At 42.5% G+C, this 144,179-nt stretch overlaps 4 protein-coding genes across 4 annotated transcripts; 3 read left to right on the forward strand and 1 right to left on the reverse strand.

Moving 5' to 3' along the window:
- The first annotated feature begins 3,404 nt into the window (after positions 1 to 3,404).
- Positions 3,405 to 36,367, forward strand: IGBP1 (immunoglobulin binding protein 1). Its single transcript, XM_054470742.2, has 7 exons — positions 3,405 to 3,626; positions 3,799 to 4,211; positions 4,599 to 4,892; positions 16,673 to 16,868; positions 18,808 to 18,887; positions 20,234 to 20,346; positions 35,887 to 36,367. The coding sequence occupies exons 2-7, from the start codon at positions 4,024 to 4,026 to the stop codon at positions 36,033 to 36,035; spliced, it is 1,020 nt and encodes a 339-aa protein (XP_054326717.1). The 5' UTR covers positions 3,405 to 3,626; positions 3,799 to 4,023; the 3' UTR covers positions 36,036 to 36,367.
- An 11,155-nt stretch (positions 36,368 to 47,522) lies between these two features.
- Positions 47,523 to 78,621, forward strand: DGAT2L6 (diacylglycerol O-acyltransferase 2 like 6). The gene is made up of 7 exons (XM_054470743.1): positions 47,523 to 47,707; positions 72,196 to 72,306; positions 72,737 to 72,807; positions 73,180 to 73,384; positions 74,813 to 74,987; positions 77,225 to 77,436; positions 77,872 to 78,621. The coding sequence occupies exons 1-7, from the start codon at positions 47,623 to 47,625 to the stop codon at positions 78,024 to 78,026; spliced, it is 1,014 nt and encodes a 337-aa protein (XP_054326718.1). The 5' UTR covers positions 47,523 to 47,622; the 3' UTR covers positions 78,027 to 78,621.
- Positions 78,622 to 110,397: 31,776 nt separating this feature from the next.
- On the forward strand, positions 110,398 to 118,214 carry AWAT1 (acyl-CoA wax alcohol acyltransferase 1). Its single transcript, XM_054470744.1, has 8 exons — positions 110,398 to 110,407; positions 112,421 to 112,509; positions 113,450 to 113,557; positions 113,803 to 113,873; positions 114,778 to 114,982; positions 115,973 to 116,144; positions 117,626 to 117,825; positions 118,027 to 118,214. Exons 2-8 carry the CDS (start codon positions 112,434 to 112,436, stop codon positions 118,179 to 118,181), a joined length of 987 nt encoding a protein of 328 aa, XP_054326719.1. The 5' UTR covers positions 110,398 to 110,407; positions 112,421 to 112,433; the 3' UTR covers positions 118,182 to 118,214.
- A 23,483-nt stretch (positions 118,215 to 141,697) lies between these two features.
- P2RY4 (pyrimidinergic receptor P2Y4) lies at positions 141,698 to 143,739 on the reverse strand. Its single transcript, XM_054470745.1, has one exon. It carries the CDS (start codon positions 143,155 to 143,157, stop codon positions 142,060 to 142,062), a length of 1,098 nt encoding a protein of 365 aa, XP_054326720.1. The 5' UTR covers positions 143,158 to 143,739; the 3' UTR covers positions 141,698 to 142,059.
- Positions 143,740 to 144,179: the final 440 nt, after the last annotated feature.

Genomic DNA, 144,179 nt, shown 5'->3' on the forward strand with positions numbered 1-144,179 from the left:
TAAGACACTCTCCCTGGCCTTAAAGAGCTCTCAGTTTAGTGAGAGACTGGTGTGGATAAATATAACCACAGTACAGTACTATCACGGGGGATGAATCAAATGCTATAAGAGCTAAGGAGGCAGCCTCGCCTACAGGGGAAAATAAGGAAGTGCTTCCCAGAGGAAGTGATCTTTGAGCCAAGTTATGAGTAATGAATAGAAATTTGCCAGGCACAGACAAGGAAGATGACATTCCAGGCAGAAGGTACCACCTATGTGAATGCATGAAGGCCTAAGAGAACATGATAGGTTTGGAGAACTAGGAGAGTTTGCTAAAGGTTCAGCTTAGGATCCACGAAGGAACAAAATGAAAAGGATGTCAGCAGGCAGATTAGAAAGGATCTTGAAGTCATGTTATTGAGTTTGACCTTTAACAGAATGCCCCTCCGGGCCAAAGTTATTCTCTCCATTCTTCTAACACCTTGAACACACCTTTATCAAAATATTTATCAAATTAACATTTGATTATTTGTTTACCTGTCTCTTCCATGAAACTATGGACCCCTTAAGAGCTTAAACCTTGGGTAGTGTTCGAATTCTCAATGCCTAGCATTCAGGTAGCACACAACATGTATGGAAAGAGTAAAGGAAGGAATTTCTCCAAGGTCACACAGCTATTCAGTAGCAGAGTTGGGTTAAAGGGATCCTCCCACCTCAGCCTCCCAAAGTGTTGGGATTATAGGCGTGAGCCATTGCACCTGGCCAGATTAATGCTTTTTATATTGTGTTACTTAGAGGCCTTGAGTCCCTCACCTGGAGTGCCACTCACTGAGCAGGTTGAGGAAGATGGGCCAGTGGCTGAGTTGGCAGGCTTCTTTGTATCCTCTTCAAATACATCAGTGCTTTTAGAAATTACAGGCTCTCTAAAACTTGTTTTGGAAAAATAATTATGCTACTACAAAAAGTTTAAGTACCATTATACTTTCATGATTGCTAAGTGCCCTAAACTAGGATTTTAAAAAGTCTCCCATGCACAACAGGAGTTTAATATGATAAAGTGTTTACACACAAAACACAGCAAACGACTCGTTTTTATTATTCCTTTTTTTCTTTCTTTTTTTTGAGACAGTCTCGCTCTGTTGCCCAGGCTGGAGTGCAGTGGTATGATCTCAGCTCACTGCAGCCTCCGCCTCCCGGCTCACTGCCTCAGCCTCCAGAGTAGCTGGGGTTACCGGCCCGCGCCACCATGCCCAGCTAATTTTTGTATGTTTAGTAGAGACAGGGTTTCACCATGTTGGCCAGGCTGGTCTTGAACTCCTGACTTCAGGTGAGCTGCCCGCCTCTGCCTCCCAAAGTGCTGGGATTACAGGCATGAGCTACCACGCCCGGCCATTATTCCTTTTTTTCTAACCACTTTTAAATCTTGGTATTCTTTCAAAATAAGATGAAATGCAATGCTTAAAATGACAATTCTAATATATAACAGGCACTCTGAAAGTAATTGGCATCCGCCATAAAGACTGTCATTTTGGCTGGGCACAGTGAATCACGTCTGTAATCCCAACACTTTGGGACGGTGAAGTGGGTGGATCGCTTGACCTCAGGAATTTGAGATCAGCCTGGGCAACATTGCGAAACCCCGCCTCTACAAAAAAATACAAAAATTAGCCAGGAGTGGTGGCTTGCACCTGTAGTCCCAGCTAGTTGGGGGGCTTGAGGGTAGAGGATTACTTGAGTCCAGGAGGTGGAGTTTGCAGTGAGCCAAGATCGTGCCAATGCACTCCAGCACTCCAGCCTGGGTGGCAGAGTGAAACCCTATCTCCAAAAAAAAAAAAAGACTAATTTTGAAAGCCATAAAAAATGGCTTACAAAGTTTAAGACCAAATTAAGATTGTGCATATTTTTTTCCTCTTAAGTAACAGTAAAGACATGTTTTAATCCAAGCAAATGCAGAGAAGCAAATTATCTTTACTCTCACAATTACTACATTTCTAAGTCTCCTCCACAAGTGCTATCTTTCTCTTCTTTATATTCCCTGCCAAGCCTGACCCTGAAAGGTCAGTTTACTAGAGGTGCCAGATAAACCAAATAGGTAATTCGCCAAAGCCTCACTTCCTTCTTAGTTTATAAAGCAGGGGTTGCAAGGGAAGGTTTATTAGAATCACCTGGGAAGCTTTTTCAACCTACATGTGTGCCACAGTCTCCTTTCCCTCTTAGGAAGCACTGTTCTAGTTTGGGGCTTCAATCTGTCCCACATTAAAGGTCTTCATCTTTCTAAATCCTACCCAACTGAAGGCTAATGGAGTAGAAACAATTGAACTCAGAAGTCACTGACTTTGTCACAAACTGGCTGGGCAAGTCCCTTAACCTTTCTGGTCTCAAGTTTTTCCTCCGATTTTGGGGGTTCCCTTTAAACTTTGACATTCTTCTATGTAACTGCATGTCATGTCTAAAAAGCCTTCTGAACTACTCCTAGCATGGAATGACTTGCCCTTTCTTGGTTTTCCAACAGCCTGTGCAATACAACATATCACCTATTTTATACTGTCCTATATTGCCCTCTAGTTGTTTTTTAATGAAGCTTTTTTTCTTCTCAACGATATGTAGTTTAAAATACTAGTTTAAAAGTTTATTTTCAGGGGTAGACAGTGTGCCTGCTACTTAAATCTCCCAGGACAATTCAGGCTGCGTCTTAAGGTAATCAGTATGTATTTATATTGCTTTGTTCAAAACAATGGCGTCCCTTCTTTGAAGTCCTGAAATTATATTTTCCATCAGTTCTGTCCAGTAGAAATATAATGGGAGCTACAAATATAGTTTTAAATTATCTGGCAGGCACATTTACAAAGTGAAAAGAAACAAGTACAATTAATTCTAATAATATAATCCAACATATCCAAAAGACTATCACTTCAACATGTAGTCCATGTAAAAAGTATTTACATTTTTCATTCTTTTTTTTTTAATGTCTTTGAAATCTGGGGTGTTTTTTACACTTGCAGCACATCTCGATTCAAAATAGCCACTTTCAAGTGCTTAGTAACCACATGTAGCTAGTAACTACCTACTGAACAATGCTGTTCTGCATAAGTTGGCTGCTTTCCAAACTGATCACTTTTTTTTTATTCAGATAATGACTGATACTGAGTACTCAGGCTAGCCAGAGTGGTGCAAAGATGAGTCAAATTCATTCTGATAAGAGAGATTTGTAAGTCACTAGCAATTATACAGCGTGGTAGGTGCCATGATAGACATGCATAGAATAAACCCAGACTTGACGGCTGAAGGGCACAGGGTGGAAGGCGGTAGGGAGACAAGGAAGGTTGCACAGAAATAACATTTGACGTAGGAACTAAGTGCACGAAGGGAAGCCGGCTGTGCGGTGACCGGAGTTGCAGGTTACCAATCTTGCTGATGGGGGCTCCACCGGACGCCAGCCTACGGGTCATAGACGTGTGTGGGGTGAAGGGGGAAGAGGACGGGAGAGGATTGGCTGGGAGGAACCCGGAGCTCCATCTGGTGGGTGGACGGAAGCCGCAGCAGGGCGCTACTTGCACTTCGCGCTCAAGCGACCGGATCTTCAAACCGTGGGAGTGGTGCAGCGGCTGGAGTCCCTGGACTCCTCAACCTAGGGAGCTACTCGCGAGGTAAGGGGCGCGCCTGACCGGCTCCTAAAGCGCACTCGCTCGTCCGCACTCCTCGCGCTCCGAATTCAGCCTCGCCTCACCCGGGCTTCAGAGCCCACAGCCCCGTGTCGGCGACGAGGAGCTCATGGTAAAACAGCGCCTAGGGTTTTGCTTGTTTGTTTGCTTTTAACAGATGCCTACGACTTGTAACGGGCTGCGTGGTAAAATGAGTCTACGGAAACGGTTGCCAGGGCCGGCTAACAGCGGCTCCCGGAAGTCCTTTGATGCTTTGTTAACAGTGAAGCTACTGGACCAATGAGGTGCCTCTTCCGGTTTTGTCCGTGCTCGCCTAGTTCTTCTTTATCAAGGTTGCCTTTGACCCCGGAAAAGAGATCTTCCGGGTTCCTTTCTCCCCAAAATGGCTGCTGAGGACGAGTTACAGCTGCCGCGGCTCCCCGAGCTGTTCGAAACCGGTAAACAGTTACTGGACGAAGTAGAAGTAGCGACTGAACCCGCCGGTTCCCGGATAGTCCAGGAGAAGGTGTTCAAGGGCCTGGACCTCCTTGAGAAGGCTGCCGAAATGTTATCGCAGCTCGACTTGTTCAGGTATGGGGGAAGATAGTAATAATGGCTGAGAACGAAGGTAATAATGGTTACCAAGGGTGGAGCCATTGCTCCTGAGTGGAGGGAACCTTTAGTAGTGAGAACGTTTGGTTCCTACTTACCACTGCGATCTTGTGTACATTGTTTACATTCCCCACTTCTCTTCCCAGATGGTTGATATCTCACGACTCTGCTTCCTAGCGTCTGCTGATTGCATAGGCATTGGGTATGAGCGCTCAGCCACTTTCATTGAGTGAAACTGGCCGCTGTTCCCTGTGCCTCCTCCCTCTGGTCCACTCCCAGCCCAGCCTCCCACTCCGTCCCCCAGAAAGCAAGGGCCACAATTTGAATGCCTAGTCAGGCTTCACTGCCTCCTTTTTGCTCTTCCAGCCGAAATGAAGATTTGGAAGAGATTGCTTCCACCGACCTGAAGTACCTTTTGGTGCCAGCGTTTCAAGGAGCCCTCACCATGAAACAAGTCAACCCCAGCAAGCGTCTAGATCATTTGCAACGGGCTCGAGAACACTTTATAAACTACTTAACCCAGTGCCATTGCTATCATGTGGCGGAGTTTGAGCTGCCCACAACCATGAACAACTCTGCTGAAAATCACACTGCCAATTCCTCCATGGCTTATCCTAGCCTCGTTGCTATGGCATCTCAAAGACAGGCTAAAATACAGAGGTGGGTCAATAGCTATAATATGGGGGCTGCCCAATGGCAGTGCTTTTCGGGGGCATGCTTTCTTGGCGGGTGGTGAGGGGCCAGAATGGTGTGTGTCACTTTCTTGGTTCTTATTGAGCATAGGCCCTGGGGAGAGCAAACTTTCCTGAGTTTTTCAAGAAGCCTCTGCTTTTGTTGAGATGATTATACCTACTTATCAGACCCCTACTACCTTATGGTTGGCAACAGCAGCAATGTAGTTTAGCAGAGTGTCTCCCAACCTTTTCCACATCACATCATAGCAATGTTCATATGGTACAGTGGGGTAGATGTCTCTGAAAGGCAAAGCTAGGCCATTTTATGGTCCACTGATTGAGGAGCTCTGTTCAGACTACTGGAGTAGATGTGTAACATCCTGAACTGATCTTAGTCCTGGCACAGCTTCATCGTGTGACCTTGGAAAAGTTGCTTACTTTCTTAGGTTTTGTTGTTGTTGTTGTTTGTTTTTTAAACAACATTTAATGGGTGGTCACGATGTCTAGGAACTATGCTAGGCACTGGGGATACAAACTGTATAGGTATTTGTGTATGAGTGGTCCCTGCCTTGGAGGAGCATACAATCTGGTGAGGAAAACGGGCATAGAAACAGAATATCAATATAAACTGATGTTATGGAGGGATGCACAAGGTACTATGAGAGCAGACAGGAAGGGCACCTAAACAAAGGGAGCAGGAGAGAGGAGAAAGCTCCCTGGAAGAGGTGACTCCTGTGCTGAGTTCTTTAAGGGTAAATAAGAATATCCAGAGGAAGAGGAGAGGAGGGCATTAGCCAGCAGAGTATGTAAAGCCTTAGTAAAGCCACAGAAGCATTAAAGAAACAGTGGTGGGTGGAGATGTGTAGATGGAAAACAGCAGCTATAAGCAATTAGTTGATGGTAGAACACAAAGAGGGTGGTGGTAAGGGGGAAGGAATGATACTGAAGAATGTTTTAGGGTCCACATCAAGGAGAGCCTGGGATGTGAGGAACGTGAAGAGAAACTTGTTGCTGAGAACTTGGTAAGGTGTTTGAATCCCAGCTCGATGACTGATTAATCACTGTGATTTTTGGTAAGTTATTTAATCTTTCAGTACCTTAATTTCCCCAGCTGCAAAATTCAGATAATAGTAGGTCCTTCTTCATAAAGTAGTTTATGAGGATTGAAAGAGAAATATATATAAAGCAGTTAGCACAATGTTTGACACAGTAAACACTCAAAGTCAACTATTATTATTTGTGGCTAAGAGTATGGGTCGTAGAGTCAGAGACCTGGGTTTGAGACCCAGCTTTACTTATAATCTGTTGGACTTTGGGGAAGTTATTTAATCTAACTGAGCCTCAGCTTTCCTCATATGTGAAATCTAAGTAATAATGGTACAGATGGTCCCCGATTTGCGATGGCGTGTCTTAGAATTTTTTAACTTTATGTTGGTGCAGAAGCAATACACAGGGGAACATCAATAAATTACATGAGTTATTCAACACTTTATTATAAAGTAGGCCTTGTGTTAGATGATTTTGCCCAACTGTAGGCTAATATAAGTGTTCTGAGCATGTTGAAGGTAAACTAGGCTAAGATATGATGTTCAATAAAGTGTATTAAATGCATTTTCAACTTACCATATTTTCCATTTATGATGGATTCATTGGGATGTAGCCCCATTGTAAGTTGAGACACATGTGTACCTATCTCAGGGTTAATAAGCACAAATGGGAAAAATTACATAAAACAGCACAATATCTGGCACGTGGTGAGTATTCTATAAATGTCAGCTGCTATTAGGTAGGACATGCCAAAGAGCTTACTCTGGTTGGAGACTGAGATCCACTGAAGAGTTCTGTTTCTTTTTTCTTTATTATTATTATTATTATTTTTATACAGAGTTTTGCTCTTGTCACCCAGGCTGGAGTGCAATGGTGCGATCTTGGCTCACTGCAACCTCCACCTCCTGGGTTTAAGCAGTTCTGCCTCTGCCTCTCGAGTAGCTGGGATTACAGGCACCTGCCACTACGCCCGGCTAATTTTTGTATTTTTAGTAGAGATGGGGTTTTGCCATGTTGGCCAGGCTGGTCTCGAACTCCTGGTCTCAGGTGATCTACCCACCTCGGGCTCCCAAAGTGCTGGGATTACAGGTGTGAGCCACTGCGCCCTGGCTGTTTCTTTTCAAATAGTAGCATGATCACATTTGCATTTTAGCTAGTACACTCTGACAGCAGTTAGGAAACAGTGAGGGAAAAGATTAGACCCAGTTAAGTCACAAAGGTGACTAGGGTTTACTATTGCAATGGTAGAGGGATGGGGGAATATATTTAGGAGGATTGAATCTACAGGAAACCTGGTGATCAATTGGCTGTGGGAGGTGGGATAGAAGGAAGCAGCAAGGAAAGATGTCCATGTTTCTGATTTAGGTGGATGGCTGTGAAATTTATTGAGATGGGGAAAGAGGAAGAAGAGAAGATCGGGGAAGGGGAGAGTATGAATTTAGTATTGAAACATGTTGAGGTTAAGGTGCCTAGGAGATAAGTAGAGGTGTCTGTTAGTCTGAAGCTCAGAGGAGAGGCTTGGTCTAGAGAGCTGAAGATGATTCATTTATTCAGAAATATTTATTAATTCCTTCCTGTGTGCCAGGAGCTGTTCTAGGTGTTAGAGAACCAGATGAAGTCAGTGCTGCTATGGAGCTTTTATTCTGGTGGTAGAGACAAACAGTAACCTAGTAAATAATGTAATTTCCGCTGGTAAGGACCATGAGGAATAATAAAGTTAGGGGATAGTGAGTGACTGAGGATATGGGCTAGACTGATAGGAAATGGAATTTAACATCCTGTCCTTTGTAAGAAGTTGCGGGCAGCCTGTCAGCAGATAATAGGTAGTTTAAACAGTGAGTTTGGTATCCAAATAATTATACAAAAAAAAAACTGCAAGAGAAAGATGAGGGAGTGGTCACATCTGGTTGGAGGGATGAAGAAAAGCTTTCAGAACATAATGGCATTTGACACCAGGCGCGGTGGCTCACGCCTGTAATCCCAACACTTCGGGAGGCTGAGGCGGGTGGATCACTTGAGGTCAGGAGTTCAAGACCAGCCTGGTCAACATGGCAAAACGCCATCTCTGCAAAAGAAAGAAAAAAAATTAGCCAGGGGTGGTTATGCACTCCTGTAATCCCAGGTACTCGGGAGGCTGAGGCAGCAGAATCGCCTGAGCCCGGGAGTCGGAGGCTGTAGTGAGCCGAGACTGTGCCATTGCACTCCAGCCTGGGTAATGGAATGAGACTGTGTCTCAAAAAAAAAGAATATAAATGGTATTTGAGATGAGTCTTAAAGGATGGTTAAAAATAGAAATTAGGCTGAGTGCGGTGGCTCATGCCTGTAATCCCAACTATTTGGGAGGCCAAGGCGGGAGGATTACTTGAGCCCAGGAGTTCAAGACCAGCCTAGGCAACAAAGTAAGACTCTGTTTGTACCAAAAAATAAAAATAAAAAATTAGCCAGGTGTGGTGGCACAGGCCTGTAGTCCCAGCTACTCAAGAGGCTGAGCTGAGCTGGGAGGATCACTTGAGCCCCTGGAGGTTGAGGCTGCAGTGAGCTGTGATCGCACCATTGTATTCCAGCCTAGGTGACAGAGCGAGACCCTGTCTCAAAAAAAAAAAAAAGATTTTCCTGAATGTAAAAGTAATAGTGCTTATTGTAGAAAGTTTGCAAAACAGAAGAATATTTTTTAAATAAAAAATAAGCCTCAATCCTAGCACTCGTAGATGATCATTGTTAACTTTCTGATGTGTTTCCTTTCAGTTACATAGTTATTTAAGGTAATAAATTTGGAATGCTGTAACTATAGCTTTTTATCCTGTTTTTTTAACCTAATATTATACCATGAGCATTTCCTCGTGTCTTTTGAAACCATGATATTGAATGTTCCATGCTCTAGTTGTACCATAATTATTTAAACTAATCTGTTATTGTCAAATATTTAGACACTGGTTTTTTGCTATTCTGAGTAATGCTATAAACAAACATCTCTGAAAGCATCTGTCACTGTTTCCTTAGGGTAGATTTCTAGAGCTGGTGACTGGGTCAAAGTGTTTGAATATTTTGAGGCTCTTGATATGTGGTAAAAGTGTTGCTTTCTACAGTAACAGAGTTTCAGAATATGTTCCACTGCATTTGTCTTGGGTGTTAATACTTAGAAAATCCAATTGGGTGGCCGGGCGCGGTGGCTCACTTTGGGAGCCTGAGGCGGGTGGATCACCTGAGGTCAGGAGTTCGAGACCAGCCTGGCCAACATGGCAAAACCCCATCTCCACTAAAAATACAAAAATTAGTCAGGCATGGTTGTGGGTGCCTGTAATCTCAGATACTTGGGAGGCTGAGGCAGGAGAATTGCTGGAACCCAGGAGGTGGAGGTTGCAGTGAGCCGAGATCCACCATCGCACTCCAGCCTGGGCTGACAACAGGGAGACTCCATCTCAAAAAAAAAAAAAAAAAAAAAAAAGAAAAAAAAAATCCAGTTGGGCAAACAGAAAGTATCTGTTGTTTTGATTTGCATTTCTTTGGCCTGCCGCTTTGAACGTTTTTCTTAAATGCCTGACAGATATCAACACTTAACTTTATACTAATGTCTCCCACATTCGTATCACTAGCCCAGACCCCTCCTGACCTTCAGACCCATACTTGCAACACCCTTCCTTCATGGGTGTTTCACAGACGTGTCATACCTTGAACCCTTGGCTTTTTAACCCCCAAATGTGCCTCCTCACCCATCTCAGTAAGTGTACCACCATTGACTTAGGTTTTTAAACCAGAAACCTAGGATTTAGCTTCAATTCCTCCCTTTTTCTGAATTTTCACATCCAGTCCATCAGCAAAGGCCTGTCCATTCTAGCTACAAAAGGTATCTTCTATCCTTCTATTTCTCTCCATCTCTACTATCATACCTCAGTCTAGCTACCAACATTTCTCACCTGAGATAGACAAATCAGCTCCAAGGCCTTGTGTGATCTGCTGCCTGCCTCTTTTCAGTCTCACCATGTATCATTCTCCCCTCGTTCACTAGACTCCAGCCACAATGACCGTCTTTCAGTTCTTTGAATAGACCCAGCTCTGTTCCTCTATAGAATCTCTGTGTGTGCAGTTCTCTTTGCATGGAATGCTCTTCATATGGCTAATTCTTCATCCTCTAGGTCTCAGCTTAAATGTCACTCCTCAGGCCTTTCCAGATCAGTCTCTTTAAGTAGTTAGCAACTATTATTCTCTCTTTGCTTCATGTTTGTTTCCTTCTTGGCACTTTATGTGCAGTCATTTCATGTGTCTTTCTGAGTTTTGTCTCTCTCCCCTACTACAGTATATACTCTATGAGGGCACAAGCCATTTCTTGTTCACTATGTTATGCCTGCCATAGAGCTTGGCATATAGAAGCTCCTCAAGCAGTGCTTATTGTTGACAAGCAGGAGAAACAAGATGAACAAAAGCCCAAAGCCAGGGTATATTTAGGTATGTTCAAAGACTATATAATAGTCTGGTTTGGCAGAAGCTAAGAGGAGTATGGTTGCAGCTCTGCATGAAGAAGTGATGTGTATATAAAATACTGAAAAAGAAGAGAGGCAGAGGGAGAAATACAAGTTAGCATGTTATAATAGTACTTCAAATAGGAAGAAGTGATAAAAAATGAAGTTATAGCTATCAGAGATACTGCTTTTGCAAGAATAGTTTACATGGTTAGAAAACAAATTACTCAGATCCTTATTTACTTTCCAGAAGTCCCCCAACCCATGCCTTTAGATACTGAGGCCATCTTACATAAAACACCTGAATGGTATGTCCTCTCTCTCAAAACCTGTTTCTTCATGTATGTCCTCTATTTCCCATACTTGAGGAGTATGAGTCTGCTTGAGTAACAGCACCTCCATCCTTTTGAGAGAAATAGAGAAGTGGACGCTGGGTAAGTAATGAGTCTAGTTTTGGATTTACTGAATTTAGGTCCTAAAGTGACTACTGGATAGTCATTTCCATAGACACATTTACTTGAAAAGTGCAAGTAAAATTTATGAGACTGTTTTGTGACTGATGTGAAAAATTTAGGAGGCCTCTGCTTTCGTTGGTGTAGATGAGTTTGCCAAGGAAAAACATGTAGACAGAAAAAAAGTCAAGGATAAAACTTTGGGGCAAGTTAAGGGACAAGGAAGAGGAAGGAAGGAGCAATCAGAAACTCAGTAAGGTGGCCGGGCGCGGTCTCTCACGCCTGTAATCCCAGCACTTTGGGAGACAGAGGTGGGTAGATCACAAGGTCAGGAGTTCAAAACCAGCCTGGCCAAGATGGCGAAACCCCGTCTGTACTAAAAATACAAAAAAAATTTAGCTGGGCCTGGTGGTAGGCACCTGTAATCCCAGCTACTCGGGAGGCTGTGGCAGGAGAATCGCTTGAACCCGGGAGGCGGAGGTTGCAATGAGCCAAGATTGCGCCACTGCACTCTAGCCTGGGCAACAGAGCAGGACCCTGTTGCAAAAAAAAAAAAAAAGAAACTCAGTAAGGTACAGGTACTTATAGGAGCCTGGAAAAGAGAAAACAAATGTTATGTCCCCTTTGAAGCCTTTCCCTAATTATCTTCCCTCCCAGATACCATGGCATTTAGTTCATGTTACTTATCACAGTATAACTATCTGTCAGTCTCTAGACTTGAAACTCCTCAAGGTCAGAGACCTTGACTGATTGTATCTCAGTATAATAATTATATCATTGTATATAATTGCATCCCTTGGTGCTTAACCCAGTAATTGGATCATAGTGGGTACTTGGAGGTGTCTTTGGGAGAGACAGAGTGGTCATAAAAAAGATGGAAGCAAAATGCTGTAGCGGAAAAAGCCTAGACTTAGGATTCAGACCTGGGGTAACTAATCCAGTTTCTACCACTTAATAGATGTGGCATCATTTAGCAACCCCCCCAGCCTCAATTTCTTTATCAGCTAACAGTGTATTGCTGCTTACAAAGCACTTTGATGTGTGTTTTTCCATTTGATCCTTTTAACAACCCCATGAAATAGACATTCTTATCCCCATTTTAGAGATTAAAAAAAAGGGGGGGCTCTGAGAATTGAATTGCCCGAAGTTACATAGCTAGTAAGTGGCTAGGTTAGGATTTAAACCCAGGTCTTCAAATTCCCAGTTCTAGTATGATTCCCACTGTAGCACAGAAAAGAGAAGAGTAGGCCAGGTGTGGTGGCTCATTCCTGTAATCCCAGCACTTTGGGAGGCCAAGGTGGGCAGATTGTTTGAGTCTAGGAGTTCGAGACCAGCCTGGGCAATATGGTGAAACCCTGTCTCTACAAGAAATACAAAAATTAGCTGGGTGGTGGTGCACACCTGTAGTCCCAGCCACTCAGGAGGCTGAGGTTGGAGGATGGCTTGAGTCTGAGAGGTTGAGGCTGCAGTGAGCTGTGATCACACCACTGTACTCCAGCCTGGGTGACAGAGTAGAGACCCTGTCTCAAAAATAAAGAGAAGAGTGATCATTTGAAAGGGTAGAAAAATGAGTTGAGGGAAAGTGTTTCTAAGACAGGGGAAAGGCACCAGTAGAGTGAAAAACTAGCTGCTAATGACCAGGAGGATGATCAATAAATAGAGTGAGGCCTGGAAGAATGTGTGGGGGGTACTAGATTGATAACAACAGTGGAGTGGTAAAGACGTTACCTTAGATTGGGCACAGTGGCTTGTGCCTTTAATCGCAGCACTTTGGGAGGCTGAGGCAGGAGGGTCATTTGAGGCAGGAGTTCAAGATCAGCCTGGGCAACGTAGTGAGACCCCGTCTCTACAAAAACATTAAAAATTAGCTGGGCATGGTGATGTGCGCCTGTAGTCTTAGCTACTCGGTAGGCTGAGATGAGCGGATCACTTGAGCCCAGGAGCTGGAGGCCAAACTGAACTGTCATCACACTGCACTCCAGCCTGGGCAGCAAAGTGAGACCAAAACAAAAAAAAAAACAAAAATATTACCTTGGAAATGGCTTGGTAGAGACAGAATCAGCTCCTTAAAGACAACAGTAAAAGAGGAAGAGTGAAGTTATAGAGTGTTTTTTTTTTTTGAGACACAGTTTCGCTCTTGTTGCCCAGGCTGGAGTGCAGTGGCGCGATCTCGGCTCACTTCAAGCTCCGCTTCCCGGGTTCAAGCCATTCTCCCGCCTCAGCCTCCGAGTAGCTGGGACTACAGGCGCCCGCCACCAAACGCGACTAATTTTTTGTATTTTTAGTAGAGATGAAGTTTCACCGTGTTAGCCAGGATGGTCTCGATCTCCTGACCTTGTGATCCGTCCACCTCGGCCTCCCAAAGTGCTGGGATTACAGGCGTGAGCCACTGCGCCCAGCTGAGATGAGGTTTTTCCTTGTTGGTCAGGCCGGTCTCGAACTCCCGACCTCAGGCGATCCGCCTGCCTCGGCCTCCCAAAGTGCTGGGATTACAGGCGTGAGCCACCGTGCCCAGCCAGTTACAGAGATTTTATGGTGAAGAGGGAAATTGAATTCTATATTGGCTGGCCATCTGGTGAGTGTGATGGTGATAATAGTCTTCACAAAAGGTGAACAAAAGGATGGCTGAGCAAGAGTGACCACTCAGCCAAAGTTTGACAATAGTGATTTGTGGTTGACCCATTTGATACAGGTTTCTAATTCCTTAACTCTCTTCAACAGCTTGGGAACAGAGAAAGGGAGTGGAAGTTGCCCAGGGTCAGAAGGGTTACAAGGATAGGGGATTCTAGGGTAACAGGGAGTATTTCCATGTAATGGCCCACCATGGGGAATACATAACAGTGATGAAGGTCTAAGACAGTGGTTTTCCATCTGTTCCTTGGAGCCCTAAAATTTCACTGCAATGCCTGGGTTTGGGGCGGGGAGGGTGTCGGCAGCCCTCCTGATTTAACCAAGGTAAATTTTAGTTGTTTATTAATTATGGGAGTTCCGTGGCGTCTCTCATTAGAAGAAAAGGTTCTTTTACTAAGACAAAACAGTTTTAAAAACACTGGCCCAAATGAACAAGTGTTGAGTTAGAAGTTTAAAAGATGATGAGCAGGCCAGGCGCGGTGGCTCACGCCTGGAATGCACTTGGAGAGGCTAAGGCAGGCAGATCATCTGATGTCAGGAGTTCGAGACCAGCCTGGCCAACATGGCAAAACCCCGTCTCTACTAAAAATACAAAAATTAGCTGGGTGTGGTGGTGCACACCTATAATCCCAGCTACTCGGGAGGCTGAGGCAGGAAATCACTTGAACCCGGGAGGTGGAGGTTGCAGTGAGCCGAAATTGTGCAGCTGCACTCCAGCCCCGGTGACAGAACAAGACTCTATCTCAAAAACAAACAAACAAGCAAAGATGATGAGCAAAGTCATAGAAGCTAGGAAGTAGAAGAAAAGGAAGGAGCAGAGTGCAGTAGTTAGGCCTTAAGCATGCAGAGAATGGGAAAAGAAACAAAAGAACCTTATTCAGAGGACTACTAGACTAACCCTGAATTTACCCTGAATTATATCACCCTAAGGTCCTCATACGTTATTTTTTTCCTGTGACTTAGGTACATCCAGGAAAGAGGGTTGGGGATAGGAGTGAGACTGGAATTAAACATTCTCAAGTAATATATCTGATAGCATTCATGAACTAGGAATTGTAGTTCTTTGTAGTGTTTTACTCAGAAAGCTGCTTAGGATGATGATGTGTCAGTTATTTGCAACATTATAGTAAATGTCCACTTGTTAGGTAAAAGGAACAGAACAGCCTAAACATTTTTATAATAGCCTTTTCAGAACAGTGGTTCTTGACTTTTTTTTTTTTTTTTTTGAGATGGAGTCTCACTCTGTTGCCAGGCTGGAGTGCAGTGGCACGATCTCGGCTCACTGCAACCTCTCACTCCCTGGTTCAAGCGATATTCCTGCCTCAGCCTCCTGAGTAGCTGGAATTACAAGCACCTGCCACCACATCCAGCTAATTTTTATATTTTTAGTAGAGATGGGGTTTCACCATGTTGGCCAGGGTGGTCTTGATCTCCTGACCTCATGATGCACCTGCTCAGCCTCCCAAAGTCCTGGGATTACAGGGCTGAGCCACTGTGCCCGGCCGGTTCTTGACTTTTCATGGGTCATGGACCCCTTGCCCCTTTGATAATTTGATAAAATCTATAAAAATTTCTCAGCCAAAAAAAAGAAGAAAGAAAAAGAAAGCATACAGGTAGAGTTCTGTATAAAATTTGAGGGAGTTCAAGGACCACCCCCACCACACTGAACTCTCTGTGGACTTCGGCTTAAGACCCCCTGATTTGGGTGAAGACCTACAGAGGAACATCTGATTCTGGAGAGTCTAAAGTGGGATTTCAAGCAGAGATATTTCAAGATACGTCTCTTGGAAATCTTGATGTTTTTCTTTGACTTCTCTCTTTCCTTCAGGCTCTTACATCCAATAAATCAACAAATCCTATCTATTTTATATTTTAAATATACCCACATCCCACTATCTCCATCACTACCTTCCTATTTCAGGTCACCATCTCTCACTTGGATTGTGGCTGTATCCTCTTAATTGCTTTCCCTGCTTATATCCTTGCCCCATAGCCCCCACAGCCCATACTCCACACAACAGCCAGAGTGGCCCATATTTTTAAAAGTCTTTTTATGTCACTCTATTCATGTCATGTATTCAAAAGCCTCCAGTGGCTTTCCCATTCAAAATACCATGATACTTGATATTTTGGTTATTGTGACCTACCAGGTTCTACACATTATGGCCCTGGCTATGTCTGACCTCATTTTCTATCACTCTTTTTTATCTCAGCCATACTGGCCACCTTGTTATTTCTCAGCCATGTCAGGCCAGGCACGCTTCCACCTCACAGTCCTCGTATTTGCTCTTCTTCCTTAGCATACTCTTACAGATATTGGCATAGTTATTTTCCTGAAGTCTTTGTTCACTGTCATCTCTTCAGAGAGGTCTCTTCTGACTACCTTGTATATAATAGTACCGCTACTTTTCCACCATCACTGTATGCATTTGACCTTACTTTTTGCTCTTTCATAGCACTTATCATGACCTAACTCATCTATTTCTTTTTGTCTACTCCCACTGGAATGAATGCTTCATGAGACCAAGGACTTTTATATGCTGCTGTGTCTCCAGCACTGAGAATGGTGCCTGTCACACAATAGGTACTCAGTAGATATTTGTCAGATGACATACTAGAATGCATCCTGAAAAAGAAAGGCAGCCAGGGTGGTTATGAGTCTTCAGATGATATAAGGATGAGCCAGAAGAGCTGGGAACGTTTTGCCCGGAAGAAAAAAAGAGTTGATCATTTTTTAGGCTGCTTCACAAGGCATTCCTGCATCAGTGGCAGGTAAATGACCCCTAAGATTCTATGATTTTTTTTTGAAGGTGTAATTCCCTAAATGGAAGCATCATAGGAAGCACTGTGTTGCGATACTAAGCACCCACCCTAGTAAAGGTCAGTATAATCAAATGACTAAGGTACTCATCTTCCCTAAAGGACTTGCTGAGATCCGGTTACTTCTGTATTTTTCTGGCTTCAGAAGGTACTCCTTAGCCCCTGCTGGACCCTTACTTGTCATCTGAGGGAACTGCCTGGTGGCTAACTCTGGGGTATAGAATCTATATCCCTGCCAAGGTGGAAATTGGCATGCTTACTACCCGATCATTTGCAAAGATAAAATCTTATTGAGGCCTTCTTTTGAAGGAATACCTCTTCATTTGTAAGTTCATGGGTAATGCTTTTCTGTGGAACAGATACAAGCAGAAGAAGGAGTTGGAGCATAGGTTGTCTGCAATGAAATCTGCTGTGGAAAGTGGTCAAGCAGATGATGAGCGTGTTCGTGAATATTATCTTCTTCACCTTCAGAGGTGGATTGATACCAGCTTAGAAGAGATTGAGAGCATTGACCAGGAAATAAAGATCCTGAGAGAAAGAGACTCTTCAAGAGAGGTAAGCCTGGCCAAAGAAAGTTACTGCCAGAGATTTGAGTATTCTACAGGAGATCAAATTAAGATCCTTTTAAGTCTCCATAAAATCACTGTTTTTATCAAGATGAGTATAGAAAGCCTGAAGGGTCACTAAGGTAGCTTTCTCTTTAATTTAATGTGCTCCCCAGTGCTTTTTAATCTGTAACACACTTGTAGTCATTTGTAATTTTGTGGTATACCATGGGGGACAGAAATGTCTCTGAAATAAAAATTGGTTTTGGTTGTGGAAAGCTGTGGCGGCTGAAGGAAGGCATAGGGAGTTAAACCTTTAAAATCTGTGCTAACTGGCCACCACGGTGGCTCATGCCTGTAATCCCAACACTTTGGAATGGCGAGGCGGGCAGGTCACTTGAGGCCCGGAGTTTGAGACCAGCCTGGCCAACATGGCGAAACCCCTCTACTAAAAATAGCCGGGTGTGGTGGTGCACGTCTGTGATCCCAGCTACTCGGGAGGCTGAGGCAGGAGAATTGCTTGAACCTGGGAGGCAGAGGTTGCAGTAAGCTGAGATCATGCCACTGCACTCCAGCCTGGGTGACAGAATGAGACTCCATCTCAAAAAAAAAAAAAAAAAAAAAATTGTGCTGACTATAACGAAGGGGAAGAGAGGAAGAGGATGGGAATGGAGAAGAAAGGTAGAACTGGAGGAGAGGGAGAAAAGAGTAGGAAGAATCTGAAACAAAAGACCAGGGGGATATGCTTAGGTTGGAGGAGGAATTAGAATTTAACCTTGCCACAATGATGCACTGTCACACCTTTAGATTACCCACATAGGAGACACAGCAAGGACATTTCCATGCACAGAATGTCCAGTAAACTGGTAAAGAAACCTGGTGTAACAGCTTTGGCTGTCTTTGAACATAACCCTGTTTTGGAGCTGCTGCTTCAAAAGAATAGGCTCTGCTGCCACTTGTTCTTTGGTTCAGGACACAACATGAATTGGGTTGAATTTATCAGCAAGTCACAGGCATTTATTTAAGTCCTCAGAGAAACCTCTTCCTAATTTGATTTGTACTAATTAGCCCAAGAGCTCTTGCCTCAGGATAACATCAACCTAGTTCTTCATGTTAAGAGATCAAAGAATGAACAATTAGTATTCTAAGGTCATAAGGCCCCTTGAGCATGTCTAGATGAGTGCTTTTCAAGCATTTTGAGGCTGGACTTTCTGGGTCCTGCCCTGTCCCTTTCTTTGTGTGTGGGTTTTTTGTTTTTTCTTGTTCGTTTGTTTGTTGTAATCGTTGTGTTGTTGCTGTTTTAATGTGCCCTCATGTGGTATTGGAATTGGTTCTGAAAGTGATCGAGCTAGAACTAAGTGAGTACCTTTCCTTTAACCATCCTTTGTTTCAGCATGCCCCTAGAAAGCCAAGGTTCCTTGAAACTTTTCTATATACCTCTATATGGAAACTACTAACCAATCCTTCTCCCTTTCATTTAGGAACATTGACTTCTAAAGTACTGTAGAAGTTCTTGACAATTAAGTGCATAAGTACATTGGAAGAGGTTTTAGAAGAAGGGTCGTAGTGATTCAACTTTTTAACTGAAGGCCAGGCTGAAGAAAGGGGCTTCAAGTTCAGCTCAAGGGATTTAGTTGGAACATGAAAGAGGGCTTTGGAATCTCCTTCTTTGGACAGGGTATTTTAAAGCCAAGTAATTTTTTACTTCTAGTGACATGATTCCTGGGAGAACTTTCTCTTTCTTTCTTTTTTGCAAGGTACTCAGGCCCCCTTAGGAGAGCTAAGGAACCTCTACCTTTAGTGTTCTGCTGCTATATCTTAGAGACTGATAAGTAGAAAGTGAGTGAGTTTTGAATCCAGAGCTTTTCAAGCACCTGAAGACTTAAGAGCCCGTATGGTAGGTTGGGTAAAATGGCAAATTCACCTCTCATAATTAATTTCCTTCTTAGGCATCAACTTCTAACTCATCTCGCCAGGAGAGGCCTCCAGTGAAACCCTTCATTCTCACTCGGAACACGGCCCAAGCCAAGTAGGTAGTACTAGAAAGTGGTTTGCTTTGCAGCCCTCTGCTTTTATGGTTCAATGTGGCAGTTCATTAGTGACCCACAGACTGAGTGGTGTTGAAAAGTCATGATCTCGGGCGGGCAAGGTGGCTCGTGCCTGTAATCCCAGAACTTTGGAAGGCCAAGGCGGGCGGATCACCTGAGGTCGGGAGTTCAAGACCAGCCTGACTAACATGGAGAAACCCCGTCTCTACTAAAAATACAAAATTAGCCGGGCGTGGTGGCACATGCCTGTAATCCCGGCTACTAGGGAGGCTGAGGCAGGAGAATCACTTGAACCTGGGAGGGGGAGGTTGTGAGCCGAGATCGCGCCATTGCACTCCAGCCTGGGCAACAAGAGCGAGACTCTGTCTCAAAAAAAAAAAAAGTCATGATCTCACTTACGGAAGTTGTTCTTTTATCTAAGGGATATTATCTCTCCTGAAACTTTCTCCATGTCTGTCTTCCTCAGGCACTTCCTTCACAAACTCAAGCTTAAAAATAGGCACACATGGGCCGGACATGGTGGCTCACGCCTGTAATCCCAGCCCTTTGGGAGGCCAAGGCAGGTGGATCACCTGAGGTCAGGAGTTCGAGACCAGCCTGGCCAACATGGCAAAACCCCGTCTCTACTAAAAATAGAAAAATGAGCCAGGCGTATTGGCGGGCACCTGTAATCCCAGCTACTCGGGAGGCTGAGGCAGGAGAATCGCATGAACCCAGGAGGTGGAGGTTACAATGAGCTGAGATCACCCCACTACCCTCCAGCCTGGTCGACAGAGCGAGACTCCATCTCAAAAAAAAAAAAGGCACACATGTAAACAAGCAAATAAAACAAAAAGAAAATAATTGAATGGAGAATTGTATACTTTAAAGTTTTTTTTTTATTATTACATTATTGGCACTCTTCCTGCCTTCAGCTACGATTCTCAAGAGGACATACTTGCCTCCCTGTGATTTAATTCTGAGTTCTTGAGATACGTTTCCCTAGGGTGGCAGGAGTCTCCTTGTTTTCTGTACCTTTCAGAGTCACCAACTATAAATACCCATTCCACGGTGTCTTCACTGCTTTGTGGAGCATTGGCCTCTGGGATTGCTTAATGGGAGATGATCCTGGGCTATTTATCTTCTCATGAAAGCTCTTGACTTTAATGCCCCGTTCTGGATGCCTCTTTTTACATATCCTCCCATGAGTTTGTACAACTCCTCAGAAGTTGACTGGGTAGGGAACAAGGCTGAAACGGACACAGACTTTGTTGTTAAAGAGACTTTTTGTAGTATTGGTTTTTTTTTTTCTTTTTTTTGTTTTCTAAATGCAGTGTAATTTTTGCAGAGTATTTGGAGCTGGTTATCCAAGTCTGGCAACTATGACGGTGAGTGACTGGTATGAGCAACATCGGAAATATGGAGCATTACCGGATCAGGGAATAGCCAAGGCAGCACCAGGTATGACGGGGTAGGAGGGAAATAGTTGTACCACTGGTCTTTTACTCCCTGGCAATTAAGTTCTTACCAAGTATAGTTGCCCTTTAGGAGCAGAAATAGTGGGGACAAAGATTCTGAGTAATAGATTCTAGACAGTATTATGTTTATTATTAAATAGCAAATGGTTATGGGAGGATGGGGACAGTGATAGCATAGTTTGTAAATCTCTCCAAATGTCATGACATAAAAACAGAGCAGCTGTGTGGAAAACTCAATCTATGGATAGCAGTTCCGCATCTGGTAATGGCAGAGTAGGTTGTATCAGGCTAGCCCCACATACAGGATAACAATTACAAACTGAACAAAATATTTTAAAAACCAACTACCTGAAGGTACTGGAAAGTCACCAAAAGCAGGTGTAAGCTGAAGGGCAGTGAACACTTAGAAGGAGGAAATTATACTTGGAATTCCTTGAGGGCAGGGACTTTGACTTACTGTACCTTTAGTGCCCAACTTGGTAATTGGATCATAGTGGGTACTTGGAATGGTCTTTAGAAGGGGAAGATGAAGAGGGTGGCCATCAAAAAGGTGGAAGCAATAGGGTATAACAGAAAAAGTATGGACAGACCTTGGTGAACAGTCCAACTCCTGTCACTTTTTTTTTTTTTGAGACGAAGTCTCGCTCTTGTCCCCCAGGCTGGAGTGCAATGGCGCAATCTTGGCCCACTGCAACCTACGCCTCCTGGGTTCAAGCAATTCTCCTGCCTCAGCCTCCCGAGTAGCTGGGATTACAGGCGCCTGCCACCACTCCTGGCTAATTTTTGTATTTTTAGTAGAGACGGGGTTTCACCATGTTGGCCAGGCTGTTCTCGAACTCCTGACCTCAGGTGATCGGCCCACCTCGGCCTCCCAAAGTGCTGGGATTACAGGTGTGAACCCCCGCGCCTGGCCCTCCTGTCACTTAATAGATGGAATATCTTAGTCCCTCTGAGCTTCAGTTTCCTTATCTCATATATTATCCCATTTGATCCTTTTTAAAAAGGAAAAATAGAGACAGGGTCTCACTGTGTTTTCCAAGCTGGTCTCAAACTCCTGGGCTCAAGCAATCCTCCTGCCTCAGCCTCCCAAAGCATTGGGATTACAGGCATCAGCCACCGCGCTCAGCTTCATTTGATCCTCTTAACAACTTCATGAAGCAGACATTCTTATTTTCATTTCAAGATGAGAAAGTGCTCTGGGACAAATAGGTGAAAACAAAAAGAAAAAAAAATAAAAATAAATAAGATGCGCTGGGCACAGTGGCTCACACCTGTAGTCCCAGCACTTTGGGAGGCCGAGGCAGGTGGATTGTTTGAGCTCAGGAATTCAAGACCAGCCTGAGCAATATGGCGAAACCCTGTCTCTACCAAAAATACAAAAACCAGCCGAGCGTAGTGGTATGCACCTGTAGTCCCATCTACTCGGGAGGCTGAGGTGGTAGGATCATGTGAGCCCGGGAGGCAGAAGTTGTAGTGAGCCAAGATCACGCCACTGCACTCCAGCCTGGGTGACAGAGTGAGACCCTGTCTCAAATAAATAAATAAAATGAGGAAGTAGTCACTGAGAACTGACTTTAAAGTGGCCTGGCTAGGATTTAAAATCAGACCTTCAAATTCCCAGGTTCAGTTCTGTTTCTACTATAGCACCAAAAAGAGAAGAGTGGTAATTTGAAAGGATTAGCTTTTCACCTGTGGGCAGACTGCAGTTACTATGATGTAACTGCATGTAACTTGGATAGGAACTTGCAGTCTTACTGTTTGAGGAATGAGAGAACTGAGATCAGGGTGAACAGCAACTGAAAAATGAAGGAGGATATCCCAGAAAAGAGAGAACCACAGAGAAGATGCCCTGATTCTGTATATAAACCCTACCGAAATCTCTGGCTGACTATGCATGCACAGAATGGACTCTTAAGCACCTCAACTAAGGCTAAAATAACTGAATGGAGAATTCATCTGTTGCCCAATGCAAGGGAGATAGAATTTGGTATTTTGGTTTTAGACGAGTTAATTGCCTGCTAAAATGAAAAATCAGTACTCTTTAGAGGAATGAAACAGAATTCAGAATCTCTACAATATATCATTTATCACGTTTAGAATTCAGTCCTAAGCTATTAGACGTGAAAAAAACAAACAGGAAAATATGACTCATAATTCAAAAGAAAAGGCAATCAATGGATACCAACCCCAAGATAACTCAGATGTTGGAATTAGCAGACAGGGACTTTAAAGCAGCTATTATTTTTATCCTCAAGGGCAGAGAGCAAAATATGTTTGTAATTAATGAAAAGATAAGAAATCTCAGCAGAGAAATAGAAACTATACACACAAATTCTGGAATGGAAAAATACAATATCTGAAAATGTAAAGTCACTGGATGAGCTTAATACCAGATTGTTGCTGACTGAAGAGCGTGTCGGTTAACTTGGAGATCAATAGAAATTATCCAATTTGAAAAAAAGATTGAATAAAAGTAAGCAGTATCTCAGTGGCCTGCGGAATTATGTACAAAGGTCTCATGTATGTGCAATTGGAATGCCAGTACCAGAGGAGAAAGAAGGGAACAGAAAAACTTGAAGAAATGATGGCTAAAGATTTCCCAAGATTCAGGAATGTCAGCAAACCCCAACAGTTTAAATACAAAGAAAATCACACATAGGCACATTATAGTCAAACGGCAGAACACCAAAGAGAAAGAGGAAATTTTGAAATCATCCAAAGATAAAGCACACGTTACAAATAGGAGAACAAGGATATACATTATTGCTGAATTTCCATTAAAAACTGTGGGCGCCAGAGATGGTGGAACAGTTTCAAAGTGGTGGGGGGAGGAACCTGTCAACATATAATTTTATACCTAGTGAAAAATATCCATAAAATGAAGATGAAATTAAGACATTTTCAGATAAATGAGAGCTAAAAGAATTCTTCACCAGAAAATTGGCATTAGAGAAATGCTGAAGGAAATTCCTCAGGCTGAGGGGAATGGTATCAGATAGAAATGTAAACATTCAAGTAGTGAAGAGCAGCAGAAATGGTAATTATGTGGGTAAATACAAAGGACTATCTCCCTCAACCCAGTTTTTAAAAACTATACGTAGCTTCTCAAAGCAAAAATTACAATATTGACTTGTGAGGTTTATAATGTATTAGGTGTAATATATGTGACAGCCATCGCAAAAAGGACAGGGTAAATGGAACTATTTTGTTTGTGAGATTCTCCTGTTTGTGAGATTCTCCTGTTTTATAGACAGATACATGTCTATTGCTGTATAACAAATTACTCTAAAACTTAGCAACTTAAAATAATAAGCATTTATTGTATCACATAGTTTCTGAGGGTGAGGAATTCAGAAGCAACTGGGTGGTCCTAGCTCAGAAACATTCATGAGGTTGCAGTCAAGCTGTCAGCTGGGGCTGCAGTCTTCTGGAAGCTTGGATGGGACTAGAGAATTCACTGCCAAGCTCATCGATGTAGCTGAGGACAGGAGGCTCACATAGGGTTGCTCACAACAGCTTCCGTTCCCCAAAGTGAATGATCTGAGAATGACCAAAATCAAAAGGCTCAATATCTTTTATAACCTAATGTTGGAATATGACTTCTGCCCTATTCTGTTGGTCATATAGACCAACCCTGATACAGTATGAGAGGGGACTCCATAAAAGCATGAATACCAAGAGGCTGGGATTGTTGTGCACCATCCTTGAGGCCCCCCATCACATAATTTTTTTTTTTTTTTTTTGGGACGGAGTCTTGCTCTGTCGCCCAGGCTGGAGGGCAGTGGCGCGATCTCAGCTCACTGCAAGCTCCGCCTCCTGCATTCACGCCATTCACGCCATTCTCCTGCCTCAGCCTCTTAAGTAGCTGGGACTACAGGCGCCTGCCATCACACCCGGCTAATTTTTTTTTTTGTATTTTTAGTAGAGACGAGGCTTCATTGTGTTAGCCAGGATGTTCTCAATCTCCTGACCTCGTGATCTGCCCACCTTGGCCTCCGAAAATGCTGGGATTACAGGCGTAAGCCACTGCGCCTGGCCCCCATCACATAATTTTAACTCTAAGTAGGCCGGGAAGTTAAAGATGAACATTGTATTTCCTAGAGCAGCCACTTAAAAAATAATTTATCAAGAGAATGAGAAAACAAGCCACAACCTGGGAGAAGATACTTGCGAAACACTTATCTGATGAAGGACTTTGTGTATTTTACCCAAAATATACAAAGAACTCTTAAAACCCAACAATAAGAAAAGGAGCAGTTTTAGGCCAGGTGTGGTGGCTCACACCAGTAATCCCAATACTTTAGGAGACCAAAGTGGGAGGATCCCTTGAGCCCAGGAGTTCAAGATCAGCTTGAGCAACATGGTAAGACCCCTCTCCACACACACACAAAAAAAAGTTTTAAAAAACTAGCCAAGTGTGATGGTTCGTGCCTGTAGTCCCAGATACTTAGGAGGCTGAAGTGGGAGGATTGCTTGAGCCTGTGAGGTCGAGGCTGCAGTGAGCTATTATTGTGCCGCTGCACTCCAGCCTGGGTGATAGAGCAAGAGCCTGTCTCAAAAAAAAAAAGGGAGCAGCCTGATTAAGAAGTGGGCCAAAAACCTTAACAGATACCTCACCAAAGAAAGTATACAGATGACAAGATAAGCATGTGACAAGATGCTCTACATCATGTCATTAGGGCAATGCAAATTAAACAACACTGAGATACCACTATACACCTGATAGAATGGCCAAATCCAGAGCACCTCAAATGTAAATAGAATAAACCTTCAAATTAGAAGTCAGGGATCGATGATCAGGTCTAGCTGCATGCTGTCTATAAAAGATACATTTTAAATATGAAGACAGATTGGTTACAAATAAAAAGAAGAAAAAAGATAATAAGTGGCTCACGCCTGTAATCCCAGCACTTTGGGAGGCCAAGGCAGGCGGATCACGAGGTCAGGAGTTCAAGACCAGCATGACCAACATGGTGAAACCCCATCTCTACTAAAAATACAAAAATTAGCCAGGTGTGGTGGCGCACGCCTGTAATCCCAGCTACTCAGGAGGCTGAGGCAGGAGAATCGCTTGAACCCAGGAGGCTGAGGCTGCAGTGAGCCGAGACCACACCACTGCACTCCAGCCTGGGTGACAGAGCGAGACTCTGTCTCAAAAAAAAAAAATATATATATATATATATAGGTTGAGCATCCTAAATCTGAAAATGAAAAACCTGAAATGCTCCAAAAATCCGAAACTACTTAAGGCTAATGTGATGCTTAAAGGAAATGCTCACTGGAGCATTTTGGATTTTCAGATTTGGGATGCTCAACCAGATATGATGCAGATATTCCAAAATAAAAAACAAATCTGAAATACTTCTGGTCCCATACATTTCAGATAAGGGATACTCAACCTCTACCATGCTAACAGTAAGCATGAGAAAGCTGCAGTAGCTATAGTAATATCAGATAAAGTAGATTTTAAGACGAAAAGGTATTATCAGAGATTTTAAAAGGGCATTTCCTACTGATAAAGTGGCAGTTTATCAGGGAGACATAGCAGTCATAAATGCGTTTGTGCCTAATAATTTTCAGATTATTTACTTGAATACTTACAGGCTACTGTAGGGTTATTCATTGGCCCAATTTCAATATTGTTGTGTCTCAAGGAACAGAGAGGCCTGGGGCAGGGTTGGGATAGCCAGTCAGTGGAGCAGTCAGAACATACACATTTACCCATTAAGTTCTCCGTCTTCTGTGGGCATGGTTTGTGGTGCTCCAAAACAATTACACTGGTAATACCAAAGACTAGAGATCACCATAACAAATGAAATAATGAAAAAGTTTGAGAAACTGAGAATTACCAAAATGTGGCACAGTGACACAAAGTGAGCAAATGCTCTTAGAAAAAGGGCACCAATAGACTTGCTTGCTGCAGGGTTGCCACAAACCATCAATTTGTAAATAAATAAATAAATAAATAAATAAATAAATAAATAAATAAGTCTCTGCAAAGCACAATAGAGTGAAGCACAATAAAACGAGGTATGCCTTCACCTTCTTTTCAGATACCCATGGAACATTCACTAAGGTAGGTCATATACTGGTCCATGAAATAAGTCTCAATAAATTTTCGAAAATTGAAATCACACTGAATATGTCCTCAGACCACAATGGAATTAAATTAGAAATCAATAATGTACCTAGAAAATTCTCAAATATTTGAAAATTAAACAGTACACTTCTAAATAACCTATAGGTCCAAGAAGAAATTAGAAAGAAAATTAGAAAATACTTCTAACTGGGAATAAGTTCAAGAGATCTGTTATACAGCATGGTGACTGTCGTTAATGGCTGGGTGCGGTGGCTCACGCCTGTAATCCTAGCACTTTGGGAGGCCGAGGCGGGTGGATCACCTGAGGTTGGGAGTTCAAGACTAACCTGGCCAACATGGTGAAACCTCGTCTCTACTAAAAATAGAAAAATTAGCCGGGCGTGGTGGCAGGCGCCTGTAATACCAGCTATTCGGGAGGCTGAGGCAGGAGAATCGGTTGAGTCCAGGAGGCAGAGGTTGCAGTGAGTCAAGATCACGCCATTGCACTCCAGCCTGGGCAACAGAGCAAAACTCCATCTCAAAAAAAAATGAAAATAAAAATAAAATACAGAGTAGATGTTAAGTGTTCTTACTGCAAAAATAACAATGTGCAAGGTACTGCATCTTTTAATTAGCTAGATTTAACTGTCCCATAATATATACTTCAAAACACACTGTACACAATAAATATATGTTTGCCCATTTAAAAATAAATAAAAGAGAATACTTTGAACAGAATTACAGTGAAAGTACAGCATCAGAATTTATGGGATACAACTCGAGCAATGCTGAGATGGAAATATGTGTAACTTTCAACACTTGTGTTAGAAAAAAGGAAGATAAAATCAATTGCCTAAGGTTTTACCCTAACAAGGGTGGGGGTGGGGGCATAGGGAACAAAGAAAGCCCAGAGTAAATAGATGAAAGGAAATAAAGGCAGGGAAACTAGGGGTGGTCATGGTTCTGGTAGTAATGCACAAAAATTGGACACGTGTATACTCCCATGACCTGGCAGTTTCACTCCTCGGTATATACCTAAGAGGAGTAAGACCATATGTCCACAAAAGACCTGTACAAGATTGAACATAGCAGCATTATTTGTAATAGTCCACAGTGAATACACCACTCAAATGCCCATAAATAATAGAATGAAGAAATAAATGTTGGTATATTCACACAATGGAAAACTATGTAGCAATAAGGTTAAACTATAACTTGTTCGCTATAAGTGACAAATATAGCTGAATCTTGAGAAAAAAGCCAGACGCAAAAGAGTATATACTGTATGATTCCATTCATACAAACTTCAACAAACAGGTAATACTTGTGTGTGCTGGTTGAAAGCTAGTAAGCGTTCACACTTAGTTGGGGATCATGAATGGAACTGGACCTACAGGGTCTTCTGAGGAGTTAGAAATATTTTGTATCTTCATCTGGGTACTGATTACATGGATATGTTCAATATGTGAGAGTTCACTGAGCTATACAAATGTTAGTATACTTTTCTACATGTATGTTATACTTCAATGAATATGAAAAAACCCGTGGACAATATTTATAATGAAAATAGGTGGCAGTGTATCCCCATGAACCTCACAATAAAAACAGGTAAGGGCAAATTACCCATAGCCACAAGATCCAGCAGTTATTGGCATCTGTGCAGGAGAAAACCAGAGTTGACAGGCTATCTGAAAAACTTGACAAACAGAATTCCAAAACAGTGTATTCCCTAGAAAGAATGGCAGTCCAATTTAAGAACTGCAGTTGAAACTGGGAGGGATGAGTACGAGGGACCAATAGTCAGAAGGTCTGAAAGGGATAGAGTAGTCTAGTCCTTAATGAACTCTTGAAGTTGATCCACCAGGTCTCCCTTCCAGGACAGGGACTCACACTGAGGAGAAATTGCTGAGAGTAGAATTGAAATTAAGCAGGACAGAAATAGAAAAAGAAAGAAAAGGTCCAGATGAAATTAGGAGAGAGGACCAGAACCAGGAACTCCGATCAAGCAAGTAATCATATTTCTTTAATTCATATAAAAACAGCAGAAAGGGAGCCCTTATGAAGTTAGAAAAGCTACTCTGAACCATGCTTCTTTCTACAAGTTTAGGAAAACATTTCACGTAAAAATGAACAACAAGATTGTGGTGATGGTTGCACAACTCTGAATATAAAACACTGAACTGGGCTGGGTGGCTTGGCTCACACCTGTAATCCCAGCACTTTGGGAGGCGGATCACAAGGTCAGGAGTTTGAGACCAGCCTGGCCAAGATGGTGAAACCCCGTCTCTACTAAAAATACAAAAAAAAAAAAAAATTAGCCAGGCATGGTGGTGCGTGCCTGTAGTCCCAGCTACTTGGGAGGCTGAGGCAGGAGAATTGGCTTGAACCCGGGAGGCAGAGGTTGCAGTGAGTCGAGATCGCGCCACTGCACTCCAGCCTGACAACAGAGTGAGACTTTGTCTCAAAAATAAAAAACCAAAAAAAGAAAACCACTGAAATGTATACTTTTAAGTGGGTAGATTTTATAGATTGTGAAATACAGCACAAAGTTGAGAAAAAGGGAACAGAAAATTATCAAAGTCAAACCCTACACAAAATTATTAGAAGAGAAAAACACTACAGAAAGACACGCTCAAAAAAACGGAACAAATCTGAAACATGGTATTCAAAAAAGAGTTGGAAGATATTCAGAAAATAACATAGGACATGGAAGGACAATATAAAGCAGGATTAGAAAAACTCAGAAATATGACAACTTGGGGAACATGAATCATTTCAGAAATATAGGCTAAAGTAGAAGGAAACAAGAATGAGTGAACACAACAGAAAATGCCTTGCTATGGTAAAAGGAAGGAAAATTTTAAAACGAAAAAAAAACAGGGTTTGAGGAAAAGTGACATATACTAAAGATAGTAAAGAAGACCTGGCATATAGATAATAGGATTATCTGAAGAAGAAAGCCAAAGCAAGGAAAAAGAATAAATGCTAAAAGTTAATATTAAGGAAAGTTTCTTGAGATTAAAAAAGTTGCCCAGGGGGAATCTCTGTTGGTGTTGGGTGTGACGCGACCCACAGGCAGCCACAGCAGTGCTGTGTTCCAAGGCACAGGTGCTCAGGGTGGCTGTGGAGCTTGGTCCTGGGTCCAGTGTCTTCTTGAACTGCTGCGGCACCTGTGACATGGGTGCAGGTTCAGTCTCAGGCACAGGTGGATGCTGCTCTCCCACCAAGCCGAAGACTGTGACTCTGAGGCCCTTCTCAGTAGCTTGGGCCCAGGGACAGGGATGTAGCTGTGATTCCTATCCTGGCGGTCAGGACATAGTACTGGCATGGCTCTGGGGAGGGAGGGGTGTTCCAGACACTCAGACCCCAGGGAGCAGGGCACAGTGGCAATTCAGGCACCAGGAAAGAAGATACTGTGTAGTGATGACTCTGGACCCTGGAAGCTCTATGAGGCCGGGTGCAGTGGCAACACAGCCCCAGGAATGGTGGGGCATAGCTGTGGCTTGGGCTCCAGGGGGTGGGATGCAGTGCAATGTTGGCTTTGCTCCCCAGGGAGGTGGGACACCTCAGTGGCTCAGACCCCGGAGGGCTGGTCCAGATCCAGGGAAGTGGGGGTGCTATTGCTGTTTGGCCCAGAGAGCAGTGTGTACAGATTAGCCAAGGCTGTGTTTCCCTGGGGGGTCCAGGGACCCGGTGCCATGCAGGCTAAGGCATCAGGGTCCCAGCTGCCCCGCTGGGCCAAAGCTCCAGTTCCCTGGGGCTGAGGCACTGCACCAAAGAGGCACAACTGCTCCCCTAAACCAGGCCCAGCTTCTCCACAGGGCCTGAGCTCCTGGTCCTGGAGGGCTCGAGCGCCACGGTCACTTGATAAGAAAAATCACACCGTGTACCTGGGAAATAACCCAGAATGACCAACAAGACATACTCTAATAAAATTTCTGACCTTTAAAGAAAAAAAAGCCACAGACTTCTCAGTAAAAATGGTAAGTGATTTATAAAGGAAGGCAACTTAGGTTACCCTCAGATTTTTTGAGATCTATACTTTATGCCAGAAGAAAGAAGAAAATGGAATAGCAGGTATTTAAGATACTCAGAGGGAAAAAATGTGAGCCAAGGAACATTATACCTGGTAAAACTGGCTTTCAAGTATAAAGAGCACAAATGTTTATCAACATGCAGGAATTCAAGAAATATTGTTCCACCATCCCATGAATTTGCTAGAGAATGAGCTTCAGACAGCCAAAGTGTTGAGAGACATTGAAATAAGGACAGGTAGCAAGCGTTAAATGTACAGTTACTTGTAGAATTAAGATGAAATGAGGATTAAAAGGGAGATGGAATATGTAATGCCTGTGTGCCCAGATAATGTAGATAACTTTTTAAAAATGGAGAAATGGGGAAATCATGCAAAATTTTAACAGTTCTCAGTAATTATATTGGTGGGGTGTCAAAGTTAGTGTTATTATTCCAAGACTATGTATAATGTGAGATAATATAAATGAACAATTATTAGATAATCTAATTCTATCATCCTCTGTCTTTTGAGAACTAGGACTTTTAATGTGAAAGAATACAGATGTAATTCCAAAGAATTTAGATTTTTTTTTAAACCCTGTAGTACTCCATATGAACTCATGAGAAATTTTATTTAAAAGTAAACATACACACACCCCCCCCCTACTTTTGCTCTATCCACTGAAAAGGCTTAGAAACAAGGACCAGCCCAGTAGCAATGAGTATACCTAGTAACTCCAATTGTGATACAGAAATATTCTTCCCAATATTCTTTCTTTTAAGAAATCAGGGTGTCTTAGAGAAATAACTGACTACAATTCTGGGGCAGGAAATGTACAAAATAAGCTTGGAACATCTTGTCATAAAAGATAGGGAAGGAGCTTTCAAAGACTACTGGGGTCATATCAAGAGCCAATTTGAAGATGTTTCCACTGGCCAATTTGGTTTCACAGAGGATAACTGACAGTAGCAACAAGTCCATCCAACACCCAAATCTTGGTTTCTAATACCATCCTCTAATAAATGAACCAGGGCTCCTTGGAGAAATAGCTGATTCTAGGGCTGAGGCAGGGAACATACAAGATGAACCTGGAGCATCTCGTAGTCAGATGATAGTCAACATATGATGGGGTTATATCCTGGTAAAACCATTCTAAGTTGAAAATATTGTTAAGATGATAATGCATTTGCTACACCCAACCTACCCAACATCGTAGCTTAGCCTAACCTACCTTCGATCTGCTCAGAACACTTACGTTAGCCCACAGTTGGGCAAAATCATCTAACACAAAGCCTATTTTATACTAAAATATTGAATATCTCAAAATATGAGGTATAGCTTTTACTGTATGCATATCACTTTCACACCATCATAAAGTTGAAAAATCTTAACTCAGGGCTCTCTGTACTAGAAAACAAGAGCTCAAAAAACTGTTGGGGTGTTAAAGGAACACAAGAGCCAGCTGCACCCTCACAGCCCAAAACTGGGAGAACTTAGGCAGGAAAGTAAATTTAACAGTATTGGATTATCACACAAGGAATAAAATGAATACACACAAGTCCACTGTGATAGAAATAAGTGATTGAATAAGTAAATAAATGAGGGAGAAGAGATAAATCTCCCCTACAGAAAAATTTCAGTTAATTTTGTGTAGATACTCCTGCTTCAAGGAGGTGTAGCATGACTGTGTACCCCGAAAGTGTGGGCTGTGCTTAGTGACTTGCTTCCAGAGACTGCAATGTGGAAGGAGAGAGGAGAAGTAACTTTAGTTGGAAACCTACAAATACCACTTTGGTCAGGTCATCGAGGTTATTATGTGTGAAGTCAGGTTGATAGCATATATAGTATTGTCCTCCAAAACCCATAACCCTAGTCTAATTCTGTAAAAAACAGGCAACCCAAACTGAGGGACATTCTACAAAATACCTGACAAGTACTCTTCAAAACTGTCCAGGTCATCAGAATGAAGGAAAGTCTGAGAAAGAGTTACAGCCTAGAGGAGACTAAAGAAACAGACAACAAAATGTACTGTGGTGACCTGGATAGGATCCTGGAACGGAAAAGGGACATTAGGTAAAACCTAAGGACATTTGAGTAATGTATGCACTTTAGTTGTTAATAATGTATTAGTATTGGTTCATTAGTTTTATCACAGAAACTATTAATGTAAGGTTAATAATAAGAAACTGGGTGTGATTATGTGGGAACTCAGTACTATTTTCTCAATTTTTCTGTAAATTGAAAACTTCTAAAATTAAGAAGTTGATTTAAATAGTTTTTTAAAACAATAATTGTGGGCTGGGTGCAGTGGCGCACGCCTGTAATTCCAGCACTTTGGGAGGCTTAGGTGGGTGGATCACTTGAGGTCAGAAGTTCAAGACCAGCCTGGCCAACATGGTGAAACCCCATCTCTACTAAAAATGCAAAAAATAGCCGGGCGTGGTGGCACATGCCTGTAATGCCAGCCACTCGGGAGGATGAGACAGGAGAATCGCTTGAGCCCAGGAGGCGGAGGTTGCAGTGAGCCAAGATCACACCACTGCACTCCAGCCTGGGCGACAGAGCAAGACTCCTTTGTCTCAAAAATAATAATAATAGTTGCAACTGGTTGAAACTCATCAGATATGTTTAAATCTCTAAGTTCATAATTATATATATATTTTTATTTTTTTAGAGGTGGGTCTCACACTCTGAGCCCAGGCCGGGCTCAAGCAATCCTCCTGCCTCAGCCTCTTGAGTAGGTAGGACTACAGCCATGCACTACCATGCCTGGCAGATTTTAAAAGTGTTTTTCTTTTTTATAATTTTTTGAGCCAATATAAGCGTCATAAATTTTTTTTTTGTAGAGACAGGGTCTCGCCATCTTGCCCAGGATGATCTCGAACTCCTGGGTTCAAGCAGTCCTCCCACCTCAGCCTCTTAAAGTGCTGTGATTACAGGTGTGAGCCATCGTGCCCGGCCCATAATTATATTATAAAACAAGACCAAATTATTCAACCTCAGAGGCTAATAAGGGAACCCAATATCTTGAGAAATGGTAAATAAAGGGAAAGGGTCAAGTATTTTATCTTTTCTACTAGGTAACCAAATAGTAGTTGATGAGGGGAAGGCTCTCTTTGTAAAAGTATTCCAGTTAATTTTAAAAAGTTAAAATTAAGGGTGTCACCTTTTTGAAACCCCCCAATAAATGAATGGGTCTCGGCATTGAGCATCAACAGCTCCTAACATTACAACGAGACAGAGATATTTACATACCTCCTGATGAAGGAATGCAGCACCACCTATAATTATAATTCATGCTGAAGGAATTAAACTGGAGTCAAATCAAGCCTCTGTATTCAGCTGCCAATCTGCAGAAAATACAAGAGGACATGTTAGACTGCATCATGAGTATGCAATCAGCAAAATCCAGTCTTTGGGAAACAAACTCTACAGGTCATATGCCCCAACTTCTTCAACAGATAACTTGAAAGAAAGGGATGGAGGGGGAACCTATAGATTTAAAAAGATATCAAAACATTTTTAAATAGGCAAGGCTAACCTCAAAAATATGATGCTAGGCCAGGTGCAGTGGCTAACACCTGTAATCCCAGCACTTTGGAAGGCTGAGGCAGGCAGATCACTTGAGGTCAGGAGTTCGAGACCAGCATGGCCAACGTGGTGAAACCCCATCTCTACTAAAAATACAAAAATTAGCCGACTGTGGTGGCAGGCACCTGTAATCCCAGCTACTCGGGAGACTGAGGCAGGAGAATCACTTGAACCCGGGAGGTGGAGGTTGCAGTGAGCCAAGATCACACCACTGCACTCCAGCCTGGGAGACAGAGCAAGACTGTCTCAACAACAACAACAAAAAAAGATGATGATGCTAAGTGAAAGAAGTCAGCCGCAAAAGATCACAGATTACATGATTTTGATTTCATGTATGTGAAATGTCCAGAATAGGCACATCTATGGAGACAGAAAGTTGATTCATGGTTCTAGGAGCTGGGGGCAGGGAGGGAAGGAACGGGAATTAACTGTAAATGGGCACAAGGGATCTTTTGGGGTTATAGAATTTTTTAAATTGGATTGTGGTGATAGTTGCACAACTCTGTACTAAATACATTGAGTAAAAAATGAATGTACAAATGGACAATTACAGTGTCTAGTGGTATGTACTTGGGTAATAAAGCTGTGATGAACTCTAGGAAGTTATTACTATAAAAAGCAGTATAGAGGTTACTTTTGCAGGGGAGGAGGGTTGATTTGTATAATGTACACAGAGAGGCTTTTGGGGTGGATACAGGAGATCTGTTTCTTGACCTGAGTGGAGGCTATAAGGCCTCCTTATAAAAATTTGTTTTATATGTACTTGTGTGGTTTCCACCATCTTTTATTTTATAGTAAAGGGTTTAAAAAAAGAACCAGGCAAGGTGGCTCATGCCTGTAACCCCAGCACTTTGGGAGGGCCGAGACCAGCCTGGGCAACATAGGGGAAGACCTTGTCTCTACAAAAAATGTAAAAATTAGCCAAGTGTGGTGGTTCATGCCTGTGGTTCCAGCTACTCGGGAGGCTGAGGCAGGAGGATGACTTGAGCCCAGGAGTTCGAGGCTACAGTGAACCATGATCACACCACTGTACTCCATCCTTGGCAACAGAGAGAAACCCTATCTCAGAACAAAAGACTCCTGAGCTGTTAGAAGAGATCAGATCCCCACACATTTCATTCATAGTAATGAGACTATTTCTCATGAGCAAAGTCAGAGTAGCCAGGAAAATGCTGCTTTACCTCACAAAGGAAAAAAAATGCAAAAGAGATGCAGCAGTTGGTTTAATTTCTTTTGGGTGTATACTGCATGATAAGTGCCATTTGGACCTCAGAGCCTATTTCAAGCACTGCAAAATAATAACGTAGGCATTCTTTTCTGGTAGGTCTAACTGCCCTGTGATTTTCAATTTTATGCACAAAAACTTATGTATGACTATAGTAAAGGAAATGGATGGAGGAGGAAACGTCAACTGCAATCCCACCCCCCTGGCAACTCACAAATCACAAATTCATAAATATTTTTTCTTTCGTGTTTTTGGATTGCAGGGGTTGTTTGGTGGTGGTGGTAATGTTTTTGTTTAGAGGCTTGGAGGGGTGGGTGTTGGCCATTTTTGCAAGAATTATCTTCCAAAATAGAATTCATTCTGAGGGGCACCTTTTATGATTTTTGCCTTCTTGTGGAAACCACTCAGAGCATCCTTTCGTACTATTTTTTAACATGCGATATATTAGGTAATGCAAGTTCTCTCCCCGCTTCCGCCGGGCTCAGGGTAGGCAGCTGGCTGTATTCCTGTTCTCATTGCATGTGGTTGTGCTCAGAGTGGAACTGAGGCCCCTGACGTTACTTATTAACATTCCCTCAATTTCTCACCTCCCTTTCTAATTTTTCCACTTTAGAGGAATTCAGAAAAGCAGCTCAGCAACAGGAAGAACAAGAAGAAAAGGAGGAAGAGGATGATGAACAAACACTCCACAGAGCCCGGGAGTGGGATGACTGGAAGGACACCCATCCTAGGGGCTATGGCAACCGACAGAACATGGGCTGATCTTCCCACAGGACTGCAGGGTGCACAACTCCCCCACCAAGGAAAACCATGCAGTCCTCCCCTCCCTGGGCTCCCGCTTCAGCTCTGTACAACGAAGGCAAAGATGCTAAATCTTGCTTTGCATTCAATAAAGTGTCAAGTGATTAAGTGTGTATTTGTACCTTAGATGATATGAGCCAGCAGTCTTGTTTTGGCATCATCCTCATCACGTATTCCAGTTTCTTAAGTGGAAGGAAAAGAGTGCTGAGAAATGGCTCTGTATAATCTATGGCTATCCGAATTCTCTGAAAAAATAATAAAAGTCCCCTCTATTACATGAGCCTGTACGGAAATATGGCTATCAGCTGCTTTTTTTGATGGGGGAGTGGGGACATTTAGCTGTGGGTCTCTGGGCTTATGGGGAGATGCCCTTTGATGTGGGCAGTGAATTGGTCCAGCATCAGATCTGCCCAGGCATTCTCCTTCCTACTGGGCATATGATATGAAGCCGTATAAGTAGCACCCTGCACCATGAAGCAATCCAGCACTCTACAAGGGGAGATCATAAAAGCCAGAGCTTTCCCTGCCACACAGCACTATTCTCAGAAACTATAGCTGTAGGTGAATGGACTGCAAAGGGATGTAGTCTACTTCCCGGTCCTATCTACCTCGTCCTAGCTTGGCCAGAAGAAATGAGAGATAGAGGAGGCACTCTTAAAAGTCATCCTTGTGTGTGTATCTGAGGCCAGAGCCTTTACTCTCATGCATTTACCATATATCCCTTAGGGTGAAGAGTAGCCTCAGGCCATAGCCTTTTTTTTTTTTTTTTTTTTTTTTTGAGATGAGTGTCACTCTGTTGCTGGAGTGCAATGGCGTGATCTCGGCTTACTACAACTTCCACCTCCCGGGTTCAAGCGATTCTCCTGCCTCAGCCTCACGAGTAGCTGGGATTACAGGCGCCCGTCACCACACCCAGCTAATTTTTGTATTTTTAGTAGAGACGGGGTTTTACCATGTTGGTCAGGCCGGTCTCGAACTCCTGACCTTGTGAGCCACCCACCTCAGCCTCAAAAGTGCTGGGATTACGGGCGTGAGCCACCGCGCCCAGCCATCCTAACTCTTCAATTGGCCCTTCTTGCCTATGCTGTGAGATACCTGGCACAATCCAAACTAATGGCCTGGGTAAATATGCCGTGGTGGTTATTTGGCTGCTTAGTGAGGTGCCTGCAGTCACGCAGATAATGGATGTGGAAGAGGGGGACAGTACAGATGACACTGCAGGGTACCTACTTTCTGGGGAACAGAGAAGACAAGTGTCCTCAGCTCTTGCGTTGGTATCCTATAAAAGCAGCCATGTGTTGAAACAAATGATATGCACAGAAAGCATACTTCTGTGGCTTTGTTACACGGGTTTTCTTTTAAGAGGAAGATGACTCAGCCCTCCCAGCTTCTGCAGTCTAGCTTAGGAGAGGTGTTTGAAAAGGAGACTCAGTTCCCTCTTGTTTATAGGGTGGTTAGTGGAGGGCTGTCAGGTGATGAGGGGGAGGTTGTGTTTCGTGGGAGATGACAGAAGACTACCAATAATCTATTTGTATACTGCTTAATGAGGAGTCATCTCACCCTCACAACATAAGCTCCTGAAACTGGGAGAGCACGGATTAAATCCCCCCAAGGATTTGGAAAGCAACATTTTCCGCTCTCTTCCAATGGTTGCCAGCCTGCCTCTAGCAATGGCCTATTTCCTGTTTTTGAAACTCCACCCTGAGTTTATTCCCAAATGGGCCAGGTTGGAGTTACCTCCTTGGTCCAAGTCCGTTGAAGATTGGGCCTTCCAGGAGGCCCAGCTCAATTAAACACCTTCACACATCCTGATATCTAACAGGCAAACCAGACAAGGTGGGTTTGAATTCTGGCTTTAAAAATTGCAGGCTGACAGAAAGACAAACTTTGCATGTTCTCGCTTATTTGTGGGAACTAACAAAACAATTGAACTCATGGAGATAGAGAGTAGAAGATTTACCAGAGACTGGGAAGGGTACTGGGGTGGGGATGGGGATGGTTAATGGATACAAAAAAATATAATGAATAAGACCTACTATTTGACAGCACAGCAGGGCAACTGTAGTCAATAATAATTTAATTGTACATTTAAAAATAAAAGTGTATAATTTGTAACAAAGGAGAAATGCTTAAGGGGATACCCCATTTTTCATGATGTGATTGTTACGCATTGCATGCCTATATCAAAACATCTCAGGTACCCCATAAATATATACACCTATGCACCCCCAAAACTAAAAAACAAGAAAATTAAAAATTGCAGGCTGTGTGACGTGACCTTGGGCAATAAGACTCTGAACTGCCTTTTCTTCGGCGTATGTAGATAAGCTGTCTCCTGGGGCTGTTAGGATTAAATGAATAATGGCACCTATTATCTGTAAACTCAGGCAACTGAAGAGTAAGTGCTTTCTGTTAGCTTAGTGACTGCAGTCTGTCCACTAAGAAGGGAAAGGAAATGGACAGATATTGGGCCCCTAGTATGTGCCAGGCACTTTCCCACACTATTAATACAATGACCCTGCGAAACTTGATTTCTTCAAGTTCACACTAGTAAGATGTTATGCTGCTGTCATTTTCCATGTGCTTCCCAATTGCTTGTGCTTTTAGCTGTGTCTTAAAGCTGCTTCAAAGAGGAGCAGCTTTAGAAATCCAAACTAAAACAACCATGTCTACATCAGTGGAGCTCTAGAAATTCCTTCTTAGCTGACTCACCAAAGAAAAGGTTATGCCAGCTCCCCCGCCACTGCCCCCTCAGCTGGGGGATAAGAAGACGGAGGTGGTGAGCAAGCTCATCTTCCTCCATTTTCCTCCCCAGTTCTGTCTGCCTGAATGCCAGAGAAACCAAAAAAGCGCCACCTTCTCTACTCCCACCAGAGGCGAGTTCTTTCAGGGTCCTAGAGTGAGCTGGGTTTGCTGGATTCCCGGAAGCAAAGACTCTTAAAGCTCTCAATGATAGTACTGCTTCATAGTTTGCAAAACACTTTCACATATGCTGCTTATTTCATTCTCACAACCTGTCAAGCAAGATCTGATATCTTCACACAGCTAAGAAGTAGAGCACGCAAACAGATCAGCTTAGCCAAAGTATTTGCTCTCTGCGGCCCTCACGTGGAGGCCAATTAGATGTGAAAAAGGAGAATGCTAGGCACTATTTCCTTTAACGCCGTTACACACTGATTTGTCCTTTCCACTCTTGTTCTTCCCAACACCTCTGTGAGAAAGGGCAAGGGGAGAAATGAGCTGACTTCAAACCCAAGAAGTTGGAGTTAGAGTCCTGAGTCAAAGTCTCAATTCTGGGGGCTCTGCCACTCCCAAGCTGGGTGGCCTCAGGCAAAGTCTTCTGTCATTTGAAACAACTTGAAAAGGGGGAAACTTTAGAAAACCGCCTCTCTATGTCACCCAAACCCCAGAAAGTCCTCCTCTGCTGACCCTGGGCCTGCAGTTTGCTCATTAGCACAACAAGAGCATAGCCACCTGTCTCTGTTGGGCACGCTACAGCAATAGGGTATTATTGTCACTGTCTCCTTGCAAAACAGCTGTCCCCAAAACCTGCGCATCATTTCCTCACAGATTCCTTTTAACCCACTCATCAAAGGTGCAAGTCAACAGGGCATGGTTCGTTTCTGTCCATCACAAGGAGGCATGGGTTCTAGTCCTAGCTCTGTCACTGTCTTAGCCCCTCTGAGATGGCAGCCAATATCTGCCCTACTTACCTCACAGGCCAGGGTGGGGAGCAAATGAAATCATATAGACAAAAGCACTTTGAACAGTTATAAGACACAACACAAGAGTGACGAGTAAGAGCAGCAGGCTGTTGGTAAGCTGGAGGGACGGAGGAGGGGATGCTTTTTTTTTTTCATTAAAAATTTTGGTAATAGAGAAAGGGTCTCCCCGTGTTGCCCAGGCTGGTCTCAAACTCCTGGGTTCAAGCGATCCTCCTGCCTCAGTCTCTCAAGTAGCTGAGATTACAGGTGTGAACCACCATACCCTGCTGATTTTTGTATTTTTTGTAGAGATGGGGTTTCGCCATGTTGCCCAGGCTGGTCTCGAACTCTTGGGCTCAAGTGAACCTCTTGCTTGGCCCCCCAAAGTGCTGGGATTACAGGCATAAGCCATCATGCCCAGCCTTTTTTTTTTTTTTTTTTTTAATTCAGCAGTTCACGACTTAAACCCTTGCTCCTCTGATGCTTTCTCAATCAGTCTTCTAGATGTCACCACCAGCCAAAAGGTTTGTGACATGCTTTTCTTCGTGTGCTGAAATGACCAGCAAAAAAAGAGAACTATGCACAGTGAAAACTGAGAACCAGTTTTTACATATCTGCCTGCCAGGCCACCTTTGACAAATGTATGTGAAAAGATGATGGGCAAAGTCTTAGATTTAGATTTCAGTGTCTTGTTCCAACTGGCAACAAATCCCTCAAAGAGAGTAGAAGTGAGCAATGTCTTAGGCTGGCCTAGTCCAGTGTGGTAGCAGGAATAAAAATTATGGCTACTGTGTATTAAGCACCTACTATATACTAGGAGCTTTACATACAATATTTCTAATCCTCACAACACCCAAGGGAGATACTATTATAGTCTCAGTCTGTCGATGAGGAAATTGAGGTTTAGAGATTTCCCAAAGATTACTAAGCTCTAAGTGGTTGAGCTGGGCCTGGATTCCAGGTTGGCCTGAGGACATATGAAGGTAGGAAATACATCCTGGTGGTACACTGCTCTGAGGATAACCCCTTCCCTTTCTCTGTCCAAGTTTTGAGCAAAAATTCCATCAGCTTTGCCTACTGGCCCCTTCAGGGGCAGTCTGAGACCTGCTCACTAGGGGCAAACCCCACTAAGAAATCTACCGTTCCCGGGGCCCTTGCATCGCTCAACCCGCGTGGAACATTTCTGCCCCCAATGCCAAGCCCACCTACTTTCCCTTTCCCTGTCCAGCCTTACTTAGCTGGTCTTTGTTCAAGTAAATCTTTTATTTTTATTTTTATTTTTTTTAGAGACCGAATCTTGCTCTCTCTCTCTTAGGCTGGAGTGCAGTGGTGCAATCATAGCTCACTGTAACTGTGAACTCTGCTCTCTTTAACCTGAATGCCATCACCTCATTTTTAAAAAATAGAGACAGTCTTACTATGTTGCCCAGGCTGGAGTGCAGTGGCTATTCACAGGCACAATCTTTGCACACTGCAGCCTTGAACTCCTGGGCTCAAGCGATCCTCCTGCTTCAGCCTCCTGAGTAGCTAGGATAATAGATACATGTCCACACCCAGCTATTTTTTCTATGTTTTACTTTGTAGAGATGGGGTCTTGCTATGTTGCCTAGGCTTCAGGTAAACCTTTTAAATCTTTTCTCCCAGACTCTCATTCAGGGGTTCCTACATATTTTCTAAGCCAGTCACAGCATCTCTTCATCTACCAGGCCTTTCAGGACAACTAAGACCAGACCCAGGCCATGCGTGCATGGGGTTTGGGAGACAGGGGCTGGGAGGAAGGGTTTCTGCCTGAACTCTGAGGCGCTTCAACACTCAGGAACAGATACAGCCTCTGCTACCCTAGTGCCCGTGGCCCTGGCTCAGAGGTGTTAAGAGATTTGCAGAACGACTTCCTCACCAGCTTTATTTCATCTGTCTTCCCCTTTCCTTGTCTATCTTCTCCATTCCGCCTCTGGCTTCCCTGTCCACAAATATACTGGTGGCTATCACTAGCCCTGGCTGTTTCACTGAGCTCCCAGACCTGTATCCTGCCATCTGCTACACAGCTCCCCTTGATGAACAAACTGAACTCAAACTCCACAGTCTTACAATGAACTCATCACATTCCCCACTCCTCTCTCTCCATCAGAGCTTCTTATGTCCCTATCACCTACTTAGTGCTCATCCTCAGAAGCTCACCATCGTTTCTGGATTTTCCTCCTGACAAAGCAAGCATTCAAATGTCTGCTGAATGAATTACTGAATGAATGAGTCCCATCATGAATCACACTTCATTAGGCAGATTCACAAGAATCCAGCCTCTTTCTTTTCATATTCAAACAACTTTCCATAAAAGAAAACTTTGAATCCCTTCACCTTAAAGCAGCAATCATTTCTGTCTCAGGCTGATGGATCAGTTCCATCTATCACTGAACAGAGCAGTTTTTTTTGTTGTTTTTTTTGTTTTTTTTTTTACCAAGTGCATTCAATGTGAAGGTCTGCTTTATATTCTGCTTTTAAAGCTTAGCATGTAATACTACAGTCTGCCTTGTAATAATTTTAATAATGTTTAATGACTGCAGATTAGTCTATAATGTTGCTATATAATCGCTTACTTAGCCAGCCCCAGATTTTGAACATTTGGAATGATTCCAGGTTTTTACTGTTAGTTTCTTTATTCATTAACAAAGCAAATTACCTTATTTGCTTGTGTATGCAAAAAGAGGCCCCTGGAGGGGGAGGAGTATTGAGTTGTTAGAGGCCAGGAGTGGGAAGGACACTTTTCACTGAGCACGCATAGTTCCTTCTGAATTCTGAGTCATGTCAATATACCAGCTATTCAAAAAGTACATGCCAAAAGCTTACTGTACACCAAGCATTGCGCCAGAAGCTGGCTGTAGAGGTGGGGTTTATACTTTCAACCCAACTCCTTGATATGTGCTCTCCCAAAAGTATGTATAATGTGCCTTGGAAACCCAGAGGAGAGAGCAGGGAATGAAATTTTCACTGAATCTTGAAGGGTGGGTAGGTCAGGTTGATAGGATGCTGCTATGGGCAAAGGCTCAGAATAGGAAAGGACACTTCCGGTTTGGGGAACTAGGCTGTATCTGGCATGGTGTGAAAGTGATGGGAAATGAGACTTTCAAGGAGGGTGGAAACCAGTATTTCCCTTTCTAAGGCTCTGGGTCCAGGTCCTGGGGTCTGAATTGGATCCCAGAGGCAATGGAGCCTTTAGAGTGTTTGAAACAAGGCAGAGAGACAGTAAGAGCTGTGTTTGACAGCAGCCCCTCTAACTGCACAATGGAGACCAAAGGAAGGAAGGCAAGCAGGCAGCAACCTGCTGTAGTCCAGGAGACAGTGACGAGGGCCCAAACTAGGGGGACCGACTGTTCCAGTTTGCCCAAGATTATACCAGTTTTAGCCCTGGAAGTCCAGCATCCTGGGAAACTCCTCATCCCAGGCAAACCAGGAGGGTTGGCCACTCCTCCCCCAAGACCCTGAACCAAGACCCTGGAGGCCGCTGTTCCCTGGAGCCTTGCCTGCCGTGAGAAGTGATCCAGTCACTACTGCTTCCAGGGGATTTCAAACGTCCGCTGTTCTGCCCTACCCTCCATCTCCACAGGCCCCTCGTCCCACCACCACTCCTGGCTCTACTTTCACTGGATTCTAGGTCCAGAATCCAGTGAAACATAAATCTCTTTACGTATCTAGGCCTCCAGATACATAAAGAGATTTGTGAGGAAATCAGCCCCACTTATAGCTTTCCAGCCTTCTCTTCTTCTACTCCCCTCCACCAACCTGAGACTCCTATCAAACTAAACCACCCCCTGTGCCAAAGCAAACCTCTGGCCTTTTGTGTATGCTGGGCCACCGTAGGAAATGTCATCCTCCCCACTTCTCAACCTGTTAGAGCACATTGCAAATACTCCCTCCCCACAGCTGAATAGGAGCGCTAGTGAACAGCTCCTGGATGGCAGACACTGCACGAGAAGCTTTTCAAACACTGCCGCTACATTTCACAGCAAAGAAATAGGATGCATCCTTTTTACCAGATGAAGAAACCGAGACTCAAAGAGAGGAAGTGTCTGGTCCAAGGTCACAAAGCTACTAGTGTTCGTCTCTGTCTCCTTTGGAATTCTCTGATGGCCCCAATCCTTGTATTGATGACATATGCCCTTCTTTCATTCCCTGTCCATGCCCCCTGCCCCACAACCCAACACACATGCAATTGTAAACCTAGAACACTACCAGACTTAGAGTAAGTAGGGCCTCAAGAAAAATTTGGTGAATGAAGGGATTAGGTACACTCCTTCTAGAATACCTAGCCTGGTGCTTGGCATTAAATAGGTTCTCCATTGTTGTTGTTTAAGACAGGGTCTTGCTCTGTCATCCAGGCTGGAGTGCAGTGGTACATTCTTGGCTCACTGCAGTCTCGACCTTCTGGGCTCTAGAGATTCTTCCACCTCAGCCTCCAAAGCGAGTAGCTGGGACTACAGGTCTGCACCACCATGCTCAGCTAATTTTTGTATTTTTAGTAGACACAGGGTTTCACCATGTTGGCCAGGCTGGTCTCAATCTCCTGGACTCAAGGGATGCGCCCACCTCAGCCTCCCAAAGTGCTGGGATTACAGGCATGAGCCACTGTGCCTGGGCCTAATGTTTTCAATTGAGCTGAAATTGTAATACCTAACCATATAAGGGTATGACAGAGGGAGAAGATCAGAAGAAAACAAATTATGGCAAAACCTCAGCTATCCAAAGCTTTCTGGAAATGAGTCATTCCAAAGGCTGAGGGTGAACCTTTGAATCAGAGCTACCCTCACTTCCACCACCCTTTCTGAGCTCTCTGGTCCCAGTCCCCTTGATCTGTTTCCTTCCACTTTTCTCCTTTCTTTGTTTTCCTGTTGCTCCTTTGAAGTTTCTTTGGGGTCCAGCTTATCCCAGCCCCGTTTGATGAGCTCACGGTGGTCTCTTGGACTGCCCGTCCAGGCCTCTCTCGCCTGATCCGTTTCTCCTCACTGCAGCAGGCCCTCTTCCACAGACCCCTCCCTCACCTCCCGGGGCAGGCAGGTGCTTCTCTCGTCTGTGCAACCCACAGCACCCCATGCAGGTGTCTGCTTTTACACCTACTTCCAACACTGGACTGTGAGTTTCTTGAGGGTGGGAATCACGTCAACCTTCAATGTCTACAAATGAAATTGGCAGGCCCTTTGTGCTCCTTGGCAACCTTTCCTTCTTTATTGCTTACTCTGAGGCTGCCAAGCTTCTGCTTGTTGGTTGATGAATTGTAACTGGGAAATCACGAGTGCTGGATGTTCAGGGTTTATCTGATAGCCTAATTATCTTCTTGCTCTTTCTTTGTTCCCTGATGTTTATGTTATACTTGTCCATTTGGCTCAAGAGAGCTCCAGCTGGGCCAGTGTACTCTGTCTTTGGGAGCAAAGGGTGGCCAATCTGGGTCAGTCTATCTTGCCTGAGGCATCAAGAGACCTGGTCTCCCTCACAGGTTCCACAGACATTTACTTGAGTGCCTCCTCTGCACCAGACTCTGACCCAGATGTTAGGGAGACAGAGGTAGAAAACTGTCCGGCCCTGTCTGCCTCTGGTTCCTGCATCACCTTGAGCCCTTTCCAGATCTCCTCCATTTACCCATCTGAAAGTGGAGGGGAGTGGAGACCTGATCTGTAAGGGGCGTCAGAGCTCTTGATACTGTGGATCTTGTCTGGCCTGGGTACTCTAAGCCCCTCCATATCTCTGCTTTCCCCGAGCAGAGCCAGGCCTGCCTCTCTTACCTCCCTCCCTCCTCCCCTGCAAATTCTGAGCAGATATGCTCCGATACATTTCACCTTCTATGTGGTCAAGCAGCCCCAAGAAGCAGCTGGAGAACCCCAACTAGCCCAAGGGGAAGAAAAGAAAGAGGAGGAAGAGGAAGGTGTCGCATGTCAGATGACCATTTAGTGCACATGGGGGAGTGAAAGCACACTCTGACATACCAAAAAAGTTCCCCAAGCTCAGCTCTGAAGAGTCACATTGGTCAGTCTAATGAGGGAAGCCCAAAGCAGAGTGGGGGTGGGGAGATGATAGAGTTCCGCTAATCTCCCTGGAAAAGGGACCAATGCCCCCTTACACTTGTAGAACCCTTGATACCATTTTTGTATCTGATTTTCCCAGCAACCCCTTCAGTTATGCTTAACAGATGTTTTTGATTACCTTCTATATTCAAGGCCTTCTGCTGGGAGTACTGGGCTTTTCCTGTAGGACACATCGCAACTTCAAGTGTACAAACATTTTATCTTAATTTTATTTTATTATTTATTTATTTACTTATTTTGTAGAGACGGCATCTCGTTATGTTACCCAGGCTGGTCTTGAGCTTCTGGGCTCAAGTAACCCTCCTGCCTCAGCCTCCCAAAGTGCCAGGATTATAGGCATGAGCCACCACACCCAGCCTAACATTTTTGTAATTTTTTTTTGTTTTAGTGTCTGTCTCCTCCACTAGACTGTAGACTCAAGGCAAGAATCATGTCTGTCTTCTTCCCTACTGAATCCTCAGCACCTAACAACAGTGCCTGGCAAACAGCAGTCACTCAATAGATAGTGACAGAAAAAATACATCCAACATGGTGAAATCCCGTCACTACTAAAAATACAAAAACTAGCTGGACGTGGTGGCGCACGCCAGTAGTCCCAGCTACTCGGGAGGCTGAGGCAGGAGAATCACTTGAATCTAGAAGGCAGAGGTTGCAGTGAGCCGAGATCACGCCACTGCACTCCAGCCTGGGTGACACAGTGAGACTCTGTCTGGAAAAAAAACAAAAACAAAAACAAAAACGGTCTGAGACCGGGGAACAGTCTTCAATTTTCCAAAGGCTATTACACAGAAGCAAGCCTCAGCCTGAAACATATGTTACTTGTTCAATATGTGTTACTTGAACTCAGTGAGTAGTAATGACAGGAAACGGTGCCAGGCTGTGTGCTAAGCACTTTATATTCATTCACTTATCTAATCCTCAGAACTACCCTAAGAAGTAGGTACTATTATAGTCCCACTTTTACAGATGGAGAAACTGGGGCATAGAGGTTCACCACCTTGTAAGTGACAGAGCTGAGATGTGAACCCCAGCTATCTGGCTCTAAAGTCTATGCCCCTAACCTACATTACATTCTAGCAATGAATGCTCAAACTGAGCTCTAGAGAGATGTAACATTTTCCAAAGGTGTCACAGGAAGAGCATGGCAGAGCTGGGACTGGGAGCCAGGTCTTCCTTCTGTGCAATGTTTCTCCCGCTCTATGATAAGGTATCTGGCCACTGAGGCAGGTCCCTTGGGACTAGAGGCCCAAAGAGGGATCTGAAGAGTCTATTAACAGATATCCGGTGCAGAAAAACAGCCCCAGTGGGCTAGGTGACTCAGCAGAAGACAAGAGGAGACAAAAGGTAACCACTAGAGCAGAAACAAGTGTGGCTGCCAAGTCCCTTTTCTTAAGCAGGGAAAGGGAGTGGGGTGCTTTTCGGAGGTCCTATTTGAGGCCCAAGCTACTCTCTTCCTGCGCTGATTTATCAAGAGTGCCCCTCCCCCACAGCTAGAGCCACCCCAGGGCCATTTCTGCTTCATTACAATTGGGCACACGTGGAGAAAGGATACTACTGAGGAGATCAATTATATTGCCTGATCTGCAACCTGATGTGTGGGTAGGAAGTTGGGGCGGGGCAGTGGAGGAAAAGTTTGGTCAAGCCTGACAAAACCCCAGCAGCTAATCTCACTCCACAGTAAGAGATTATAGCAAAGCATCTATAATCAACTCAGCTTAAGAAGTTTTGACCTTCTGGTTAGGCTTCTTGCCACAACAGAACAGCACCAAAATCATGGCCTTCTTCTCCCGACTGGATCTCCAGGAGGGCCTCCAAACCTTCTTTGTTTTGCAATGGATCCCAGTCTATATATTTTTAGGTGAGTGAACCCCCAGGGCTGGAGGGCACATGGGGAATAAACCAAAACAGTGGCCAATCTCTAGATGAGGAGGGTTCCAAAGAGATCATCTGGTTGATCTCCACCCTCTGGGAAGGAACTGGCTGGCACAAAGGCCAGGAGTGAGGCTGCGGCTGTTCTGGTTTAAAGATTACTCCAGGCCAGGCACGGTGGCTCAGGCCTATAATCCCAGCACTTTGGGAGGCTGAGGCAGGTGGATCACCTGAGGTCAGGAGTTTGAGACCAGCCTGGCCAACATTGTGAAATCTCATCTCTACTAAAAAAAAAAAAAAAAAAAAACAAAAATTAGCTGGGCATGGTGGCATGCACCGGTAATCCCAGCTACTTGGGAGGCTGAGACAGGAGAATCACTTGAACCCGGGAGGTGGAGCTTGCAGTGAGCCAAGATAGTGCCACTGCACTCCAGCCTGGGTGACAGAGCAAGACTCCGTCTCAAGATGAAAAAAAAAAATCACTCCAGTCTTCTCAGGAGCTGTCCCCTATGAACTAGCTGAAGAGAATCATATTCAGGGACAGGGCAGAAGTAGTGGTGGCTTACAGAGTTGGTGTTACTAGGTAGGTGTAGGGTGATTTTCTAGTCTATGGTTATGGTGAGAGAATTCTGGAAAATCTGAGGGCTGCCTGAGTGACATCTCAGACAGAATTTTGAGAAAGAGCCAGTTGTTCCGTGGACTCACGGCACAGAGGTCAACAGTGTTGGGCCTCTCCCACCCAAGAAGGCTCTTCTGAGGCAGCTTTTTTTTTTGAGATGAAGTTTCACTCTTGTCGCCCAGGCTGGAGTGCAAACGGCAAACGGGCTGACAGCTCCAAGATTTTCCCTGCCAGAAACCAGAGATTTGGGGGCGGTCAACTACAGGTGCAAGCTTGAAAACTGGATGAGGAGAAATAATGTCATCCTGAAGGATGAGACAGGTAGGAGACAGCTGGTTCCAACCCATGGGAGGCTCTATGACCCTTAGAGCAGAGGCTCTCAACCAGGGTCCTATAGACCAAAAATTCAGGGTGGATGGGGGGTTACTTTGAATTGGGATGAATAAAACTGCCTCTTTCTTTCCACTAACTTCTAATTGAAATGTAGTATTTCCTTCAATGATGAATGTAGACAATAAACCACGAAGTGTTAGGAGTACCTGTGAGTGTCAGTAACAGACATCACAGAGATTTGCATTTCATATTACAGTTGTTGCTGGCATCTCGAAATTTCATTTATGTTCACGACTACTTCAAAATTCCAGTAGTTACTGGCACTGCTGTTAGATCTGGTTATTTAATGCATACATCAAGAAGCACATATGTTACTATATCACATTGTGGGTAATATTTTGATAACTGAATTTTAATATAATGGGTTTCCTTTGTAAATCTGTGTATTTTATTTTGTGCATTTAAACATATTATTCAGAGAAAGGGTCCATGGCTTCACCAGACTGCCAGAGGGGTCCACAACCTTCTCAAAATGCAGACTTATTAAGCCTTATTAAAATCAAAACATGCTAAGCCCATTGATGGCTTGACTTTAGCTATATCGAGAGAAGAAAGTGATTTTGTTAGTAAACTTAGTTGTTTCTAGACTTTCATAGTTTCCTTTTGTTTTCCTTTGCATTTCCCCTAACTTCCTCAAAAAGACCCCTTTGATAAGTTCTGACCCTCAGCCAGGAAAGTGAGGAGCACAGGAATGTCCTAAGAGACTTGCTATTGGGGTGGCAGCAACCGTGTCAAATCTAGATCCCAGAAAGAGTGGGCAGAGATGGGGCAGAGAGAGCAGGGGAAAGACGTCAAGAGAGGATGAGCTATGTGAGTGGGTCCTTTTAGGTGTAGTGCCTCTCCCACCCAAGAATGCTCTTCTGAGGCAGCCTTTTTTTTTTTTGAGATGGAGTTTCGCTCTTGTCGCCCAGGCTGGAGTGCAATGGTGGGATCTTGGCTCACTGCTACCTCCGCCTCCCGGGTTCAAGCGATTCTCCTGCTTCAGCTTCCCGAGTAGCCGGGACTACAGGTGTGTGCCACCACACCCAGCTAATTTTTGTATTTTTAGTACAGACGGGGTATCGCCATGTTGGCCAAGCTGTTCTCAAACTGCTGACCTCAGGTGATCCGCCCACCTGGGCCTCCCAAAGTGCTGGCTGGGATTATCGGCATGAGCCACCGTGCTGGGCCGAGGCAGCGTTTCTAATTAAAATGTACTCATTTTTCTGCCAGAAAATGATACTTTCTCATATATATTTTTCTCTATTTCATTTCCCCTCTCAAAGGACACTGTGTCCTGCTGAGTATAGGGTAGAGAGTGTATCAGACAACTGGATATGTGAGGGACCAAGAAGGTGAGGATTAGCCTCCAAGAAATGCCCCTTTACCCCCAAATCTCAACGGTTTCTAGTTGTCCCAGAAGAGCTGGAGGAGTGGAGTGGGGATGATACCTATGTGTCTTCAGTGGAAACACATAAGAATAAATGGGGCCAGGTGCAGTGGCTCACGCCTGTAATCCCAGCACTTTGGGAGGCCGAGGTGGGTGGATCACAAGATCAAGAGATCGAGACCATCTTGGCCAACATGGTGAAACCCCATCTCTACTAAAAATAGAAAAATTAGCTGGGTGTGGTGGCGCGTGCCTGTAGTCCTAGCTACTCGGGAGGCTGAGGCAGGAGAATCACTTGAACCCGAGAGGCAGAGGTTGCAGTGAGCCAAGATTGTGCCACTGCACTCCAGCCTGGTGACAGAGCAAGACTCTGTTTCAAACAAAAAAATAAAAAATAAAAAATAGAAATAAAAATAAAGAATAAACGGGATTTTTTTCACCTTCATTTTTTAAAGTTATTTTTATTGTGGTACAATACCTAGAACATAAAATTTACCATTTTAACCATTTCTAAGTGTGCTCTAAGTACATGTCATTAAGTACATTCACAATGCATGGCCACCATCCATCTCCAGAATTTTATCTTCCGAAACTGAAACTCTGTATCCATTAAACAATAACTCCCTAATTCCCCCTCCCTCCAGCCCCTGGCAACCACCATTCTGTTTTCTGTCTCTATGAATTTGCCTATTCTAGGTACCTCATATAATTGGAATTACTATTCCAGTGTTTGTCCTTTCATGATTGGCTTGTTTTACTTAGTATAATGGCTTTAAGGCTCACCCATGTGGTATCATGTGTCAGAATTTCTTTCCTTTGAAAGGCTGAGTTATACGGTGCCTTGTGTAGATATGCCACACATTGTTTTCCATTCATCTATTGATGGACATTTAGGTTGCCTTGACATTTTGGCTATTGTGAGTAATGTTGCTATGAATATAGATGTACAAACATCTCTTTGAGACTCTGCTTTCAATGCTTTTGATATATACCCAGAAATGGAATTCCTGGATCACACAGTAATTCTGTTTTTATTTTTATTTTTTGGAACTGCCATCCTGTTTTCCTCAATGGCTGCACAATTTCACATTCCCACCAACAGTGCACAAGAGTTTCAATTTCTCCACATCCTCACCTATACTTCTTATTTTCTGTTTTTTAAATAATAGCCATCCCAATGGGTGTGAGATGATCTCATTGTGGTTTTGCTTTACATTTCCCTGATGATCAGTAATGTTGAGCATCTTTTCACGTGCTTGTTGGCCATTTGATTTGACTTTTTTAGACTGATTAGCTTTACCATTCCATTTGTCTTTCTCTTCTAGTTTAGGTGCTATATGTCTTGTTTCTGTTCTTTTAGTGATTATGCTAGAAATTACAACACAAATCCTGGGTCTTGAAGGTTACCAAGGTAGCTTCAGTGTCCAACAGGGCGTGATGCCCACAGAGGTGCCTAAGACATTCAAATATGTTCAATCCAACAGTTATAGATTAAATACTAATGATATGATCTTGGGCTGTCCTTGTTGTGAGATCCTTGCAGGCTCCTTACTATCTAGTAACAGAGATAAACCAATCATTCATTCAGTCATTGTCCGTATTTTATGTGCCAGTGCTGGACATATACACAGATCACTATAATGTAAGACAGACTGTGGTGAGTGAAAGAGCCGTGACAAAGTGATATTAGGGTATCTGAATAAGAAATTATTACATAAGTTGAACGGATCAGGGGAGACAGGAAAGGGAATCACTGTGGAATGGCAATCAGGGCATGAGTTCTGGAGTTCATCAGACTTAGACGGCAATTAGCTATGTGACTCCAAACAAGTACTGCAATCCCTCTAAGTCTCAGTATCCCCATCCTCTCAGCCTGGTCCATGGGAAATGCTCCTACAGAAATGTCTGCCTTCCTCCCTTCCTTCCTCCTTTTCTTTCTTGCCTTCTTTCCTTCCTTCCTTCTATCTTGCTCAGAGCCTCCCTCAGTGCTTCCCCTCCTTCCCAAATGATGTTCAGAATCATAGCTGATTACTGAGCATTACTGGAAGTAATGGGGAGGAAATAGAGAAAATGGAGGAAAGGCAGAGGGACAAGAAGGAGGGAGGAAGCAAGAAGAGAGGAATGAGAAAATGGCTTGGAGGAGATTTGGAACACAAATATTCGTGTCCTTAGAATTAGGCTGTGGCTCTGACAGCCCCTCTGAGGGCCAGCTTTCATTCAGAGGATGGCTTTCCCTCATCTCTTCCAGGCTTCTATCACCATCCCCCTAAACTATCTCTATATCCTTTTTCCTGATCGTCTAACCTTTGATCTCCACCCTCTCCAATCTATTCCAGTGCCTACTTCTGGAGGTCTTTCAAAAGCATTTTTTTCTTTTTTTTGAGACGGAGTCTTACTCTGTTGCCCAGGCTGGAGTGCAGTGGGGCAATCTCAGCTCACTGCAACCTCCGCCTCCGGGGTTCAAGCAATTCCCCTGCCTCAGCCTCCCGAGTAGCTGGGATTACAGGTGTGTGCCACCACACCCAGCTAATTTTTTTTTTTTTTTTTTTTTTTGAGGCAGAGTCTCGCTCTGTCGCCCAGGCTGGAGTGCAGTGGCGCCATCTCGGCTCACTGCAAGCTCCGCCTCCCGGGCTCACGCCATTCTACTGCCTCAGCCTCCCGAGTAGCTGGGACTACAGGCGCCCGCCACGACGCCCAGCTAATTTTTTTGTATTTTTTAGTAGAGACGGAGTTTCACCGTGTTAGCCAGGATGGTCTCGATCTCCTGACCTTGTGATCCGCCCGCCTCGGCCTCCCAAAGTGCTGGGATTACAGGCGTGAGCCACTGCGCCCGACCATTTTTTTTTTGTATTTTTAGTAGAGACAGGGTTTTGCCATGTTGGCCAGGCTGGTCTCGAACTCCTGACCTCAGGTGATCTGCCCTCCTCGGCCTCCTAAAGTGCTGGGATTACAGGCGTGAGCCACCGCCTCAAAAGCATATTTGATTACATCCCTCTCCTGCTCAAAAATAGTCAGTGGTTTCCCATTGCCTAAGTGATAACGTATAAAGGTATCAGACTGGGCATTCAAAGCCCTCCTCCACTCTGGTGTTAACCCCTTGCCAGCTCGTCCTCCTACTCTTCCCTATGTGATTGCCTTGCATTGCAGGCAATCTATTCACTAAACAAACAGGAAATGTACTCTCCTACTCCTTCACCTCTGGTCCCACCACTCCCACTACTCCTGCCAGTGGAAAGATGGCATGATAGCTCTTCCTGGACTATCCAGGGACAGCACCTCCTTTTAGATATTACTCAAGTCATATCTTCTCTGTAACATTTTCCAGACAACCCAATACTACATCGCCTCTGAAAGTCTAGAGCATTTTGTAAGAATAGGCTGGGTAGCAGCCATTATATCTTTTGTGCTCTCTACCCAATAAGCTCCATGAGAACAGGAGCCCTTTCTTATCATTATTATATTTCATGCAAGACCAAGCTTGACACTAACCTGAAGGTCTTCCAGATTTCTTCTTCCTCAGCAGAAATCTTTAAATTCACTCTTATTCTTTTTTCTCTCCCTTGGACATCCTTTTTGGGTGTGTGGGCCTGCCTTCTTTCTCTGGTTTCTGGTACTGTAAAAAATAGAACAGGTTGGGTGCAGTGGCTCATGCCTGTAATCCAAACATTTTGGGAGGCCGAGGTGGGAGGATCACTCGAGCCTGGGAGTTTGAGACCAGTTTGGGCAACATAGTGAGACTCCATCTCTACAGAAAAAAAAAAAAAAATCAAAAAATTAGCCAGGCATGGTGGTGCATGCCTGTGGTCCCAGCTATTGTGCAGGCAGAAATGGGGGGCTCATTTGAGCCTAAGAGGTAAAGGTTAGAGTGAGTTGTGATCACGCCATTGCACTCTAGCCTGGGTGACAGAGTGAGACCCTGTCTCAAAATAAATAAATAAAAATAGAACATAGTCTTCAGGCCAGTTCTGTCACTTACTTGCTATGAGACCTTATGCAAGTGAGTCTCTTTTATTTTCTATATGACCTTGAGCAAGTAAGTCATTCACCCTGTACCATAACAGAAACAGCATAGTACCTGCCTCTCAAGACTGTTCCAGAGATCTTTGAGGTGAGAAAATCCTCAATACATGTTAATTTTCTTCCTTTTAACTACCGAAATTGACTACTTGGAGCCCAACCACCACACCTGATAAGATACTACCAACCTTGTCAACCTTGCCACTTGATCAAGAGAGGAGTGACAACCACTCCTCTGAGGCAGACACCTTAGACACTGACTTTATTGCATCTTCAGGAAGAATAATGATAACTAAAGCAGATAGAGGCTTTTTCTTTTTTTCTTTCTTTCTTTTTTTTTGGAGACAGAGTCTTGCTCTGTCTCCCAGGCTGAGGCTGGAGTGCAGTGGTATGATCATAACTCACTGCAGCCTCAAACTCCTCGGCTCAAGCGATCCTCTTGCCTCAGCTTCCCGAGTAGCTGGGACTACAAGTGTGCACCACCATGCTTGGTTAATTTTTCAATTTTTTTGTAGAGACGAGGTCTCACTACGTTGCCTGGGTTGGTCTCGAACTCCTGGACTCCAGGGATCCTTCTGCCCTGGCCTCCCAAAATGCCGGCATTACAGGAGTGAGCCACCATGCCCGGCCTAGACTTTGATGCATTCCCAGCATTCCCAAATACCCCATCACGGCGTCTTTCATTAATCCCCTTCCATCGCCCCAGCATCAAATCAGCTGCATGGGGCTGCAAATTCTACCTCCTTGGTGACTTTCAAATTGGTATGTGAAACAGTAGCCTATCTCAGCTTCCCGCTGGCTTTCATCTGAATGCCAAAACTCTTAGCTGATCTCTTTGCCTATAGTTTCTCTTGCTCTCACAGTTATTCCAGATTATCTTCCTGAAACAGACACGATCGTGCTACTCTTCTGCTCGCTGCTTAATAACCTTTACTGGCTATTCATTTCCTTCAGCATCAGGCCTAATCTCTCCAGTTTCCTTCCCAGCTTCATCTCCTGTACCACGGCTTCCTTAGGCTGCCTGTGTTTTTGCAGGTAATGATGTTACTCACAGGCCTTGGACTCTCCCATCTCCTGGCCTTTGTTCAAGCTCTTCTTTGTGCATGGAGGACCCTTCCTCTACCAATCCAGCTGACAAAAATCCTACCTTTCCTCCAAAATTCAACTTTGAACCTTACCTTTCACAAGAAACCCAGAGCTTCTCCAAGACAGGAATTTTGTTTTCCACGTGTATTAATGTGAGTTAATACACATGAGGTACTTAAAATAGTTATTGGCACATAATGAATGCTATCTACTTTTTTTCCTACAGCTTGGAGTAAAGATATATGATCTCTCTGATTCTCAGTTTCTTCATCTGTAAAACGAGATAATAAAATTATCCACCTATGAGGATTGCAAGAACATTAAATGAGATAATATACATTAAGTGCTGAACAGAGTGCTGTTTCACAACAAATGGTCAATACATGGTATCAAGGACCATGGTTGCATTATTTTCATCATTTCCATATTTACTCCTTTCACCCTCCCCTTTCCAGTTCCCAACCCTGTCCCCATGGCTTTTAACATAGAGATTTCATATGAGGTAGGCTCATCAATGTTTACTGAATTATTAAATTACCTGTCACTCCTACAAGTTCTTATACTTACAGTTTATTTGGATCCAACAAGTAATCACAAAGCCACAGAAATTCCTCTTTGACAAACTACTCTTTTTTTTTTTTAATTTCTGAAGGCATTGAGCCAACTGACTACATTAGGCAAGCGTTGCCAATATTCAGATTTAGGTCATTGCCCCGAAACATGAAACATAATGTTTTCATCCATAAGAATTACAGGTTTTCACCTTACACTGGAAATAACTCGTTGCCTATATCCTTACACACACATGCACACCTTATAACTTCAGATGGCCTTTCCTTGTTTGGAATAAGGTTTCTCTTCCTATTAACTTTCACCTGCAACTTGGAGAATTTTGAAATCGAACTTCTTCCTTTACTATAATTCAATGTAATGAATATTTGTCATAAGCTATTTCTCTGTGTTTGGCACTGTGCTGAAGGCCAAACTTACTGTCTGATAGGGAGAGAGACAGACATATGAGGTACTAATTACAGAATCAAACAAAATGAACCAGAACCAGAAAGAAGCACGAGTAATGTCTTGGGAGTGTGCAGAAGAGGGAGTCCTTAATTCTGACCAGGAGATGAGCAAAGATATCACAATGAAGTGTCATTTGAGCTAAACCTTAAAGCCTGAGAGAAGTTTGATAAGCAGAAAGTTGGAAAGAGAGTAATAAAAATAAGGGAACAGTATCATCAAAGGCACAGAAATGTGAATTACATGGTGAGTTGAGGGAATGGGAAGTAGACAAAGGTGGTTGGGCCCGTTTCCCATACTTTAGCCATTTGTGTCCCATCATCTTCTGGCTCTTTCCACAGCTGTGTACCACCTATGCTATTATTACTTAACATACTTTTTCTTCAAATTAAGTCATCTCTGTAGCCTAAATTAATGTATTTTAACAGGAAATTTTATATCGCTACCATGAATTTGCTTTTATTCCCTATGCATTAAAATAGCTTTTTATCCATACACCACCTTGGATCATCTAATGTCCCTACAGGGCATGGGAACACTAGGCTAAGAAACACTTTGAGAAATACTAGGCTGCAGCATAAGGAATGTGAGTATGGGTACTGAGAGATGAGGCTAGGAAGATACATGGGGCTAGGCCAGTGAGGGCCTTGAATACCAAGCCAATGTGTTCAGACTTTATTCTGTCAGCAGTTGGAAAATATTGACGGTTTTGGAGGAAGCAAACAACATTATGTGATTGTGCTTTTTAAAAATTTCTGGCAGAGATGTGGGAAATGGATTTAAGGGGAAGAAACCAATAGCTGAAGGGCAGACAAAAGGCTGCAGTCCAGACTAGAAAAAAATCAAGTCCTGGACCATAGCAGTAGCAATGGGGACAGAGGCAGGAAGATGGATAGAAGTTTTTTGTTTGTTTGTTTGTTTGTTTGGAAAGGGAAAGAAGTCAAAGATGGCCTAAAAATATTGAACCTATGACATTTATCTTGAGGCCTGAAAGATGATTAGGAACTAGCCAGACACAGAGCTGAAGAGAGAGTTTTCCAGGCAAAGGGGACGGCACGCAGAGAAGCCCTGAAGCTAGAGAGCACTTGAAGGAGCTGAAAAAATAGCATGGTGGAATGCAAAGAACAAGGTGGTGGCCGGGGACTAGATCACCAAGACCTCCTAACCCTTCTAAGCCAGGGTTAGGAGACTGGACTTGATCCTAAGGGCCACAGGAAACCATATTAATTGTTGAATTGTTAAATTACCATATACTCCCACAGGTTCTTATATTTATAGTTAACTTAGATACAGTAAGTAATCATAAAGCCACAGATATCCCTCTTTGACAAACCAGCCATGTCCTTGGCTACATGCTATAGAGTGACAGAGACAGACTTGCATTTAATGCACTGGCTGCATCATGGCTCAAATGGAAGAAGGCAGCCTATTTAGAAGACACTGGTAGTCATCTAGGTGAGAGATAATGGTGGCTTTGACCAAGTGGTAGCATGGAGGTGGGAAATAGAATAATTTGAAAGATATCTGGAAGGCAGAACTGGCAAGAATTGGTAAATGACTAAAGGGAAGTAACAGCTAGAGCTTAGTGGTTAAGGGTACAGTCTCTGGAGTAAGACAATCTTGGTTCTCAGCCCTGGCTCACTCACCTGCTAGCTGTGTAATCTTGGAACAATTTAACCACTCTGAACCTCAGGTCCTCATCCACAAAATGGTAATGATTACTGTTCTCATGGGATCTTTATGAAGATTAAATAAACTATGCCATGTGAAACAGTTTTACATGATAAGTGTACAATAGATATTGGCTATTAATCTATGGGCTAAGTGAGCAAGTGAGAGGAGTCAGAGATGATCTGAAGAAAGGACCCACTTAGGTCATATTGGTACCTTTTTTAACTTAAGCTAGTAATCATTAGCAATTTGAGGCTGTACAAGTTTAACTTTTTTTAAAGTCAGGATCAGGGATAAAGAGGGACATTATGTAATGATAAATGGGCTGATTCACCAAGAAAACAACTATCCTAAATGTGCATGCATCAAATGATAGAACTGCAAAATATATGATGCAAAAACTGATGGTGCTGAAAAGAAAAATAGACAAATTAGCAATTATATTTGGAGACCTCCTTGACAACTACAATCAATCAAAACTCACCTAACATGAAATAAATAACCCATCACTATAATCTTAATTTTAGAAGGTTAAAAACCTTCCAAAAAGAGATTTTCAGACCCAGATGGTTTCAACAGCAAATTCTACAAACATTTTACAGAAAAAATATCACGAATTCTATGCAATCTCTGTGAGAAAGCTTAACAGAAAGGAACATTTCCCAACTCATTTACGAGGCCACATCCTGATACCAAAATCAGACAAAGATAGTACAAAAAAGGAAAAGAAAACTACAGACTAAGATCCCTCATATATATAAATGAAAAAAGCAACAAAATATTAACAAATTGAATCCAGCAATACATTACAAAGAATAATGCACCATGACCAAGTGGCCTTTATCCAGGAAGGCAAGTGTACATATTTGAAAATAAATCAATGTAAACTACCATATTAACCATCTAAGCATGAAAAAACCCCATGTAATCATATCAGTTGACAAACTTCAACATGTAATCATGATAAAATCTCTCAGCAAACTAGGAATAGAAGGGAACTTCCTCAACCTGATAAAGGGCATCTACAAAAAAAAAAAAAAAAAAAAAAAAAAACCCTACAGTTAACATCACACTTGATCATGAAAGACGAAATGCTTTCTCCCTAAGATTAGAAACAAAGCAAGGATGTCCATTCTCACCACTTGTATTCAACGGTATGCTAAAAGCCCTAGCAAATGCAATATGGCAAAAAGAAAAACAGAAATAAATGCATACAGATCGGAAAAAATGAGAAATAAAACTGTCCTTACTTGTAGATGACATGATAGTATGTATGGAAAATCCCAAGGACTCTACTTTAAATAAAACAAAAACCTCCAAGAACTAACAAATGAGATTAGCCAGTCACAGGATACAAGATCATGCATAAAAATTAATCACATTTCTATATACTAGCAGAGAAGAATTGAAAATAGAAATTTAAAAAAAATACCATTTAAATACCTTCAAAAATAAAATGTTTGGGAATAAATCTAATAAACCATACAGGATTCATAGGCTAAAAACTGCAAAATGCTGATGAATAAAATAAAAGATCTAAATAATTAGAGACATACCATGTTCACAGATTGGAAGATTCAACACAGTAAAGATGCCAATTCTCCCCAGATTGATCTATAAGTATAATGCAATTCAAGTAAAAATCACAGCCAGGCTATATTAGGTAATAGTTTTGCATAAATATTAAATTTCCCAAATTCGGTAATAGCATTGTGGGTGCTGTAAGGGAAGAGAATATCGTTTTTCTTGCAAAATACATGCTAAAAAGTATTTAGAAGCAAAAGGTTGTAATCTCTGTGATGTATTCTCAAATACAAACATATATGTATATACTTGAATTTTTACATTTAAAGATAAATCAAATGTAAAATGTTGACAGTGGGTAGATGTAGATGAAGATTAAACAAGGCTTTATTAAAATAATCTTGTTTTTTCAAAATTTAAAAAGTTTAATTTTTTAAACTTTTTAAATTTTTTAACTTTTTAACTTTTTAATTTTTTAACTTCTTAATTTTTTTAACTTTTTAAAAATTTAAAAAGTTTAATTAAAAAACTTCCATCAAGAGTTTCTATAGAAATAAACAAGCTGATTCAAAAATTTATATAGAAAAACAAAGAAACTACAAATAATTAAAACGATTTTGAGAAAGAATAAAGTTAAAGGAATTATACCATCTGATTTTGAGACCTAGTATAAGACTAGAGCAATCAAGACAGTGATGTATTTGTGAAGGAATAGATACATTGATCCACAGAACAGAAAAGAGTCAAGAAATAGACAGATGAATATGGTCAATTGATTTTTGACAAAGATGAAAAAGCAATTCAATGCAGGATGAATAAGTCTTTTCAAGGAATGGTGTAGGAAAATTTGATATCCATATGTGGCAAAATGAATCTTGACCCAAACTTCAGGCTCTATAAAAATTAACTCAAGTATGACATCAACAAGATGGTGAATGGGAAGTCCATCACATCTCTCCAGAGCAACAAGAATCTGGCAGCCATCCATGGACCAAAGTACCTTTGTGGGAATTTTGGACCCAGGTAGGATGTTGCAAAACTCTAGTAGAGTCCAACACCAAGGAAGGCTGTTTTGAGAGGGCAGGCCCACACCCAGGCTTGTTGACTGTGGTGAAGGTTACAGACCTGGAAATAGCCTCATCCCCCTGTAAACTCAGCTGGAATGCCATTTGGTCTTGATTCTGCCACCAAAATCATCTTCCAAGGCATCCAGGAGGAGTCACAACCATCTGTGCCTCAAGTTACAGGACTGCCAATCTTGGTCCCAGCATTACAGCCTGAAGTAGCCTTATAACTCAGCTCTGGTCACACTCTGCTGTGGTATGGGAGCAATTATGCCTTCCCAGGGGCTTGCTGGGAGTCATGCCTGTCTGTGCCATAGGAAGCAAGCTTGCTAACCGTGGTACCACAGCAGATCCTGAAACAGCCCCGTAACTTGGGTCCAGCTCCATTCAACTGTATAGGGCAGTCCTGTCCACCCAGGAACCTGGCAGGAGCACACCTGTCCATGCCCATGGAGGCAGGCCTGCAGGCCTCAGTCTTGGCTATAGACCTTGAGGCAGTTCTATGACTTGGTTCCAGCCTTTCTCATCCACAGTCCCAGGCCTGTCCTGCCTGCCCAGGGACCCACCCAGTGACCTAGCAGAAGCCCCCCCATAAACCTGCTGAAATCAGTCTATAAAGACTGATTTGCTCCTTCAAGTGCACAGAAACCAATGAAAGGCTATACAAATAACAAATAATCGGCTGTGAATCCATCTGGTCCTGGAGTCTTTTTGCTTGGTAAGCTATTGATTATTACCACCATTTCAGAGCCTGTTATTGGTCTATTCAGAGATTCAAATTCTTCCTGGTTTAGTCTTGAGAGGGTGTGTGTGTCGAGGAATTTATCCATTTCTTCTAGATTGTCTAGTTTATTTGCGTAGAGGTGTTTGTAGTATTCTCTGATGGTACTTTGTATTTCTGTGGGATCGGTGGTGATATCCCCTTTATCATTTTTTATTGCGTCTATTTGATTCAGCCAAATTCTACCAGAGGTACACGGAGGAACTGGTACCATTCCTTCTGAAACTATTCCAATCAATAGAAAAAGAGGGAATCCTCCCTAACTCATTTGATGAGGCCAGCATCATCCTGATACCAAAGCCTGGCAGAGACACACACAAAAAAGAGAATTTTAGACCAATATCCTTGATGAACATTGATGCAAAAATCCTCAATAAAATACTGGCAAACCGAATCCAGCAGCACATCAAAAAGCTTATCCACCATGATCAAGTGGGCTTCATCCCTGGGATGCAAGGCTGGTTCAATATACGCAAATCAATAAATGTAATCCAGCATATAAACAGAACCAAAGACAAAAACCACATGATTATCTCAATAGATGCGGAAAAGGCCTTTGACAAAATTCAACAACGCTTCACGCTAAAAACTCTCAATAAATTAGGTATTGATGGGACTTATCTCAAAATAATAAGAGCTATCTATGACAAACCCACAGCCAATATCATACTGAATGGGCAAAAACTGGAAGCATTCCCTTTGAAAACTGGCACAAGACAGGGATGCCCTCTCTCACCACTCCTATTCAACACAGTGTTGGAAGTTCTGGCCAGGGCAATTAGGCAGGAGAAGGAAATAAAGGGTATTCAATTAGGAAAAGAGGAAGTCAAATTGTCCCTGTTTGCAGATGACATGATTGTATATCTAGAAAACCCCATTGTCTCAGCCCAAAATCTCCTTAAGCTGATAAGCAACTTCAGCAAAGTCTCAGGATAAAAAATCAATGTACAAAAATCACAAGCATTCTTATACACCAGTAACAGACAAACAGAGAGCCAAATCATGAGTGAACTCCCATTCACAATTGCTTCAAAGAGAATAAAATACCTAGGAATCCAACTTACAAGGGACGTAAAGGACCTTTTCAAGGAGAAATACAAACCACTGCTCAATGAAATAAAAGAGGATACAAACAAATGGAAGAACATTCCATGCTCATGGATCGGAAGAATCAATATCGTGAAAATGGCCATACTGCCCAAGGTAATTTATAGATTGAATGCCATCCCCATCAAGCTACCAATGACTTTCTTCACAGAATTGGAAAAAACTACTTTAAAGTTCATATGGAACCAAAAAAGAGCCTGCATCGCCAAGTCAATCCTGAGCCAAAAGAACAAAGCTGGAGGCATCACGCTACCTGACTTCAAACTATACTACAAGGCTACAGTAACCAAAACAGCATGGTACTGGTACCAAAACAGAGATATAGATCAATGGAACAGAACAGAGCCCTCAGAAATAATGCCACATATCTACAACTATCTGATCTTTGACAAACCTGAGAAAAATAAGCAATGGGGAAAGGATTCGCTATTTAATAAATGGTGCTGGGAAAACTGGCTAGCCGTATGTAGAAAGCTGAAACTGAATCCCTTCCTTACACCTTATGCAAAAATTAATTCAAGATGGATTAAAGACTTAAACATTAGACCTAAAAACATAAAAACCCTAGAATAAAACCAAGGCATTACCATTCAGGACATAGGCATGGGCAAGGACTTCATGTCTAAAATACCAAAAGCAATGGCAACAAAAGCCAAAATTGACAAATGGGATCTAATTAAACTAAAGAGCTTCTGCACAGCAAAAGAAACTACCATCAGCGTGAACAGGCAACCTACAAAATGGGAGAAAATTTTCGCAACCTACTCATCTGACAAAGGGCTAATATCCAGAATCTACAATGAACTCAAGCAAATTTACAAGAAAAAAACAACCCCATCAAAAAGTGGGCGAAGGACATGAACAGACACTTCTCAAAAAAATACATTTATGCAGCCAAAAAACACATGAAAAAATGCTCACCATCACTGGCCATCAGACAAATGCAAATCAAAACCACAATCAGATACCATCTCACACCAGTTAGAATGGCAATCATTAAAAAGTCAGGAAACAACAGGTGCTGGAGAGGATGTGGAGAAATAGGAGCACTTTTACACTGTTGGTGGGACTGTAAACTAGTTCAACCATTCTGGAAGTCAGTGTGGCGATTCCTCAGGGATCTAGAACTAGAAATACCATTTCACCCAGCCATCCCATTTCTGGGTATATACCCAAAGGACTATAAATCATGCTGCTATAAAGACACATGCACACGTATGTTTATTGAGGCACTATTCACAATAGCAAAGACTTGGAACCAACCCAAATGTGCAACAATGATAGACTGGATTAAGGAAATGTGGCATATATACACCATGGAATACTATGCAGCCATAAAAAATGATGAGTTCATGTCCTTTGTAGGGACACGGATGAAATTGGAAATCATCATTCTCAGTAAAGTATCGCAAGGACAAAAAACCAAACACTGCATGTTCTCACTCATAGGTGGGAATTGAACAACGAGAACACACGGACACAGGAAGGGGAACATCACACTCTGGGGACTGTTGTGGGGTGCGGGGAGCGGGGAGGGATAGCATTAGGAGATATACCTAATGCTAAATGACGAGTTAATGGGTGCAGCACACCAGCATGGCACATGTATACATACGTAACTAACCTGCACATTGTGCACATGTACCCTAAAATGTAAAGTATAATAATAATAAAATAAAATAAAAAAGAAAAAAAACCAAATAATCCAGCAAACATGACATCATCAAAGAAAACTAGTATAGTTCCAGTAACAGCCCAAATAAATGGAGATCTATTAAAGACTTGACAAAGAATTCAAGATAATCATCCTGAAGTGCAGTGAGTTGTAAGAGAACACAGACAACTGAACAAAATCAGGAAAACAACACATAAATGAGATGAGAAGTTTAATAAAAAAATAAAAACCACAAAAAGGACCCAAACAGAAATCCTGGAGCTGATGTATACAATGACACAACTGAAAACTAAAAGAAAAGAGTTTCAATAGCAGACTTGATCATGCAGAAGAAAGAAATGGGTAACACAAAGATAGGTAATTTGAAATTAGCCAATTAGAGAAACAAAAAAAGAAAAAAAAATGAAAATGAGTGAAGAAAGCACAAGGAACCTATGGGACACAATAAGCAAATGAATCTATTAATTATGGGAGTCCCATAATTTAGGAGAAGAAAAAGAGAGAGAAAGAAACAGAAAGATTATTTCAAGAAATAATGGTTGGAAACTTCACAAATCCTAGGAAAGAAATGGACATCAAGATTCATGAAGCTCAGAGGATCCCAAGCAAGATCAACTCAAAGAAGAATATCCTGAAGCACATTATAATCAAATTGTCAAAAGTCAAAGACAAAAGAGAATATTGAAAGCATTAAGAGAAAAGAGTCTCACCACATACAAGGGAACCTCATCAGCAAACTTCTCAGCAAAAATCTTGCAGGCCAGGAGGGAGTGGGATGATACACTCAAAGTGCTAAAAGATGAAAAACTGCCAATGGAGAATACTATAACCAGCAAAGTGGTCATTCATAAATGAAAGAACAATAAAGACATTCTCAAAGCCAGGCATGGTAGCTCATGTCTGTAATCCCAGCATGTTGGGAGGCTGAGGTGGGAGGATTGCTTGAGGCCAGTTTGAGACCAGCTGGGGCAACATAGTGAGACTCTGTCTCTGCAAAAATAAAAATAATAAAATTACCCAGGCATGGTGATGTCCAGCTACTTGGACTTCCAGCTACTTGGACTTCCAGCTACTTGGGAAGCTAAGGCAAGAAGATTGCTTGAGCCCAGGAGTTCAAACTTCAGTGAGCTATGAGCATGCCACTGCACTTCAGCATAGGTGACAAAATGAGACTCCATCTCTAACAACAAGAAAAAAAGACATTTCCAGACAAATAAAAGCTAAAGGAGTTCATCACGACTAGACCTACCTTACAAGAAATGCTAAAGAAAGGTGTTTAAGTTGAAATGAAAGGATACTAAGTAACAACATTAAAACATATAAAAATTTGAAACTCACTGGTAAAGGTAAATATATCATCAAATCCAAAATACTCAGAATACTGCAATGGTAGTGTGTAAATCACTTTTAACTTTATATCTTTTTATATCATGTATCCATTAACAAATTGTTGTAGGTGTAGTTATTTTTAGTACTTTTGTCTCTTATCTCATGTTAGAGTTAAAAGTGGAAATCAAAAAGTATCTTGAGGCAAATGAAAATGGAAACACATCATACCAAAACTTATAGAACGCAGCAAAAACAGTTCTAAGGGGAAAGTTTATCATGGTAAATACCTACATAAAGAAAAAAGAAATATCACAAATCAATAACCTAACTTTACATCCCATGAAACTAGAAAAAAAAGAATAAACTAACCCTAAGATAAACAAAAGTAACAAACCCTTAGCTAAACTAACCAAGGAAAAAAGAGAGAGAATATCAAATAAATAAAATCAGAAATAAAAGAGGAGACATTACAACTGATAACACAGAAATATAAAGGTCATAAAAGACTACCATGAACAATCATATGCCAACAAATTGGATAACCTAGAAGAAATGGATATGTTTCTAGACACATACAACCTACCAAGAATAAATTATGAAGGAAGAAAATCTAAACAGATCAATGACAAATGAAATTTAATCGATAATCAAAAACCTCCTAACAAAGAAAAGCCCAGGACCAGACAGCTTCATAGGTGGTCAGTAGTTCAAGACCAGCTCGGCCAACATGGTGAGTTTGAGACCAGCCTGGCCAACATGCTGAAAATACAAAAATTAGCCAGGCATGGTGGCATGCTCCTGTAGTCCCAGCTACTCGGGAGGCTGAGGCATGAGAATTGCTTGAACCGGGGAGCAGTGAGCCGAGATCGCGCCATTGCACTCCAGCCTGGGCAACAGAGTGAGAGTATGTGTCAAAAGAAAAAAAAAAGAATTAATGTCAATCCTTCTCCAACTCTTCCAGAAAACTGAAAAGGCAGGAGCACTTCCAAACTCCTTTTACAATGCCAGCACTACCCTGATACCAAAGCTAGGCAAGGATAGTCCAAGAAAAGAACATTACAGGCCCATATCCCTGATGAACATAGATGCAAAAAATCCTCAACAAAATACTAGCAAACCAAATTCAACAGCACATTAAAAGGAGCATACACCACAATCAAGTGGGATTTATCCCTGGGATGCAGGGGTGGTTCAACATGCATATGTCAATAAATGTAATATACCACATTAACAGAAGAAGAATAAAAGTCATAAGATCATCTCAATAGGTGCAGAAAAAGCATTTGACAAAATTTAACATCTTTTCATGACAAAAACTCTCAGCAAATTAGACATAGAAGGAATGGATCTCAACATAATAAAGGCCATATATGAAAAGTCCACAGCTAACATCATACACAATGGTGAAAAGCTGAAAGATTTTCCTCTAAGATTAGAAACAAGGCAAGGGTGCTCATTCTGCCATTTCTACTCAACACAGTACTGGATGTCCTACCAAGAGCAATTACACAAGTAAAAGAAATAAAAGGCATCTAATTTGGAAAGAAAGAAGTTAAATTGTCTCTGTTAGCAGATGACATAATCTTATATAGAAAACCCTAAAGACTCCACCAAAAAATTGTTAGAACTAATAGATGAATTCAGTAAAGTGTCAGGATATAAAATGAACATACAAAAATCAGTTGCATTTCTATACACTGACAATAAACTATCCAAAAAAGAAATGAAGGAAAACAATTCAATTTACAATATCACTAAAAGGAATAAAATACTTAGGAATAAATTCAACCTAGGAGGTAAAAGATCTATATACCAAAAACTGTAAGATATTGAAAAAAATTGAAGAAGACACAAATAAGTTGAAAGATATCCTGTGTTCATGGATTGGAAAAATTAACATTATTAACATGTCTATACTACTCAAAGTGATCTATAGATCCAATACAATCCCTATGAAAATTCCAATGACATTTTTAAAAGAAACATAAAAAAATCCTAAAATTTGTATGAGACAACAAAAGACCCTGAATAGCCAAAGTAATCTTGAGAAAGAAAAAGAAAGCTAGAGGCATCACACTTCCTGATTTCAAACTATATTACAAAGCCATAGTAATCAAAACACTATGGTACTGACATAAAAACAGACACAGAAACCAATGAAATAAGATAGGTAGCCCAGAAATAATCCCATGTATTTATAGTCAACTAATCTTTGAAATGGGTCCCAAGAATACACAATGGGAAAAGGATAGTTTCTTCAATAAATGGTGTTGAACTAGACATCCTCATGCAAAATAATGAAACTAGACTCTTACCTTATGACATACACAAACATTAACTCGAAATGGATTAAAGACTTAAATGTAAGACCTGAAATCATTAAACTCCTAAAAGAAAATATAGGGAAAAAGCTCCTTGACATTGGCCTTGACAATGATTTTTTGGATATGACAACAAAAACACAGGCAACGAAAGCAAAAATAAACAAGCAGGAGTACCTCAAACTAAAAATCTTCTGCCTAGCAAAGGAAACAATCAACAGAATGAAAAGGCAACCCACACAATGGAACAAAATATTTGCAAACCGTATATATATCATTAACCCATAAGGGGTTAATCTCTAAAATTTATAAAGAACTCATACCACTCAATAGAAAAAAATAAAATAACATAAACTTTTTAATAGGCAAAGGACTTGAATAGACATTTTTCCAAAGAAAACATACAAATAGCCAACAGGTATATGAAAAGGGGCTCAACATTATTAGTCATCAGGGAGCTGCAAATCAAAACCACAGTGAGATATCACCTTACACCTGTTAGGATAGCTATTATCAAAAAGACAAATGATAAGTTTTGGTGAGGATATAGATAAAAGGGAATCTTTGTACACTGTTGATAGGAATGTAAATTGTTACAACCAGTATGGAAAATAGTAGGGAGTTTCCAACAGTAATGAAATTAGTGTCTTGAAGAAATATCTGCACCCCCATGTTCACTGCAGTATTATTCATAATAGCCAAGACGTGGGATCAACCTAAGTGTCCACCGGCAGATGAATGAATAAAGAAAGTGTCACACACACACACACACACACACATGAATATTATTCAGCCATAAAAAGGAGATCCTGCCATTTGCAATAACATGGATGAACCTGGAGGATACTATGCTAAGTGAAATAAGCCAGACACAGAAAGAAAAATACCATATGATCTCACTTAGAGCTGGATGTGGTGTCACATGCTTGTAATCCTAGCTACTCAGGAGGCTGAGGTGGGAGCATCACTTCAGCTCAGGAATTTGAGACCAGCTTGGGCAGCACAGAGAGAATCTGTCTCTAAATATATATATATATTTGTAAATAAATATAAGTCAAATTCATAGAAGCAGAGAATAGAATGGTGGTTGCCAGGAGCTGGGGCAGAGGGAAAATAAGGAAATATTTGTCAAAGGGCACAAAATTTCAGTTACAAAAAGAATAATTTCTGGGAATCTAAAGTATAGCAGCATGGTGACTATAGTTAATAATACTGTATTATATGTTTGAAATTTGCTGAGTGGATCTTAAGTATCCTCACCTCTAGCCACAAACACACACAAAGGGTAACTATGTATGGTGGTGAATGTGTTAATTTGATTGTTGTAATCATCACACAACGTATACCTGTGTCAAATCATCACATTATGCACATTGAATATACACCATTTTTATTTGTAAATTATACCTCCATAAAACTGGTAAAAATGAACTTGAAGTATATTGTAGATCTAAATGTAAAAAAAGAAAACTGTAAAGTGTTTAGTAGAAAACATAGGGGAGGCCAGGGGCAGTGGCTCACACCTGTAATCCCAGCACTTTGGGAGGCTAAGGCAGGAGGACCACTTGAGACCAGGAGTTTGAAACTAGCTGGGGCAACATAGCAAGACCCTGTCTCTACAAAAATATACAAAATAAATTGGCTGGGTGTGCTGGCATGCTCCTGTAGTCCCAGCCACTCTGGAGGCTGAAGTGGGGGGATCGCTTGAGCCCAGGAAGCAGAGGTTGCAGTGAGTTGAGCTGAGATCACGCCATGGAATGCCAGTCTGGGTGACAGAGCCAGATCCTGTCTCAAAAAAAAAAAAAAAAAAAAAAAAGAAAGAAAAGAAAAGAAAAATCTTCATGACTTGAGGTTAGACAAAGAGTTCTTTCAGTTTGACATCAAAAGCACAATCTGTAAAAGAAAAAAAAATTAATAAATTGGGCTTCATCAATATTAAAAGCTTTTGCTCTAAAAAGGACCCTGTTAACAAGAATGAAAAGATAGACACAGATTAGGAGAAAATGTTTGCAAATCACATATCAGACAAAAAAATTATATCCAAAATGCATAAAGAACTACCGAAAGTCAACAGTAAGAAAACAACCCAATTGAAAAATGGGCAAAAGATTTGAATGGACACTTCACCAAAGAGGATATACAGAAAGCAGACAAGCACATGAAAAGCTGTTACGCATCATTAGCTATTGGAGAAATGCAAGTTACAATTATGATGAGCTACCAATGCGCATATATTAGTTTTTTTCTTCTTTTTTTTTTCTTTTTTTTCCCCCAGTGCACATAGAATGGCTTGGCCATCTTCACTACAAACTAAATTAGGAGCCTACCTATGTGAACTTCCTCTTTGATAACCCTCTCCAAGACGCCTCACTTGAACGTGACAAGAGAAATTGGAACCATCTCCTGGTGTCAAGGCCATAATACCTAAGGGAGTGTCACACATACATAAATGCTTGTTCTTCATCATTCCTTCTTCAGATACCCTTGCTTTATGTCACGGAACTCTTTTTACATGAGACTTAGCTCTTCCACATTTGGCCTCTATTTCTCCTATATCTTTAAATTCCACTTTTGTCACCGTGCGCGACACTGATGACACTCGGGCTGGGTCTGGAAGCCTTGCTCTGAAAAAAACGTTCTTGGTCTCCTGCCGGGCCATATCTGCAGTTCCAATAGGTTCCACAAGGGGGATGGTGTTATCCAGGTAAGGGCTCTTAGACCGCCTTTAGGACTGGTGGATAAATGAATGAGATAAAAGGCACACAACTAATCCGTCTATGCTTTTAAAATAACATCACATTTAAATAACACTATACATGCTGACTAAATAGTAATTATCAAGTTTATTACTGAAAAGAGAAAACATTTTCTTATTTCATTTTCAATTGGTCTACAGATATTTGTTGAACACCTACTGTGTGCCAAGCTCTCTTCTAAATATTGGGGATACAAACAAAATTTATTTGAAACAAAATATAAAAGAAATGATACACTTAGGCTAACTTTAATTAGTGATTATTCTTATTTAACTTTATCTGAATTTTCTTCTAAAGCTTAACTGGCAAATTTACTCTCCTCTTTGATGAAGGGCATAGATAGCAAGGCTTTTCTCCATGGCAGGCTTCCCATAATACTCCTCCCACCACTCTTTCCTGTCTAATTTGAATGCTTACAACAACCATCTCGACCAGTGATTATGAGGGCAATTCAGCCTATTACAAAGGTTTCTTCTACTCCATAACATGACTTTTGAAAGCACTGTCCACTCAGCCTTTCTCTTGCTATTTTCATTTATGTCCAAAATGCAAGAGACAAAGAACTGGTAGGCAACTCCTGAGTTTCTTCTTCCCTGAAACTTTTATCTGCTATGACATGGTATCTGGTCAAAGAAATCATTCCTTTAGCTAAGTCTTTTTTTATTCACCATATGTATACTTAGCCCCTCTTTCTCATGAATGCAGATTTTTTTTAATGGAATTCATTCCCACTGCTGTAACATGTATCATGTTTGCAGTTACAGCCTGCTATGGCCATTTGCTAACACAGACTTCCCCTTCTGAACCTTTGTGACACTTTTGAATGGAACAAAATGAACACAGTAAAGTGTTTTTTGTTTTTTTGGTTTTTTAGAGATACTGTCTTGCTTTGTTGCCCAGGCTGGTCTCAAACTCCTAGGTTCAAGCTGTGCTCTCGCTTTGGCCTCCTAAATTGCTAAGATTACAGGAGTGAGCCACCGCACCTGGCCTAGTAGCGCAGTTTTGTTGTTGTTGTTGTTTGTTTTGTTTTGTTTTTTCGAGACGGAGTCTTGCTCTGTTGCCCAGGCTGGAGTGCAGTGGCACGATCTCAGCTCACTGCAACCTCCGCCTCCCAGGTTCAAGCGATTCTCCTGCCTCCACCTCCCGAGTAGCACTACAAGCGTGTGCCACCACGCCTGGCTAATTTTTTGTATTTTTAGTAGAGACGCGGTTTCACCGTGTTAGCCAGGATGGTCTCGATCTCCTGACCTCGTGATCTGCCTGCCTCGGTCTCCCAAAGTGGAGTGGTTTTTTAATCCATGTTTACTTTTCAGCATCAAACAGCCTGTACACTGCGGGTAACCTCCCTGCTGGAATATGCAGACTTATCAGTTCAGCACAGGAAAGAGGGTCAAGCTTTTAGAAAGAATTTCCAGAGGTCCCAGAATGGGGATTCAGCTACCAGCCCAATGTGCTCTTCTTCCCATTCACCAAGCCGTGCTGTCCTTTGACCCCAACTTCATGGTTCTGCTCTTTCTTCAGTTGAGAGTTTGGCCATCAAGGAGACCGAGATCCAGGGGCTCAGAGGCTTGCCTAGACCACAGCAGAGACAAATGGAGGGTGAGGGGTTGGGGAAGAGGGGAGAAGGAGAGAAGAGTCCCACATCAGCCTAACCCTGCTCCTGTAGTGTAGAGCAGAGGCCGGGGTTACGAGAAGTGTACTAAAACTTGAAGGGAACTGAAAGGCTTGAACCCTTTGTGTCTCCTCAGGAGCTATTCCCATTCTCCTTATACCCTACTTTCTGCTGTTCAGTAAGTTCTGGCCCTTGGCTGTGCTCTCCTTAGCCTGGCTCACCTATGATTGGAACACCCACAGTCAAGGTAAGAGACAGGGGCACAATGGTGGTCCTGTTTGGGCCAAGAATGGAAGGACAGGGAGAGGGAGGTGGAGGGAGAGGGGGAGAACCAAGGGTAGGGGAGAGGGGAAGGAAGGGGAGGGAGAAGGGAGAGCAAAGCTCAGCAGGGACAGAGGTCTCTACCAGGTAGCTCAGGAAGAATTATGAGGTTGAGGTCTCTGGGCAGGTGCCCCCAGCTTCAGACTATTTTCCTGTCACCTTTCTGGTCGGCTCTAGAGGAGCAGGGGCTTCCTGTGTCTTGGGGATTGGATTCAGGGACAGTACTTACAGTTCTGAGATGTCAGAAGGAGGCCCCTCCTGCGACCTGAGGACTGCAGGCAGAACTCTCCTCCTCTGGGAGAGGTAGAGGGACTGCAATACCCTACGTACTCTTCCCTTCCCTTCTGTACCCACAGGTGGCAGGCGTTCAGCTTGGGTACGAAACTGGACCCTATGGAAGTATTTCCGAAATTACTTCCCAGTAAAGGTGACTACTCTTCCTCGGGGTGCCCTCAGTCCCTGTTGCCCAGACTCTTGCTCCCTACTCAGCTCCATGTTTTCAGAGGCTTTGGTGGTCAGCAGCGAAGGTCAAGGCCCCGAGTCATAATGCAAAGCAAGGGCCCAAGATGGATGGGCAGGTGGGGAAACAGGTGGATGGCAGCCTTTCCTGCACTGGCAAACCCAGGTCAGCCTCTCTGACCATCGTGAGCCCTGGCAATCCTATGACAATGACGACATCCTAGTGAACGGGGATTTGGGGCTCCCGGAGGGAAACATAGGCTACCTGCTGGGATTTTAGTCCACACGTCGTTTCTTCCTTCTTTGTAGCCAATGCTCTGACTCAATCTCCCTCTAACAGCTGGTGAAGACTCATGAGCTTTCTCCCAAACACAACTACATCATTGCCAATCACCCCCATGGCATTCTCTCTTTTGGTGTCTTCATCAACTTTGCCACTGAGGCCACTGGCATTGCTCGGATTTTCCCATCCATCACTCCCTTTGTAGGGACCTTAGAAAGGATATTTTGGATCCCAATTGTGCGGGAATATGTGATGTCAATGGGTGAGTACAAGAAATAATTAATTCTATTTTTTTACCTACTTCAAAGGTGCAACCCCAATAAGTCCTGACAATCACTCCCTGCTTGAAGAGTACATGATAGAAAATAAGTCCAGGACACCCTGGGCCCGTAACAGGAGTATGTGGCTAAGCATTTGTTTCTGTCCAAGATCTGGGGAGCAGGGTTTGACTGGGCAGCAGGGGAAGTTATAGGCATTCATAGGAGTCACCAGGACTTTTTTCAGAGGGAGAACCAGAAGGCTGGAATTCAGGACCAATGCCAAAGTGCAAATCAGAGGATGAAAGCCAAGAATTAAACACAAATGCAGGGAAAAGCAGGTGTGAATGGGATAGCTCAGGCAAACTTCACCAGGCTCTCTCTAGGATGTCAGTTGGCCTCTTTGGGCTGGTCATTTGTACACCATGGTGTCTTAAAAACATTTTGAAGTCTATCATACTAGCTAAAACCCTCCTGGTCCATGACTTTTATCTCCCTGGAACCCCTTCACACTTGCATAAAATGCTAAGGGATAAAGGATAGGAGTTCATCAGAGTATCCAGAACAACTTCCCCATGCTCAGCTTCAAGTCAGGGCACTGTGACAAATGTCTCTCTCTCTGGACAAATAGTCATCCTCCTGGACACCAGAAAACAACTGAAGCCAAACATTAAAAGGTAAGATACATTTCTCTGGAGGGGCCAGGTGGGACCACTGGAGTCCCAGAGGATGCTTCTACTCTGCTCTGAGGTTAGCATGGCCCTGGAGCAGGAATCTTTCTCAATGGCTAGCGCCTGAAGGCAATTTCTGCCATCGCAGTAGAGAATAGAAGGTGAGCGCAGGGCAAAGATGGGAGACAGAAGTGAGAAAGGCTAGATGATTGTTGTTAAACAACAGGGTGTCATTCACATTCCATTATTCATCTACATTTCAGTTTGGCTTGGTCAGGCTCAGGGGTCTGCCTACTCTCTAGAAACCCCAGCCATTGGCTTCCCTTTGGCAGGTTACTCTTAGGGAGGAAGCAGGTTGGTGGTGGCTAGTCTCGATTACCCCTGGAGGATAGAACTCTGCAGGATCTCCAGTGTTGTCAGCCTGGGCAGAGTGGAAGATGGCTGTGCTTCATGGGTAGAGAGGGATGAGGTGGGCTTAGTTACTATTGATCTGAAATGCAGTAGGCTATGGATGGTAGGGGGCAGAGAAACTCAGTATAGACCCAACTGCAGAAGCACAGACCCCCAAGGCAAACAGCTGACCCTAAGGACCAATCTTAGGCTAGGGCAGTCATAACCCAGGACACGAAGGTCAGAGACAGAAAGGTGGAAACAGCAATAGTCAGAAAACAGAACTGTCTCCAAAAGGAAGAGCCCGGGAAAACCCCTTACCCCATCCTCAGGAATGAAGTTTTTCTACCACTTGACTCTTTGGTTTCACAGGTGTGTGCCCTGTGAGTAGATCAGCCTTGAAGTACTTGCTGACCCAGAAAGGCTCAGGCAATGCCGTGGTTATTGTGGTGGGTGGAGCTGCTGAAGCTCTCTTATGCAGACCAGGAGCCTCCACTCTCTTCCTCAAGCAGCGTAAAGGTTTTGTGAAGATGGCACTGCAAACAGGGTGGGTTCCAAGGTTCTAGTGCTCCGATGTCAGGGTGCCATAGGCCCTCTGTAGCCCTCTCCAAAAGGTGCCCTCCCTGGGCACCTGTTAGAGGGTCCCCATCTTCACTCTAATTCCTTCTGTCTACCCCCTCACATTGTGCCTTAGGGATGTTTGGGCCTCCAGATACGTTTCAGTGGGCTGTTTTCTTACTTGAAGTTGGAGAAAGAACAGCAGAAGAAAACCTTTTACTTTCTGCCCATTGGCCTGGTAGGCTGGAGGTCTGGGAAAGTAGGGCTTCACTCTATATCAACCTGTTAACTGAGAGGCCCTGAGAATCTACCAACTGCAAGGGAGGCACTAGCTTTGATACCGTGAGGATCAAAAAGATAAGACATGACCCCAAAGAGCATACAATCTGGTTTGAGAAATAGACCTCATTCATTCAGCAGTTACTGAACACCCACTGTATGTCAGGCATAGTGCTAGGCATTTAGGATATAAAAGTAAATAAGACCTGGTCCTTGCAAACTCACGGTCCAATATGGAAGAAGACAGACCCATGCACATATAACTACCAAATACATGCAGAATCCAACCACTTACTACCTAGACAACCACCCCTTGGTTTACTACCATCATCTCTCCCCTTGGATGATTACAACACTTCTAACTGCTCTTCCTGTATCTATTCCCGCCTCCCCCACCCCAAGAGTCTATTCCCAGCTTCAGCCAGGATGATCCTGTTAAACATGAGTCAGATCATGTCACTTCTCAAAATAATCCAATGGCTCCCATGTCACTCAGAGTAAAAGCCAAAGTCTTTATAGGGGCTTGCAAGACGCAGAATAATCTGGTCTATAGCTGCCTCTCTGTCCTCATCACTCACTTCTCTTCCCACTCTCTCACTCCATCACAGCTACACCGGCCTCTTTGCTGTTGCTCAAGCAGGCCACCCGCTCCTGCTTTAGGGTCTTTGCTTTAGCTGTTCCCTCCGAACACTATTCCTGCAAATGACTGCTTGGCTCATTCCTTTATCTCCTTCAAGTCTTTGCTCAAATGTCTCTTCTCAATACGGTTATCTGACCATCTTGCTCTATTTTTTCCCAGTTACACTTATCTTCTTATAGCTCATCCATTTTATTTATTTGTTTACCGACTATTTTCAATGTTTATTGTCTGTCTTCCTCTCAAAAAAAGTAAACTCCACGAAGACAGAATTTTAAAAAATCCATTGTATTCACTGATGCATCTCCAGGGCCTAAAACAGTGCTGGCACATAGAGCTTAATATTTGTTAAATAAATGGAACACTACAATGGAAATGTGTACAAAGTGCTATGTGAGCACCAATTTATAGAAAGATCTTGACCCAGAATAGAGGTTTCATAGGTGGGTAACATCTGAACTGTGAATTGAAATATTAGTAGGAGTTGCCAGGCAGACGAAAAGGGAGAAAGAACTCAGGCATTCAGTGAGGACCTATGGCATGTCAAGCGCTATGCCAGGGCCTAGGGATTCAAAGATGAATATGACCCAGTTCTTGCCTTTGATTGGCTTGCTGTCTACTGGGGGAGTCAGGCAGGTAAGGAGATGACTGTAATACACGGTTGGGGCAGCGTTAGTGTAGAAGAGAGGTAAGCACTAGATGAGGGGTACCTAATCCGCATTGGGGGAATTGAAGTGGTCAAACAAAGTTGCTTTAAGGGGATGAGATTGGGACTGAGCGCAAAACTGAATGAGCCACATAAAGACAGAGGGAAGAGGGAAGACACTTCCGTCAGAGGGAGCAGAATGTACAAAGACACAGAGATGAGAGAGTACGAGGCACACTTAGTATGGCTAAGCAGATTGCAAGGAAAGAGTGGGGAGAGGGAAAGCTAGCCAGGGAGGGAAGGCTAGAGCAAAAAGGCCATAAGGAAGCAGCATGGTGTAAACTGAGGAGCTCTGGAAGAGTTTGAGAGGAGTGGCATGTCCAGATATGCAGTTTATGAAGAACACTCTGCATGCTGGATGCAATGAAGACAGAGCTTTTGAGATTAGTTTCTTCCTATAACAGGACAAGGCAGAGCAGCAGCTCCCCTAAGAGAGTTCAGTTGGGAGAGTGGGGCATGGCAGGAATGGGACATGAAGATGGAGATGTTTGGGTGCTTGGGTTCTTGTCCTATCATGGGGAGGTTGGAGAGGTTTCCCACCTTGGAGAGGATTTTTCTGGGGATCTTCCTCAGAGAGCTCACACTCCTGCCCCTCTCTTTGCAGGGCATACCTTGTCCCTTCATATTCCTTTGGTGAGAACGAAGTTTTCAATCAGGAGACCTTCCCTGAGGGCACGTGGTTAAGGTTGTTCCAAAAAACCTTCCAGGACACATTCAAAAAAATCCTGGGACTAAATTTCTGTACCTTCCATGGCCGGGGCTTCACTCGCGGATCCTGGGGCTTCCTGCCTTTCAATCAGCCCATTACCACTGTTGGTGAGCTTTCCAGTATCTCCAGATGACCTGTTTCTTCATTCACTTCCCATCCACTTTAAATCATCCATCAAGTCCAGGGGGACCCAACTCACATCTGAGATGGGAAATGGGTGTGGTTAAGAGCAGGGTGGGTAGGACAACTAAACAGATAAGAGTTGTGGCCATTCATGGATGTGACATCAGCATCTGCTACAAGAGCATCACCATTTGCACACATTCTGTCACCAGTCTCCTGAGCTTGCTTGCATTCTCTTGAGCATGGGTTTGATTAGATGATCAGAGAACAGGGGCCAGGATGAGACTGGAGCAAAAGGAAAGAAAGAAAGAAGGGGAGGAAAGCCAGATACTGAGTTTCAGTACGTGGCTCCCAGTGAGGAATGGGTAGTTTGAGTTGAGGGGGGAACTCTGATGTTTGTCTCTTTTCTTTTTTCATAGTTGGGGAACCCCTTCCAATTCCCAGGATTAAGAGGCCAAACCAGAAGACAGTAGACAAATATCACGCACTCTACATCAGTGCCCTGCGCAAGCTCTTTGACCAACACAAAGTTGAATATGGCCTCCCTGAGACCCAAGAGCTGACAATTATATAACAGGAGCCACATTCCCCATTAATCAACCCCCAAAGCCATGAGGGATCCAAGTAGAGCCACAGAAAAAGAATTCCAGGAGAGGGAAAGATCGGAAGGATGAGAGAGGGGACCATCCAAGCCAGAAATTATTTAATAAATCAGAGTTCTAGCAATAGAGTCCTCTCCCAAGTGGCTGAGGCAGGCTTAGGGGAAAGAACCAGAGGGGCAGGGGGGAAGTGGGGAGGGCTGGCTAGCCAGAGGAGTTGGCTGTATCACCCCTGGTTATTCTAGGGCAACAGCCCAGTTGGGGAGTCTTATGAATCACTCCAGCCAACTCTCTGATCACAAAGAATACTGTGCCGCTTTCTCCTAAACCTTAGTTCACCAACACTACGTAGGTTTAGACTTAGAAGCTTTATTTGGAACAGGGATAGTTTGTTTCCTCTTGGTCCTTTCCTTACAACTTGGGAACTGCCACAAGGTAAACCAGGGACCTGAACTGTAGCTGCCTGGTCCAAGCAGACAGGATTCCCTCAGTTGTGATAGAGTTCTAGATTGGCAATGCAGTTACATTGTTTCTTCTTTGAAAATAAAGTTCTAGACATATAAAACAGGATATCACTATTTCCTGATTATTCTGTGGTTCACTATTGGGCTTCCCTCAAACCTAAGATTTTCCCTTCTGGCCAGAAAGCTGCTCGATGGAGAGCCATTTTCCTCTTCTTTATTTACCCTTCATACTTCCCCAGACAGAAAAGGTGGGGGAATGGAACCACAGCTGCTGCAAATTGTAAAAGACAGGAGCAGAAACATGGGAACTGGCACAGGTACCCGCTGGGTAGCCCACCTCTCCTGATCCCACATAATCACCCTATGTCAGAAGGGAGGGAGCCACAAGACCATGCACCAACTGTAAGTTCGCTTGATGTCAAGTCCCTTCTATGTTCCAGGGACCATAACATTGCTTTCACAACCATTGTCTCTTAATACTAAACATAAGCCCAGTGAGATTGAGATTGTCATCACCTCCATTTCACAGTAGCTACAGCTCCTAGATGGTTAGTAGCTTGCCCAAAGCCATACAACTTTGGATAGAACCAGCATTCAAACCAGAGTTCTCTCCAATGCACCACTCCATGTCCCCATTCCTCATTTTCTGGAGACCCACTTTTCAGCTTCATTTTCCTAAATGAAGCCCCATGGCACTCCACCAAAATTAGTTCATAAGTGTGGGCAAAAATGGTATGGATTCTACTCACAGTGGTCCTATATTAGGCCTCAGGGAAAATAATTGATTAATTTAAAAAACCTTTCTATATCAATAGAATGGAATTGAGAACACAGAGGGTCAATTGATTTTCACCTAGGGTGCCAAGACAATTCAATGTGGGAAAGAATAGTCTTCAACAAACAATGCTGAGACAACTGGACATCCACATGCAGAAAAATAAAGTTGGACCTTACCTCATATCATATACAAAAATTAACTCAAATGGATCAAAGACCTAAAGTGAAAGTTAAAACTATTAAACTCATGGAAGAAAACATAGGTGTAAAGCTTCATAATCTTGGATTAGGCAATGGCTTCTTAGATATGACATCAAAGGCACAAACAACAAAATAAAAAATAGATAAGTTGTACTCCATTATAATTAAACACTTTTGTGCTTCAAAGGACACCATTAAGAGAGTGAAAAGACAACCCACAGAATGGGAGAAAATATCTACAAATCATGTATCTCATAAGAGTCTAGGAGCCAGAATAGATAAATAATTCTTACAACTCAACAACTGAAAGGCAATTCAATTTTAAAAATAAGCAAAAGATTTAAATAGACATTTCTCCAAAGAAGCTATACAAATGAAAAAGTAAGGGTCGGGTGCAATGGCTAACACCTGTAATCCCAGCACTTTGGGAGGCCCAGGAGGGAGGATTGCTCGAGCCCAGGAATTCAAGACCAGCCTGGGCAACATAGTGAGACCCCATCTCCACAAAAAATTTAAAAATTAGCAAGGTGTGGTGGTGCATGCCTGTGTTCCCAGCTACCAGGAGACTGAGGTGGGAGAATTGCTTGAGCCCAGGAGTTCAAGGCTGCAGTGAGCTACAATCGTCACATCACTGCACTCCAGCATGGGAGACAGGGTGAGACCCTGTCTCTAATAAAAAAGAAAAAGTGCTCAAAATCATTAATCATTAGGGAAATGCAAATCAAAACCACCATGATACCATTTTACACCCACTAGGATGACTATAATAAAACAAGCTAGACAATAACAAGTATTAGTTAGAATACTGGAGAAACTGGAATTCTTGGGCATTGCTGATGGTAAAATGGTGGAGCCACTTTGGAAAACAGTTTGACAGTTCTCAGAGTTAAGTGTAGAGTTACCATACGACCCAGCAATTCTACTTTTAGTTATATAACCCCCAAATTTAAAGCATGGTCACACAAAAACTTGTACATAGATGATCACAGCAGAATTACTCCTAATAGCAAAACAGTGCAAACAATCCAAAGGTCTAGCAACTGATGAATGGATAAATGTATTGGGTTCTATCCATACAATGGAATATTATTTGGCAATAAAAAATGCAGTAATGATACATGCTAGAAAACAGATGAAACTTGAAAACATTATGGTAAGTGAAAGAAGCCAGGTCATATATTGTATGATTCCATTTCTATGAAATTTCTATGAAATGTCCAGAATGAGCAAATATAGAGATAGAGAGAAAGAAAGAGAGAAGAGAAAGAGAAAATAAATTAGTGGTTATCAGGGATTGTGAAGGAAGAAAGGAAAGGAGAATGACATTTAATGGGTAGGGGTTTCTTTTGGAGGTGATGAAAATGTTCTGGAATTAGATAATGGTGGCGGTTGCACAACCTTGCAAATATGTTAAAACCACTAAATTGGACACTTTAAAATGGTGAATTTTATGGTATGTGAATTCTATCTCAGTGAAAGAGCAGTGTTTAAGAAAACAGCTTTTTAGTTTAAGGGAAAAAAGTGTGAGCTATTTTAAAGTTAAAAAAATCACAATAAAAAATTTTAAATGCTTTCTATTTTAAAATGATTGTAGATTTACAGGTAGTTGCAAAATTAGTCCCTTGAACCCTTTATCCAACTTTCCACAATGGTGACATCATATGTAACTGTAGTACAATATCAAAACGGGAAATTGACACTGGTACAATACTGTTAAAACTTATTCAGTTTTCACTGTTTTTACGCTCACATATGTGTGTTTGTGTGTGTGTGCATGTGTGTCTATGCAATTTGATCCCATAAATAGATTCATGTAACTCCCATGACCATCATGATATAGAACTGTTTTATTACCACAGAGGAACTTCCTCATATTACCCCTGTATAACCACACGCCCCCACCTTTGTCCCTGTCCCTGGCAATCACTGATCTACTTTCCATCTGTACAGCTTTGTCATTTCAAGAATTGTACAAATGGAATCACAGTATGTAATATTTTGAGATTGCCTTTTTTCACTAAGCATAACGCCCTTAAAGATCTAAGTTATAATGTATCCATAGTTGATTCCTTTGTGTTGGCTTGGCACTACTCTATGGTCTGCATATACCAGAGTTTGTTTAACCACTCACCCATTGAAAGACATCTGGATTGTTTCCAGTTGTTTGGCTATTACAAGTAAAGCTGCTGAAAACATCTAAAACTTACACCCTTCTCAATATATAAGAAAAGAAATGTCAAATCAATAAAATATCAAGAAGAGCTGTGATTTAAAATCGAAATACAATATTTTGAATTTTGACTCCATGAACACATAATGAGACAGGCACAATTTTGGGAAAAATATTGTCTGTTTTACAAACATACAAAAGTAGGTGGAGTGAGATATCAAAGAAAGACATTTCATTCTGAGCAAAATGTATTTCCAGTGTAACAACTACAGTAAGAGAACTGGTTGCTGCAACCAGTCCCAGGATTGGGACAGAGGGTATCTGCAGGTTCCAGCACAAAAGCATTGAAGTTTCTGGCAAAGTTAACTGAAATCATGAAAAGGAAAGCTACTAATTGCAAACGAGTGTCTAATATCAATGGAACAAGACTTTTTTTTATAATCTAATGCTGTCACAACTCCACACTACTGAGAAATACAAATCAAGGTCTGACTATAAGGCAGAGATGGTTGAATTGTTAGATTCTCAAAAGAATTCAGCCATAAAATGTGATTGAAATAGGAGAGCAAGGGATCATTGTAACAGTTGCTATAGAAATTACCTTGTTCCAAATATTTACCATGTGTCATTACTCACCTCATTGACAACAAAAACTTTCCAGAGGTGGGAGGATTATATAATACACCTGTATTATAAAATACACCTGGAGTGTCCTGAGAGTAATAAAGAATCCCTGTGTTTACTTGAGGAATATTTAGCAGAAAAATATGACATCTTCATTCCAAACTTCGAGGACTTGCATTTCTTTTTTTTTTTTACTTGAGATTTAATATATAGAACATATGATATCGTTTGGCTGTGTTCCCACCCAAATCTTTTCTTGAATTGTAGTTACCATAACCCCCATGTGTTGTGGGAGAGACCCAGTGGGAGGTAATTTAATCATGGAGGCAATTACCCTCATGCTGTTCTCGTGATAGTGAGTGAGTTCTCACGAGATCTGATAGTTTTATAAGGGGCTTTTCCACCTTTTGGTGTTTTAGTCATGAAGTCCTTGCCCATGCCTATGTCCTGAATGGTATTGCCTAGGTTTTCTTCTAGGGTTTTTATAGTTTTAGGTCTAATATTTAAGTCTTTAATCCATCTTGAATTAATTTTTGTATAAGGTGTAAGGAAGGGATCCAGTTTCAGCTTTCTCCACATGGCTAGCCAGTTTTCCCAGCACCATTTATTAAATAGGGAATCCTTTCCCCATTGCTTGTTTTTGTCAGATTTGTCAAAGATCAGATAGTTGTAGATATGCGGCATTATTTCTGAGGGCTCTGCTCTGTTCCATTGGTCTATATCTCTGTTTTGGTACCAGTACCATGTTGTTTTGGTTACTGTAGCCTTGCAGTATAGTTTGAAGTCAAGTAGTGTGATGCCTCCAGCTTTGTTCTTTTGGCTTAGGATTGACTTGGCAATACGGGCTCTTTTTTGGTTCCATATGAACTTTAAAGTAGTTTTTTCCAGTTCTGTGAAGAAAGTCATTGGTAGCTTGATGGGGATGGCATTCAATCTATAAATTACCTTGGGCAGTATGCCCATTTTCACGATATTGATTCTTCCTACCCATGAGCATGGAATGTTCTTCCATTTGTTTGTATCCTCTTTTATTTCATTGAGCAGTGATTTGTAGTTCTCCTTGAAGAGGTCCTTCACATCCCTTGTAAGTTGGGTTCCTAGGTATTTTATTCTCTTTGAAGCAATTGTGAATGGGAGTTCACTCATGATTTGGCTCCCTGTTTGTCTGTTATTGGTGTATAAGAATGCTTGTGATTTTTGCACATTGATTTTGTATACTGAGACTTTGCTGAAGTTGCTTATCAGCTTAAGGAGATTTTGGGCTAAGATGATGGGGTTTTCTAGATATACAATCATGTCATCTGCAAACAGGGACAATTTGACTTCCTCTTTTCCTAACTGAATGCCCTTTATTTCCTTCTCCTGCCTGATTGCCCTGGCCAGAACTTCCAACACTATGTTGAATAGAAGTGGTGAGAGAGGGCATCCCTGTCTTGTGCCAGTTTTCAAAGGGAATGCTTCCAGTTTTTGTCCATTCAGTATGATACTGGCTGTGGGTTTGTCATAGATAGCTCTTATTATTTTGAGATACGTCCCATCAATACCTATTTATGGAGAGTTTTTAGCGTGAAGCGTTGTTGAATTTTGTCAAAGGCCTTTTCTGCATCTATTGAGATAATCATGTGGTTTTTGTCTTTGGTTCTGTTTATATGCTGGATTACGTTTATTGATTTTCGTATGTTGAACCAGCCTTGCATCCCAAGGATGAAGCCCAGTTGATCATAGTGGATAAGCTTTTTGATGTGCTGCTGGATTTGGTTTGCCAGTATTTTATTGAGGATTTTTGCATCAATGTTCATCAAGGATATTGGTCTAAAATTCTCTTTTTTTGTTGTGTCTCTGCCTGGCTTTGGTATCAGGATGATGCTGGCCTCATAAAATCAGTTAGGGAGGATTCCCTTTTTCTATTGATTGGAATAGTTTCGGAAGGAGTGGTACCAGCTCCTCCTTGTACCTCTGGTAGAATTCGGCTGTGAATCCATCTGGTCCTGAACTTTTTTTGGCTGGTAAGCTATTAATTATTGCCTCAATTTCAGAGCCCGTTATTGATCTATTCAGAGATTCAACTTCTTCCTGGTTTAGTCTTGGGAGAGTGTATGTGTCAAGGAATTTATCCATTTCTTCTAGATTTTCTAGTTTATTTGCGTAGAGGTGTTTATAGTATTCTCTGATGGTAGTTTGTATTTCTGTGGGATCGGTGGTGATATCCCCTTTGTCATTTTTTATCGCGTCTATTTGATTCTTCTCTCTTTTCTTCTTTATTAGTCTTGCTAGCATTCTATCAATTTTGTTGATCTTTTCAAAAAACCAGCTCCTGGATTCATTTATTTTTTTGAAGGGTTTTTTGTGTCTCTATTTCCTTCATTTCTGCTCTGATCTTAGTTATTTCTTGCCTTCTGCTAGCTTTTGAATGTGTTTGCTCTTGCTTTCCTAGTTCTTTTAATTGTGATGTTAGCGTGTCCATTTTAGATCTTTCCTGCTTTCTCTTGTGGGCATTTAGTGCTATGGATTTCCCTCTACACACTGCTTTGAATGTGCCCCAGAGATCCTGGTATGTTGTGTCTTTGTTCTCGTTGGTTTCAAAGAACATCTTTATTTCTGCCTTCATTTCATTATGTACCCAGTAGTCATTCAGGAGCAGGTTGTTCAGTTTCCATGTAGTTGAGCGGTTTTGAGTGAGTTTCTTAATCCTGAGTTCTAATTTGATTGCACTGTGGTCTGAGAGACAGTTTGTTATAATTTCTGTTCTTTTACATTTGCTGAGGAGTGCTTTACTTCCAACTATGTGGTCAGTTTTGGAATAGCTGTGGTGTGGTGCTGAAAAGAATGTATATTCTGTTGATTTGGGGTGGAGAGTTCTGTAGATGTCTATTAGGTCTGCTTGGTGCAGAGCTGAGTTCAGTTCCTGGATATCCTTGTTAACTTTCTGTCTCATTGATCTGTCTAATGTTGACAGTGGGGTGTTAAAGTCTCCCATTATTATTGTGTGGGAGTCTAAGTCTCTTTGTAGGTCTCTAAGGACTTGCTTTATGAATCTGGGTGCTCCTGAATTGGGTGCATATAGATTTAGAATAGTTAGTTCTTCTTGTTGAATTGATCCCTTTACCATTATGTAATGGCCTTCTTTGTCTCTTTTGATCTTCACTGGTTTAAAGTCTGTTCTATCTGAGACTAGGATTGCAACCCTTGCCTTTTTTTGCTTTCCATTTGCTTGGTAGATCTTCCTCCATCCCTTTATTTTGAGCATATGTGTGTCACTGCACGTGAGATGGGTTTCCTGAATACAGCACACTGATGGGTCTTGACTCTTTATCCAATTTGCCAGTCTGTGCTTTTTAATTGGAGCATTTAGCCCATTTGCATTTAAAGTTAATAGTGTTATGTGTTAATTTGATCCTGTCATTATGATGTTAGCTGGTTATTTTGCTCGATAGTTGATGCAGTTTCTTCCTAGCCTTGATGGTCTTTACAATTTGGTATGTTTTTGCAGTGGCTGGTACTGGTTGTTCCTTTCCATGTTTAGTGCTTCCTTCAGGAGCTCTTTTAGGGCAGGCCTGGTGGTGACAAAATCTCTCAGCATTTGCTTGTCTGTAAAGGATTTTATTTCTCCTTCACTTATGAAGCTTAGTTTGGCTGGATATGAAATTCTGGGTTGAAAATTCTTTTCTTTAAGAATGTTGAATATTGGCCCCCACTCTCTTCTGGCTTGTAGAGTTTCTGCCGAAGAGATCAGCTGTTAGTCTGATGGGCTTCCCTTTGTGGGTAACCCGACCTTTCTCTCTGGCTGCCCTTAACATTTTTTCCTTCATTTCAACTTTGGTGAATCTGACAATTATGTGTCTTGGAGTTGCTCTTCTCAAGGAGTATGTTTGTGGAATTCTCTGTATTTCCTGAATTTGAATGTTGGCCTGCCTTGCTAGTATGGGGAAGTTCTCCTGTATAATATCCTGCAGAGTGTTTTCCAACTTGGTTCCATTCTCCCCATCACTTCCAGTTACACCAATTAGACGTAGATTTGGTCTTTTCACATAGTCCTATATTTCTTGGAGGCTTTGTTCGTTTCTTTTTATTCTTTTTTCTCTAAACTTCTCTTCACGCTTCATTTCATTCATTTCATCTTCCATTGCTGATACCCTTTCTTCCAGTTGATCGCATTGGTTACTGAGGCTTGTGCATTCGTCACATAGTTCTTGTGCCGTGGTTTTCAGCTCCATCAGGTCCTTTAAAGACTTCTCTGCATTGATTATTCTAGTTATCCATTTGTCTAATTTTTTTTCAAAGTTTTTAACTTCTTTGCCACTGGTTCGAACTTCCTCCTTTAGCTCGGAGTAGTTTGATCTTCTGAAGCCTTCCTCTCTCAGCTCATCAAAGTCATTCTCCGTCCAGCTTTGTTCTGTTGCTGGTGAGGAGCTGCGTTTCTTTGGAGGAGGAGAGGCGCTCTGATTTTTAGAGTTTCCGGTTTTTCTGCTGTGTTTTTTCCCCATCTTTGTGGTTTTATCTACCTTTGGTCTTTGATGATGGTGATGTACAGATGGGTTTTTGGTGTGGATGTCCTTTCTGTTTGTTAGTTTTCCTTCTAACAGTCAGGACCCTCAGCTGCAGGTCTGTTGGAGTTTACTGGAGGTCCACTCCAGACCCTGTTTTCCTGGGTATCAACAGCGGTGGCTGCAGAACAGTGGATATTGTGAACCGCAAATGCTGCTGCCTGATCGTTCCTCTGGAAGTTTTGTTTCAGTGGAGTACCCAGAGGTGTGAGGTGTCAGTCCGCCCCTACTAGGGGGTGCCTCCCAATTAGGCTACTCGGGAGTCAGGGACCCACTTGAGGAGGCAGTCTGCCCATTCTCAAATCTCAAGCTGCATGCTGGGAGAACCACTACTCTCTTCAAAGCTGTCAGACAGGGACATTTAAGTCTGCAGAGGTTATTGTGGTCTTTTGTTTGTCTGTGCCCCGCCCCCAGAGGTGGAGCCTACAGAGGCAGGCAGGCCTCCTTGAGCTGTGGTGGGCTACACCCACTTCGAGCTTCCCAGCCGCTTTGTTTACCTACTCAAGCCTGAGCAATGGCGGGCGCCCCTCCCCCAGCCTCACTGCCGCCTTGCAGTTTGATCTCAGACTGCTGTGCTAGCAATGAGCGAGGCTCCGTGGGGGTAGGACCCTCCAAGCCAGGTGTGGGATATAATCTCCTGGTGTGCCGTTTGTTAAGCCCGTTGGAAGAGCGCAGTATTAGGGTAGGAGTGACCCGATTTTCCAGGTGCCATCTGTCACCCCTTTGTTTGACTAGGAAAGGGAATTCCCTGACCCCTTGCACTTCCTGGGTGAGGTGATGCCTCGCCCTGCTTCGGCTCACGCACGGTGCACTGCACCCACTGTCCTGCACCCACTGTCCAGCACTCCCCAGTGAGATGAACCCAGTACCTCAGTTGGAAATGCATAAATCACCCATCTTCTGTGTCACTCACGCTGGGAGCTGTATACTGGAGCTGTTCCTATTCGGCCATCTTGGCTCCACCCGTCAGAAGAAATTTCTAAGTGGCAAAGCGTTCAAGAGGAAACAGAGCATAAAGGTTTGAAAAATTTGCAGCCTGACAAGGAGACTGAAAAGAAAAACCCATTTTCCGAGGAGAAATTCAAGCCGGCTGCAGAAATTTGCAGAAGTAACAGAGAGCCAAATATTAATCACCAAGACAATGGGGAAAATATCTCCAGGGCATGTCAGAAACCTTAGCGGCAGCCCCTCCCATCACAGGCCTGGAGGCCTAGGAGGAAAAAGTGGTTTAATGGGCTGGGCTCAGGGTCCCCCTGCTGTGTGCAGTCTAAGAACTTGGTGCCTGGTGTCCCAGCTGCTCCAGTTATGGCTAAAAGGGGCCAAGGTACAGCTGAGGCTGTGCTTCAGAGGGTGCAAGCTCCAAGCTTTGGAAGCTTCCACGTGGTGTTGGGCCTGTGGGTACACAGAAGTCAAGAATCAAGGTTTGGGAACCTCCACCTAGATTGCAGAGGATGTATGGAAATGCCTGCATGTCCAGGCAGAAGTTTGCTGAAGGGACAGGGCCCTCATGGAGAACCTCAGCTAGGGCAGTGCAGAAGAGAAATGTGGGGTTTAAGCCCCAACACAGAGTCCCCACGGGAGCACTGCCTAGTGGAACTGTGAGAAGAGGGTCACCATCCTCCAGACCACAGAATGGCAGATCCATCCACAGCTTGCACCGTGTACCTGGAAAAGCCACAGACATTCAATGCCAGCCTGTGAAAGAAGCCAGGAGGGGAGCTGTACCTTGCAAAGCCACAGGTGCAGGGCTGCCCAAGACCATGGGAGCCCACCTCCCAAGTCAGTGTGACCTGGATGTGAGACATGGAGTCAAAAGAGATCATTTTGGAACTTAAGGTTTAATGACTGCCTAATTGGATTTAGGACTTGCATGGAGTCAGTAGCCCCTTTGTTTTGTCCAATCTCTCCCATCTGGAGCAGGTGTATTTACCCAATGCCTGCACCCCATTGTATCTAGGAAGTAACTAACTTGCTTTTGATTTTACAGGCTCGTAGGAAGAAGAGACTTGCTTTGTCTCAGATGGGACTTTGGACTTAGACTTTTGAGTTAATGCTGGAATTAGTTAAGACTTTGGAACAGCTGGGTGCAGTGGCTCACCCCTGTAATCCCAGCACTTTGGGAGGCCAAGGCAGGTGGATCATCTGAGGTCAGGAGTTCGAGACCAGCCTGGCCAACATGGTGAAACCCCATGTCTACTAAAAACACAAAAATTAGCCAATTGTGGTAGCGGGTGCCTGTAATCCCAGCTACTCAGGAGGCTGAGGCATGAGAATCACTTGAACTAGGGAGACACAGGTTGCAGTGAGCCAAAATCACACCATTGCACTCCAGCCTGGATGACAGAGTGAGACTCTGTCTCAAAAAAAAAAAAAAAAAAAAGACTTTGGGGGACTGTTGGAAGGGCATGGTTGTGTTTTGAAATGTGAGGACATGAGATTTGGGAGGGGCCAGAGGCAGAATGATGGTTTGGCTGTGTTCTTACCCAAATCTCATCTTGAATTATAATTCCCATAATCCCCATGTGTAATGGAAGGGACGTAGTGAGAAGTTTTTTTTTTGTTTTTTGTTGTTTTTTTTTGAGACAGAGTCCTGCTCAGTCTCCCAGGTTGGAGTGTAGCGGTGCAATCTCGGCTCACTGCAACCTCTGCCTCCAGGCTCAAGCCATTCTCCTGCCTCAGCCTCCTGAGTAGCTGGGATTACAGGCACCCACCACCATGCCAGGCTAATTTTTGTATTTTTAGTAGAGACAGGGTTTCTCCATGTTGGCCAGGCTGGCCCTGAACTCCTGACCTCAGGCGATCCACCTGCCTAGGCCTCCCAAAGTGCTAGGATTACAGGCAGGAGCCACTACGCCTGGCTGAGAGGTAATTTAATCATGGGGGTGGTTACCCTCATGCTGTTCTTGTAATAGCGAGTTCTCATGAGATCTGATGATTTTATAAGAGGCTTTTCCCCTCTTCACTTATTATTCTCCTTCCTGCTGCCATGTCAAGAAGGATGTGTTTGCTTCCTCTTCCACCACAATTGTAAGTTTCCTGAGGCTTCCCAAGCCATGCTGAACTGTGAGTCAATTAAACCTCTTTCCTTTATAAACTACCCAGTCTCGGGTATGTCTTCATTAGCAGCATGAGAACAGACTAATACACTATATAATTCATTCTTTTAAAGTGTACAAATTCAGTAGTTTTTCATATGTTCTTCACAATGGATGTCTATTTTAAGGCATCTGAGATAGTCCCGTCTCTGAGAAAAAATAATCCTCCAAGAGAAGCATTTCTTTTTTTTAGGCTAGTCAATCCAAAAGAAGCATTTATGATGTAGCGTTTCTATTGAGTGTTTGGTTTTACATAGTTAACACGAGTTTTTAAAATAATATATTTGGATTTTCTTTTCATTTATTTTCATGATCAATCTTGGCATTTTTACAGTGTGAGATGAGTCTTCAGGAACAAAATTACAATGTATTATTATACTGTGCCAATAGGATTTGAGTTTACCTTATGATAGCCTAATGTCTGAACTTGGCCCAGGAACAACTAAGCTATAAGTTATTTGCAAACAATATGGTTGTTTACTTTAAAAACTCAAGAGAAGAAGCTGAGAAATTGTTAGAATTGATAAGAGAGTTCAGCTAAATACAAGATAATATACACAAAAAGAAACTTTTCCTATATACCAATAACAACCAGACTAGAAAACACAATGGGAGAAAGAGCTACAAACATTAATGAGATACATAAAGGAATGTGGGAATAAACAGAGAGATTTACCATGTTCCTGGATGAGACAATTCAATGTTGTGAAGCTATGATTTCCAAATTAAATTGAATGTTTAATATACATAAAATACTAACAGGGTTTTGTCTGAAATGTAAGAAATTTATTCTAAAATTCATCTGAAAGAATAAACAGTCGAAATAACATATATATATATGTCTGTGTGTACACACACATACACACACACACACACACACACACACACACACTGAATACAGGATAAAGGAAGCCTCACAAATAAACAAGGAAGAGGTGGATTGTTCAATAAATGGTGCTACAGGGGAAGTAAGATATTATTTGGAGGAAAAAGCTAAAATGTCATGCCGTATACCTAAGTGTATTGTAATTAGATTAAAGAGTTTCATTTAAATCATCAAACCATAAAAATAACAGAAAAAACTGAAGGGACTCTCAGAAGATGGGCTCGGGATTTAGAGTCCCTCTACTTGCAGTTCCTTTGTGGTCTCTTCCCTTAAGAGAAAACAGTGGGGCCCTCCTCAGAGCCTACAAATGTTTTTCCTTGGCCTTGGTGCTTTCTAGGCAGAAGCAAGACTCCAACCCAATGGCACAACACTACCTCATGTGCAGCAAAATCAGTGGTCCCTTAGCATTTGTTGAGCTGAAAAGAAATGAATGGGGCCTCTGCTCAGGCATCCCTCAGGTACCACAGGCCCAGGCTCACTTCTATTCTGTTGCTGCATAACAAGAAAGTATCAAGAGGGACAAGGGAGAGGTTGGATGTAATGTAGATAGGGGAACAGTTCCTTGTTGAGGGAAGGAAACAGACCTTCAGACTCACTGCTGCTGCCAGGTCCACAACTGTCACAGGGATCTCACTCTTTTCAGGCCTCCACAACATAAACCACCACAGTCTCAAGGCATGAAGTCTGGGGAAGAATTAAAAAACATTTAGAGCCTACATGCTGGCTCCCAAGACCTGGTGGCGCTTTTTCTCAACAACCAGTTTTCCTCAGTAACTGGAAGAAAACAGAGCTTAGGGATGGCCTTGGACAGGGAACTGGTGAGTCAGAAAACACAGCAGTCATGCTGATAGCTAGAGGAGGGCTCCACCCCCTTTACAAACCAACTGCCTGGAGGGGAGCCAGGTAACAGCCCCAAAGCATCTGTGCAAACAAGTCCTCCCTGAAGACAAGCAGAGCCTGGGAGATGCCTCACTCTTTATCTCCGAGATCTCTCACACCATATGACATATACAGGTCATTATAGCACATGGTGTTTGTAGAGGATTAGCAGTTCAGCAAATGTGTCAACCTGACAAATCACTCAGTGCTTTCAAGTGATCACTACCCTGTTCTTTGGTTATTTTAACAAATGCTTATGGAGTTCCTACTATGTGGCAACCACTGTTCTATTAGGTTGGTGCAAACTAATAGAACTACTTTTGCACTAAGGCCGGGTGCAGTGGCTCATGCCTGTACCAGCACTTTGGGAGGCCGAGGCGGGCAGATCACGAGGTCAGGAGTTCGAGACCAGCCTGGCCAATATGGTGAAACCTTGTCTCTACTAAAAATACAAAAATTAGCCACGCATGGTGGCGCGTGCCTGTAGTCCCAGCTACTCGGGAGGCTGAGGCAGAAGAATCGCTCGAACCCGGGAGGCGGAGGTTGCAGTGAGCTGAGATCACACCACTGCACTCCAGCCTGGGTGACAGAGCAAGACTCTGTCTCAAAAAAAAAAAAAAAAAAAAAGAAAAGAAAAAAGGAAAAAAAAAGAATTACTTTTGTGCCAACCTAACAGATGTTGGGATTGCAGCACTGAATAAAACAAAGACTCTGCCCTCAGAGAGTTTGTATTCTAGTTTAGGCAGGCAGACAATCAATCAAGTAAGCAAGCCACACCATTAGGTAGTGACAAGTACCCTGAAGAAAAATCAAGGGCAGCAGGAGTCCTATTTCAGCTGGGGTACTGACAGAGACCCTTCCTGGAAATGTGTTATTTGGATAGAGATCTGAATGAAGTGAGGCAACCAGCTGCCACTGGGGGAAGAACAGTCCAAGCAAAGGGACCAGTAAGGACAAAAATACTGAGAAGGAATCTACTTGGCATGTTTAGGGAACAGCAAGATGGCCTGGTAACTGGCTGGGGTGAAATGAACAGGGGGAGAATGGAAGATGAGGTGAGAGAGGTGACAGGGACTAGATCAAGTAGGACCTCAGGGATCAAGGTGTTGACTTTGGATATTTTTTCTAAGTGAGAGGAAGAATTGTTGGAGGAGTTAAAATGTTTTATTATGTAAGTTTCTAAACAGATACAAAAGTAGAGAGAATAGTATAATGAACCTCCATAAATTCATCACCTAGATTCAACAATTATCAAGATAATGCCACTTTCTTCATCTATTTCAAATTTTCTATTTTTGCTGAAGTATTTTAAAGCAAATTTCACCGTTACATATGTCACATCTGAAAAATATGAATATTTTCTTACATAAAAATAAAGCCATTATCACAACTAACAAAATTAATTCTTTGGTATCATCTAACGCTCAGTCCATAGTCAAATTTCCCTCATTGCCTTAAAAATATTTTTTCCAGTTGGTTTATGATGTCCCATAAATTATTTTCATCTAAAGCAGTCCTTCATCTCCTGTCCCTCATTTTTTTCATATCACGGACTTATTTTTAAGAAAAGGGGTCTCACTATGTTGCCCAGGATGGAGTGCAGTGGTTATTAATAGGCACGATCCCACTACTGATCAGCACTGGAGTTTTGACCTGCTCTATTTCCAACCTGGCTCGGTTCACCCCTCCTTAAGCAATCTGGTGGTCCCCTGCTCCCAGGAGGTCACCATATCAGTGCCAAACTTGTGCCAAACTTAGTGCAGATACTCCACTGGCATAGCACACTCCAGCCCAGAGCTCCTGAGCTCAAGCAATCTTCCTGCCTCAGCCTTCTGAGTAGCTGGGACTACAGGTACATGTCTCCAAGCCCGGATCCACTGACTTCTTAAAGAAACTAGATTACTGTCCTGTAAAAAGTCCTGGATTCTGGATTTCTCTGTTTGCTTCCCTGTGGTATCTTTTAATTTGTTCCTTTATTCCATTTCCTGTAAACTGAAAGTTAGTCCAAGGCTTGTTTAGATTCAGGATTAACTTTAGAGGTAAGAATAAGTATAGGTAGGTCCTTCATATATATGAAGTATACTTATACTTCATAAGTATAGGTTGCCCCACTTTTAGTGATTCTAAGATTGATCAGAAGTGCAGGTGGTGACAGCGTGATCTTTTCATTGTGACATTCTACATCAACCTTTCACCTCATGGTTTTAGCAGACAATGATCATCATTGACTGACACTATTATTTCATCAGAGGTTGTACAATAATGTTTTTCTATTTCTATCATTCCCTCCACACTTATGAGCTGATATGATACAGTATATTCAGAGACAGCTCACTTCCATCTCCACCCCCTCTAAGCTGTCCCTTCCCTCTCCCTACAGATAACCATTTTTGTTAATTTGGGGTTTGTTTTCCTTCTAGAGTACTTTTTGCAATATTATATATAATATATATAATTATATATATGTATTTGTACATATATGTATATATGTATAATTATATTATATATAATATGTATTTGTACATATGTATTTGTACATATATAAAACATGTTTATATATGTACAAATACATATTATGTGTAATATATAATAATGTATATAATATATAAAAAATACATATATTTTGTTCCCCCCATGTAGCCCAAAAGATAGTACTACTATGTATGCTGCTCTGTATCTTGCTTTTTCACTAAAATATATTCTGGAAATCACTCCACATCAGTGTCTAGAGATTGTCATCATCATTGGAAGGGCTTTGAGCAGGGAATGGCAAAATCTGGCCTACAGTTTAGAAGCCTTCCTCTAGCTGTCTTATAGAAAATAGAATTTAATAGGGCAAATGCCAAAGCAGGGAGGTCATTAAGAGGCTCTTACAATGGTCTAGGGAGACCTGGTGATGAACCAGCGTGGATAATGCAAGTAAGGCCAACACTGCAGGGATGGAGGGGCCTGGGCCCCTAACAACTTCACAGAGCAGAACTGCCACAGTAACGCAGATACCTTGTGGTGACTGAGAGAAAGAAAGAGATAGATCTTTAACTTATTTAAGCCATATTTTATTTTGGATCTCTGTCACATGCACTGAACCTACATCTCAACTAACAGAAATCATTCTAGTTCTAACATGTTCTTATTGTTACAACTGAGAGTCAAGAAAACTGGCTTCTTGTCTTGACTGGTTTGGTCATGCCACCTTGGGCAAAGAAGAGATGTGTGGATATTCCAGGTAGAGGGAACAACATGGGAGAGCTTTCAGAGACTGTGAAATTTGGCCTTTATCTCATAAGCAATAGTACCTGAAAGTGACAAGTGCAAAGGGAAATTTCGAAAGATTAAATGGGTAGTGAAGGGAAGAGAAACCAGGGGCCAAGAGACCAGAATAGAAATCCAGCCCTACTCCTTGCTACTGCCCAATAGGCAGTCATTGATGACTCAAGATAACTTACGTCCTCAAAGACTTGCCACGGCTAACCCTACCACTACCTCTCTGACCCCACTTCCTACTCCTTTCTCTACTTGTTGCTCACCACAGTGGCCCAGTTGCTGCCCCTTGAACAAGTTAAGCATGCTCCTGCCTCAAGGACTTTGTACCTGCTATTCTGTCTGTCTATGGTGACTTTTCCCCTAGAGCCACATGCCTTCCCTTGCCAACCTATCTAAAATTGCAACCCATTCCCCAGCCCCCTTACTCTGATTTCCTTTATTTTGCAGAATGTAGCACAGCTTGGTATTATATTATATTATATTATATTATATTATATTATATATGTGTTTGCTGTTGTCTTCTCTCCCCAGAATGTAAGCATCATGAGGACAGAGACTTTGTCTAGTTCACTTCTATAACCCCAGCACTTAGAACACTGCATGAAACATAGCACACAATAAATATTTGTTGAACAAATGAATGAGATATAAAATAGATTTCACTTAGGTCCTTTTACTTGTACTTTTCTTCAAGGAATCTCAGCTAGAGAAAATGTGAGGTAGCAGTGGTTGGCAGAGGAGGGCTAGGATGGAAGGCTCGGCCCTGAGACTAAAAACATCAGGGAAGGAGCTTGAAGAGGAGCCAAGAGGCTTAGCCCAGCCCCATTTACAGACTGAGAATCACTCCGGTCAATATTTGTGGAGACTCTTTTCTGTAACTATCTAAACCTGCTATTTTTGCTGCCCTTTCTTTTCCCTAAAGTTACGAATAAATTTTTAAGAAAAATAGACTTAAAATTTAGGAAGAAAATTCATAGGAAAATATCTTTAAAACCTCAGATGGGGAAGAATTGATTAAACAACACGCAAAAAGTATAAACCTCAAGGGAAAGGATTGATAAATTCAACCAAGTTAAAATTAAGAACTTGGGGGAGGAGCCAAGATGGCCGAATAGGAACAGCTCCGGTCTACAGCTCCCAGCGCGAGCGACGCAGAAGACGGGTGATTTCTGCATTTCCATCTGAGGTACCGTGTTCATCTCACTAGGGAGTGCCAGACAGTGGGTGCAGGTCAGTGGGTGAGCGCACCGTGCGCCAGCCGAAGCAGGGGCGAGACATTGCCTCACTCGGGAAGCGCAAGGGGTCAGGGAGTTCCCCTTCCAGGGGTGACAGACGGCACCTGGAAAATCGGGCCACTCCCACCCGAATACTGTGCTTTTCCGACGGGCTTAGGAAACGGTGCCCCAGGAGAGTATAGCCCGCACCTGGCTAAGAGGGTCCTACGCCCACGGAGTCTCGCTGATTGCTAGCACAGCAGTCTGAGATCAAACAGCAAGTCGGCAGCGAGGCTGGGGGAGGGGCGCCCGCCATTGCCCAGGCTCGCTTAGGTAAACAAAGCAGCCTGGAAGCTTGAACTGGGTGGAGCCCACCACAGCTCAAGGAGGCCTGCCTGCCTCTGTAGGCTCCACCTCTGGGGGCAGGACACAGACAAACAAAAAGACAGCAGTAACCTCTGCAGACTTAAATGTCCCTGTCTGACAGCCGTGAGGAGAGCAGTGGTTCTCCCAGCACGCAGCTGGAGATCTGAGAACGGGCTGACTGCCTCCTCAAGTGGGTCCCTGACCCCTGACCCCCGAGCAGCTTAACTGGGAGGCACCCCCCAGCAGGGGCAGACTGACACCTCACACGGCCGGCCAGGTACTCCAACAGACCTGCAGCTGAGGGTTCTGTCTGTTAGAAGGAAAACTAACAGAAAGGACATCCACACCAAAAACCCATCTGTACATCACCATCATCAAAGACCAAAAGTAGATAAAACCACAAAGATGGGGAAAAAACAGAGCAGAAAAACTGGAAACTCTAAAAAGCAGAGTACCTCTCCTCCTCCAAAGGAACGCAGTTCCTCACCAGCAACGGAACAAAGCTGGATGGAGAATGACTTTGACGAGCTGAGAGAAGAAGGCTTCAGACGATCAAATTACTCCGAGCTACGGGAGGATATTCAAACCAAAGGCAAAGAAGTTGAAAACTTTGAAAAAAATTTAGAAGAATGTATAACTAGAATAACCAATACAGAGAAGTGCTTAAAGGAGCTGATGGAGCTGAAAACCAAGGCTCGAGAACTACGTGAAGAATGCAGAAGCCTCAGGAGCCGATGCGATCAAATGGAAGAAAGGGTATCAGCCCTGGAAGATGAAATGAATGAAATGAAGCGAGAAGGGAAGTTTAGAGAAAAAAGAATAAAAAGAAACGAGCAAAGCCTCCAAGAAATGTGGGACTATGTGAAAAGACCAAATCTACGTCTGATTGGTGTACCTGAAAGTGACGGGGAGAATGGAAACAAGTTGGAAAACACTCTGCAGGATATTATCCAGGAGAACTTCCCCAACCTAGCAAGGCAGGCCAACATTCAGATTCAGGAAATACAGAGAACGCCACAAAGATACTCCTCGAGAAGAGCAACTCCAAGACACATAATTGTCAGATTCACCAAAGTTGAAATGAAGGAAAAAATGTTAAGGGCAGCCAGAGAGAAAGGTCGGGTTACCATCAAAGGGAAGCCCATCAGACTAACAGCGGATCTCTCGGCAGAAACCCTACAAGCCAGAAGAGAGTGGGGGCCAATATTCAACATTCTTAAAGAAAAGAATTTTCAACCCAGAATTTCATATCCTGCCAAACTAAGCTTCATAAATGAAGGAGAAATAAAATACTTTACAGACAAGCAAATGCTGAGAGATTTTGTCACCACCAGGCCTGCCCTAAAAGAGCTCCTGAAGGAAGCGCTAAACATGGAAAGGCACAACCGGTACCAGCCACTGCAAAATCATACCGAAATGTAAAGAACATCGAGACTAGGAAGAGACTGCATCAACTAACGAGCAAAATATCCAGCTAACATCATAATGACAGGATCAAATTCACACATAACAATATTAACTTTAAATGTAAATGGACTAAATGCTCCAATTAAAAGACACAGACTGGCAAACTGGATAAAGACTCAAGACCCATCAGTGTGCTGTATTCAGGAAACCCATCTCACGTGCAGAGACACACATAGGCTCAAAATAAAAGGATGGAGGAAGATCTACCAAGCAAATGGAAAACAAAAAAAGGCAGGGGTTGCAATCCTAGTCTCTGATAAAACAGACTTTAAACCAACAAAGATCAAAAGAGACAAAGAAGGCCATTACATAATGGTAAAGGGATTAATTCAACAAGAAGAGCTAACTATCCTAAATATATATGCACCCAATACAGGAGCACCCAGATTCATAAAGCAAGTCCTGAGTGACCTACAAAGAGACTTAGACTCCCACACATTAATAATGGGAGACTTTAACACCCCACTATCAACATTAGACAGATCAACGAGACAGAAAGTCAACAAGGATACCCAGGAATTGAACTCAGCTCTGCACCAAGCGGACCTAATAGACATCTACAGAACTCTCCACCCCAAATCAACAGAATATACATTTTTTTCAGCACCACACCACACCTATTCCAAAATTGACCATATACTTGGAAGTAAAGCTCTCCTCAATAAATGTAAAAGAACAGAAATTGTAACAAACTGTCTCTCAGATCACAGTGCAATCAAGCTAGAACTCAGGATTAAGAATCTCACTCAAAACCGCTCAACTACGTGGAAACTGAACAACCTGCTCCTGAATGACTACTGGGTACATAACGAAATGAAGTCAGAAATAAAGATGTTCTTTGAAACCAACGAGAACCAAGACACAACATACCAGAATCTCTGGGATGCATTCAAAGCAGTGTGTAGAGGGAAATTTATAGCACTAAATGCCCACAAGAGAAAGCAGGAAAGATCCAAAATTGACACCCTAACATCACAATTAAAAGAACTAGAAAAGCAAGAGCAAACACATTCAAAAGCTAGCAGAAGGCAAGAAATAACTAAAATCAGAGCAGAACTGAAGGAAATAGAGACACAAAAAACCCTTCAAAAAATAAATGAATCCAGGAGCTGGTTTTTTGAAAGGATCAACAAAATTGATAGACCGCTAGCAAGATTAATAAAGAAAAAAAGAGAGAAGAATCAAATAGATGCAATAAAAAATGATAAAGGGGATATCACCACCGATCCCACAGAAATACAAACTACCATCAGAGAATATTACAAACACCTCTATGCAAATAAACTAGAAAATCTAGAAGAAATGGATAAATTCCTCAACACATACACCCTCCCAAGACTAAACCAGGAAGAAGTTGAATCTCTGAATAGACCAATAACAGGAGCTGAAATTGTGGCAATAATCAATAGCTTACCAACCAAAAAAAGTCCAGGTCCAGATGGATTCACAGCCGAATTCTACCAGAGGTACAAGGAGGAGCTGGTACCATTCCTTCTGAAACTATTCAAATCAATAGAAAAAGAGGGAATCCTCCCTAACTCATTTTATGAGGCCAGCATCATCCTGATACCAAAGCCTGGCAGAGACACAACAAAAAAAGAGAATTTTAGACCAATATCCTTGATGAACATTGATGCAAAAATCCTCAATAAAATACTGGCAAACAGAATCCAGCAGCACATCAAAAAGCTTATCCACCATGATCAAGTGGGCTTCATCCCTGGGATGCAAGGCTGGTTCAATATACGCAAATCAATAAATGTAATCCAGCATATAAACAGAACCAAAGACAAAAACCACATGATTATCTCAATAGATGCAGAAAAGGCCTTTGACAAAATTCAACAACCCTTCATGCTAAAAACTCTCAATAAATTAGGAATTGATGGGACGTATCTCAAAATAATAAGAGCTATTTATGACAAACCCACAGCCAATATCATACTGAATGGGCAAAAACTGGAAGCATTCCCTTTGAAAACTGGCACAAGACAGGGATGCCCTCTCTCACCACTTCTATTCAACATAGTGTTGGAAGTTCTGGCCAGGGCAATTAGGCAGGAGAAGGAAATCAAGGGTATTCAATTAGGAAAAGAGGAAGTCAAATTGTCCCTGTTTGCAGATGACATGATAGTATATCTAGAAAACCCCATTGTCTCAGCCCAAAATCTCCTTAAGCTGATAAGCAACTTCAGCAAAGTCTCAGGATACAAAATCAATGTGCAAAAATCACAAGCATTCTTATACATCAATAACAGACAAACAGAGAGCCAAATCATGAGTGAACTCCCATTCACAATTGCTTCAAAGAGAATAAAATACCTAGGAATCCAACTTACAAGGGATGTGAAAGACCTCTTCAAGGAGAACTACAAACCACTGCTCAAGGAAATAAAAGAGGATACAAACAAATGGAAGAACATTCCATGCTCATGGATAGGAAGAATCAATATCATGAAAATGGCCATCCTTCCCAAGGTAATTTACAGATTCAATGCCATCCCCATCAAGCTACCAATGACTTTCTTCACAGAATTGGAAAAAACTACTTTAAAGTTCATATGGAACCAAAAAAGAGCCCGCATCGCCAAGTCAATCCTAAGCCAAAAGAACAAAGCTGGAGGCATCACACTACCTGACTTCAAACTATACTACAAGGCTACAGTAACCAAAACAGCATGGTACTGGTACCAAAACAGAGATATAGATCAATGGAACAGAACAGAGCCGTCAGAAATAATGCCACATATCTACAAGTATCTGATCTTTGACAAACCTGACAAAAACAAGAAATGGGGAAAGGATTCCCTATTTAATAAATGGTGCTGGGAAAACTGGCTAGCCATATGTAGAAAGCTGAAACTGGATCCCTTCCTTACACCTTATACAAAAATCAATTCAAGATGGATTAAAGACTTAAATGTTAGACCTAAAACCATAAAAACCCTAGAAGAAAACCTAGGCATTACCATTCAGGACATAGGCATGGGCAAGGACTTCATGTCTAAAACACCAAAAGCAATGGCAACAAAAGCCAAAATTGACAAATGGGATCTTATTAAACTCAAGAGCTTCTGCACAGCAAAAGAAACTAGCATCAGAGTGAACAGGCAACCTACAAAATGGGAGAAAATTTTCGCAACCTACTCATCTGACAAAGGGCTAATATCCAGAATCTACAATGAACTCCAACAAATTTACAAGAAAAAAAACAAACAACCCCATCAAAAAGTGGGCAAAGGACATGAACAGACACTTCTCAAAAGAAGACATTTATGCAGCCAAAAAACACATGAAAAAATGCTCACCATCACTGGCCATCAGAGAAATGCAAATCAAAACCACAATGAGATACCATCTCACACCAGTTAGAATGGCAATCATTAAAAAGTCAGGAAACAACAGGTGCTGGAGAGGATGTGGAGAAATAGGAACACTTTTACACTGTTGGTGGGACTGTAAACTAGTTCAACCATTGTGGAAGTCAGTGTGGCGATTCCTCAGGGATCTAGAACTAGAAATTCCATTCGACCCAGCCATCCCATTACTGGGTATATACCCAAAGGACTATAAATCATGCTGCTATAAAGACACATGCACACGTATGTTTATTGCGGCATTATTCACAATAGCAAAGACTTGGAACCAACCCAAATGTCCAACAATGATAGACTGGATTAAGAAAATGTGGCACATATACACCATGGAATACTATGCAGCCATAAAAAATGATGAGTTCACGTCCTTTGTAGGGACATGGATGAAATTGGAAATCATCATTCTCAGTAAACTATCGCAAGAACAAAAAACCAAACACCGCATATTCTCACTCATAGGTGGGAATTGAACAATGAGAACACATGGACACAGGAAGGGGAACATCACACTCTGGGGACTGTTGTGGGGTGGGGGGAGGGGGGAGGGATAGCATTGGGAGATATACCTAATGCTAGATGACGAGTTGGTGGGTGCAGCGCACCAGCATGGCACATGTACACATATGTAACTTACCTGCACATTGCGCACATGTACCATAAAACCTAAAGTATAATAATAATAATAATAATAAAAGAAAATAATAATAATAATAATAATAAAAAAAATAAGAAAAAAAAAAAAAAAAATTAAGAACTTGAAAAAAAATCTCTAAAAAAGGGAAAAGGGCTGGGCAAAGTAGCTCACGCCTTTAATCCCAACACTTTTGGAGGCTGAGGTGAGCGGATTGCTAGAGTCCAGGAATTTGAGACCAGCCTGGCCAACATGGTGAAATCCCATCTCCACAAAAAATATAAAAATTAGCTAGGCATTGTGGCGTGCATCTGTAGTCCCAGCTACTTGATAGGCTGAGGCACAAGAATTCCTTGAACCCAGGAGGTGGAGGTTGCAGTGAGCTGAAATCGCACCACTGCACTCTAGCCTGGGTGACAGAATGAGATTCTCTCTCAAATAAATAAATAAATAAATAAAAAGTGAAAAGACAATCTACCAACTAGGAAAAGGAGAATTCATTCAATAAATATTATTGAGCACCTACTATGTGCCAGGCATTGTCAACAGCCCTTCAGATACATCAGTGAACAGATCAAAGCATATTGTTTAGACTTAGGGAGATAATCACCAGAATTAAAACCAAAATGAGTTAAAATTATTTTCCCTTAGGAAGTGGAGACAGGGTTAGATAACTGTTCCTTTTCATCATAAACCCTCTGTACTATTTTATTTTTTATTACTTGAATTTATTACTTTGTTAGAAATTTAAAAGAGAAAACATTGTAACAAAATAAAAGTTACTTTATAAATTTTTTTTTAAATCCCTACTCTCAGAGGAGCATTTTATTTAAAACTATGCCTTTGTTCTCACTTATAAGTGGGAGCCATATGATGAGAACGCATGGACACAAACAGACACTGGGGCCTACTTGTGGGTGGAAGAAGGGAGGAGGGAGAGGATCAGAAAAAATAACGAATGGGTGCTAGGTTTAGTACCTGGGTGATGAAATAATCTGTACAACGAACCCCTGTGACATGAGTTTACCTATAAAACAAACCTGCACATGTACTCCGGAGCTTAAAATAAAAGCTTTTTTAAAAAAAACTATGTCTTGATTACTATGAAACAGGCACCATTCGAAGTACTTTACACATATTAAATCAATTTAATCATCATCATAACTTATGAATTAGGTACTCCACAGATGAGAACAAAGAAGCTCAAAGAGGTTAAGGAAACTGAGGCACAGAGGGGTTAAATTGTGTGTGATCTCGCAGTTAGTAAAAAGTGGAGCTGGGATTTGAATCCACGTAGTCTGGCTCTGGAGGCTATGTCCTCCATACCCCACCACACATTGGTATGTTGACAGTTCCAGCACCTAACTGACAAAGGATTAATATATGGAATATATCAAGAGCTCCTGCAAATCAATAAGAGGAAAACAACCAATAGAAAAATCAATAACAACATAGACAAGAATTTTCCAGAAGAAATATTGCTCATAAACATATGAACTGACACACCCAAACTCATTAGTAATTAAGGAAGTGCACATTAAAACCACAGCAAGGTAGCATCTCACACTAAACTGATTGGCAAAAATTTTAAAGTTAGTTAAAGTCAAGTATTAGAAAGGATATGGAGCAATGTGAACTCTCACACTCTGGCAAAGGCATATACTGATACAATCACTTTGGAAAACAATCTAGTATGCTCCAGTACAATTGAATACACACAGACCATATGACCCAGCAGTTCCACTTTTAGTTATAGATCCTAGAGAAACTTTTGCACATGAGCACCAGAAGACATAAAATAGAATGTTCTAGAAGCAATGTACATAATAGCAAAAACCAATATAAATGTCCATCAATAAGAACATGGATGAATGAACTGTGGTACATCCATATTCATACAATGGAATACAAAAAGCAGAGCTGCATATGTCAACAAAGATGAGTATCAAAATCATAGCATTGAGTGAAAACAATCAAGTAACAGAAGAATACTGTGTGTGTGTGTGTGTGTGTGTGTGTGTGTAATGTTTGTATGTCAAAAGCAGACAAACCTAAATGTTTTATTGTTAAGGAGACATACATATGTGATGGAACTGTAAATAAAATCAAGGGAATGATAGACAAACACATCAGTTACTCATGATAGGGGAGGGCACGGGGGAATGAGAACAGGGAGAGGCACACAGGGGCCTTAGAAACTACTGGTAGCATCTATTTCTTAAGTCAGATGGCAGACACACATGTATTTGCATTATTATTCTTTCAACCCTTTTATATGCATGATATATTTCATAATTAACACAAAAAGGAAAATAAAACCCTAGTAGATCTGAAAAGCATTACATATTCTTTTCAGAAACAAGAAGATAGGGAAGGAGCTAGAAGGCCATGCCTGTTTCTGCTAGTCCACCCCTTGTTCCATGCCAGGTCTCGCTGCTATTGATTGCACTACCAGGACTTCCTCTTGGCACCCAACACTTGGTCTATGTACCTCATACCAGCCCTTCCCCAGTGGTAATAAATTAGCAGCCCTTGGGCCAAATCTGTTTGTAGTTGTGTTTTATGTGGACAGCACAGTTATGGTTGTTTTTAAATTTGAAATGGTTCAGAAAAACAAGACACACATATATACATATATGCATATGTATACATGTATACATATGCATATATGTACAGAGGTAAATATGCACAATATTAATTGTTGAATTTGAGAGGTAGATGATATACAGTTATTATACTATTCTTTCAACCTTCCTGTATGTTTGAAGTTTTTTCTAAAAAAAGTTGGAGAAACTAAATTTGAAGGCCTTTAGAAGGAACACGCCCTCTCTGGGTCAACATACTCCCCACCATTCCTTGTTACAACTCTCAGCCTGGTTCCCTCATCTCTATATCTCTGATCCCTAGAGACATTTGAGTTTGCAACCTCTGGCTCAGCTTGTAGGTCTTGACTCCTTCTAGGTCTCCTTGCCTCCTCTATGTAACAGGTCACAGCTTTAGGGCATAAAAGATATTTTTCTCATTCCCAGAGGTTGAATAAACCATACACTAAGTTTAGTTTAGTTTTGAGAACATATTAAGGACAATAAAAGTTCATGTCATTCCCCACTACCCTGCAGTGAAGGGCATCCCTCTCTGCCCGCAGCCCCAGCAGCTACAGTAACTTTGGCAAGCATGCCATCTCTTAGAAGATAAAGACGAAGCCTTGGAAACATCAAGCCACACCAGCTACTTCTCCCAGAAGATAAGATGAAAAATTTTATGATTCTTTTTTTTTTTTTTCAGACGGCGATTTGCTCTTGTTGCCCAGGCTGGAGTGCAATGGCGTGATCTCAGCTCACTGCAACCTCCACCTCCGGGTTCAAGTGATTCTCCTGCCTCGGCCTCCCGAGTAGCTGGGATTACAGGCGCCCACCACCATGTCTGGCTAATTTTTTGTATTTTTAATAGAGATGGGGTTTCACCATGTTGGCCAGGCTGGTCTTGAACTCCTGACCTCAAGTAATCCACCTGCCTCGGCCTCCCAAAGTACTAGGATTACAGGCGCGAGCCACCACGCCCAGCCCAGTTTTATGATTCTTGATGTCTCTTGTAGTCTCTCTGACACCAAAGGTGAAAAGAGTGGGAAACTAAGATCTTCCAGAAACATCAAGGGGCCAATGGGGTTAACTACTTATGAAGGATATAATGTATGAGATGAATGGCTGTTACCCAGTGGGCACAGGCAGCCATTCCTGGACTTGAGAATGAATGAGAAAGAGTCCCTGGTGGGTGCCTAGGCCCCGGAGAGTTTGCAGCCAGTAAACCATTGCCCTTCAGACTGATGGGTTCTCAGTCCCTCACAGTTCAGTCATGTTGGAGAAATGGAAGCAGCTTGCCAGATAGCATTTGCCTAGCCACATTCTGTGATATGACAGATTCTTTCTTTGCACACCATGGTTTTCACTCCTGCAGCCATCACACTGCACTAAATCCTCGATCTTTGCTGCCCCTACCTTGGCTAGTTACACACACACACACACACACACACCCTACAGCATGAATTCATCCAATTGTTTTGCACAAAAACACGTTTAAAATGAAAAGGCAGAAAGCCAGAGGCAGGTAGGGTAACTTGGGTATAAGCTGAGGTTAGCCAGTGACACTGCATGACAGCCTGGCCCAGCATGTCAAAGCAGGTGTGAAAATGGCAAGACTCCTGTCTGATTGTTCTAATCATCCAGACAGAGAGACCAAGATCACTTGCCCTTTTGATATCCACTAACCTTTGACCTAGGACTAGGCCTGGGTGGTTTCCACTAGCTTTGCCGCTTTTTGGAGTGGCCTTCCCTCTTGGTTTATTTTTGCCTTGACCTCCCTACTTGCTGACCTTGCAGATCTTAGAACATCAAGTTGTGTCTTGATACCTAGATCCTCATATGACCAAACATTGGCTTAGGAGAATGTTGACACCTCTTCATCCTCTGTGACCTATTTTAGCTATTTGCTGCCCACATCCTATTGTGACAGAACTCACTTGAGAGTTTGAATCTGCTCTGATGAATGCTTACAGGCCAGGGACTGAAGATAAGGGAAAGAAAAATTCTATTACCAAAGCTGTAGCATCAAGAAGATACCTTCAGCTCTCAGAGAAGAAAGTGAAGATCAAGGCCAGATAACTAGCTGCTAACTTGTGATCCAGGGGCAAGACAGTACTTTACATGTGTAGTGCTTGAGAGGGAAATTCCAACTGGAAAAACCTGGATCAATAAAGATAGATAGGTAGGTAGGTAGGTAGGTAGATAGATACATAGATACATAGATACATAGATACATAGATACATGGATAGAAAAGAAGGACATTCATAAAACAATGAAAGTATGTCATTCACCAAGGATTACGATTACTACAATTTCTTGATGTCACATTAAGAAAACAAAAACAAAAACAAAAGGAAAGGATCATGTCCTTACTAACAACCAGTTCTCCACATTCCCAGGTTTTCTTTTAGCTATTACTTTTTAAAAAATATGTCATTCAGGTACGGTGGCCAGGACCACCCAGATACCAAGAAAATCCCTGGATGCCCCAGACATTCTGGCCTAGGAAATTGTAAAACACTAATCATTAGTTCAGGTGAGCTGATGATTGAATTTTTCTCAAAAGGAAAACAAAACAATACAAAATCCTAGAAACCAAGACACTGATGAAACACCGATTTCTTACCTAGTTTATCCTGGGTACAGGCTGACCTCAGTGATGGGACTTACAAGTCCCATTTTTCCAGGCTTCACCTCAGCCCTGGACTTAGCTTGCATTTAAACATTTCCTCAATTTAACTGAGGTGAATCCAAACAACAGCCCTGCCAGGTCTAGTAGGATAGTGTGGGCCTTCATGAAACCCACTGTCTTGGACAATTTTGTGTTGCCATAACAGAATACTACAGACTGGGTAATTCACAAAGAAAATAAATTTATTTCTTCTAGTTCTGGGGTCTGAGAAGTCCAAACTTAAGGTGCCTGCGTCTGGTGAGGGTCTTCTTACTGCGTCATCCCATGGTAGAAGGCAGAAGAGCAACAGCGAGAGCAAGAAAGCGCCAAACTCGCTTTTATAATGAATCCCCTCTTGTGATAAAGAACCTACTCCCATGATAACTAGCCCCTTCCTGTGATAATGACATTAATTATCCCTTAAAGGCCCACCTCTTAACAGCATTGTATTTGGAATTCAGTTTCTAACACATGAACTTTGGGGGACACATTCAGACCACAGCGTGTGCTTCCTGAGTTGTTTGGAGAAGAAAATCAAGCCCTTTGTTCAGACATGGTCATCTCCTTGGAGAGAGAGGCTGATTCTGCTAACCTGGCTACCTGGTCCTTGGAACCTACGCAGGTTGATGGAAGCTTAAGAATGCATTTCACAGGCCGGGCGCAGTGGCTCACGCCTGTAATCCCAGCACTTTGGGAGGCCAAGACGGGTGGATCAGTTGAGGTCAGGAGTTTGAGACCAGCCTGGCCAACATGGTGAAACCCCGTCTCTACTAAAAATACAAAAATTAGCCGGGTGTGGTGGCACACACCTGTGATCCCAGCTACCCAGGCTGAGTCAGGAGAATCGCTTGAACCCAGGAGGCAGAGGTTGCAGTGAGCCGAGATCATGCCATTGCACTCCAGCCTGGGGGACAAGAGCGAGACTCTGTCTCCAAAAAAAAAAAAAAAGAATGCATTTCACTTTCTGTACCACTAACTCCTAGGAAGTGCTGGGGGAGAGGACATAGCAGTGCCATTGAGAAGGCTCTAAGTAAAGGAGGGTTTCTGATCAGTGACATTTCACCTACCATTAAAAGAGCTAAAGATCTGACCAGAGTGTGAAAGAGACATGTCTAAAAATAAGTGCTTCCTCCATAATAGGAGATTGGTTAAATGAATTATAGCATACCCATACAATGAAATGCTATGTATGATGTTACAGAAGATTGACATGAAAAATGTCCACGATATACTTTTGGGTGAAAAAGCAGGTTACAAGATGGGACATAGAATATAATCCCATTTTGGATAATGTATATAATAACTAACATGTATCGAGCTTTTAATATGATCATATATATGAGCAAGGCGCTGATCAAAATGCTTCACATGAGTTATTCTAACTTCTTGAAAACTCTGTGATGTGGGTATTATAATTATCTTTTTACTTATGAGGAAACAGAGGCACTAAGAGATTAAATCATCTGCTATAGTTCACTTAAGTGGCAGAGCTGAGACATAGACTTAGATATGTTGGACTCAAGAGCCCGAACTCTTAACAGTGACTCTATACCTATGCTTATATTTGTATAGACAAAAAGTCAAGAAAGATAGATACTAGGATGTTAACAGTTAACAGTGGTCATTTCTGGGTAGTGAGATTATGATTGACTTTTGTTCCCTTTATACTTTTCTGAGTGCTCTGAAAATTTTATGATTTACATGGATTATTTTCATAATCAGAAAAAAAAGGAAATAAATTTCCGTTTTGGAAAAAAGCAAGCAAGCCATTGTTTCCAACCTGGAGGTGCAAACGTCTGAGGAGTGGAGGAGTAACTTAATTATTACAAGGATTCCAGAAACCTCTACCTGACCCAAGCATTGTTTAGAATGAATAAATAATATGCTTGCAGCACACTTTTCTTTCAAATGCATATAAATACTGTCATGATGTACATACATAGTGCCTTTAGTTTGTTACGTATTATCATGCGGAGATCCATGGCATTGTAAACGTTAAAATACTAAGGCAATGGTTGGGATCTAGTGCTAAAAATAAAAATATATATACAGATCAACTCTCTTAGCTTGAATGTCTTCTCAACAACTTACTTCCTTTTTTTTCCAAGGGAGGCAGGAGGAAATAGAGGAGAAAAACTGAGAATTCACATATTGTTAAAAGTTAACCCAGGAGGCTTGCTTCCTGGAGAAGACAATTTACAAGGATGAGAGAGTATGAAGAGGGAGTTGGTGTAGGCCCAGGATATTCTATTCTGGAAAGACAGAGTGCTAATCTCCCCCATATTATCAGGGGCGAGTCTCCATCCTCAACCATGGGATGTCAACACATCAGTAGGGCAGGGGTGCCGTAAGACCTGAGTGCTAACATTTGCTCTAGGGCCAGGCTGGTTTCCAGTAAACAGGAAGACGTGGAGTGGGAGGGCAAAGTAGGCAGAACTTTTTCTTTTGCCAAAGTGCCTCAAAGGTGAGCGTCTGCCTTCCTTTCTCTCATTCTTCCTTCTCCATTTTTGTAATGTGTTCCTTGTCTTCTGTTTCTGTATGGCCTCTTATCCCCCACTGAAGTCCCCAGGACATATGCCCCCATAGGACTCTAGTGATCTCATTACGTGTAAGAAATCATCCAATCATAGACCCCAAACTAAGATCCTCACTTACTGATCCTTCTCTTAACGCTGAGGCCCTAGGGCTTTCAGGCATTAGGAGCAGATATACTGACAAATAAGATATGGTCCCAATCTCTTTAGAAGCATGTAATCTTCAGGTGGAAAAAGCAAAAAACAAAACCAAAAACCACACACACACAACCATGTTTGCTTTAATGGGCATAAAGTTACAACAAGAGTCCAAGAGAGAAATGAGGGCTTTGCTTCCCCCCTCCCACTTTGGCCTGTATTTGAGATTCACCTAGGAATCACGCTCCACACCCCAACCCTGCTCATGGAAGCTTGGAAGACTGGCTTACTCCAAAGAAAAACAGTCTTCACTAAGTCAGTGGCATGGGAAAAAAAGGAGGGGAGGAAGGGAGATTGTTCTATATTAAAAGAAAATTAAGATCTTGACAAAGGGGTCAAATCTGAATCACTATAGTCTTTGAATCCAGCTATCAATCTGCAAGAAATACAGAGGAACATGCTGAAGCACCCTAAGTAAGTATGAGATAAGCAAAATCCAAATTGTGGGAAATTCTACAGGTCAAATGCTGTGGGTTCTTCAACAGCTAAAGCATAAGGAAAGGAAAGGAAAGGAAAGGGATGGAGGGGGAACCGACTTAAAGCACCAAATTCATGGAAGTCACGGAAAGACCGAGAAACTAACCCAATCTGAGTATGTGGTTAAAAAAAAATAATAAAATAAAATAAAAACAGAGACACTGTCACAGATTGGAGGAGACAAAGGAGAGATGATGATTAAATGCAATGTGAGATTTCAATGGGATCCTGGGATAGAAAATGGACATTTGTGGAAAAAAACTGATACAATACAAATAAAACCTGGTGTTTAGTAAATATAAATGCACCAATATTGGTTTCTTAGTTGTGATAAATATACCATTGTTTTATAAGATGTTAACATAAAGGGGAAGCTACACGAAGGGTGTAGGGAACTCTCTGTACTATCTTTGCAACTCTCTCATAAATCTAAAATTATTCCAAATTAAAAAGTAAAAATGGCCAGGTGTGGTGGCTCATGCTTGTAATCCCAGCACTTTGGGAGGCTGAGGTGGGAGGATTTCTTGAGCTCATGAGTTCAAGACCAGCCTGGGCAACATGGTGACACCCCATCTCTACAAAAAATAAAAAATTAGCCAGGCATGATGGTGCGCACCTGTGGTCCCAACTACTCGGGAGGCTGAGGCTGGAGGATCACTTAAGCCTGGGAGATTGAGGCTGCAGTGAGCTGTGTTTGTGCCACTACACTCCAGCCTGGGTGGCAGAGTGAGATCCTGCCTCAAAAAAAAAAAAAAAAAAAAAAAAAAGTAAAAAAGAGAGAGAGAAAACTCCAAGGACATATCAATATTTAAAATGGGGAAGACTAAACCATAGTCATTAGGGAAGTACACTTAGGTAATAAAACCATAGAAATGCAAGGAAAAGATGACTCTAAATGTCAAAATAATGGTTACTTTGGGAGGAGGAAGTGGGTTGTGACTGGAATGGGGCACATGGAGAGCATCCTGGGGTGGAGAGAAAAGTTCATCTTCTTCATCAAGTGGTGGTTACAAGATGTTTGTCTTATAATAATTCATTAACCCACACATTTGTTTTAAGTGGCTTTCTGTATCTGGGTTCTATTTTATAATGACAGACAGAGAGCAAGAGACTGAGACATAAGACACATAGACACACAACATCCAAATATAACCAGTGGACCTTGTTTGGATTCTGATTCAAATTGGCCAACTATAGAAAGACATTTGAATATGGACTGGATATTAGATATTATTAAAGGAATTATTAAATTTGTTAAGGGTAATATGGAAGAAAACATCTGTGTTTTTTGTAGATGCATAGTGATGTATTTAGGGGTGAAATGACACGCTATCTTAGAATTTCTTTAAAATACTCCAAGAAAAAAAAAAGGTGGGGAGATAAATGAAACAAGTATGGAAAAATATTAATAGTTATTGAATATGAACATGAAGACAAAAATTTGTTGCATCTTCTAGCTTTTTGTGTGTTTGGAAATTTTTATAATAAAAGTTAAAGGTGGGGCAGCCCCAAAGCAGGCTGCTTCAGGGCAACAAAGGCCAAATCCCAGGTGCTCCCCACATCACAAATCCTCAGAACTCCCTTCCCAGCAGTCATCTCCCTAAGGTCACAATCCCTATAGTTTCTGAGCAGCCTGTGAGGAGGTTTCACCTTCTCTAGGTCCCTGTGTCACTCTGACTACATGGCAGTCATTCTCACCTTTCTCCATCTTCATGTCCTAATAATCCTAGGAAAGAGAGTCAAAGGGCAAATGAGCTGGACCAGACCTGACGGGGCAGTCCTTGTACTTCAGAGCCTGCCCCTGCAGTGGGTGGGGGGGCAGGGAAGGACAAGAGGGAAGAGGGCAGGTGCAAACTCCTCATAGTCATATGCATTCACTATTAAGTGAACTTCCAGAGGCTGGTGGCAACTTTGGTTGGAACACTGTTTTGAGATCTTTGCCTCCCTCAGGCTCCCGAGAATCATGCCTCATTCCAAGCAGCCTAGTCACTTCCAGAGTCTGATGCTTCTGCAGTGGCCTTTGAGCTACCTTGCCATCTGTGAGTACTGACCCAAGAGTGCATAGCAAGAAGCCAGAGTCAGAAGCCAGGGCCAGATCTAGGGTGACTTTTAGGGCCATGTGAAGTCTCATCTTGAGCCTTTCCATCATCTAAGATTGTACTAGAGAGTAAAACCAAGGAGTCCTGAGTTCCATGAGTGCCCTGGAGAAGAATGAGATAGAGCCCCAGGAGACAGTGAGAATATGTAGTGGGAGGGGGCAGGGGGTGGAACAGGGTCATGATGGATATGAGTAGATCTAGTTAATTTCAGCCACTTCCTAATCCTTGCTATCTAGAGAGGAAAAGTGAGGCCCAGGGAATGCTCCCTTATGATCATGGGGAATAGGACAGAGGAAACATTAGCATCCCAGACTTAAAGAAGTATAGCCTGTGTTTGAACCATAGAGTTGTCTATTCTGGGAGTGGGGTGGTGGTAGCATGGGGGAAGACAGTGTCATTGGAAATAATGGTGAATGGGCAAGAGGACAAGCATAGTGGATAGGAAACACTAGAAGGATGCAGATGCTGGGTGGGCAGCGTGTAGGAAGATATAGATAGTATAGGGGTGAGGGAGAGTGGGCTAGTGGCTTAACGAGGGATGACGGATAGGAAGGGAGACAGGAGACAAGAGGAAAAAGATGGTGACCAAATGGGGGCAGGAGGAAAAAAAACTGGTGGGAAGTAGAGAGCAGGAGTACAGAGGTAGTGGCTGTACAGGGAAGCAGGTGGACAGGGATGACAGGCAGAGAAATAGGGCTTCTGTATGGTAGATGATAGAGGAAAAGTTTGAAGGACAAGTAGACATGGATGATGAACAGGACCTGGATTGTGTTGAGGGCCAGGACCAGAGGCTTAGGTAATGTGGAGGGCTGGTGATGGGACTGGGCATGGTCAAGTTCTGCTGGCAGCACAAATTTGGTCTAACCTGGTCCCTCATCAGTTTGGATCTTGCAGCCATTGTTCATCTACCTGCTGTTTACATCCTTGTGGCCGCTACCAGCGCTTTACTTTGCCTGGTTGTTCCTGGACTGGAAAACCCCAGAGCGAGGTAAGACTCACAGACCTAGAAAGAAGAATGTTCCATCATAACCTGCAGCCACGGAGTCCCACTCGCCATACCACAGGCCCCTCATCCAAGTTCTCAGAGCCACAGGAGCTGGGCCAGACAGGACCATCCTAGGGTCTCCTCCTTTCCCACCTCTCTAACACAGCCATGCTAGGGAATCCCTGAGTCCGTGGAACGTATGGAATGGCACACACTGACATCATCCCCTACTGCTTCTTTTGTCTCAGGTGGCAGGCGTTCGGCCTGGGTAAGGAACTGGTGTGTCTGGACCCACATCAAGGACTATTTCCCCATTACAGTAAGTATCTCTTCCCCAGTGTCCTCAGAGTTCCCAAAATACTGGGTAGGCATTTATACCACATGACTAGAGTTGTCCATAAGGAAGATACGTATCCCAGGGAAGTCTCAGTCTATGCTAGATATACTTCAAGATTCAACATTTCTACTGAGTACTCCATACTCAGCTAGGAAACTTTGGACACCCTTGGCATCACCTGCCAGCTGACACAGGCAGAAGGCAAGCACAGTTCAGATCAGTTTAACAAGCATGGATTGAAAATCTACTCTGAACCACGTTAGCAGTACAGAGAAATGAATAGGATGCAATTCTCTGCCATCGAGGAGCTCACATCTAATGGGGAGGACATTAGTATAAAGTATATTATTTATTTGGCACAAGGTACAGAAGTAGTTCAGACAGGGGATAAGGAAAGGCTTCACAGACATGGTGATATCTTAGCAGGGTTTTCCAAGTTCCACACAAGTTATTTACGCAGGCACTGGAAGGGGATTCGCGGGAAACAATGCCAGGAAGAGGTTCCAGAAAGGTACTGTTATGCTGATCCTCAGGGCACTCTTTGGAGTATACAACAAACACCACCCCGACTTTTAGAGCCAAGCTTCCTGATCTTTTTCACAAAAGTGCTCATAGACAATGATAACTTGCACAAAGCACACTGACACAGATGGCTGAGGCTACTTCTAGCCACAGGCAGGAGATCTGGCAGTTCTAGCTGTCCCAGATCCTACCTTGTTGTCCAATGGCCGCAGAGACCAATATCTCAGCCTTCCTGAAACCCATTCAGGAAACCTGTTGGAAAGCTCTGCTTTAGAGAGCACCCTGATCCCTGAAGTATCACCACCCTTGTTTCTGCCATGTAATCTCATTCCACCACCTCTGGCATTTCTCTCCATGGCTGCAGATCCTGAAGACAAAGGACCTGTCACCTGAGCACAACTACCTCATGGGGGTTCACCCCCATGGCCTCCTGACCTTTGGCGCCTTCTGCAACTTCTGCACTGAGGCCACAGGCTTCTCGAAGACCTTCCCAGGCATCACTCCTCACTTGGCCACGCTGTCCTGGTTCTTCAAGATCCCCTTTCTTAGGGAGTACCTTATGGCCAAAGGTGCTTCTGACCATACTTACTGGAGCTTCTGGTCCATGTTTCTGCTTGGAAATGCACCCTTTTAAATCCCATCCCCTCCTCCCCACCCCCCGCCCCCATGTCATTATAGCATAGTAGTCAAAAGCATATGTTCTAGAGCTAAGCTGCCTGGGATTGAACCCTCCTAGCTCTGCCACTTGTGTGGTCTTGAGCAAACTAGCCTCAGTTTCCTCAAAAAAAAAAAAAAAAACTAGCCTCATCCATAAAGTGGTACAGATGAAAATAGTCTGGCATCAGTTGTGGGATGATGACTAAGTGAGATGATGCAAGTAAAGAATTCAACACTGGCCAGGTGCAGTGACTCACGCCTATAATCCCAGCACTTTGGGAGGCTGAGGTGGGTGGATCACCTGAGGTCAGGAGTTCGAGACCAGCCTAGCCAACATGGGGAAACCTCATCTCTACTAAAAATACAAAAATTAGCTGGGCATGGTGGTGGGCACCTGTAATCCCACCTACTCAGGAGGCTGAGGCAGGAGAATCGTTTGAACCCAGGAGGTGGATGTTGCAGTGAGCCAAGATCACAGCATTGCACTCCAGCCTGGGTGACACAGCGAAACTCTGTCTCAAAAAAAAAAAAAAAAGAAACAAAAGAATTCAACACAATGCCTGCCACAGAGTATATCCTCAATAAATAATAGCTGTTGCTCTTAATGAAAAAAAAAAAAAAAAAGGTACCTTTATACATGGGATTCAGAAAGTCCTTCTGGTTATCCCACTGAAAACTTTCCGACCAGTTTTGGCTCAGTGCCTCCTGCAAAGTGAAGATATTGCCTCATCGTGAGCTATTCTGTTTGTCAACAACCTTTTCTTCTCCACACTCTTTAGTCCCATCTCATTGCTCCTCTCCTCCTTGGAACTATGGGAACAAGCCAGTGAAGAGCAGAGAAGAGTGTTCCCTCTTAGCAATTTTCTCCTCTCCTGATCATTTTGCTCCTTGATTCTCCTTAGGTGTGTGCTCTGTGAGCCAGCCAGCCATCGACTATCTGCTGAGCCATGGCACTGGCAACCTCGTTGGCATTGTAGTGGGAGGTGTGGGTGAGGCCCTGCAGAGTGTGCCCAACACCACCACCCTCATCCTCCAGAAGCGCAAGGGGTTCGTGCGCACAGCCCTCCAGCATGGGTAGGTGTTCCCCACAGAGGGGCAGTGCATGGTGTTCTCTGAGCAGCATGACCCTGTAGGTGAGGCCAGGATAAATCAGATGTGAATTTTGCCCTCAAGGAACATACTACCAAGTAAGAAAAATGGGTCATCCAGTCCTTCTGAGCTAGCTCAACTAGTTTCTAAGAGGCCAAACCATAAACCCAGGTTCAATATCAAGGGAATTGGGCTAAGGCTGCCCTGGCATATAGATGATGCCCACATTATCAATGCTGGTATCTACATCTGTCTGCTAATGGTAAGTGCACGGGGCAGTACAGTATAATGAGCGTGTGTGCAGGATTGGGAGTCAGGAGCCTGATTTAAAATCCTGGCTCCATGACTGTGCACTCTGGGACAGGTTCCTTAACCATTCTGAGCCTTGGTGTTTTTCATCTTAATGATGTGGCTAAGAACTGTACCTACTCCATAGGGTGATTGTGGGCTTTAAATGAATTTATCCCCACAAAACACTTACCATGTCCCTGGCACACTGTAAGAGATCAATAAATGTTAGTCATTGTGATTTAGGGGTCCAGGGCTGGAGCTGTAGAGTGCCCCATTGGGTCAGCAGGCCAGCTCTCTAGACACAGGAACAATTGTCGTATTGCAGACATAGAGAAGAGGGGAGTATTTCTTCCAAGGACCTTGCCTGAAGGGCCTGTTCACCAGTTGGAAGAACCATGTAGGGAAGAGAGCTCTGAGCTGGGAGTCCTGGGTTCTAGTCCAGGTCCTGCCACTCACTCACTGCCTGAGTGACCATCCCAGAACCTGTACTTCTGCATCCCCCACTGTGCCCTCCACGGCCTTTGCTGTGAGGAACCAGTAATGTAACACATGTCAAAGTGCTGAGAGATTGTTATCAGCAAGTCACAAAGATTCGTATAAGAGAGATTTACTCTTCTCTCCCTCACGGAATTTGAGCCTGACTGTCTACCCAGGGCACTGTTCAGGGTGGAATCTCATGGTCTGTGGAAGGGAAACAACTTTTCTCTGCTCTAATCCCATAACCCAAGGACAGAATACCTTATGCATTGCCCCCTTGGGTGAGGGACATATCACATGAAGTATGGGCATCTGTGCAAAATTACTGTCATCTTTTCTGTGCTTTCTACTAATAGAAAGAGTCGGATATTCCCCTCCTTGACACCTCCTGGAAACTTTTCATGATATGGGTCTTTCTAGGAATCTCTGCTCAACTTCTCTTGCTTCCCTGACCCCCCCTGCCCCCTGGCTATATCTTGCCCTTGTAATCCTGGCCCAGAGAGAGCACTCTCACTGGCCTTGAAAATTTCATGACAAGAGACATTAAATAGGGAAACCCTGTTTAGTGCAAGAAAAAATGCTTTATGTCACCAGGATTTCATCAAAATAGATGAGGGCCTGGCAAGCAAACAAATGTTCTTCCAGGGTGGGTCTCATCCTAGCTTGTGTTTAGAAAATAAATTGGAATTTTCCTACAGGGCTCATCTGGTCCCCACCTTCACTTTTGGGGAAACTGAGGTGTATGATCAGGTGCTGTTCCATAAGGATAGCAGGATGTACAAGTTCCAGAGCTGCTTCCGCCATATCTTTGGTTTCTACTGTTGTGTCTTCTATGGACAAAGCTTCTGTCAAGGCTCCACTGGGCTCCTGCCATACTCCAGGCCTATTGTCACTGTGGGTGAGTGCCACTCTCAGCCCCAGTGCCACCTCAGGTTTCTCAACCTCAACCTCAGCCTGGCCCCACCAAAGAAGAGGGCAGCAGAGGGGAAGATGGGAGCTGATCTGGGATGCGAGAGTCAGGCCCAAGGTAGGAGAGGGAGGTTAAAGGAAGAGGAGCTTCTAACACTTTCCTCTTCTCTTTTCCCATCTCTCTTGGCAGTTGGGGAGCCTCTGCCACTGCCCCAAATTGAAAAGCCAAGCCAGGAGATGGTGGACAAATATCATGCACTTTATATGGATGCTCTGCACAAACTGTTTGACCAGCATAAGACCCACTATGGCTGCTCAGAGACCCAAAAGCTGTTTTTCCTGTGAATGAAGGTACTGCATGCCCAGGAGCGCAGGAGTGCCTGCCTTGAAGAAGAGACTCACCTGCCACTAACCAAAGAGAGGCAGGAGATGAGGGAGGTTATATGTGGTAGGGGAGGGCACGAGGAATTCCTTCTTTGCCTTCTTGCCACAGGGTCCTTACGGGAGTTCTTTCTGAAGAGCTTGCCACAGTCATTCCTCAAAGGAGGGCATCCTAGTGCCCCTCATGCTGGGGCCTGATGCCTGGTCATCATTTGAGTCCTCTGGGGCACATTAGCAGTCACTGCATATTCCCCTAGCCCCTGGGCAACTATCTACTTTCTGTCTCTGTGGATTTGCCAATTCTGAACATTTTATATAAATGGAATAACACAATATGTGGTATTTTGTGGCTGGCTTCTTAGCATAATATTTCCAAGGTCTATACATGCTGTAGCACGTGTTAGTGTTTCATTCCTTCTTATGGCTGGACAACACTCCAGTGTGTATAGGTATACCACATTTGTTATCCATTCACCACTTGATGGACATTTGGGTCATTTCCACTTTTTAGCTGTTATGAATAGTACTGCTATAAATACTCATGTATGTACAAGTTTTTGTGTGGTCATCTGCCATCCCCAGATATAAAGGCTTATCTTATGCCCACACCACTGACAAGCATGCCTTTAGGATAGATAAAAGGTACTCAGGATCATTTTTTAGTTGGCATGGGCATTTCCCATAAGTCACCTTGTCATAATGATCCTCTGACTTCATAGTCCGAGGGCACTTGCAACCATCCTCATAGCCTACTGTGGGGAATACACTTGATATCTATGTTTTAAAGCCTTACTAAATTCTGTTTAAAAGTTTTTCTTGCCGGGCGCGGTGGCTCACGCCTGTAATCCCAGCACTTTCGGCGGCCAAGGCAAGTGGATCGCCTGAGGTCACGAGTTAAAAACCAGCCCAACCCTGTCTCTACTAAAAATACAAAAATCAGCCAGGCGTGGTAGCACACGCCTGTAGTCCCAGCTACTCAGGAGGCTGAGGCAGTAGAATTGCTTAAACCCAAGAGACGGAGGTTGCAGTGAGCCAAGATGGCACGACTACACTCCAGCCTGGGAGACAAAGTGAGACTCTATCTCAAAAAAAAAAAAAAAAAAAAAAAAAAAAAAAAAAAAAAAATTAAATAAATAACAAATAAATACATAAAAGTTTTTCTTAAAGTTGTATTCTGAGAATCTTAAAAGAGTAAATAAAAACACATATGTCTCTTCCTTCACGAGGCAGCCAATAAGAGACACTTAAAAACACAGCAAATGACCAAAAGTTAAAAGACCATTGAGACTACTAGCTTTTTTTTTTTCCTTTGCTTAACCTTTAAATATTGGGTCTTGGTAGGGTCCCATCCTCTTCTCTCACATTCTACTGTTTCAGGTCTGAGACATCTATTTCTAACCCGTATTTTCCTCATAAGCAAACAGTGCGATATATCCAATTTACTAATCTCCAACAAGCACCTCAACCTCAACATACCCAATACCAGTTGAGTCATCTTCCTTCTCCCAACTTCATAACTTATCACCAAGTTGTATCAATTTTGCCACCTTCATATTAATCCAACCTGTCCCCTTCTCCCCTTCTACAGTCACAATCTAGTCAAGGCCCTCAACATTCCAAGACTATATCCACTCCCTCTAGAAAAGTCCTCTTTAATCAACCCATGCATCATACTATTTCCAGGGCAATCTTGCTAAAACTTATATCTGACTTTTCATTCCCCTGCTTAAATCCTTTACTGTTCCTACAATACCTCCACTCTGGGTACCAATAATGTTCCTTAGATGTTAATGAATATTGCACAGAAAAAAATAATTCTGTGGGGGCGCGGTGGCTCATGCCTATAATCCCAGTATTCTGGGAGGCCGAGGCGAGTGGATCACCTAAGGTCAGGAGTTCGAGACCAGCCTGGCCAAAATGGTGAAACCCTATCTCTATTAAAATTACAAAAATTATCTGGGTGTGGTGGCACATGCCTGTAGTCCCAGCTACTCAGTAGGCTGAGGCAGGATAATCACTTGAACCTGGGAGGCAGAGGTGGCAGTGAGCTGAGATCATGCTCATTTCTTAAGCCTACATCAAACCTCACCTTTCCAGTGAAGCCTTCACCAGACCGAATGAGTTACTCCTTCCTTCATTCTTCCATAGCCTTTTGGTAGGGACTGATTTGCGATGAAGCTGAAAAGTACAGAGCTGAATAATACAATAAATAATGTAGACTAGGCTTTCAAATGGTAAGGACTTAGTGAGCAAGTCAGGGAATTACATTTTCTTTACAAGTGTACATGAATCTTTCACAACCATTATTTATGTATTTGAAAATAAAAATACTTTTAACTAAGATGTAAAAGGCAGAAATTCTACTTACTATAATCACAGGATACAACACGGCAAACTTAGAAATAAATAATTAAGATAGAATTAGAGTCCACAGCCGAATTGGAATAAAAAATATTCTCCTGACAACTGGCTCAGAAAATAAATTTAGAGACAATAATAGAATATGTTGGAAGAACAAATGAAATGTAAATATTACACATAAGAATGTATGCAAATAGAAGATCATCCTGGAGCATCTTCAAGTGTCAGAAAGCAAAGAAGTGCTCAGAAAACAAAAGAATAATGGTGTGTCAAGGGGACACAGGAGCAACCTGAAAAAGCTCTCAATGGCCAAAGCTGAAATAATTTGAGGAATAAGACAAATAAGTAACATAGTGTTGAATTATAATCTGAAGTATAAATTATATATACATGATTCCATATTGATATAAATGAATGAGTAAACAAATAAATAGTGGCAAAGGGACAAATATTCTTTACAGAAGAATTACAAATAATATATGTAGATACTTCCCCTTAGGAGGTAGAACTTAATCAAGTGTGGGCTACATTTAGCAATTCAATTCCAAAGAATGGAGTGCGGGAAGTGAAAAACATTACTTTTAATGGCAAAACCACAATCACTTTTGCCCCAACCTAATAGTACTTTACAGCAGAGAAACCAGGCAAACACTACCTTAACCCAGCAATCAAGGTTAACACTGAAACCACCTTTGCAAAATTATGACTGAGACAGTGAAAGAGATCTAACTTAACCGGCTCCATCTTGCTTCTAACTCCAAGCTGTCCTTGTTCATTCCTGGGTGTAGGCTGAACTAACTTTGGGAGAAACTTAGTTTATAGTTTAAACAAAGATGGTAACAGTCCTTTCCCAAGGCAGACCTTCTTGCGTGGGGACTAGATTGCCTTTGTAGGACTAACATTAGCCACAAGATTAGAAATTATGGTTTAGGAGTCATGCAGCTGGAGGCTACAAGATTCTGACCCTCTCTAAACTGCTCCTAAGATCAGTGCTTGAGATATTTTGCAGAACCTGCACTTGATGGATCAGCTGGCACCACCCAGATCAATATACTGGCTCATCTGATCCTGTGGCTCCCACCCAGGAACTGACTCAGTGCAAGAGGACAGCTTCGACTCCCTATGATTTCATCTCTGACCAATCAGCATTCCTGGCTCATTGGCTTCCCTCCACCCACCAAGTTATCCTTAAAAACTCTGCTCCCTGGTCGGGTGCGGTGGCTCATGCCTGTAATCCCAACACTTTGGGAGGCTGAGGCGGGTGGATCATGAGGTCAGGAGTTCAAGACCAGCCTAGCAAATATGGTGAAACACCGTCTCTACTAAAAATACAAAAATTAGCTAGGCGTGGTGGCAGGCACCTGTAATCCCAGCTACTCCGGAGGCTGAAGCAAGGCAGAGGTTGCAGTGAGCTCAGATAGCGCCACTGCACTCCAGCCTGGGTGACAGAGTGAGACTCCATCTCAAAACAAAAACAAAAACAAAACAAATGAAACTCTGCTCCCTGAATGCTCGGGGAGACTGATTTGAGTAATAATAAAACTCTGGCCTCCCGCACAGTTGGCTCTGTGTGAATTACTCTTTCTCTTTTGCAATTCCTCTGTCTTGATGAATTGGTTCTGTCTAGGCAGCGGGCAAGGTGAGCCCCTTGGGCAGTTACAACATCACAAGTGATAAATCATGTTGATATCTTGTGAGGAGAAGGGTATTTCACTTCTGTGCTATTCTCCAGTCCCAAGAACCTGGTCTAATTATGACAAAAATATCAAAGAAGCCCAAATTGAGGAATATTTCACTAAATACCTGACTAGGACTTCAAAGTCATTAAAGTCATAAAAACAAGGAAAGACATATTGTTCACAGACCAAAGGAGAATAAGGAGACATGATGATTAAATGCAATGTGCTATCCTGAATTGCATCTTGGAACAGAAAAAAACAGTATCAGTGGAAATACTGGTGAAATTTAAATAAAGTCTGGAGTTTAACAGTAATGTACCAATGTCAATGTCTCAGTTATGAAAAATGTGCCATGGTTATATAAGATGTTAACATTAGGGTAAATTGAATGAGAGGTATTTGGGAACTCTGTGCATCATCTTTGCAGTTTTTCTGTAAGTGTAAAATTAATCCAAAATAAATAATTTATTTTAAAAACGTGTGGGTTTCTGCCAGATTGGTACTGAAAGAAAAACTAATCACTTTTAAATGTTTTTACTAATAAGAAAAGTAATTATATTCCTACACAAAAAGCTTTAAAAGTTACAGGAGAGTTAACCAATCAATTAGAACATATATAAGATAAAACCCAGGGGTGTGTGTGGGTGTAATAAATCCTAGGCAGAGTCACCGAATTTGGCCAAAGTACTCTGTATTACTCGGCTTGGGCTGCTATGATAAAATACCACAGACTGGATGGCTTACACAACTAAAATTTATTTTCCCACAGTTCTGGAGGCTGGGAAGTCCAAGATTAAGGTGCCAGCAAGTTTGGTTCCTGGTAAGGGCACTTTTCCTGGCTCATAGATGGCCACCCTTCTTGCTTTTAGGTCTTCATATGGTCGTTCCTTGGTGAATGCACTTGGTGAGAGAGAGTGCGAGGGAGCTCTCTGGTGTCTCTTTCTGTAAGGACACTAATCCTATCAGATCAGAGCCCCATCCTTATGACCTAATTTAACCTCAATTACTTCCTTAAAGGCCTCATCTCCAAATACTGCCATACTTGGGGGTTAGGATATTAACATATGAATTATGGAGTGGAGAACACAAATATTCAGTACATAACATACTCCATGTTGTATAAGGGGGACATAAGAAGATCACTTTCATACCATAGGTAATATTCCAGCCAGGTTCAATGGCTCACACCTGTAATCCCAACACTTTGAGAGGCTGAGATGGGAGGATTGCTTGAGCCCAGGAGTTTGAGAGCAGCCAGGACAACATAATGAGACCTTATCTCTACCAAAATTAGCCCGACACAGTGGTGCACGCCTGTGGTCCCAGCTACTTGGGAGGCTGAGGTGGGAGGACTGCTTGAGTTTGAGGCTGCAGTGAGCTGTGATCACGCCTCAGCACTCCAGCCTGGGAGATAGAGTGAGACCTTGCCTAAAAAAAATTAAATTCTATCTCAATTCTAATCTTTATAGAATTGTTTGATGTACTAGTCTTAACACTAGAAATAACTTCTAGGAACTATATTTAATTTTTAATTAACTAATTCCATTTAGGCCATGAATTGTGCTCTTCTATTGACTTCATCTGAAAGTAAACATTTATTTAACATGGAAAATGTACAAAACAGTGAGCATAAGAACAATCATGCTGCTCACAATGCTGACACATTATGGTTCCTTCGCTGTAAGGTCAAATTTCTTAAAAATTGCTACCAAAAATTTTAAGTTGTAATAACATTTATTTTTAATAAAGTTTCAGATTTATTCTTATATACCAGGGATTCATGCTAAAATAGAAAGTGATATTCAACTTCATCCTGAGCTTCAGTTGAATATTGACTTTAAAACTTGGCCATACAGGCTAGTATCAAAAAGTCAAAAAATAACAGATGCTGGCGAGGTTGCAGAGAAAACGGAACACTTATACACTGTGGGAATGGAAATTAGTTCAGCCACTGTGGAAAACAGTTTGGAGATTTCTCAAAGGACTTAAAACAGAACTACCATTTTACCCAGCAATCCCATTACTGGGTATATACTCACAGGAATAGAAATTATTCTACCAAAAAGACACATGCACGTGTATATTCATCACAGCACTACCCACAATAGAAAAGACATGGAATTGACCTAGATGCCCTTAAATGGTGGATTGGATAAAGAAAATGTGGTACATATACACCATTGAGTATATGCAGCCATTAAAAAGAATGAAATCATATCCTTTGCAGCAACATGCATGGAGCTGGAAGCCATTATCCTAAGCGAATCAACATAGGAACAGAACACCAACTACTGCATGTTCTTACTTATAAGTGGGAGCTAAACATTAAGTACACACGGACACAAAGAAGGGAACAACAGACACCAGGGCCTACTTGAGAGTGGAGGGTGGGAGGAGGGTGAGGATCAAAAAACTACCTATCAGGTACTATGCTCACTACCTGGTGATGAAATAATCTGTACACCACACCCCAGTGACACATAATTTACCTATGTAACAAACCTGCGCATGTACCCCTGAACCTAAAATAAAAATTAGAAGGAAAAACTTGGCCATTCAGCATCTGGCCAAAATAAGTTTACAATGCCCCTTGTATTTGTGTATAAGAAAGGATCTGGAAGGATATACACCAAGGTATGAATAGTGACTCTCTAATCTTCTTTATGGTGGACTTTATTTAAGACACTGGTCGCAGTGGCTCATGCCTGTAATTCCAGCACTTTCGGAAGCCAAGGTGGGAGGACTGCTTGAGTCTAAAAGTTCAAGACCAGCCTGGGAGACAAAACGAGACCTCATCTCTACAGAAGAAAAATTAGCAAGGTGTGGTGGCAAGCCCCAATTGTCCCAGCTACTCGAGAGGCTGAGGTGGGAGGATCAATTGAGCCCGGGAGGTTGAGGCTGCAGTATGCCATGATCATGCCACTGTGCTCCAGCCTGGGTGACAGAGTGAGACACTGTCTCAAAAAAAAAAAAAAGAAAAGCTACTATAAACATCTTTATATGGCCATATATTTGTCTTGGGTAAATACCTAGAAATATAATTCCTGGGTCATAGGATAGGTATATGTTTACTTATATAAGAAACTAACAGACTCTTTCCAAAAGTGTTTGTACCGTTTTACACTCCCATCAACAATGTAGGAAATCTCTGGATGTTTCACACTCTCACCAACATTTGGCATTATCAGTCCTTTTAGTTTTAGCTGTTCTGGAGAGTGTGTAATAGTATCCCACGGTGGTTTTAATGTTCAGTTCTTTGATGACTAATAATGTTGATCATTTTTTTCACCATGCTTGGCCACTAATAAATATATCTTCTTTTTTGAAGTATCTGTTTATATCTTTTGCCTATTTTGTGGGGCTGTTTGTGTTCTCATTATTGAGTGTTAGCAGGAATTCTTTATACATCTTAGATACCAGTACTTTATCAGATAGATGTTTTGCAAATATTTTCTCCCAGTCAGTGGTTTGTCTATTTATGTAATAATGGTCTCTCTCTCTCTTTGTTTTTTTTTTTTTTTTTTTTTTTTGGAGATGGAGTCTCTGTTGCTCAGGCTGGAAGTGCAGTGGCATGATCTTGGCTCACTGCAACCTCCACCCCCTGGGTTCAAGCAATCCTGCCTCAGCCTCCTGAATAGCTGGGACTAGAGGATTCCACCACCACACCCAGCTAAGTTTTGTATTTTTAGTAGAGACAGGGTTTTGCCATGTTGGCCAGGCTAGTCTCGAACTCCTGCCCTCAGGTGATCCACCTGCCTCGGCCTTCCAAAGTGCTGGGATTACAGGCATGAGCCACTGTGCCCAGCCAGTAATGGTCTCTTTTGATGAGCAAAGTTTTGTTTGTGCTTTCATAGACTTTATTGTTTGGAATAGTGTTAGATTTACTGAAAATTGAGATAGTACAGTTTCCCTATTGTTAACATCTCACACTAGTATGGTATAGTTGTTACAATTAATGAACCAACATTGACACGTTATTATTAACTACACTTTATTCATATTTTCTTAGTTTTTACCTAATGTCCTTTTACTGTTCCAGGATCCCATCCGGCATACCCTATTACATTAAGGTATTATATGTTTGGCTCCCCTTAGCTTTGATGGTTTTTCAGATTTTCCTTGTTTTTAATGACCTTGACGCTTTTGAGGCATGCTGGTCAAGTACATTGTAGGATGTCCTGCTATTGAAATTTGTCTGATGTTTTTTATCATGATGAGACTGAAGTTATGGGTTTTAGGGAAGAAGACCACAGAGGTAAAGTGCCATTTTTCATTACCTTATAACTAAGACACATAGTATCAACAAGACTTATTACAGTTGTTGACCTTGATCACCTGGCTGAGGTAGTGTTTGTCAAGTTTCTCCACTGTAAAGTTACTTTTTTTCCCCTTTTCCACTCTGTGAAAAGTCTCAATAGTTCACCCTTAAGGAGTGGGGAATTATGCTCCCTATGCTTGAGGATGAAGCAGCTACATGAATTATTTGAAATTTTTCTGGTCGGCACAGTGGCTCAAACCTGTAATCCCAGCACTTTGGGAGGCCAAGCCAGGCGGATCACCTGATTTCAGGAGTTTGAGATCAGCCTGGCCAACATGGTGAAACCCCGTGTCTACTAAAAATACAAAAATTAGCCGGGTGTGGTGGTGGGTGCGTGTAATCCCAGTTACTTGGGAGGCTGAGGCAGAAGAATTGCTTGAACCCGGGAGGCAGAGGTTGTTGTGAGCTGACATCGCGCCATTGCACTCCAGCCTGGGTGACAGAGCAAGACTCCCTCTCAAAAAAAAAATCCTCACTGGAGATTTGTTTCTAGCAATTTTTACAAATTTTTGATAAAGCCTAATTTATCAAATTATTTCATATGGTTATTGTTTTCTGGGTTCTAATAAATCTTTGCCTGCCCCACAGAGTTCTTGCTTGTCTATATTTTATGATCCTTGTGTAGTGATAACGCATTGCGTTTGTAATAATGTAAGGCAAGTTTTAATTTTTTTTTTTTTTTTTTTTTGAGTTGGAGTCTCACTTCGTTGCCAGGCTGGAGTGCAGTGGCACGATCTCGGCTCACTGCAACCTCCGCCTCTCAGGTTCAAGCAATTCTCCTCCCTCAGCCTCCCGAGGGACTACAGGCACATGCCACCATGCCCAGCTGATTTTTATATTCTTAGTAGAGATGGGGTTTCACCATGTTGGCCAGGATGGTCTCGATCTCTTGACCTCTGCCTGCCTCGGCCTCCCAAAATGTTGGGATTACAGGCATGAGCCATCGTGCCTGGCCAAGTTTTAAAAATTTAATAAAAATCCATAGCTTTTCAGATGTGGGATTATTGCTCCTACATTTTTGGAATTTTATTCCTAATTCATTTTTAGACAGTTGTGCCAGACCTGCTGTTTTGCAATGCCTTAATAAATTAAAAGTAAAAACCCAAATTTTGAAAAACAAAGATATTTAAAAATGCATAAAAGTTTTCCAAAACCATCTCTGGTGCGCCAAAATTAACCAATATATAAAGAATTGCTTTTGAATCAACTGTTGACAGTTCAGTTTTTCTGCTGTCTTCTCACCTGACAGGCTGGTCCTTTCCTACTTGGGGCTAGATCATCCTTGATAACGTAGGGCCCTGACAGGTCTTCCTGGACACCTCAGATAGTTACTCATTCACTCACTTCATTCAGCAATATTTATTGACCACCTATTATGTTCTAGGCACTGGGGAAGACAGAGAAATAAGTCAGACACCTACGTCCTTAAGAACTCGATCTATTGGATGACTGCTCAAATTCAGTTGATGGTTATTAATGCTGATTTACTATACATTAAGCATTCTCACATGCAGACTGTATAAAACTTTGCATGTGAAATGGAAGTGACAATGTCAGGCTACAATAGTATGTACACAATGAGTACAAGACAATTTGGAGGAATTTCAATTGTTGAATTCAAGATTTATTAGGTTCTTGGTTTTCCAAGAAGTTAAGTTTGTAACAGATGTGATAAAAGATTGCTTTCCTTCTCTTGCCTAATTGCCCTGGCCAGAACTTCCAACACTATGTTGAATAGAAGTGGTGAGAGAGGGCATCCCTGTCTTGTGCCAGTTTTCAAAGGGAATGCTTCCAGTTTTTGCCCATTCAGTAAGATATTGGCTGTGGGTTTGTCATAAATAGCTCTTATTATTTTGAGATACGTCCCATCAATACCTAATTTATTGAGAGTTTTTAGCATGAAGGGTTGTTGAATTTTGTCAAAGGCCTTTTCTGCATCTATTGAGATAATCATGTGGTTTTTGTCTTTGGTTCTGTTTATATGCTGGATTACATTTATTGATTTGCGTATATTGAACCAGCCTTGCATCCCAGGGATGAAGCCCACTTGATCATGGTGGATAAGCTTTTTGATGTGCTGCTGGATTCTGTCTGCCAGTATTTTATTGAGGATTTTTGCATCAATGTTCATCAAGGATATTGGTCTAAAATTCTCTTTTTTTGTTGTGTCTCTGCCAGGCTTTGGTATCAGGATGATGCTGGCCTCATAAAATGAGTTAGGGAGGATTCCCTCTTTTTCTATTGATTGGAATAGTTTCAGAAGGAATGGTACCAGCTCCTCCTTGTACCTCTGGTAGAATTCGGCTGTGAACCCATCTGGTCCTGGACTTTTTTTGGTTGGTAAGCTATTGATTATTGCCACAATGTCAGCTCCTGTTATTGGTCTATTCAGAGATTCAACTTCTTCCTGGTTTAGTCTTGGGAGGGTGTATGTGTTGAGGAATTTATCCATTTCTTCTAGATTTTCTAGTTTATTTGCGTAGAGGTGTTTGTAATATTCTCTGATGGTAGTTTGTATTTCTGTGGGATCGGTGGTGATATCCCCTTTATCATTTTTTATTGCATCTATTTGATTCTTCTCTCTTTTTTTCTTTATTAATCTTGCTAGCGGTCTATCAATTTTGTTGATCCTTTCAAAAAACCAGCTCCTGGATTCATTGATTTTTTGAAGGGTTTTTTGTGTCTCTATTTCCTTCAGTTCTGCTCTGATTTTAGTTATTTCTTGCCTTCTGCTAGCTTTTGAATGTGTTTGCTCTTGCTTTTCTAGTTCTTTTAATTGTGATGTTAGGGTGTCAATTTTGGATCTTTCCTGCTTTCTCTTGTGGGCATTTAGTGCTATAAATTTCCCTCTACACACTGCTTTGAATGCATCCCAGAGATTCTGGTATGTTGTGTCTTGGTTCTCGTTGGTTTCAAAGAACATCTTTATTTCTGCCTTCATTTCGTTATGTACCCAGTAGTCATTCAGGAGCAGGTTGTTCAGTTTCCATGTAGTTGAGCGGTTTTGAGTGAGATTCTTAATCCTGAGTTCTAGCTTGATTGCACTGTGATCTGAGAGATAGTTTGTTATAATTTCTGTTCTTTTACATATATTGAGGAGAGCTTTACTTCCAAGTATATGGTCAATTTTGGAATAGGTGTGGTGTGGTGCTGAAAAAAATGTATATTCTGTTGATTTGGGGTGGAGAGTTCTGTAGATGTCTATTAGGTCTGCTTGGTGCAGAGCTGAGTTCAATTCCTGGGTATCCTTGTTGACTCCCTGTTTCGTTGATCTGTCTAATGTTGACAGTGGGGTGTTAAAGTCTCCCATTATTAATGTGTGGGAGTCTAAGTCTCTTTGTAGGTCACTCAGGACTTGCTTTATGAATCTGGGTGCTCCTGTATTGGGTGCATATATATTTAGGATAGTTAGCTCTTCTTGTTCAATTAATCCCTTTACCATTATGTAATGGCCTTCTTTCTCTCTTTTGATCTTTGTTGGTTTAAAGTCTGTTCTATCAGAGACTAGGATTGCAACCCCTGCCTTTTTTTGTTTTCCATTTGCTTGGTAGATCTTCCTCCATCCTTTTATTTTGAGCCTATGTGTGTCTCTGCACGTGAGATGGGTTTCCTGAATACAGCACACTGATGGGTCTTGAGTCTTTATCCAATTTGCCAGTCTGTGTCTTTTAATTGGAGCATTTAGTCCATTTACATTTAAAGTTAATATTGTTATGTGTGAATCTGATCCTGTCATTATGATGTTAGCTGGTCATTTTGCTCGTTAGTTGATGCAGTCTCTTCCTAGTCTCGATGGTCTTTACATTTCGGTATGATTTTGCAGTGGCTGGTACCGGTTGTGCCTTTCCATGTTTAGCACTTCCTTCAGAAGCTCTTTTAGGGCAGGCCTGGTGGTGACAAAATCTCTCAGCATTTGCTTGTCTGTAAAGTATTTTATTTCTCCTTCACTTATGAAGCTTAGTTTGGCAGGATATGAAATTCTGGGTTGAAAATTCTTTTCTTTAAGAATGTTGAATATTGGCCCCCACTCTCTTCTGGCTTGTAGGGTTTCTGCCGAGAGATCTGCTGTTAGTCTGATGGGCTTCCCTTTGATGGTAACCCGACCTTTCTCTCTGGCTGCCCTTAACATTTTTTCCTTCATTTCAACTTTGGTGAATCTGACAATTATGTGTCTTGGAGTTCCTCTTCTCGAGGAGTATCTTTGTGGTGTTCTCTGTATTTCCTGAATCTGAATGTTGGCCTGCCTTGCTAGATTGGGGAAGTTCTCCTGGATAATATCCTGCAGAGTGTTTTCCAACTTGTTTCCATTCTCCCCGTCACTTTCAGGTACACCAATCAGACGTAGATTTGGTCTTTTCACATAGTCCCACATTTCTTGGAGGCTTTGCTCGTTTCTTTTTATTCTTTTTTCTCTAAACTTCCCTTCTCGCTTCATTTCATTCATTTCATCTTCCAGGGCTGATACCCTTTCTTCCATTTGATCGCATCGGCTCCTGAAGGGTATTCAATTAGGAAAAGAGGAAGTCAAATTGTCCCTGTTTGCAGATGACATGATAGTATATCCAGAAAACCCCATTGTATCAGCCCAAAATCTCCTTAAGCTGATAAGCAACTTCAGCAAAGTCTCAGGATACAAAATCAATGTACAAAAATCACAAGCATTCTTATACATCAATAACAGACAGAGAGCCAAATCATGAGTGAACTCCCATTCACAATTGCTTCAAAGAGAATAAAATACCTAGGAATCCAACTTACAAGGGATGTGAAGGACCTCTTCAAGGAGAACTACAAACCACTGCTCAAGGAAATAAAAGAGGATACAAACAAATGGAAGAACATTCCATGCTCATGGGTAGGAAGAATCAATATCATGAAAATGGCCATCCTTCCCAAGGTAATTTACAGATTCAATGCCATCCCCATCAAGTTACCAATGACTTTCTTCACAGAATTGGAAAAAACTACTTTAAAGTTCATATGGAACCAAAAAAGAGCCCGCATCACCAAGTCAATCCTAAGCCAAAAGAACAAAGCTGGAGGCATCACGCTACCTGACTTCAAACTATACTACAAGGCTACAGTAACCAAAACAGCATGGTACTGGTACCAAAACAGAGATATAGATCAATGGAACAGAACAGAGTCGTCAGAAATAATGCCACATATCTACAACTATCTGATCTTTGACAAACCTGACAAAAACAAGAAACGGGGAAAGGATTCCCTATTTAATAAATGGTGCTGGGAAAACTGGCTAGCCATATGTAGAAAGCTGAAACTGGATCCCTTCCTTACACCTTATACAAAAATCAATTCAAGATGGATTAAAGACTTAAATGTTAGACCTAAAACCATAAAAACCCTAGAAGAAAACCTAGGCAATACCATTCAGGACATAGGCATGGGCAAGGACTTCATGTCTAAAACACCAAAAGCAATGGCAACAAAAGCCAAAATTGACAAATGGGATCTAATTAAACTAAAGAGCTTCTGCACAGCAAAGGAAACTACCATCAGAGTGAACAGGCAACCTACAAAATGGGAGAAAATTTTCGCAACCTACTCATCTGACAAAGGGCTAATATCCAGAATCTACAATGAACTCCAACAAATTTACAAGAAAAAAACAAACAACCCCATCAAAAAGTGGGCGAAGGACATGAACAGACACTTCTCAAAAGAAGACATTTATGCAGCCAAAAAACACATGAAAAAATGCTCACCATCACTGGCCATCAGAGAAATGCAAATCAAAACCACAATGAGATACCATCTCACACCAGTTAGAATGGCAATCATTAAAAAGTCAGGAAACAACAGGTGCTGGAGAGGATGTGGAGAAATAGGAACACTTTTACACTGTTGGTGGGACTGTAAACTAGTTCAACCCTTGTGGAAGTCAGTGTGGCGATTCCTCAGGGATCTAGAACTAGAAATTCCATTTGACCCAGCCATCCCATTATTGGGTATATACCCAAAGGACTATAAATCATGCTGCTATAAAGACACATGCACACGTATGTTTATTGCGGCATTATTCACAATAGCAAAGACTTGGAACCAACCCAAATGTCCAACAATGATAGACTGGATTAAGAAAATGTGGCACATATACACCATGGAATACTATGCAGCCATAAAAAATGATGAGTTCATGTCCTCTGTAGGGACATGGATGATATTGGAAATCATCATTCTCAGTAAACTATCACAAGAACAAAAAACCAAACACCGCATATTCTCACTCATAGGTGGGAACTGAACAATGAGAACACATGGACACAGGAAGGGGAACATCACACTCTGGGGACTGTTGTGGGGTAGGGGGAGGGGGGAGGGATAGCATTGGGAGATATACCTAATGCTAGATGACGAGTTGGTGGGTGCAGCGCACCAGCATGGCACATGTATACATATGTAACTTACCTGCACATTGTGCACATGTACCATAGAGCCTAAAGTATAATAATAATAATAATAATAATAATAATAATAAAAAGAATATTTAAAAAAAGAAAATGTGGTACATATACACCATGGAATACTATGCAGCCATAAAAAATGATGAGTTCATGTCCTTTGTAGGGACATGGATGAAATTGGAAATCATCATTCTCAGTAAACTATCACAAGGACAAAAAACCAAACACCGCATGTTCTCACTCATATGTGGGAATTGAACAATGAGAACACATGGACACAGGAAAGGGAACATCACACTCTGGGGACTGTTGTGGGGTGGGGGAGGGGGGAAGGATAGCATTAGGAGATATACCTAATGCTAAATGACGGGTTAATGGGTGCAGCACGCCAGGATGGCACATGTATACATATGTAACTAACCTGCACATTGTGCACATGTACCCTAAAACTTAGAGTATAATAATAAAATGAAATAAAATATATATATACATAAAAAAAAAGATTGCATGCTGTTAATCTTGCTTTTGTTACAGAACTTTCTTAGAAAGGAGTTTAGTTGTATTACAGAAGGTTATCATGGGAAAATCAGTTTTTAAGTCAGAAGAAAAAAAAAAAGCAGTATGTAACAGACCCTGCTAGTATCCTACCCAATACCTATTATTATCCCTGTCTTCTTTACTCAGAAAACACCCTGTCCATTTGGGGCAGCAATATACTCAGCTTCCCATACACATAGCTGAGGGTGGCCACATGACCTAGCTCTAACTAGTGAGGTGTAAGCAGAAGTCTACTGGGTGGTGTTTCTGGAAAGGCTATTGTTTTCCTGATAAAGAAAAAGGGCTTAGTTTACTGGATTCTTTAGCCCCTTGCTATATACCTTTACTCCTTTCCTCCCATGTAGAACACAGACAAGGTGCTTGGAAGTTGAGCAGCCATTTTATAACCACAAAGATTAAAAACATACATTAGAGAGATGGTAAAGCAGGAAGCCGTAAGCATTTTCTTGAGCATCTGTACCTACCCTGTGTTGCCGACGTGGGGATTTTTTTTGATAAAACAAACAAACACACACAAGAAACACATACCTTGTTGAGCCCTCACCATGGGTTTCTGTTACATACAGTCAAATGCATTCCTAATTGATGGCCTACCTCAAAAGGGAAAGGTTTCCAGGGAAAGTATTTTACTTATTATTAGGAGAGGGGAAAACTTTTCCATCCAATTTGAAAAGCTGTGCGATTTCCTGGAAAGTGTAGAAAAGTATTTTTTACATTTCTACATATGAAAAAAGAAAAGAACTTTTCTTGGTCTGTATCTGCCCATGGTGGAGAGAAGAAATCTAGGAGTGCAGGAGACATAAGCTAACTCCTGCCCTCTGACTAGGTGGTTTCCAGATAGTAGGTTTCCCTTACTGGAATGGTGCCTGCTAAAATGTGTCTTGGCATAGGAGGTCCTTGAGCTGTGCCTTGCAGGAAAAAATGGTTCCTTGGTCCATAAGTCTGGTAGGTACTGTACATAGAACCCCTCCTCTTAGAAATTCACAGTGGATATTATGATGTTAAGGGCTCCAGACAAATCCTGTAGTAAAGAAACCTGCTTAACAATATTAAACCTAGCCCCTTCAAAACTTAGTAGCACCTGGAAAATGTATTTGAGAAAATTTCATTAGAGAAATAAAGACAAAAACGTTAAAAAAAATCAAACCAGCTTAAATCCTCAAAGAACCAGAACAGCAGCTACCCTCTGGAAAGGGATCTAGCAATATTTAGAGTGGGTAAAAAAAAAAAAAAAATGTTTTATTCACATTGCAGATAGAGGGCTATTGATTTAGTGAAGCGAATGAGATTGACAAAGAGCAGTAAGTTAAACATCAGTGAGAAGTAACACAAATTGGGCAGGTGCCATCAGCGTGGTGATCCCTGAGAGGGTATCAGTTGATTCTTCTCTTAATTTTTCCCAGTATATTTGTTTTCTTTCATTTTTTTGAGTTGGAGTCTCGCTCTGTCACCCAGGCTGGAGCGCAGTGACATGATCTCGGCTCACTGCAACCTCTGCCTCCCAGGTTCAAGCGATTCTCCTGCCTCAGCCTCCCGAGTAGCTGGGATTACAGGCATGCACCACCATGCCCGGCTAATTTTTGTATTTTTAGTAGAGACAAGGTTTCACCATGTTGGCCAGGGTGGTCTCAAACTCCTGACTTCAAGTGATCCACTTGCCTCAGCCTCCCAAAGTGCTGGGATTACAGGCGTGAGCCACCGCGCCTGGCCCCAGTACATTTACTTCCTTCTTTCCATCAGTAGATCCAAAAACAGGACTAGGACCCCAAACTGTGGTACAAAATAGACAATAATAACCAATCTGCTTCAAGAAAGATTTCATCTTCCTCTCTCTGGAAAAGTTCTTACATTTTAATAATTTATACTTTGGGCTGGGCGTGGTGGCTCAAGCCTGTAATCCCAACACTTTGGGAGGCCGAGGCGGGTGGATCACGAGGTCAGGAGATCGAGACCATCCTGGCTAACACGGTGAAACCTCGTCTCTACTAAAAATACAAAAAATTAGCCGGGCGCAGTGGCGGGTGCCTGTAGTCCCAGCTACTTGGGAGACTGAGGCAGGAGAATGGCGTGAACCCGGGAGGCGGAGTTTGCAGTGAGCCGAGATGGCGCCACTGCACTCCAGCCTGGGTGACAGAGCGAGACTCCGTCTCAAAAAAATAAAATAAAGTAAAATAATAATAATAATGTATACTTTGATGCAAGAAGGGATAATTTTTCTTCCCATCTTGTGACCCAAATACATAAGCTCTGGTAATCAAACCTATACCAAGGTACCCTCATAGACAGACTCACTCTTTGGTTCCATTCAGGTATTTCTGCTCTTCCTTTTGATGACAAGCCACATCTCATCTCATATGGGAAATATCAGCTCTGTAGTTATGGCAAGGAACCCATTAAATGGGCTATTCTGAAAACTTTGGAAAGAGGTGTGGTCATCAAGAAACTTTGGAAAGAGGTGTGGTCACCAAGAAATGCATGTAAAAAGTTCTTGATTACAAAAGCTATTTAAAATTGGCCGCTTTAGTCAATGCCATTGGCTATTATCTATTGTATGCATAAACCCAGTTTGGCAGAGAATCAAGTATTTTTTATTGAGTGTTTCTGAGCATCACATCCTCCTTGAATTCTCTTAGGCATTTGACACTGTTGACTGCTTTCTTAATCTTTCTCTTTTTTTTTTCAAAGTTTTTGTTTTTGTTTTTTAAATAACTATCCTAAATCCCTGTTTCTGAAACTCTCTTCTCCCTCAATGCAATGCCAGAGTCCCAAACTGTTTCCTCCCAATCCATCACTATGGCCATCCCTCGGTGATCAGTTCTTAGCCCTCTGCTTCTCACACTCGAAGGTTCATTCTTTGTCATGATCTTAACTATCACATCTAAGCGGCAGATTCAAATATAGAGTTCTGGTTCCATGATCTATGGCCATACCACCATGAATGTGCTCAATCTCATCTGATCTCGGAAGCTAAGCAGGGTCAGGCCTGATTAGTACTTGAATGGGAGTTCTTGTTCCATGTCCAGCTATGCTAAAGTTGAAAACCATTGAAAGGAAGTTCCCACCCACAGGAATTGTAAGTGATGTTTCGTCATCCATTACTCCATTGACTCTTTGCAACAGCCTTGTCAAATGGGTATTCTTGTCCCAATTTATCAACGAGGAAACTGAAGTTCAGAGAGATCAAGTAACTTGTTGAGATCATGCAGCTAGTGAGTATCAGATCAAGGATTCAAAGTCAAGTCCAGTTATCTGATGAAAATTGTTTGTTCTCTCTACTACTCCTTGTCACTTCCTTTGCCAAATGCTGGCTTTCATCACATCAATGAAGGAGAGCAGAGTCCTGAGTGAAGCGTTTAACTTAACCAGCTGGGGATTGTTGGATGAAGGAATAGAAAACGTAAGCAAAGTGAAAGCTCAGAATGTGTCACCTTCCCCTCCTCCCTACATCCAGGTTAGCCTTACAGGCAGGCCAAGTAGTGAGTAGCCCACAGAGTTGAATGTGAAAGATGCTGGTTATGTCTACTTCCCCTCAAAACATCTTTCCAATGCCCTCCCACCACCCTTGTTCCTAAAGTCCCCTAGGCCTTTAATTCCTTGGGGTTCCTGTGGCCTCTCAAAGTGGAAATATACCCGGAAGAAGAAACAAAAAACTGAATTACTAACGTACAATCATTGAGAAAATATTTATTAAGCACCAGAATCTGAAGAGGTACTTAAAGCTTCACCAGAATCTGAAGAGGAACTTAAAGCTTCACCAGAATCTGAAGAGGTACTTAAAGCTTCACCAGAATCTGAAGAGGTACTTAAAGCTTCACCAGAATCTGAAGAGGTACTTAAAGCTGAGATAATTACCTTCTTTTTACAGATGATGAAATTGTGGTTCAGAGAGTCTGAATGACTCATCCAAGATGACACACCTGAGCCCCATTTTCTGAACCAGAGCTCAGACTTGGGTCTTCTGATTTTCTGTTCTATGCTCTTTCCTTTCTATCACAGTAACTCAAGGGGTTTATAGGTGGGAACTCAAGACAAACATACATGAACAGTTAAATAACAATTCAAGATAACAGTAGAAGTAATGTTAAAAGACAATAAAAGTGCCCAATGACTGATAGAGACACTAATTACTCTAGGAGTGACCTGGAAGGTCACTGTGGGTAAGAGTCAACAGAGAAGGCCTCAAACAGGAAGTAGGACTTAGCCTGGCCTTGGAAACTGAATAGAAAAAGGGCAGCCCAAGAAGAAAGGGAGGGCATTACAGTGTGGGGGACATGAAGAATAAAGACAGAGGTGAGAAAATCCAAGTCTTGTTTGGAAAGAGAATGAAAAGACCAATTTAGCTAGAGAAGAGAGACTTTTACTGGGGAATAATGGAAAATAAGATTCAAAAGACCCTCTTGAATTTCTGACAAAAGGATTTTGACTTGTCTTGTGGACAATAGTGAACGATGAAAGAATTTTGAGTAAGACAGTGAAACTCTGAAAGCAGTGTGTGGGTAGACTAATCTGGCAATATGCATTGTAGAGGATGCCTTTCGATGGGAAGAGACTGGAGATAAGGAAGACTAGTTAGGAGCCTATGACAGTCAGGGATAAGGTGACAAAAGCCAGTATTAAAATGGTAGTGCTGAGACTAAAAGGAAGGCCAATTGTAATTGGCAAGATGAAGAAAGAAATGTCAGAACCTGTGAAATAGGGAGAGACAAGAGTTGAACTTGCCTGAGAGTTTTCAAGCCTAGCTGACTTGAAGAAAGAAGACGCCATGAACAGAAATTAGCAAGACAGGTAGAAAAACTGGTTCAGGGAGTTTTGCTTTTGACATCTTGGGGTGGAAGTAACAATGGAAGGTCCAAGTGAAACTGTCTAGTAGGCAATTGAAGATGTAGAGGTGGAGGTTGGGAGAAGGGAAGGCCTAGAATTGAGATGGCTTGGTGTAATGGTATATAATGGAGCCCTGAGAGTCAGGAGATCTGGGACTTTGCCTCTTCTCTGCCACTAACTTACTGAGTCCTGGGCAAGCCACCTCTCTGGGCCTGTTTCCTTCACCATAAAGTGAGGGGGTGCACAGACCCTATATGATTTCTGAGGTACTCTCAAGGACTATGAGTCACCTGCATGTATGTTTTCTCCAAGGCAAAATCAATAGTCTGATGAACAAAGGGCATCAAATAATCCCCAAATGCTATGACTCTGTGACCGATCTCAGGAATGCTATTTACTTAAGGAGCAAGAGAGAAGTCAGCAAAGGAGATAGAATGTAATCAGAGAGATAAAAGCATGAGGAGAGAAATTCTAAAGCAAGAGGATAAAATAAGGAACTAAAATTAAAAGTATCACAATAAATAAGATAAATATTTACATCAAATAATGACAAAGGGATAGCATGTATATTAAGTAAAGTAAAGAATACATTTAGATATATAAGAATACCACTAGGGTGCCAATTGAAGAAAGAGGCAAAGAGTAAACATATGGGAAAGAGTTCAATCCCATGAGTAATCAAAGAAATGAAAAAATATGAAAATAATGTTTAACCATCTAAAGAGATTTCTTCTAAAGTCCAATGCTAGCGCTGCAAGGGAACTGGAACAATTCATATGTCATTGTGGTGTTGAAAATTTTTGCAGTCCTTTTGGCAATCACGATCCATAAAAACATTCATGCTCTTTGGTCTGGTAATCCCACTCCTGGGAATTTGTCCTAGAGACAGAATTACAAAGAAGAAAAAAAGCCATACACATTAAGATGTTCAAAGCACAGAAAAATTGAAATATATCTAAATATTCAATAATAGGGGAATAGTCAAATAAAATGTAATCTACTGACAGGTGTAATTTTATGAGGCAATTGAAATAATAGATATGAAAGACTATAGCAACCAGGGAGAATATTTACAATAAAAGGTTTCTAGGCCAGGCGTGGTAGCTCATGCCTGTAATCCCAGCACTTTGGGAGGCTGAGGTGGGTGGATCACTTGAGGTCAGAAGTTCAAGACCAGCCTGGCCAACATGGTGCAATCCTGTCTCTACTGAACATACAAAAATTAGCCAGGCGTGGTGATGTTTGCCTGTAATCCCAGCTACCTGGGAGGCTGAGGCAGGAGAATCACTTGAATCCGGGAAGTGAAGGTTGCAGTGAGCCGAGAATTGTGCCACTGCACTACAGCCTGGGCGACAGAGCAAGACTCCATCTCAAAAAAAAAAGAAAAGAAAAGACAAACGACAGCAGGGTTAAGGTGTCAGTGATAATGCTTTTGTTGTTGTTGTTGTTGTTGTTTGTTTTTAAGATGGGATAAAATGGGTGATGGAAGAGACTTGAAATAATGAAGAGAGGTAAACAAAGGAATAAGAAAGGGGACCACCTCTTATTCTGGAACTTCAGGGAAGAAAGGGAGAAAGACAGGGCAAATATAGAGTAGTTATCATGAATGATAACTGGAAGTTGAAGTGTTAGAGCTTCTCAGTTTTGCAGGAGGCAAGGTAACTCTCTTAAGAGATCATAAGAAGGAGATGAATTTGGTGACTTGTGGAGGTGAAAAAGACAGGAAACAGCTGCTGTGGAATGTTCACTAGGAACACACCAGGCTAAGAGGAATGAGAGCTTAGGCAAAGTTCCAGGATGTGAAGTTTTAGTGGGTCAAGCCAGCCTTGTCCTCTGGCTTCATCTGCAATTTCCTCCAGTCCTAGAAGAAAGGAGATTGGCCCAAGGTGAAAGTCAAGGTGTTTAAAGCTAAAGTGCAAGGGAAGACAGCCCTAAAGTAACAGACCAGAAAGTTCATCTCGATTAAGCATATGGGAGTTAAATAGACTGAGGAAATGGAGGAGGCTGAGTCAGTTGGGATGGAAAGAGCAGCTTTACTGGGTGGGGACAGCAGGTTAGGGGAGGTGATGGGCAAAGAGGCCATGGTCATAGGAATAAAAGGAAGAGAGTGCAGATGAGGAACAGTGTATGCAACAGTGGCTGTGAGACTGGGAGAACTAGTAAGAGGAGAAAAAAGCCGGTTCATTTACTCCTAATGGCAGGAGTCCTGCGTAGCAAGAAGGTCCTGGATATCTAGGGAGAAAGTGGGAGCCTTTCAAAAAACAAAAAGGGAAATTCAGGGGAACTGAAGTCATTTTTTTTCCTTCAGTTCAGCCCCAGCCCTACTCTACAGAGAGAGACCCTTAGAAGCCAATAAGAAGTTGGTATCGTTAGATAAGTAAGAGATCAGAGACAGGTCAGCAAGGGTGGGAAAAAAAAGAAAGGCAAGGCTGGGGTCTGACTCAGGAGACCAACAGGCTGGAAGGTGATTTCAGAGGGAGAAGGCCTGTAAGTGTGAGCCCACCCTTCTCAAGAATGCCTGCCAAGAAATTCTTACTTCCCAAGGCTTAGGGGTTAGCTTCTCAATTTCCAATGCACCCCCCTCCCCTCCGCAACTTGATCCAATAAGCCTGTAAGTGCTAAGATGGCACTGGAAGAGAGAAGCAATGAATGGGTGGGAAACTTTAAAAAGAACCTTCCCAGTCCTAGTGCTCCACCCTGGCCTCAAAGTCCTGAAGCCTGATCTGAAAGAGCTGGTGACAGATTTATCATTTATTTGGGGCAGGACCTAGAGAAAGGGGAGAGATCAGTGAAACACTAGCTCTGGGCGTCAATTCTTCTCACCACCTTCCTCTGCACAAATCTGCTCTACTCCTCAATGCCAGAACTTACAGCCATAGACGTGAGAGCTCCACCCCCTCAGTCTGAGCCATCCACTTGTCCTTTTGTTAAGTACAGGAGAGCTGTCATATACATGTTCTCAGCAAACATCATAAAGAAGGTCCAGTCCCATTCCTGTCCCAAAGGCTGTTATCAGCTAAGGTCCCCACCCTATCACAGGACTTTAATTCATGCTGCACACCAGTTCAACAGTATCAGGCCCCCAGCTACAAGCGGGGACCCTGGCATGCAGGCTCCCTGGGATCACACCCTATTCCAGCGTCTTGGTAAGCAAGACTATGCTGTCTTTGAGGGAGAACCAGGAAGTCGGTGTGGGTGCTACATATGGCACATCCTCGGCATCTGTGATATGGAAGTTGCCTCCACTTCCTGATTCTGGTTATCACCATCAGATACGTCAGGCCAATCCTGAGACGACTCTGCCTGATCCACCCCTTCAGCTGAATACTCTGGTCTGGCTGGAGAAACACATGCTATAGGAGGCTGTGGGGGAAATGGGACAGGGAAAGAGGACTGGGGAAGATTTTCAGGAAGATTGTAGGATCAATGGCCCCAGGAAGGGACGGAAACAACGAGAAAGGAGTAGAAGATTGGCATTGGCTAAAAAACAGTCGGCAACTGAAGGGGTTATGAGAGATGAGGTCACCCATGATATCCCTGCCTCCCTGCAACCCTCAGGGTGAGGGCTTCTCTCCAGAGCCTGGGAAAGAGGAGGAAGCGCCTTACCAGGTATCACTATTGGGTTCCCTCACCTCTGCCCTGCACTCATCCCCTTTTCTCTCACTTCCCGGCTTCCCATGTTACAATCTATCTGCCCTAGGAGTAGAGCAGCTACTGTCCTGGGGGGTGGCCGCCCACCTGCAGCTGCTATCCTCAGGCAGGGACACTAGTGCCAGGGAAGAGGCAGCCATGCAGGGCTGGGGCTTGCCACCACCACAGAGCTGACGGAGCTGACGTCGATACTTGTCCCCAGTGAGCAAGTAGAGCACAGGATCCAGGCAGCTGTTGGCACTGGCCAGGGGCCGAGTCACTTTATAGACCACGTTGACAATGTTCAGCACTCGGCAGTCAGCTTCCAACAACCTGGCCAGGTAGTAAATGGTGCGGGTGATGTGGAAAGGCACGAAGCAGACAGCAAAGACAGTCAGCACCACAGCTATGGTGCGGAGAGAGCGGAGGCGAGAAGACGACTGTGCAGCGCCTGGCAAGGGCTGATACAGGCGACGAGCCATGAGTCCATAGCAAACAAGAGTGACCAGGCAGGGCACGCCAAAGAGCAGCCCCATGACCGCCGAGCTGAAGTGCACATAGTGGTGAAACTCTTCAGGCCGAGTGGTGTCATGGCACAGGACGGTGGTCCCTTTGGTGCTGGTTGTGACGAAGAACAGGTTAGGCACGAGGCAGCTGGCTACGACCAACCAAACTGCCAGGCAGAGAAGGCCTGCGAGGCGAGGGCGGCCCCAGCGTAGTGCCCGAAGTGGGTGGCAGATGCCCAGGTAGCGGTGCACGCTGATGCAGGTGAGGAAAAGGACGCTGCAGTAGAGGTTCCAATAGAAAAGAAAGCGGACGAACTTGCAGATCTCAGTGCCAAAGGGCCAGTGGTTGTGGGCTGCATAATAGTAGATGAGTGTGGGCAGTGACAGCACATACAAGGTGTCTGACAATGCCAGGTGGAACATGTAGGTGGCCGTTGCATCCCAGGGTCGGAGGCGGAAGATGAAGAGCCATAGGGTTGGGGCATTAAGGCCCAAGCCCAGCACAAAGACAACTGCATAGCTCACAGGCAGCAGGATGAACTTGAAATCCTCATCAAACCAACAGTCCAGCTCCACCTCACTGCTGCCAGGACCTGGGCTGAGGCCTAGGGATCTCAACAGTGAGGACTCTGTACTGGCCATGGCCCCCCTGGAGATGGAAAGGGGAGAAGTGAGGGTGGCAGGATTTCCCTGCCCACCTCCATCCCTGAGCTGGAGCAAAAAAAGCAGAGAGCAGGGAGAGCAGTGGTTGAAGCACTAGGGAGAGCTGACAGAAGTGCATCTGGGTGCACTCAGGCTAGCCTGGCCCCTACCCAAGCTCCCTTGGTCCAGCTTGGGAAGTGGTGGGCAGCAGGCAGTGCTGGGGCTCAGGCAGGCAGCCCATGTGTTTGGGTTGTTCTCACTCTGCAGCTCACTCTGTCCCTAAGAGCCTGGCTGGCTGAAGAGGGTGGAGGCCTCCCAGCACTATCCAAAGTGGGAAGATACCCAGACCCAAAGTGTCTTCTGACTCGTCATCACAGCTATACCCCTGGAAGAGGAGTGTCTCTCCCCACAGTGCCTTCGCCTCTCCTAGTGCCCTGGTCACAGTGTCTCCAGATGGCATTTATCTATGACACCTTCCCCACTGACTGCCTACAGCCCAGGAGCCCCATTGCCACCCTTGCCCAAGAATGTTGGCACATCTCCTACCTGGTCCCCTTGAAGCTGAGCTCAGCTGACTCTGTCACCCTTCCCCTTGGCAGCCAGAGGGCATATCCAAGGAGGTGGAGTTGGAGGTGGGGCCTGCCCCTCCTCCCATCTGGGAGATTGAAAGAGTTAGAAATGCCCTTTACGATGACCTAGTCCAACCCACTCATTGTACAGATTGGGAAACTGGGGCCCAGCGAGATTACTATTTAACAGCTTTGAAATGACTGCAGGAGGGAGAACATGAGGAAACATCCAAGTTTACTGATGAAGAGCCAGGCCCCTGGAGATAGATGACAGGGGGAACATATAAGTCTGTGTAAGTGAGCAGAAACATGGGAAACGAATTTTCACATGGGCAAGTGCAAGACAACACATTGAAAGATTTTAAAATCTAAACTACTGATATTTAATATAAATCTCATATGCATATAATTACAACGAATGCTTATATAGCACTTACTATGTGACAGGCATTT

This window comes from Pongo pygmaeus, chromosome X (genome assembly GCF_028885625.2).
Source record: "Pongo pygmaeus isolate AG05252 chromosome X, NHGRI_mPonPyg2-v2.0_pri, whole genome shotgun sequence".
Lineage (NCBI taxonomy): Eukaryota > Metazoa > Chordata > Mammalia > Primates > Hominidae > Pongo > Pongo pygmaeus.

What these genes read in the sequence shown, in the direction of transcription:
- P2RY4 (XM_054470745.1), bottom strand. Translation starts at nt 143,157, where the DNA reads ATGGCCAGTACAGAGTCCTCACTGTTGAGATCCCTAGGCCTCAGCCCA.
- AWAT1 (XM_054470744.1), top strand. Translation starts at nt 112,434, where the DNA reads ATGCCTCATTCCAAGCAGCCTAGTCACTTCCAGAGTCTGATGCTTCTG. An exon ending in TTTGAGCTACCTTGCCATCT is followed by an intron (nt 112,510 to 113,449) that starts GTGAGTACTGAC and finishes GTCCCTCATCAG; the next exon opens with TTTGGATCTTGCAGCCATTG. An exon ending in AGGACTATTTCCCCATTACA is followed by an intron (nt 113,874 to 114,777) that starts GTAAGTATCTCT and finishes CCATGGCTGCAG; the next exon opens with ATCCTGAAGACAAAGGACCT.
- IGBP1 (XM_054470742.2), top strand. Translation starts at nt 4,024, where the DNA reads ATGGCTGCTGAGGACGAGTTACAGCTGCCGCGGCTCCCCGAGCTGTTC. An exon ending in AGACAGGCTAAAATACAGAG is followed by an intron (nt 4,893 to 16,672) that starts GTGGGTCAATAG and finishes TCTGTGGAACAG; the next exon opens with ATACAAGCAGAAGAAGGAGT. An exon ending in AAAGAGACTCTTCAAGAGAG is followed by an intron (nt 16,869 to 18,807) that starts GTAAGCCTGGCC and finishes TTTCCTTCTTAG; the next exon opens with GCATCAACTTCTAACTCATC.
- DGAT2L6 (XM_054470743.1), top strand. Translation starts at nt 47,623, where the DNA reads ATGGCCTTCTTCTCCCGACTGGATCTCCAGGAGGGCCTCCAAACCTTC. An exon ending in TTGGAACACCCACAGTCAAG is followed by an intron (nt 72,307 to 72,736) that starts GTAAGAGACAGG and finishes CTGTACCCACAG; the next exon opens with GTGGCAGGCGTTCAGCTTGG. An exon ending in GAAATTACTTCCCAGTAAAG is followed by an intron (nt 72,808 to 73,179) that starts GTGACTACTCTT and finishes TCCCTCTAACAG; the next exon opens with CTGGTGAAGACTCATGAGCT.